The sequence below is a fragment of the Diadema antillarum genome, unplaced genomic scaffold (genome assembly GCF_040938485.1).
Source record: "Diadema antillarum isolate AM-2024a unplaced genomic scaffold, OU_Dant_1.0 seq00002054_RagTag, whole genome shotgun sequence".
In the NCBI taxonomy this organism is placed as follows: domain Eukaryota; kingdom Metazoa; phylum Echinodermata; class Echinoidea; order Diadematoida; family Diadematidae; genus Diadema; species Diadema antillarum.
Genome location: NW_027272703.1, coordinates 202,063 through 336,509, shown reverse-complemented (window position 1 = coordinate 336,509; position 134,447 = coordinate 202,063). Strand labels below are relative to the sequence as shown.

The following is a 134,447-nucleotide window of genomic DNA, read 5'->3' as shown; positions in this document are numbered from 1 at the left end:
GCATGTGGGTAAAACAACAGGGACGTGACTCAATCGCCTGACCTTTGGACCCGTAATATGAGGAACAAAGCAACAGTGAAGAGGAGCTTGTTTTTCTGGACTCGACGAATGGATGCTTGCACATATACATTGTATTATACATGTACTATACCCTGTGTTACAGCAAATATACTGTTTATGCAGCTAACACTTTGAACAACAGAATGCACTTTGAATGACATTTGTGCAAATATTACACGTTTGGTAAACTGTGAGCGTCAGTCGCAGCCTCATCAGGCAAAATGCAGCTATTGATACTATCAGCTGAGATGCATTGCAGGCTGGCGATAATCCTTGTAACATTACCACGCAAACCCTTCTTGTTGGTTGCTAATTTTTATAATGATATACAACATGATCATACTCTTACAGGTCATGTACCTGCACAATGTAGGCTTACATGTTTGTTGTCTACTACAACGCGGAATACGGTTGACCATTATGTTGCAACATCTGCGAGACCATTATGTTGCAACATCTGCGAAAACACCAGCTAATGTAGAAAAACAGTTTATGAGGTCCCACTTCGTTGTCTCACAAAATCATGCAATACACACAAAAGCATCTGCGTGCTTTTGTCCTGTTAACATACAATTGTACACCTGTGCATGTATCATACATACTACTGGAGTAGCTATCCATTCTCTTTTCTGCTCTACCCGAACCTATGCATTTTTGCCCCCCTTTTTTCCAATATTCATAGGACTTTCAACCTCCATCTAATCTTTGACCTTGGAATCCTTTCTCATGAACATAATGCATTTCAGGTTGTCTTTTTTTGATGCAATATACCTGATATACATGACAATCAGATGATAATTCATGTTAGGGTTCAATTAACAGTGACTATAACAATTTATCACAGGATTGACTCTGACACAACCACTTACTATTTTAAGTTTGATTTCAATCCAATAGTAGTCCAGAGGCCCTTTCGAAATCAAGTTTTTGTTGGATTCCGATTGCATACTGGTCATCTGACTGGTTCAATGCGTTATTTTCTTAGAAAGACAATGCATTCAGTGCGGTGGAGCTTTACTTGACCTTTTGAACACTTCTGCAATAAATTGTACAGTCTTTGGACAATACTTGTGTACGATGTGTGCAGAGCTTGCAAGTACACATGTATACTACACGTATGCACCTACATGTATGCTCTGGCATGCATGCGCACCACAAGCTGCACACTGGAATGACAGTAGACTACAACTTTGCAACACAGCTGTGTGGTGCGGCATGTCTTTTATACAAAATTGTAGTACTCAGTTTGCTATCAACAGTGAGGAGCATCCACGAAACAATGTTACAACTCTTAACATGTTTGAAAAAGCATTTCACAAACATGATTAAAAACTTTTGACTTTTTGCCATCTGAAACAGACCAAAAGGAATGAAACTAACATAATGATGCTAATTTGAATAGAGCATTTATAGCAAGAACAAAGGAGTGATATGATACATCACAGTTCCAATGATCGCTCCGTCAGCCATTTTGACCTGGGTCCCGTTTCATAAAACTTGTTACCAGTGACAACTGCCACATTTCTACGACAAATTTGGTCTCAGCCAATCAGATGCAAGGATTTCATAGCTTATAACAACTATCATAACTTGCCACTGATAACAAGTTTTATGAAGTGAGGCCCTGATCAAAATGGTCACACACAACATGACTTACCAGCATCTAACAGTCTTTACTTACTACAATTGAACTCATTCAAAGCTGACATAGAATTATGTTTAGGTCTTAAATCTTATAAAGTTCACGCGTACGCTTATTAGTACTTTTTCTCTTTGTTCAAAATCAGCCATCAATGAATATCACAGAAATTAAAATGTATCTGTTGCAAGATCTATTATCACCTCTGATTGGAAAGACTGTTTCAAAAATATCACGGCTCTGTCATATCACATCGAACATGACATGACATAGCCTTTTGTCAAGGCTCTCTCGGTGTATGATGAAGAGAGCCCAACTGAGTGGGGTTTCTGTCGCGCTCGGCTGGGCTCGCTTCGCTCGCCAGTTCCAACAGTGAGAGGGCCTTGACAAAAGGCTAGACATGACTGAGCATCACGCCAAATCTAACATACTGAACATGCTTACAAGTAGGCCCATTACAGCACTTTTCTACTTTAAGTGGATAAACTGCACCGAGGGCATTTTCTGTAACCCTTGAATGTTCACTGAGAGATTCCCTGTTTCTTTCTGGTTGCCGCTGAAGGCCACAGAATTTACTGTGATTGGTCAATTAAACGATGCTCAGAGGGGACAAAATATCTGGTGTCGAGCTTGGAGACCATTTTTGGGGCACTTTATGTGTACATAAAATAAAAAATGTAAAAAAACACACACACACACACAATAAAAAAAACACCAACAACCTAAGAATACTTTGTTGCCAAATAGTGCAAATGTACCCACCTCTCCCAGTGATAAATAAATCTTTACTACAACTTAAATTGTGTTATTTACTAAATGTTGAGGGGGGTGACAGATTTCCTAGAATTGAATCCAATCAAGGGTTACATGGGCGGTGATTCCTATCATTCTGCCTTGTAATGGTTGCTACCACCTTGTAGTGTCATGCTGGATTTGTAGTGCCTTTAAGCAATTGCACGAGATGGCATCAAGATTCAACGTCTTTGCAGGAACGGAGAAAAAAAGGGGGAACCTGGGACCACTTTGCTCCTGCCACCAAGTGTCTCTCTCACCACATCTTCCCTAAAAGTAAAACCTGTATACTGACGTGAGACATGACTGGGGAATATATACTACAGACTGTAAATACCATACATTAATACACATCGGGATGAAGTCCTGTAAATCTCTAAGGCCTCATTTCATACCTGTAGACATGCTTGCAAGCAATTATGACGAGTTGCATTATCACTGTGGCCATGGCAACAGCGAATATACTTTACTGGCTGATTGGCTGCTGCTTGGCTGGTGTCATGATAGTTGCAATTATTGTTAACTAGGGGGCTTTTCTCCAAACAAGCCCCACATGGGGGCTGTAGTGGATGGTCTAGCACACTGCTGACAGTACATGTTCATCTCAGGTAATTTGCGTGAGTTTTTTTCCTTTTTTTCTTTTTAAATCAAAGTTTCTTGATTCAAGCCCTACAATATAAAATACTCTTCACAGAATGCTTGACCTGGTCGAAACTTTCTTCTTAACCTTGCGCTCACAATGCAGTTCTGCCAATCAAACCCAAAGTAAAAACTGCCCGCATACAAGTACGTAGTAACCTTGTGTGTGTGTACTGTATCTAAACTTAAATTCCTAGTGGGATAATTAGTGTTTCATGTCTGACTACATTCATAGCGCTTTTTTTCTTTAATAGAAAGCTACAAGGTGGAAAAAAAACCCCAGATAAAATATTTCTTTTGTAATGCCATAAAAGTAAACATCACATGATGTGAGCAGTTAATAAGCAGATAACCGGGCAGATTTATTACCATCCCAGATTATTTCGTTAAGTTATACCGTATGTGTATTTGTACTGCTGTCAAGTTCCTCTTTGCTACTCAAACTATTCGTGAGTTTGAGGCTTGCCATCTTACACCGGAAACCAACATGAAATCATAATATCTGTGAGACATCCTGTGATGCCAATGTTGTCTTAAATTTGCAGGTACAATGCCCTCCAAGTGACCTCTCAATGCCCTTAGTGTACACAAAAGGGAAGGGCAGCTTAGGTGTTGCATAACACATACTGTACAAGGGCACCAACAAAAGAAGCTGCCAACACCCTAGACTAGTCCAGTGTCACGTTCAACAGTCGCCCGATTGTGGCACAGGCAGAAAGCCGTAACTCCTACAAAGAAATGGTTAATAACAGTGCGTACTGCCTGCCTATATAATTCATAAAGGCTGTAGCAATCGTATTTAACCATCTCATAAGCACTTTCTGCTTCAAACCCCCACCCCCCCCCCCCCACACACACACACACACACTTACATGTACTTCCCCGTTTCAATCTAATTGTTCAGACATGGCCGTAGCTAAACAGTGTGTCCTATGTGTATCATTCCACGTGTCTTGTCACGCATAGTCAATCTGCTGCCGGAGTCTGGCCGTCACAAGCAGGGACTATAGATTACACACAACCAGCTCTACAACCAGCAATGGCCCTCTTATAATTGATTTGTAGCCGATTATGCTGTAATTGGTATGAGTGATGTCATTGCACCTTCTATGCTCATATACAACCCTGAGTCACGATAAGGCACAGTTGTAGGGCTACAGTATGAACCAGTTGCTCAAAAAAAAGGTACACACACACAAGAAACAATAAAGTACATGACCGTCTAATCAAATCACATTCACTGTTCTTTGAAGCAAAACACATACACACCCAATTTTTTGTTCATGCACAGTGCTTGTTCATTTTTATTCGTTTTGACTTAATTTTGTCATTTCTTTTGGTTTTCCTGGAAACAACATACACAGCTCAAGACATATTCTTGCATTTGCATGTTTAGAAAAGGATTAAAAAAAAAAAAAACACTAAAAGCATTCCAGTTCCATTTTCTAGCCAATGTCTTCGTGGTTGAAAAAAAAAGTAACAAACTTCATTTCAATAAACCATACATTTTAAACCATAACCAAGAGATGTTGATCTTAGAGTTAGATTCATGACATTTTTACCATACCTTTGCCCTACAAGAGTGTACATGTATGTATGCCCTACGTACCTGTACACAAAGAGTGAATGAAATGCTTATTACACCATAACAGCTAATCACTCTAATGCTTCTTGTATGAAATGCGTGTAATACAACACATGCCCAGCTACAGTAACCCAGACCGTCTGACCTTTGACCTCATGACCCTGATACTCCGGAGTCCATATACACTGTAAGTGTAGCATGTATGCTCATATAAAAAGACCAAGTTTCCATTAGGGAAAAGTCACTCTCCAATAATTGTGGTCACACTAAATAGATGATAATACAATATACACAAACCTAGCAGAGTCCTGTAACATCACTTTGTGGTAAAGATACTAAGCAAATCAAATGCTCTACTTTCACAATCACTTGTCATATACATGTAGCATCACTGAAATTACAAGACAGCACAGAATAGATATTTACCATTCACAATAAAAAATCAGTCAGAACAAGAAGATATCAAAGAGAAAAGAACTGTACAGTCCATCACTGTGAAAGAAATAAACCCATCATAGAATCGCGAGTTATCAGAAGAAAAAAAGTGGACAAACAATGACAGAAGAAATGATATTTACAATTGTATAATGTTGTTGTTTTTTCCAATAAATCATAAAAACTCCTCCCTTTGCAAAATGATCGCCCCAGTGACATTACCTATTTTGGTTGCACACAAAGCAAGCATCAATTGGTAAACAGATGCCACTGGTCGATATCCAGGGGTAACCATGGCAACGGGTATGGATCCAGCCAGAAATGTCAAAAATTGTATGTTGCTTGCTTGATTATACAGAAACAAACAGGTCACCTACATTGCAACTGTGCCAGAGACACTGACACAATTGTTATATTTCTCAATATAAATGACAAGATCTCAAAATAGTGGTTGCTCTAGGACATAGGGCAAATAAGATTTAATCTGCTCAAACTCAAACCATGAAATGCACTGATACAATAACTTATTTAGAAAAAAACACCCAAAATTTACAGAATGTGCCATATAATGTAAAAAATCAATCAATAAATATGATTTCATCGCAAACCCCACTGCTGAATTATGCATTCTGAATTTGACTGCCACTCTGAAATAAAAAATACTGTATACAGCGTAAACTGTTATTTTCACAAGGTTTTAATTTCTGTGAATTTCACAAATCACTGTTGGACTGCAAATTTACATGAAAAGTGAACACATGAAAAGGTCGCCATGCGCTGGGCTAAAAGTGCTATTACGATAGCCTCAGTGTCAATTAGCGAAAAACAACATCTCATGAAAATGTCTAGAACCTCATTCACGAAAATATCTGTATGCTAAAATAACAGCTTTACACAGTACCTGTCCTGTACTTCCTTCATTGTGTGTTTGCTGTATACATCATATATTTAGCAAGTTTAATTCTACACGAGTCAGGACTTTCAGACAACTTCACTAGAGGTTGAATTCGCAATCATTGAGTACAATAACAAACAGAGACTTGCATGTGTGCACATCCCACTCATATCGAGATCAGATGAGTGTGTGTTGTTCAATTCGGGAAGAGCACCCGACTCACAAAATTCACGAAAACCTCACGAAATACACGCTGTATGTAGTAACTTTTACTACAGTTGTATACTGAATTGCCACACTTGATTCTGTCTAGCCAAACTCTGCATGCCGTGTCTAGCAAGTTCATGCCATGTGCTTGTTGAGGGGCGAAAGATGTACAAGACATAATTTTGAGCATGGCCATCATTGTCCCACTGGCCTGATGCTGGTGCCTACAGTATATACCAAAAGAAACTTTGCGTTAAATTTACGTGTAACGCAAGCGCCGATCGGTACTGCGTTAATCTTTCTGCGTTACAAAATTAACGATCACCGTGCGTGAATGATCGTTACAGATCGTTACTGTGCGTTACAGATCGTTACTGTGCGTTAAATTTTAGATCTTGCGTTAGCGGACTTGTCATGTGGGCTGGCAAGGAATCTCGGAAATTGCGAGACTCGGAGATGCCTCGGTTAAGTAACTGTCGTTCGTAATATTTACTACGGACAATTTCCTGCCGGCGGAAGGCATTTAAATAGCGATATCAAATACCGAAAAGATTTTGTAGGTGAGCAGAACTCCCCTGGCAATGTCGTATTGTCATGGTCGTCAAATTTGTACTCATGGGCGCAGTCAGTGGAATCGGGCAAGCAAAAATTTCGAAGCCACATTTTTCCCCACAGCCAACATATTCCATCGAACATTGAACCCATGAAATCACGCATACGCAAGCCTAAAACTAACGCCGACTGCTACTGTCTAACGTTAGCGATGTCACGATTTCAACAACGGTCAGACACTTACTCAATTCAGGAAGGTGCAAAAGTCCATAATATTCCAATACACAACGTGTGTCTCGCCGAATAACTGGTGGTAGTGTGTGGTGACAAAGCCGAGTATTTCGGCAGTAAAAGTAGCTGCAGCAGAAGAAAATGTCTACCACTTTCTGCTCGCATTATTACACTGCCAGCAGGTGAGTCAAGTGGTGACTTGATAGGCTCGCTTCACATGAAAGTTTACCCACAGCAGAAACATGAAAAATCCCACGATGCCAGAGTGGGGAATGGGGAGGGGTGGAGAGAGAGAGAGACCAATCAACAGAAGAAACCGCGCGTACTAGCGCATTCTCGGAGGTCATGAACAGTCTGGGGTCTTGGAGATGAACAGAGAAGGAATGTTTAATTAAAGATAGCTCAAGTCGAAGACCCAGGATTACAAACGTTGATTCTTTTTTCCCCCTTTCATTTAACATGCCTTCACGTTTAGAAATGGTTGCACTCCTTACGAAAAAAAAAAACAAAAAAAAAAACTCTCCTGCGATTTTTAAAACGTCAAACTTACCATGAAAGTGTTATTATGTGTAATACAATAGTTAATACTATACCTATTGCTTTAATCATACAATGTATCTGTATAACACAAATTTGACTACCAATGACAATAAAAGATACTTGTATTTGTTTTGTGCGGAGATTTTTTGTCTTTATCCTGACTAGTTCCTATGAAATTTCTAATGTTTTTACGGCAGCATCAACAGCCTAAAATAGATTACTGAGAGATTTACAGATTATGAAATTTTTGGCAACCATCCATTTGAACGTCAGGCATGAAAAGCTCCTGATATTCAGCAAAAACAACTCAACAGATCAGAGACAAAGTTCCTTCAAATTTTTGAGAAGTAGCACGCAGATTTGCTGGGCGTGGTAGGGTCCATGCTTTGAGATCGTCACAATCGTGTTGTCACCATAGAGGTGGAGTGTCTCTCTTGTCTCTCTTCCACCTCCCTGTTGTCACGGAGTATCGGGAAGTTCTCACAAACTCCAGGATCACCCCTCCCTGCCAACTCCATGTTGCTCCCAGGGAGGCGGGAAGAGTCTCTTCCCACCTCCCTGTTGCTCCCCAACGTGCATTGTGAATGCGTGGCGTTTCTTGTCACCGTCAGTACCCGAGGCTGCTTTGTATTTGTCTATATTGATTCTTCTTGTCATGACATGAGTGTAGTAATCGTTTTGCATGGCTATGTAAAAAATTGTGATACAACGTGTACTCAACTCGTCTTTGTGATTTTTTTCTTCAGTCCAAAAGGAAGACAAAATAGTATCATGACGTTTGCAATTGTTCGAAAGGTCTGCTTTTGATAACTCACGGACTATACTCGGTAATCACCCTTGTTTTCCCGCTCCCAGGCCCTCCAATTTTATTGAGCAATCCACACGCACGCGCAAATTCCTTTGCCATGTGGTTTTGCCAGCCAGCTGTCGGAATGTGCTTTGAAGTTACATTTCAGCCTGGCCTGGCTGGCATGAATGGGTGTCGAGTTTCAATCAATACCTACTGTTGTTTTATTCTTGTATTTGAACATGTCGTTTCACCTGACAACACACGGAGATCGGGAAGATGTAGGGCTAGGGAAGAGGTTTTTGTTGTGTGTGGAAACCTAATCCGGGCAATTAACCCCAGAGGGCAATTACCCCCCCCCCCCCCCTCCCCCGCTAAATACTGGTTAATGGTAAGGTTAGAGTAAAGATTAGGGTTAGGTTTAGGGTGAGGAGTTTGGGTTATGGTTAGGATTAGGGCCAGGGGAAGGGTCCGGGGTAATTGCCCAGGAAGAAAAGAGGGACGCGCTTTTGTTCTTGGTCAAATCGATTTTCCTAGGTGATGCTGTGCAGCTAGAAAGGAACAAAAAAAGCAATTATGATGTCTGGCGTACTTCCGGGACGTCTTATTTTTCTTGCACTCTGAAATTTCCTATTGTTTGGCATTATCAATGTCGTTTATTGTTGTATAGTTACCCTCTTTCGCATTATAAACCTAAAGTCCATAGAACATTCATACGCATTAAGATCACACTCGAAAAGCTATACTGGTGTATAGTTTGAACACAGCAAAATAAAATAACGAATATCCCGCAGATTTTCCAAAATTATGCGTCATGTGGGTCCATTCATTTTCTTTTTCTTTTTTTTTTTTCATTTGTCTTCTTGTCGATGTGGGGGGTAGATTCAGGATATACTTTTCCTTTTCCCCTTTCGGCCCGGTGCGATTACTCCTGGTGCTGACATTCTTTCTGCTCGTCTTCCGATTATACTGTTGTTATAAATAAATGCGCATGGAGTCCCAGCTGTATCGCAAAAAAAAACAAAAACAAAAAAAAAACAAAAAAAAAAACCTATCTAAAGTTGACCTTCAAATGCAAGTAAAATCTGAATCAATTTAATGGTACGGGTTCGCGGTTTCAATCCCCTCGAAGCCCGATATTTGCCTTTCAGCAAGACACTTTATCCACAAAAGGCCAGGGCTCCACACTAACTTTTATTTTGGTGGCCCAATCGGGCCACCAAAATGATTTGATTTTTATTTTGTGGTGGCCCGAAAAGAAAAACAAACAAGCAAAACTACCGGTCCTACTAAACAGAAAAATAAATATCAAGTATTACTGAAGTGATACAGGTACCCACATCTAAAATAAATGAATAGAAACTTTAGTCATCTTAAACCGTTATTCTGAGTGCTACGATTTCGCAAATAGGCTTATAGATTATCATAAAAGTTGATGCCTATTAAAGTGGTCAAAATTTACGTTTGAAATGAGAAAGTGGGAGCATTTGCAGACATTGTAAACATCTGACATTTGTTTTAGCATCGTAAAGAGCCAAAAATTACCGTTATTTATTTCTGATGGAAATTCAAGCAATCATCCAACATTTACAAGTATTTTAACACCTTCCGGAGCCGAATGTTACCGTTAATCATTTTCAAATGTAAAACCAAGCAACCGACATTCATTCTAGCATCTTACGGACCTGAATATCATCCTTATTCGTTTCCGAACGTGAAAGCAAACATCCGCTCTTTATTTTATCATCTATGAGCCGATTGATACCGTTAATCATTTCCAAACGTACAAGCAACCATCTGTTACTTATTTTAGCATCGTACGGAGCAGAATATTACCGTTATTCATCTCCAAATTCAAAAGCAAACACCCGACATTTATTTTATGATCGAAGGAGCCGAATGTCAATGCTGTCCACTTTCGAAAGTGAAATGAATCATCTGACATATTTCAGCATCGTAACGGTGCCGAATGTTATACTGATTTTCACATTCAAACGTCAAGGCAGACATCCGACATTTACATGTACTTTAACATCAAACGCAATTGAATGTTATTGTTATTCATTTCGAAATGTCAAAAAATAGCAAATGTCTGATATTTATTTTAGCATCTTAATTATGGAGCAGAATGTTACTGCTTTTCACTTCCGAACGTTCAAGCAATCATCTGACATTTATTTTGGCATCTTCCGAAGCCGAATGTTATTGAGCACTATTTACTTTCGAACGTAAAAGCGAACATTCGGCATTTCATCGTCGTACGGAGCTGAATATCATTGTTATTCATTTCCGAACGTCAAAGGGATCATTCGACATATATTTTAGTATCTTCCGGAGCTGAATGTTATTGCCATTTACTTTCGAACGTAAAAGCGAACATCCAGCAATTATTTCATCATCGTACTGAGTTGAATACTATTGTTATTCATTTCCGAATGCCAAAGCAAACATTCAACATTTCAGGGGTCGCACTTAACTTTTTTTTGAACTAGCCAGGTGGACTACTTAGAATCAATTTTGACACTGAAGCAATATTTTGGCTAGCCAGACGGACTAGTAACTTCAGAATTTTATGATTTTTGGCTAGTCCGACGTGATTTTGGGTGGCCAATGGCCAGCGGACCATCGCCAATTTCGAACCCTGCATTTATTTTAGCATCTTCCGGAGCTGATTGTTATTGCTATTTACTTTCGAACATAAAAGTAAACATCAGACATTTATTCATCATCGGACGGAGTTGAATACTGTTGTTATTCATTTCCGAACGTCAAAGCAAACATTAACTTCACCATGAAACGCAGTTAAATGTTACTGTTATTCATTTCGAAATTTAAAAGCAAACATCCGACAGTTATTTAGCATCGTATGGAACAACATATTACTGTTATTCACTTCCGAACGTAAAAACAATCATCTGACATTTATTTCAACATCTTCTGGAGCCGAATGTTGTTGCTATTCACTTTCGAAAGTAAAAGCAAATATCCAACATTTATCTCATCGTTGTACGAAGTTGATTATTATTGTTATTCATTTCCGAACGCCAAAGGGATAATTCGACATTTACTTTAGCATCTTCCGGAGCTGAATATTATTGTTATTTACTTTCGAACGTAAAAGTAAATTTCCGGCATTTATTTCATCATAGTGCGGAGTTGAATATCATTATCATTTATATTCGACCGTCAAAGCAAACATTCGACATTTATTTCAGCATCTTCCGGAGCCGTATTTTATCCTTATTCATTTCCGAACGCAAAATCAAATATCTAACATTAATTTCAGCACCGTACGGAGCTGAATCTTAACATTATTCATTTCCAAAAGTATAAGCAAACATCCGACATTTATTTTTGTATAATACGGAGTCGAATATTACCGTTATTCATTTCCAAAATTAAGAGCAAACATCTGACATTCATTCTAGCAGCTTACGGAGCCGATAGTTACCGCTGTTCATTTTCAAAACTAAAGGCAAACATCCAGCTTTTTTGGTGGCCCAGCATGCGTTTTTGGTGACGCCGGTCGCAAATTAACAATTCGCGAAATCGTGATTCGATTCGCGAAAAGACTCCACTATAAAATCGCTACACTCGGCAGGGGCTACGTCGTCCTTTCACCAGGTCTCGTTACAAAACCAAAATCTCCTGTGAGTTCTTGCGTTACCTATCGTTAATTCTAACGAAACATCGTTAATTTGCGTGAGGGATCGTTACTCATCGTTACTCATCGTTACTACAAACGTTAATTTTCGCGATCGTTACTTTGCGTTACTAACGATTCAGGGGAAAGCGCTTGCGTTAATGAAACGTTAATGTTGATTAACGCAAAGTTTCTTTTGGTATATACTGTAGATGCCGTTACCAGGGTACAGGCATCATAATCATCAAAAATATTCTCTGCTTTGCCTGCACTCACGCTGCCCAGCATATTCTACAGGTTGCTGTGAAGTTTTTTGGCTCCCAAATGGATTTAAGTTTTTTTATTTGCTGGGTTGTTGGGTTTTTTTTCCCCCCTCCTCCTAGGATCCTCCTTCTCCTTGCCTAAACATGGGGGGGGGGGGGGGCAAAAGCAGGAAATATGCAATAACTAACCATTACAAAAGCCCATTATGAATGCAACACAGCAAAGTACAATGTATGATGGTCCCACCTGATTAACTGATGGATAGCAACTATGCACACATGATTCAACCAAGTCTGCTATCATTATCAACAATGCACTCCAAGAGCATGTGTGGTGTGATAAAATGTTCTGATCTCCCCTTGCTCACATAACGAGCCACTGATTTACAGCACCTGAACACAATGCTGGACTCTAATATCTCAACAATTTTGAGAGAATACTGGAGAAAGGGGGGGGGGGGAATCAGGCTGACATGTAAGCAGCAGCTATACAGTGTATGACGTAAATGGCCCTCTCTAAAGCGATTCCTTGGGAAATTCTGACAATTAATAGGCTACTGTGATAGCAATGGCAGGTTTCAATAAGTCCTAGTGTTCTTCTACCGATGAAATTGATATTCAGTGATCATGTGTCTTTTCATGTCTTGTAGCATGTGTCGTAAATCATTTCAAGACTCAACAGAGTGGTAACGGTAGACAGGTATACACGTTGTAGTTGTGACCCACTAATTTGGAAGGGGGGGGGGTGTGAGTGCATCATCTAATGCTTGCATTTGACCCTTACTTTGTATGGAATCAATCACCATGACAATCAGGAGATACAATGCCCTTTCAGACTTGAAACCCAACTCATTTTGTAAAACGTGTTGAAAGAGATGATTCATACTCACAGTTATATTCTTAACAATGAAAGCAGATTTGAATGAATCTACATTGCATCATCAAAATCATCCTTGCTACTTTTATCCATATGGACTCAAAACATGTTTACATCTGGAATCATGTCAGTTAAGGAGAAATTCAAGCAGATGCATGCCATAGCAAATGAATCCCCTTGCTGCACGCACTGAGATTCACAAAACGTTTATTTGGGTTCCAGTATTTTGTTTTTCTCCCATAGGGCTCTTCTGTTCAATATGGCGCTACACTTTCCTGGAAGACTGTGACAAAACAAACTTTGCAAGGGTATGGAGCGGAGGGATGGAGAAAACTCTTTCTTTCGACGTTTCTTTTGACGTCTGAAGTGTGCATCCAACAAACCACAACATGGAAGGTACTGATTTGACGTAAACAGCCGCCCCAGCTGTCCTCGTACTGCTATTACAAGAAAAATGTGGGCTGTTTCAACACGGCGACAGAGGTGTGTCAACGCAAACCACAATCTGAATTATGGCATATCCCTGCCCCCTTGTTGGGCTGATTCAAAAAGTTATGCATGCACGAGAGGTGATGCATGGCCAACATCAGTTTATTTCACACATCGTGTACATTCAACAACTAAAGGGGTTAAATAAAAAGATAGGTCAATATATTTTCCGGCATAAGCCTTTTCCCCCTTCCCATCATCTGTGTATTTGCACAGTAAGAATGATTTATTTGCATCGCACCTAATATTCTCATAACATCCAATAGGAAGACATTGTAAATGTCTCACTGAAAAACCAAGAGTATCAAGTACAGTGTACATTAATCAATGAATCATTCTAAGAAAAGTGTGACAGTGAAGTAGAATGGCTAGTTGCACTTTGACAACAACAGAACAAACAGAGAATAATCAAGCACATTTCTGATGATGCCAGCGAGAGCTATCCATGCTATCATCTGATTTTCTCCGTCCGCTGGTCAGCTGGTCAGCTATGCCTTTGACACTTTGACCGTAGCTGGAGAAATTCAGCAAAGCCCCATGCACAGTTGCATGGTGTGGAAAAGTGAATGCAGAAAACAGGCAGAAACTTCCATAAAATGAATGAAAGTATGCACATTCCTATTTAATACACATTTCCAGAGATGAGCACTAAAGAGCTGAAATGAACTGCAAAACTCGCAAAATACCTTAACACATTATAAACCTGCTACCATGGAAACATGCAAATGACAGTGGTAGTATTTGGGAGGACTTTCTTATGGTAGGTCTCTCAGAAACATTCTTGTATAACCCTGCACATCGTACCTGGCATGCACGCTTCAGTCCTGAAAGTTCAGGGGAAACCTCTACACCATCTTTTTCTTGGGATTTTCAAAACTATACCACAGATTTGATGTCAAAACCCAAATTTTGCCTTTTTACGTTTCAGGCTTCTAGTTTCAGGCTAAAGAAAGAAGAAGAAAAAATTCTGAAGTGTGTAATTTCATGCTTTTTGAATTCCTCCACAGTCTGCTCAACATCGCGCACAAAATTCTAACCCCGCTGCAAAGGTATGATGAGTTTGTCTGTTTCCATTCGAACTAGCAGAGGACACTATGTTATGATTTACTAGGAGATCGTGACAGACATGTTACACGGCAGGAGTATCCAATTACGACTCTCAACGATAGAAAAGATTACTTTCAGGACGTTGCGCGTGCGCCCGACGATAGCCGGGCTGACCCTGAAATGGAGCAGCACTAAATTATTCAAGACGGCAACACCTTCTTCGACATTCCCTCCTTAATGGCTGCTTTGGCCTGATGAAATGGTCATCAGAAGTCAATTTCAGGGGGCTATCCATCATGCCATATTGCATTTCAGTAACAGTCAAGCACAAAAACAAACACACCTGCACACACACACACACATGGACAAACACATAAAGACACAAACACACAACACTGCAGTGAATCATGCTGCTCTACCTAATGACCATATCAACAAAAACATCAAAATGAAGTTTTATTTCATTCTAGAAATTTTGACCCACTTGGCTCAAGCGGATTGTAATAGAATCAATATACTCAATGAGGAATCATCAATGCAGAAAAAAAAAATGTGTTTGAGCAATGAGTATTGTATGGTTTCATAATGTAAACCGTTCTATTTATTGATACAGCAGGGCTGGATACACCCCCAAAAGATATGTGATTAGCATATCTGGTATTAGTTGAATAATGTACAGTCCTTTAAAGGGATACAGGAAAAAATTTTAAAAGCATGCATCATTCTTTTTTCATATCAGGGCAATTACCCCCAGAGGGCAATCATCCCCCGGCCAAATACTGGTTGGTGGTAAGGTTAGAGTAAAGATTAAGGTTAGGGTTAGGTTTAGGTTTAGGGTTAGGGGTTTGGGTTAGGGTTAGGGTTAGGTTCAGGATTAGGATTAGGATTAGGATTAGGGCTAGGGGAAGGGTGCGGGGTAATTGCCCAGGGGGTAATTGCCCTAGACCCTTCTTTTTCACTGTACACTTGCATACTATGATTCGTAGGACAATTAGCAATTCAACATTACATGTACATGCCACCTTTACTACACAGGCCATGTTGACTGACATGCTTCTTTATAGCTAATTGGTCCACTGCTCATCACATCCATTCTCTATTTAAGTGCCATTACACAGCATGCAAATGACAGTTTTGCATAGAGTATAATATTAAAAAGTCATCAATCTCAGTTTCCCATTTGCCTTGCCCTGACAACAAAAAAAAAAAAAAAATGTTTGTTGTTTTTAATACCTAGGCCTCAGCTTGGAGACCATGTTCGTTTTTGTCTGAACAGTGTTGTACAAACAGTGAACGGTCTTTATTCTGGCAATGGAATAAGATTTGCTATTGCCACCATGAAATGAGACGCTCTTTTTCCAACTCAGCTTTGCCTCAATGTCTCATCTTTCACCTCATGCGACAGTATATCATGTAACATGGCACTCATGAGCATCCACTGGTATAAATATGCCATGTGCCATCTCACCACAGTGTCTCTCGAGTTGTGCACCGTAGCAACTTTCAAAATTCGTTCTGTTAAATATATTCACTTTAACTGCCTAAGATCACTTCATTCTGCTCTTTGCTATTAAATTTGACATGACCTTTGACTCTTGTCTTTAAAATACTGTCATGGCACTGCACATACCCAGTTTGACATAATTAGGTCAAATACACTTGGAACTATGGCATATGGGACAGTTCAGCTATTTGTAGTCACAGCATGCATGCATACTGTACATGCCACTACCCTATGACAGATGATTGTCAGTCCCATCTCAGGCTTTGCTGGTATGGAGCGGAACGACGACCACAAACTTTAACCCCAACCCATCAATCACGTACTCTAGCTCCATGGCATGGCACTTTCAAAGGACAACTACATGTAAACATACGTTATTTGGGGTGATAGCGTTGAATGTTCCTCATGTTAATAGGCAAAATGTGCAATTAGTGTTACATAAGCGCTTGCCCGATTGTCCGGGGCAAGTGAAAATCAGTGTCAGGCAAGTGCTTTGGAACAATGGAACTGTGCACTGAGTCAAAATCACAGCTCAAATCGGCCACAGGCTTAGTGGTCACTTTGCCCCCCCCCAAAAAAAAAAAAAAAAATCAGAATAGCATTACTGTACGAGCTGAAATTTTCGCGTACAGGTATTTTCGCGAATTGCTACTTGGAGGATATTTTCACGCGTTGTTAATTCCGCAGTTGCGAGGGTCTAACTGAACTTAGTTATTAGCGCATTGTTATATTCGCAGTTCAAAGGCTATTTGCGAAATTCGCGAAAATAAAACCACCGTGAAAATTTCAGCTCGTACAGTATCTGTTATCGCATTGTGCTAAGGCTCTCTGAGTACTTTCTGTCCTTCCCCTACACACACACACACACACACACACACACACACACACACACACACACACAAAGTAGCGCTCTTTGGAACTGAAACCTCACCTAAAATGTTACTATACATTTGATATACAATGAAAATATTTTTTCTTTGATATTCTGACAAGCTACAACTTGTACACTGTACGTAGCAAATTACAGTGCAGGAGTTCCAGTTACAAGCAATCATCACTGACACATACATGTACTATTCTAAAGAATAAAATTAAAGAAAAAACTCCCCACAAATGCTCCTTCACTAACAGAGTACAAAATGACTGTTTCACCTCCCTGTACAAATACAATTATGTACATTCATGTATGCTGACTATCAAAAAATGTAGTACAATCATTTGGCAAAGATGGCAGAAAGTGTTTGAAATGTGCCCTTCCTTGAATGTTTCTGGCATCTTGAGGCTGCCCTTGAGACAAAAACTACAAACCATCTCTCAATCAAGGTCAAACTGCACTTATGCAGCTGATGGCTTTTGCCTCCCTCTGTGAAAGATGCTCCATAATAATGTCTTTCAAAGGCTTCCTTCTCTAATGTAAGATGCTCAATGGCAATAAATTTTGTTTGCCATAATTCTCTCTTCTGAAAGAGCACATGGTTTAGCCAGCGCTTCTGCCTATGATGCAAGAACACCTACCTGCACATTGCAACAACAACAAAAAAGGAAAAAAAAAGGAACTAGTTGAATCCTTAAGAAAGCTTGATGGTGTCAAAGCCAGGATTAGGACTTTCTCAAAAGAATCTGCCCACAGAAACGAGCACTTTGCACCACGGTGTTGGAGTGCATACAAAAGATTAGCGACAAACTCTCATTACTGAATGGTGGCACACGAACTCGAACTTAGTGACGCACACAACTCACATGTTTTAAACTACTGAAGTACCGTTACATATGTATAGTGCAAATACACCTTGTACAGAATGATTGAGAAATTTCACCATACAATCAGACATACAACACTGTAGAATGAGAACGTTATAGAAAAGGTATGTCTTGCATGTTTTATTAAAAATCATGGAGCTGCAGATCACAACCAAATATTTAGATAGGACTATGATGTCATCATCTAGACTCCTCTAAAATGTATTTACACGGCCGATATTACATAACCAGGTTTTGGTCAACATCTACATGTCCCTATGCCTAAAAGTCTTTGGTGCTACACAAGTGCCTAGTTATTATGCACTTGTCAATGTAATGACGCACCCCACTACCCCCGGACATGGGTGCGTCATGGTCATTTTTTGACTGACCACACGGGGTTTTTGACGGACACCACAGTCACTTTTTTGACGGACATAACGCTGCAAGTGACGAACACCACAGTCACTTTTTTGACGGACAACACGTTGAAAGTGACGCACACCTCGGTCACTCTTTTGACGGACATCCTCGGTACATTTGACGCACCCCCGTAAATACGGAAACGATTTTTGCATACGTTTTATTCAAGCAATTTCATTTTCTTTTGGTTCGTACACATAATTTGTAAAAGTTTCGGCAAGTTTTCCTTACCATGTAAGCACCGTATTGTCATTCACCGTACATCACGCTGCTGCTACGAAATTCCGTATAGTAGTATGTATTCTGTGCATGCAATCATACATGACAATCACATGTGTGCAGAATGCGCTGTGTGTGCGCGGCCATTGCTAGTGCGGTGGATGCATACTGCTGCACCACGCCACGGCATTCATATTCCCGCTCGAGTACTGCGTAACTACAGCCTAGTCGCGGTACGTAGAGATTCGCACAGCTAGCTAACAGCGTCGCGCGCGCGTCTGGCTAGCTGGTCGGGCTATCCCGCGAGCAGAAAGTGGCATGCGGCAGGCAGTTCTTCTGCTGCCGTTTCGACAGGAAAGATTGAACTAAGTTGTTACATCGCTGAACAGTCCCTGGTTTGAGATTGAGTATGCATGATTTCATGGGTTTGTTGGAGAGAAAATGTAAGGAGAAAGGGTGGCTTTTAAATTCTTTGCTTGCCAGATTCTGGCAAGCATTTTTTCCTCTTATTCCAAAACGCTTCCCGACTTTGATTTTCACTTGCCGCGGGAAAGCGCTCACTGTAATTTCACTCGCGGTACGTGTATCCGCGTCCGTGCAAAAATGCGTGCAGTTTTCCATAGCCAAGTAACGTACCATGACGCACCCCTCGGTTGAAAATAATGCGTATTATTTTCCATAGCCAAGTGACGTACCATGACGCACCCCTCGGTCAAAATTTTGACCGACAATGATGGGATTTTGACGCACCCCTCGGTCAAAAATTTGACGGACAAAGCTGGTAAAATGACGAACACCTGGGTCACAAATTTGACGGACCAAACGAGGAAATGACGCACCCATGTCCGGGGGTAGTGGGGTGAGTCATTACATTGACAAGTGCATTACAAACATAGCTCTGCAATAATCATTTTAGTAAAGATCCATACACAGGCCAAAGGAACTCAACTTCATCTGCGATAAAGAGCACTATGACTGACTTGCAAAAACCCATGGAACTCTTCTCTGCATCTTTTGAATCATAAGAGTGATTTAATGAAAATGTCTTTTGTTCCATCTGCTTGTTTTGTGTTTGGTTCGTTCACTGCTTGATAATTACACTTGTACTGTATGTTAATTTCCACAATACAAAAAGACCTAAAAGCGCATTGTGGTTCCTGTTACACATGGAGCAAAAACACCTCCCATACATTGCACTATTCGTATGCATTGTGCTCAAGAGGACTGAAATATGGTCTCACTCTCCTTGAATCTGTGCGAAGAATTTACTTCCTTGTTTTGAGGATGCATAATATATATAATGTATAATCACGTCCTTGATTTAGTAGAAAAGGGGTCCCTGACAAACATCTCTATCACGCAGAATGGAATGAAAACAAAGAAAATGTATGACCAACCGCTGGCAGAGTCACGCGAGCACGCGGCTGCGGTACCGAGACTCACTAACAGCAACACGTCACATGGCTTTAATACATGTACAGACTGTACTGCTACTCAAGCATGCTGCACCTACGATTGTACAGCAGGGACCCTTTTATACTCCATCTCTACCCGTCTACTGCTTTTGATTCTAAGCTTTCCTTCAAAATAACTTTCTCCCTGAGTAAAGTTTTCCCCCTTTGTGCAAGGCCCATTCACACAGCCGCCAATAGTCGCAATTATTTGGGTAGTACTTGTAGGAGGTCATTCACACTCTCACTTTTGTTCCTTGTTTTTGCCAGAAAACTTGTACATGTACATGTGTGACCATAATCACATTGAACTACTGTAAAAGTGGATATTTTTGTGCGATCAATTTTTCGCGCTCAGCTTGGTAAGAAGAGTTTCGCGTGTAGCACACAAGAAACACACATTAATGACAATATTCATAATGTAACATACTAGTATCTCAATCTTAACTGTAAGTCTCTATGTCCCATCAGATGGAATGTATGCAAGGATGCCATTGACTTTGAGCAAGAGTTTAGGGACATCACTGGCCAACAAGGTCCCTTGCTCCTGTAACTGTTCCTTGAGACTGAGCGGAAGAACCCTCACCCTACAAGGGTGCATGTAGAAATGCATAAATTGCATGAGCAACCACAGTCATAGTGTACTTGTGGCATGTTTCTATGTGTTCAGGGGGAGGGGATACAGGTACACAATGTCGAAAGAGCTGGAGAATTTAGATGTAAGAATACTAAAAAAATGCAATAATGGAAGTTCTGTCTTTTTTTTCAAAATCAATATTTCTGTTGTTACCACAGTTTTACAAGCAAATACCGTGTACACTCAACACATTTACATGACACAATGATGACTCAGAAGGGGACAAACTAGTTTTCATTGAAGCTTGTATTGTGGAAGAGGAGTAAGGGAGGATTAGGGGGATGGTAAGTAGTTTGTAAGGATCCTTCTCAGAACCATACTTCCACAAGCTGGAAAATCTTCAGTGGCGCTGCAAATAAAACTGCTCCCAAACCACAAGATTCCACTTCTACTTGAGCTAATACAGAATGGCAGTAGAGTGTATTATCACATACTGGGGATCAATCTTACCGTAGCTGTAAATATCCCCTGGTAAACATAAAGTTAACGAAAATCTGTGCCCTTTTCTTATATAATCTTTCCGTCCTTCTAATTCTTTCTCTCCCTATATTTCCCTCTCTCTCTTTATGTCTACCTTCATTTGGGAGTCCATCTTCTGAGAATGCTTCTACCATGGATTTGGGTTATGGGTCTATAAGGTGCTACGCTTTCTCATGGTTCTAAGAGATCTCTAATACCATGACCATGGATACATATCAACATAATTCTCATTATATTCCCTACAAATTCATCCAGTTCTACCTTTAACTTCTTTTCCCAACCCCATCACTGGATGTGCATACTGTTTTACATGACCACTACACTTTTACAAAAATATGTCAGAAGCTTGCTGATTTATAACATATTCACACTTTCCTTCAGCTTCTCGGACTACACTGTCTATGTATGTAATGTACACTGTAATTTTTGGGTGCGTGAAACTTCATGAATTTAGCGATGAGCCAAGATTTGTGAAAGTAAAATGTACATACTATTATGTATGAAAGTTTTTGTCTTTATGTAGCAGACTTGTAACTTTTTTCGCAGTCAAAAATTTGCGAAGGTATAACTGTATCATGCTGCAAAAAAGGCCATTGGTGCTGATTAAAATTTTTTTAAGGTTTTACGATACAGTACATGAACAATGTGTCTTTATACAAATCTCCAACAATTGCATCACACTCCCTCACTGGCACTGATGCAAGATCACTAAAATGTAATCTGAATCTGTGAATTTGAACCACCACTGCATAAACCAGTAACGCCTATGCCTTTTAAAATATCGAAGGCACGCACTGCATCCAAACGTTGGATCCACTATATTGTCACAGGACAAAGCCTCGTATTTAAAAGGAAAAAGCCTGGTGGAGAAACTATTAATACCAGGTACTTCCCAGGTCAAACTTACAATAGCACGGCAATGCAGTATCTGTGTATTAGACATGCACAGTGTATGTCCATGCAAGAGGGAAGTAGAAAGAGAGAGCACCAGACAGACAGAGCGACAGACAGATTATACATTGTAGTATGTGTGCGTGTGTCTGTCTATCTGTATCTTGTGTGTTCACTGATTGATACACATGGGGTTTCCCTGGACATTACAATGTAATCCACTGATTGATGCACGTGGGGTTTGCCTGCACGACGCAGATTTTGAACAGCCAAGTGCTGATTCTGTACATGATGCCAATCTCCACTGAGTTGTACATAAGCACACCCATCTATTTTTATGTACAAAGGCAATTTGTATTTAAACACAGTCATATCAAATGGGTGTGGGAAATACAATATGGGGGGGGGGGGAGATTTTGCACTTTATCCACTTAATCAAGATGCATGTAAATCAGCCATCATACAAACAAACTTTATATACAAAGTTCTGTACCCTGGTAGACAACAGACAAAGACTAACTACATACAACTGTACATGTGTGTAATAAAACAAAGATTCATGCACCATACTTGTACAATGTACATCATGTCTGAGATGGTTCCTCTTATCTTATAAAAGTGAAGTTTTTAAATGTTGTAGCTTGTACATGTATACATATGTGACCCGCTACAACAAAATGATCCTAAAGTCGCGCGAGGTCGATTATTTGAAAATTGCATGATATAATCCCCTAATCTTTCTACTTTAAATTGATATATAACACATTTTATAAAAATAATCGGCTGCGGAGATATCAATGTTTAAAAGAGAGCATGTCGAGACGTCTGGAAAATCACTGTTTCGAGAAAAGCGCCCCAAAAGTCTTCCTTTCGACGCAATTGTGGTCAAGGGACACGCAAGTCAGTTTTCACCTCTGGACAATAGAAGGTAAGCCCTAGCAACCCCCGAAGAGTTCATTCAAGCACATCAGCGTCGGCGGTCTCCTCACCAACCAATCAGTGACCAGGATGTGAGAAGCTGCTGAGCACAGCACACCCCGCCCGCACGCACCAGTCGACTGGGCAGTGTGCGAGCTTCACGCTTCGGTTAGCAGCAAGCAGCAAACTGACCAATGAAATCACTCTGGTCGTTGTTAGGGGCGGAAACCTATCTGTGGTGCTCAATCCAAATTTTCGAACCAGTTTCTGCTTGGTTGAAACGCCAAAAGACATGGCTCAGAAAAACGTTATTTTTTGATCTTTCCTTTGATCATTTTGCTTCAAAATTTCGACAGATGATAGAAGACATGTTAGACTCCAATGATATATCAAAATCAGAAAATCGTAAGTTTTGACCAATTCTAATGCTCTGACTTCAAACTCGATTTTCACGGCTTCGACCGTGCGCGACTTTAGGACCTTTTTGTTGTAGCGGGTCACATATTTGTATGTGGTTTCTTTCTAAACTTCTTCTGCAAGCATACAGAAACAATGTTTTATCTATAACTACCCTGGGCCCCATTGCAAGAAAGTTGCAATCAATTGCAAATAATTGCTAATTTTGAAACAACCATTCTGATTGGCTCAGGGTCTGCCCTATTAAGAAGACATGCATGCAACAATGATTTTGATTGGCCAGTGACAATCAGTTGCAAGTTGCGTTTAAACGCAAAGTTTCTAGCAACGGGGCCCTGGTAATGTACTGTGTAGGTTTGTCCCTAGAAGGTCCCACATGACCCATATGTTTTCTCAAGTACAATAAAATGACAGATCATTAACACAGGCTGTACAAACTAAGTGTAAGATTGAGGTATTACAGTATGTTTATGGGTGTGTTATTGCATGAAGTGGGAACAAGATTTGCTTGTTTGTTTGTTGTTGGGTTTTTGTTTTTTTTGAGGGGGGGGGGTGGGTCTGGAGGCTGATGTCTTCTGCATCTTGTTTTGTTTTGTTTTGTGGTGTATATCAACATCCTTTATCTGGATCATGCCAAGTTTGAGTCACTAGTGAAGATATTTAGAGATGGTGCACACTCTACATGTACATGTGTAGAAGGAGGCAAATCAAAGGCAAGTATAACATTGAACTGTCGGTTCAAGAAATGGGGAGGTATTGGCTGGTCCACAGAAGCGCCCAAGCCACTGTATCAAGCAACTAATGAAAAACAAACAAACAAACAACAAGAGAATGAAATCTGCAGTAGCACTGTAACATGAATACATCAGGAAAAAAAATACCACCCCAGAGTTCTCAACAAACTTACCAATGACTTTTAGAAAATACCCTCTCAAAAATCTGTAAAGCAGTTTTTGTTTGTTTTGTTTTGTTTTTTGTTTGTTTGTTCGTTTGTTTTTTGGAGGGGGTAATTTCTCTCTCTTGTATCAACGGTCATAGGTTTTGAATGATGCTAATCAGGACACATGCTAGGCATGGAAGATGACTCGGTCCTCTTTATTATAACATAAAGGCATTAATGTTGCTATGACAACCTTCCCTTCATACCAGCTCTTGGAAGTTTGGAAACATGTGAAAACAGTTAACAACATGAAGCCTATGTCTGGAGTTAGATTAGAGAGTAAGCTCGGTTAAAGCTTTAAGGATACTGTCTGATGCACCAATACCTTACTCACTCGTAACCCTTTGGGAGTTGATATCATTTAAATATGCACACATAATAATGAATATTGTTTTGCTACTGTACATGTCCATGGATATCTGTACCTCCACTGGTACATGTACATGAAACAAACAAATCACACTGGACATTCTAACATATGGTACATATTAAAGCTGAACACCATTCTTTTGGGAGTTTTTTTTTGTTGGTTTGTTTTGTTTTGGTTTTTTTACTGCCCCCCCCCCCCCCCCCCCCCCCCGATTTGTGCAGGTCTCAGACGTCATGCCACGTTTCTGCAGATTTCGAAGATAATAAATCAGCAAATCAACTTCATTCCTGCTCACATTCTGAATAAATTCCTCAAATTTAACCTCCCTGTAAACCACATTAAATATGAAGCCAGAGGCAGGAGATATTATAATCATGTCAAGAAGGCTATCTGAGAATAACTATAAATTACTTTTTGTACCATACTGACCTGCGATGTTGTTGTCACACAGCCAAATGTTATGGCTTTATCTGTAAAACGAGCACCTTGTGCAATGGTGTCAAAACTTACATTGTAACTCTGAAAGCATCTGTTTGAAAACAGTACAGGTATTGAAATCTATCCGGACGCTGGTTTTTAAGGGTTCATTTATCAAATGCTGGTTATGTATCAATTGAATGTTTAACCTTTTTGTAATTAGGCCCTTAAAGGTGCATGGTCCCAGTGTTTTAGTCAAATGCGTACGCGGGCTCACGGCGCAAGTTTCCTATAGAGACCTACGCTATCGACTCCTCTTTAGCACTTACGCTTTGGCCCACTTCCCCGAGTCCGAAGAAGTCCGATTCACTGTAGTCAGAGGTCCGATCACAGTTCGGCTCATGATTCGGCTGAGGGGGATGACAGCTTTAGCAAACTTCTTTTGTGATGTCATAATAACAAGCACATATGCACGCACCCTGGCATTACTACAGACTGCGCGATGCGCAGAGAAGACAACGAAGGCAACATTACCTTAATAGCAACACCTACACACTTTACTCTTGATGACAGCTCAACCTCGGTAATCTTCGTATCAATGCTAATGGTGATCGGCAGTATCATCAACAGCGCCCTCTACACTACCGGGACTATGCCCCTCTAACAGCCATCATCCTCATCAATCCATCATACGTTGACATGGCACACATGGATGACCATCTTTTTCCCATTTCTAACGTGTTTGTCCTGAAATACTGAAAAACGATGAACGTTCGCATGCAGTTTAATTTTGCAAATTTCGCGAAAGTCAAGATTGCGAAATTAAAATACACATGAAAATTCTCGTCTACACTATATGCATTGAACGTTAGAGGCAACTCGCGAAAATTTCATGCCACAAAAAGGGCCGCTGGCTCCTAATCCAATACGTGAAAATTTCATGCTGCGAAAATATTGTATTTTACAGAAAACCATGATGGGCAATTAGCTTTGTAGCTGCTTTAGCTGACAACATACAACCTACTGCATAAAATGATGGTGAAAATGCTATAAAATCAGTCTAAACTCAGTGTCTCTGACTCTGGCTTAATTACCAGAGCCAACATGAACATGTTGAATATGAAACGGTCACATGCAATGGATTTATCGACCAACTTACAAGTGTTTATCCAGACTCCTTCCAATTATGATACCGTAGTTAAGGATAAACTCGGTCTAGCGGGTAAAGTCGGCCCCCAGCGCGCGCAGTACAACTACTTGTAATAGGCGCGCTGGGCCGACTTTACCTGCCGAGGTAGGCCGAGTTTACCCATAACTACAGTATGTATTTACATGTATTTATAATGTTGGCAGTGTCACTGGGATTTTCCACAATTTCAAGCAGACCATCTAGACCATCTACATATTCATACAAAGATCATAAGCCAAGTCTCTGGGGAAAAAAAAAACAAACAAACAAACAGCACTAGCAAATAGGGGGTAAGGGTCAGATTTCATAATGATTTGTATGGCCCGTGTCACACACACGACAGTCGACATTGCATCGCCCTGTTACAGGCATGTTTAACATGGTTACAAACCTTATTGAAGCTTCCAGCTTGCTAGAGACAGATTCTTCATTGCCAGTCATCTCGGGCACACGTGTTCCCTCATGTCCAGTAGAAGAAAATCCCCTCTGTTGGACAGCAGATTGTGTAGCTGTGCTTGCTCTGGTGCCATGGGATGGAGACACGGACATGGCCCTGCTGTTGACAGGCAGATGATCTATTGTTGTTGGCGATAATACATTGCCACCATTGGAAACGCAGTTTACGCTCGTACTCGCAGAGAAGCTCGTCGATGACCGAAATTTCTCCATTGTCTGTCCTCTCCAAGCACATCAAACTATCTCTGAGTTCAACAATATACACTAAAACATCTTGGGCCCTGATGCATGTGGTTATTTGGCCAAATCAAAAGGATTTGGCCACTTAATACGTCCCTTCCTCCTATTCCTAATTCATGTTGAACCTGAAATTTACAATAAGAGAATGTAAAGTGGAGTGTGTTGGACTCGAGTCAGTATGGAGAAAAAAAAAATCATCGAGGGAATTAGAAACACTAGATGGCGCTGTACATAAAAGTTCGATGCAGCTTGGAGGAGGCCCGGAGACACGGTTCTAATATTCGGATTGTCTACTCAATTTTAGAATATTTCCAACAGGGAAACTTTTTTTTTTTTGAGGGGGGGGGGGGGGAGCATAGATGATAATACATTATACACACTGAATGATGTTTTCATTATTCAAAAATAATCACAGTGGCTGATCACAGTGGCTAGTTATTTTTGTCAAATTTTCTATGTGCTTGTAAATATCTGTAAATAAATTGTATTATGATGTAAATAGCACCAGTCTGCAAGAATCTTCAGTCTATTGAAGGAGGCAGACTTAATCAGAAAAAGAAGAAATACAAGACCGTATGCCACCACCGTAAAAGAACCCTTCTCGCCCCCCAAAAAAGAAAAACAAAACCGACGGTGCTTGCATTATAAGGGAATAATTTTTTTTTTTGAGGGGGGGGGGGGGCGGGAGGGTTTGTTGGCATAGAGTCAAGTTGTTTGTTTGCTTGTTTTTTTTAATAGTGGGGGACGAGGTACCAATAGCGATGCCTCCCCCCCCCCCAAAAAAAAAAGGTTTTCCCATGAAAAGCAATCCAAAACTGAATAGACAACCCGAACAGTCTCCTTCTCCCAGCGAACTTTTATTTACAGCGCCACCTGGTGTTTCTAATTTGATCCTTCTTAAATCCCTTGATGATTTTTCTCTAGTTCTAGCTCCACTTTACAATCTCTTAAATAGTTCATTAAATGTCAGGATCAACGCGAATGAGAAATATGCAGAGGGGATGTATTAAGTGGCATATCATTTTTTTTTTTTTTTTGATTTGGCCTAACTACCACATGCGTCAGGGCCCAGGATGTTCCAGTGTATTGTTGAACGCATTACTTTGATCTGCGAGGAGAAGACATGACAAAGCACAGAGAAACTTGTGTTGTTGCAATAACTATTTTACTTCTGGTAGTTTGCTGACATTTTGAAGAGAGAGAGAGAGAGAGAGAGGAAGAGTGAGGGAAGAAAAATCCAAGGGACTATCAAAGGAAAACAACAACAACACCCAATCTGTCTTTATCACGATTAGGCCCTGTGTTGCAACATTAATAAAAGATTTGTGGTATCAGTATGTCATCATCCACAACTCAAGATTTATAAGTCCAAACTGAGAATTACCCAGGACCCTTCACAGAGTGAAAAAAAAACAATCTATGTATCCATCCTTATCATTGTCAATGAAAATATAAACAGACACATATCAAAACTCTTTAAATGCAAACGAGTATACAGCAAATACTGATAAAATGTCTCATCTAAATTCTGCTTTTCAGTGTTATGTATAGTTTAAAGTGAATAAGCTGTTTATTTCTAAGTTGATTGTGATTTAGACATCAAAATCACACAAAATGAACACGGTATTAGTTGAGATATAAGAGAGTAATAGTTGAACTTCAGGCCCGTAGCCAGGGGGGGTGCGTCGGGTGCGTACGCACCCCCCCCCCCCAAAAAAAAAAATTCTGAAAGGTCCACTTTTTCATAATAACGGTTTTTAGCAATTCTCAAGATAACAATCCAAATAAATATAAAGACACATTATATGCTACGTAAATGTGGAAGAGTACGTTTAACAATGTTAAAAATAATTGTACGAAACCCTTTTGTTGTATGAACCATCGGATCGTCCCCATGCACACAAACACAAATGTTATGTATCAATTTGTGCGAGCTATTGTTATATTGGCACTGCATGCCATGGCCCTTGGCGCGTGTGACCGGTGTTTTTTTTTTTTCCACTGGCCGCCCGAGTACGTGCGATTCGTGGATGACATTGAGGTTGACAATTGCATTTTTTTTTCACAGGAACAGAGGTAAGTGGATGAAAATCTAATAGCCTCAAGTTTACATATATGATAAAAATTAAAGAAATTTCCTCGAAATTACTATAATCGAAAACCTGAGACATTTTATATCTACGTCTCACAAAGATATAGTACATGTATATATAAGTACATGTTGGCATGATAATGCCTGGGGATAGATTATTATGTCAACTATTTTCCATTATGAATGCATGCTCCAATCAAATTGTGAAAAGGTGGTCATGAATTAGCATTTCTTACGAACGATCAGGAGAGACAAAACAAAATGAAAGGCCTGTCTTACTCCAGTTCTCTTGTAACACTCATTGGGCCATTATGCATGCCTAACGAATTATAACAGCTGCTTTTTCTAGCCCTTTTGCTAGTACCAACATTCGAGAAAAGATCATCTATCAAGTAACTGTACGATCTCCGTGCATAATCTAATGCTTTTAAACACACACTTATTCATATTTTTCATAAAAAACACAGGTAATGAGCCGGATTGGGTTAAAATTCTCACTTACAGCTTTGTAGAAGTCTGAGTCAACAGTATCACACAGTACTTCAAGACGTATTAGTACAAACGATTTCTTGAGCCTGCACCGTTTCAGGCTCTGTTCTAGCTGGATACGGCGGTAGAAACTCATTCTTTTTTGTTGTTTATTTTATCATTATTTACTAATCTCTTTTCTAACTTACAGGTAGCGGATTTCTTTGCAGGCCAAATTCGGAAATGTAGTGTTGATTATTACTTATACATTTTCTCATGTTGTGACAGTTCTATTGGTTCTCATTTTAAAGTGAGCCAAAACCTAAGAACATTTTCACTTATAATATTTCCAAAGAGTATTATGCAGGCACGCAAACTCATTTTAGTTGTATTTTCATTTAAATGTTATGGGTAAGAGGGTATGAGAGAGAATGGAAAGTGCTGAGCTATGAAGTAAAATGGTAAAGTAAAAAGTTTGTCAGATAGTATTACAAAAGAAACTAATTCTTTTTTGTTTGTTTATTTTATCATTATTTACTTATCTCTCTTCTAACTTAAAGGTAGTGGATCTCTTTGCAGCCCAAATTCGAAAATGCCTAGAGACAGCTAGTAACCAAATATGCTACTATAATTTAATAAATAAGAAATAACCATTCCAGCATGTATCTTAGTGTGCACAGTAAGACAGATCAAATCAAATGGGAAAACATCTGAGCACTAAGCCTGAGGTCTGAATTTGCACTCAACTTCTTCCAATGGCTAACGGATGTTTAATTTTTGAATTTCACTGACCTCCAAATTTCAGAAAGAAAACCTTCTTAGCATGATGGTTAATATGACATTTGACTGATATTGGAGATGTTTGCGAATCGGATCTACTACCTTTAATATTATTAAATCTAAAATGATTATTTGAAAGTTCGGAAATGCTGGAAATATCCTACCCAGGCCCGTAGCCAGGATTTTTCAAGGGGGGGGGGGGGGGGGGTGCGGTCACTAAAAAAACGGACCTTCGGTACCAATACCAATGATGACACACACACACACACACACACACACAATTATATATATATATATATATATATATATATATATATATATATTCTTTGGACGACCGAACTACAAAAGTTGTATAAGAATTTGCGCGCGAAGCGCGCCGCAAATTGTGAATTTTGACTGTTTTAATGACTTTTAAAGTCTCGAGGAATTTTGTATTTTTGTCTGTTGCATGCAATCGCGTTACGGTATTTCATCTACTATAGGAAATAGTAAAAACTCATTTTGCCAGGAAGTTGCAAAGTTTAATTGTGTTCGAGACTCTGCGCGCGTAGCGCGCCGCAAAATTGAGAATAGTGATTTTCCTGGTGTTGTTTTAACTTTTATTTTTTCTATTGTATACCCGCGTTAGCAGGCCTGAAGCCAGGATTTTTAAAGGAAGGGGGGATGGCGTTAATTAACAAAACGGTCCTTTGATACTGTCCCGGGAGGGGTAGCGACAATTAAAAGGTGGACGCCATGCTCATACATGGACTTTCAAAATGGCCCCTAAACGAGTAATGATCATATGATTTTTTCGGGCCTTAAAAACAAGTATTCCTTGAATGTTTCCTGCACCCTAAAGAAGTACTTCATCATGATTGAACAATATACCATTTTCCCAAATTTCGGCCTTTTTGATACCCTTTGATTATATACGCTCGTACATCACACTTTCCATCTAATCCGTGAGAAAAAACGACCCCTATTACGCGTTTTCTTTAGCGAGTATGGTCACGGTGTCCACCTTTCAGTTGGAGTTTTCCATCCCATTGGATGCTGTTCGGAAGATGAAACATTCACTTTACTATACAGTATATCTGCCGTTGGTATATGCGAGTTTGTCAAAAACGAAAATAAATAAGAAAATTTTTTAAACAAAATGAATTGTAAATGTGAACCATTTATATTTTGCTTCCTTGTGGTAGGATATTTCCAGCATTTCCGAACTTTCAAATAATCATTTTAGATTTAATAATATTAAAGGTAGTAGATCCGATTCGCAAACATCTCCAATATCAGTCAAATGTCATATTAACCATCATGCTAAGAAGGTTTTCTTTCTGAAATTTGGAGGTCAGTGAAATTCAAAAATTAAACATCCGTTAGCCATTGGAAGAAGTTGAGTGCAAATTCAGACCTCAGGCTTAGTGCTCAGATGTTTTCCCATTTGATTTGATCTGTCTTACTGTGCACACTAAGATACATGCTGGAATGGTTATTTCTTATTTATTAAATTATAGTAGCATATTTGGTTACTAGCTGTCTCTAGGCATTTTCGAATTTGGGCTGCAAAGAGATCCACTACCTTTAAGTTAGAAGAGAGATAAGTAAATAATGATAAAATAAACAAACAAAAAAGAATTAGTTTCTTTTGTAATACTATCTGACAAACTTTTTACTTTACCATTTTACTTCATAGCTCAGCACTTTCCATTCTCTCTCATACCCTCTTCCCATAACATTTAAATGAAAATACAACTAAAATGAGTTTGCGTGCCTGCATAATACTCTTTGGAAATATTATAAGTGAAAATGTTCTTAGGTTTTGGCTCACTTTAAAATGAGAACCAATAGAACTGTCACAACATGAGAAAATGTATAAGTAATAATCAACACTACATTTCCGAATTTGGCCTGCAAAGAAATCCGCTACCTGTAAGTTAGAAAAGAGATTAGTAAATAATGATAAAATAAACAACAAAAAAGAATGAGTTTCTACCGCCGTATCCAGAACAGAGCCTGAAACGGTGCAGGCTCAAGAAATCGTTTGTACTAATACGTCTTGAAGTACTGTGTGATACTGTTGACTCAGACTTCTACAAAGCTGTAAGTGAGAATTTTAACCCAATCCGGCTCATTACCTGTGTTTTTTATGAAAAATATGAATAAGTGTGTGTTTAAAAGCATTAGATTATACACGGAGATCGTACAGTTACTTGATAGATGATCTTTTCTCGAATGTCGGTACTAGCAAAAGGGCTAGAAAAAGCAGCTGTTATAATTCGTTAGGCATGCATAATGGCCCAATGAGTGTTACAAGAGAACTGGAGTAAGACAGGCCTTTCATTTTGTTTTGTCTCTCCTGATCGTTCGTAAGAAATGCTAATTCATGACCACCTTTTCACAATTTGATTGGAGCATGCATTCATAATGGAAAATAGTTGACATAATAATCTATCCCCAGGCATTATCATGCCAACATGTACTTATATATACATGTACTATATCTTTGTGAGACGTAGATATAAAATGTCTCAGGTTTTCGATTATAGTAATTTCGAGGAAATTTCTTTAATTTTTATCATATATGTAAACTTGAGGCTATTAGATTTTCATCCACTTACCTCTGTTCCTGTGAAAAAAATGCAATTGTCAACCTCAATGTCATCCACGAATCGCACGTACTCGGGCGGCCAGTGGAAAAAAAAAAAAAAAAACACCGGTCACACGCGCCAAGGGCCATGGCATGCAGTGCCAATATAACAATAGCTCGCACAAATTGATACATAACATTTGTGTTTGTGTGCATGGGGACGATCCGATGGTTCATACAACAAAAGGGTTTCGTACAATTATTTTTAACATTGTTAAACGTACTCTTCCACATTTACGTAGCATATAATGTGTCTTTATATTTATTTGGATTGTTATCTTGAGAATTACTAAAAACCGTTATTATGAAAAAGTGGACCTTTCAGAATTTGGGGGGGGGGGGTGCGTACGCACCCGACGCACCCCCCCTGGCTACGGGCCTGCTACCACAAGGAAGCAAAATATAAATGGTTCACATTTACAATTCATTTTGTTTAAAAAATTTTCTTATTTATTTTCGTTTTTGACAAACTCGCATATACCAACGGCAGATATACTGTATAGTAAAGTGAATGTTTCATCTTCCAAACAGCATCCAATGGGATGGAAAACTCCAACTGAAAGGTGGACACCGTGACCATACTCGCTAAAGAAAACGCGTAATAGGGGTCGTTTTTTCTCACGGATTAGATGGAAAGTGTGATGTACGAGCGTATATAATCAAAGGGTATCAAAAAGGCCGAAATTTGGGAAAATGGTATATTGTTCAATCATGATGAAGTACTTCTTTAGGGTGCAGGAAACATTTAAGGAATACTTGTTTTCAAGGCCCGAAAAAATCATATGATCATTACTCGTTTAGGGGCCATTTTGAAAGTCCATGTATGAGCATGGCGTCCACCTTTTAATTGTCGCTACCCCTCCCGGGACAGTATCAAAGGACCGTTTTGTTAATTAACGCCATCCCCCCTTCCTTTAAAAATCCTGGCTTCAGGCCTGCTAACGCGGGTATACAATAGAAAAAATAAAAGTTAAAACAACACCAGGAAAATCACTATTCTCAATTTTGCGGCGCGCTACGCGCGCAGAGTCTCGAACACAATTAAACTTTGCAACTTCCTGGCAAAATGAGTTTTTACTATTTCCTAGATGAAATACCGTAACGCGATTGCATGCAACAGACAAAAATACAAAATTCCTCGAGACTTTAAAAGTCATTAAAACAGTCAAAATTCACAATTTGCGGCGCGCTTCGCGCGCAAATTCTTATACAACTTTTGTAGTTCGGTCGTCCAAAGAATATATATATATATATATATATATATATATATATATAATTTTGTGTGTGTGTGTGTGTGTGTGTGTGTGTGTGTGTGTGTCATCATTGGTATTGGTACCGAAGGTCCGTTTTTTTTAGTGACCGCACCCCCCCCCCCCTTGAAAAATCCTGGCTACGGGCCTGAACTTTAATGTTGACAGTTCCTTGTGTTTCTGTTGGACGTTAAAATTACAGCCAGGCATGATGATCATGTCCCCTACCAGCGCTATACGCCATAACTATTATTTCGCGAGTCTACATTTTCGCAAATAGGGATATTCCCGACGATTTCGCGAGTGGTTAAATTCGCGATCGTGGCGTCCTGTATACTGAACGGAGAAAGGAATGTGCACTCGTATAACGTAACATTCATATCGGGGTCAGAATCAATAATTATTCTAGCGTGTCTTTGGTTTCGCGAATAGCACCAACTCGCGAAATTCGCGAAAATAAAAACCTAGCGTAATAATTGGCGTATATCTGATCGTCACCCTAACAAGATACATTCAAAGGGAAAAATCCAGTCCAAATATAAGTTAGTCTGATAAGAAAAGTAAGATTTTATGAGTTCAACGGTTAAATTTTGATCGAAATCGGGTGAAAAATAATGAAGTAATGACATTTTGAAGTTTTTCTAATTTTTCAGTTTTTCTTGAACGGTCAAAATGAATATGCAAATTTAAAGTGAGCGTGTCATCCCCCCACAACTTGCCATTTCCAGTTTTGAAATTTCATGAATTTCATTTCATTCAAATGCAATTATGCCCGAGGCTCAAATCCTGCCTGGTTTTATATATCTAACTGATCACTATTCTGAAGTTATTCAACCAGGAATAATATCATTTTTCAGACTTCAATGACATAAACATTGAATTTTCGTTGTTTATTTATCTATTTATAATTTTTTTTTTTGCACATGATCAATGGAAAATTGTGACGTTATGGCATGGTTAGCTCACTTATTTGCGTATTCATATCCACTGTACAAGAACTGTTTCGCAGAAATTAGCAAAACTTCAAATTGTCATAATTTCCTTATTTTCATCCGATGTCAGTCAAATTTTTATTGTCGAACTTTTAACATTTATTTTTACTCTTTCTTTTTTTTTTAAATTAGACTTACTTATATTTGGACTGGATTTTTCTCTTTGAGACCCTGCTGAAGACACATTTAATGAAATCCATATAAGTTGAAATTAGTATGGTCTTTTGTGTTGTATGTTATGTTTTCTTCTTTTGTGTGTTTGTAATTAAGCATGCTAATTTCAGCATTTGATTACCGTTAAAATGAAATGAGTAACGTAAATCATTGCACAGTTTGTAGTTGTGTTTAATCATGTAAGAATATGTAATATGTACTGGTATAATAATTAATGCAGATCAAAAAGTATTTACGCAAAATACTTATATGGAACGAATGAACATGAAAATCGTGGATCACTCGATCACACGCTTAATCATATAAATTGCCAAATTAATTTTGACATTCCTAGATAAGGCCACGCAGAGAAAAATCGAACATAATGGTTATGGACATGGAATATTACGAAATACTGACGAGGAGGCCAATTGGTAACGTAGCAGGTGTGATTCTAGAAGTACATAGAATATAAGTTATACTGTAGTTTCAGGTGACGATTCTGACAGTGCAGAGAACAAGGTGCCCAATGCGTGTCAAGATAATCGTTAATACTGAAGTGCGTCATCTACGACAAACTTCACCTACTTTTTGCGTCTACTTTCTGCGAGGATGTGTTCAAGTCTCTCACCTGCAGTTAATTATCCCCCGACACAGGCGTTGCTGATTAAAATAATGATCACAACAAAAATGTATAAAATGCATGAAAGATTCAATGTTTTGATTTGTATTTCATATTGTCTAAGTAAGCCAACTTGTCTCACGTCTTCAATCCATAAATTTGAAGGGAGTTTTCTGTTCAAACTGTTCTATAAGGACGGTTACATTTTTTCAAAGCATACGCCAAAATGACAATAATTTGTATATTCCCCCACCGAATTTACAGTAAAGCGTGTCCAGCCTCCTGATGAGGTGTATTTTGGAGAAGGATTCTCCCTCATCAACCACACATATACTTGATTGCTGACAATCATGGCGTGGCTTATTTTTAGAATTGTATTTTCCCCACCAATCTATTTAAGTATCATTCATATAACAATACAATGGGTCTCGGGCTGGTCAACATTGTGTGCAGAGTGATGAGACCTTTAGGGTTCAGGGTACTCTGTGACCTTCCGTGCAACGGAAGAGAGTAATAATTCATACCAAGGGAAAGCAAAAAGTTCTGGTTCAAGTACGCTTACGTTGTACCTATTTTTTTCAATAACTCAATATCGTTTGGAATGAAAGCGCGTTGACAGCACTGTCTAAAACTCACAGAAACACAACATCGCCAATCATGGGGATTCGAATATAGTTTCCCCCCTCGTGAAAATGTCTCACTTTATGGTTTGGAGATAATACTCGATGAATAATTGCACTAATTTTGCACTGAACTGCCCTTGGTTCGTCGGTTGGTTTGGTGATTGAAAACATGTTTCGCAATCTCTATGCCCTCATTTATTTTGATCTTTTGCAGATAGGTGCATTCCCCGAGCTCCGAAGCGTTTTGAAGTTGACCCGTTTTGTTCTGTTTAAAACGGATTGAATATTGTAATTTGTTTGCACAATACTTTGTCTGTTATTTCAGTTGCAATGGCGTCAAGTATATTATTAATTGTACATCAATTACTTTTGGCGCTTTTCCCCGCTTTGACTTTGTGCATGCAGCTCTCTTAAAAGCCCTCCGTAACGGATTGTAAGTCTGACAAATTAATTTCAATGACAAATCAAGCGACGTCAATTCAACATCACACTTTATAATGCAACTTAACATAATATAACGTCATTGATCAAAAACTAATCAATGATCCTTGCTTATTTTTTTAATACTTGCGTTTTTCTTTTAAAGTACCTCATCGTCATAATCAGACGTTTTAACACATTCCAACAAATTGGAGGGGAGGGGGGGAGGAGTTACGCCTTATAACGTGCATTTTAAAAGAGGAATTTTGTCGTATATTAATCAATATTTCTTCGCGGAATTGAATTGACATTATTGAATCTAATGACGTCATTAAATATATCAACAGCCCTGTGTGCCATGAAAGTATATATGTATGCATACATGTAAAATGTGTGGCGAGTCGATCTGACAAGATTAGCATCGGAAGGTTTCTATCATCCCTTTCCACATTTTTTCTCTCTCTCGCCTTAATCTACTTGATATCTCTCTCTCTCTCTCTCTCTTCCTAAATCCTTAATTCCACGAACGTCATGCACGTTGGACCCCTCCGTTTTGTAATTGTATGGTATAATAAGGTAGTCCACATTAACGGTTGCCAGACAGTCGTTCTGCATGGAAAATGTGTATACAGTGATGATAGAGATAAGTAAATAAATAAGTAATATATATATATATATATATATATATATATATATATATATATATACATATATATATATATATATATATATATATATATATATATATATATATTGTATATATGATTTATGTATCTATATTCATATATTCCTATGCATATAATAGTTCGAAAACTATTATGTCAGATATCGGTGTCTGAGTAAGAGTTGAATAGCGTACAATTCATTTGGAGACGATTTGAAAAAGCATTAAACTTGAAGTTAGATTCCAGATTTTGGTCTAATTTTAGCCTTCTGTACATAACTTAAACTTCATATTGGAACCAATGACAAATGATGTGTAAAGTGTGCGCTTATACAATGACATGAATACCAGCACCTGTTCAGGGCTTTCCTGACAAGGCTTCTGGTCTCTTGCTCCAAGGCACATGAATGCTTTGATAATTATTAATAATGGATTGCCCTGGACACTGCTAGTGTGAATTCATGGTAAAGGGTAAAAATTTTAATGCTTGAACATGAAAAAAGTAAAGCACATGTTTCAATGTGGTTGTATACACCACATTTCAAGGTATATAAACAGCTAGTCATAGTGAAATTCCTCATGAGTTAATAACAAAGCATTAAAACCCTATAGCTATTGTCTAGGACCATCGTCTGAGTGTGAACCGCACACTGCCACAGCATATACCAATGACCCCCTGTGCAAAGTTAATTTTGTACTGAGGGTTGAAAACAGAGCACAATCAATGCAAGTTTTATCTGATATATAGTTTCTGAACTATCAAGGATCAAAAGTGGAATATTTTTGGTAACATCTAGTACATAAGTATATACATAATTATATATCTATATGTATGAAAGATGTGATTGTAAAGCATGCCATACAAAGAATAAATCAAATCAAATCAAATTAACTCAAATCAAATGAAACAGCAATTGTCAAAACTTGGCAGGTGAAAGTACAGAGACTCCTTCTAAAATTTTCTGTTAATCTCTGGAATATCTGCTTTTGTCCGGGCACACAGTGACTGCGGTGTGAATTTAAAGGGACCTTTACACAGTTAATCGTTGGATCCTGGGTTCGGTTTGAAAAAAAACCACAATATAATGATAATAATAAAGCAAGAATGAAAAAAAAAATTCTTTGCAACTCAAATAAATAACCATCGTTTCTCCTTGCTCTTTTGATTGATAATTTTTCTAAATATTTCACCCAAACTTTGCACCAAATTGTTGAAAAACAATTGTAAAAATGCAAACGCTCCCTTGAGAGAGAAATACCCCTTTAAGCCCGTTCGGTCGCTACACTTAACATAGATGATACATTTTTTTTTTTAATATGTCAATTCAATTCAATTCAATTCAAAATGTATTTCATTTTTCGACAAAACATATATGTTTCAGCTACTTCCTTTGATAACAGAGAATAAGGTAAACAGAACATTGTGTAATGAAAAGATTGTACAATAATCGAGGATCTTATATTATTATACATTGTAGTAAAAAAGAAACAGAAGTGGTTGAAATGAAGTACATGTATAACTTTGCTTAAAGTGGTGCGAAAAATAGAGAGACCCACTAAAAAGACAGAACTTGTAGAATGTGGGCCCCTCTGGAAAAGGACATCGATGGGAAGATTAATTGAACCATTGTAAATACAAAAAAAAAAAAGAAAAAAGAGAAGAAGAAGAAGAGGAAGAAGTCTGGAAGCGCACTGAAAATTAGATTCACAGATGAATAATACACTGTAATACACTGTCTTACTTTCGTATAGACGCGAACAAACACGAAACAAGACTAGACAACAAAACAGCTATACTGAAGAAAAAGTTGTACGGGACAAAACGGAATGGACAAGACTAACAAACAGAAGACAAAATAGTAAACAAACGCACAACGGAGACAGCGATCTTTAGCAGAAGCATGTCAAGAAAAACAGATGATAGTTGTAAAGAAAAAAAAGTAATATTGTAACGCCTGACAAAAAGAAAGACAAGGAAATAGAGGGTCGTATATATGAACAGGAGTAACAGACCGAAATTCAACTCGAGACGTTTTGGGCAATAGCATAGATGACAACAAATATCCATATAATTACAATTAATTCTTCACAGAGGAGAAAAAGTGAGTAAGTCAGTATGTGAGAGAGAATGCCAAGTGGCTAGTTCAGTATATATACATGTATACTGTAGAGTCATACTATCGCAATAGAGAGGACTTCAGTCTCCTCTTGAAAGAACATTATGGATGGGGATTTTTTTATCATGATTCAAAGAATTCCAATAATTTGGGCCTGCATAAATAAGAGTGTTTTAGCAAGGATCGTTCGTAAACGGATAAATGAAATTCATTGGAAAGCCTAGTGGAATATTCATGAAATGAGTGATTTTTTAGGGACATAGAATAAAAAATAGACGGAAGCATATTGTTGCTATACATGTACTTGTACATAAATTGCCCTAAATTGTATAAAAACAGATCTTTAATCTTTAAGAGCTTGTTAGAGGCAAACAACATATTTGTATGAAAACGCACAGGGGAATGACAGATAACGCGGAGAGCTTTCTTTTGCAAGAGGGAATCTCTTTGAAGTAAATTTTTTGGCCCAAACTAAAACTCCATAATTAAACTGAGGCAATAACGACGAATACAACATAAGTAATGATTTTTGTGGAATATGAAATTTCAATCTATTCATAACGCCTATATTACGCGATATTATGTTACAAACATTATCAACATGTGATTTCCAGGAAAGTTTGTCATCTACAATGACCCCCAAGGATTTAATATTTGATACTCTTTGTAGATGACAATCATCTAGAACTATAATTGTGTTTAAACTATCAACAGTATTACTAAAAATCATATATTTCGTTTTCCGAGCATTGAGTGATAACTTAATAGCTCTGACCCAGTTTGTCACTTTATTCAATTCAATATTGATTGTGTGAAATAGAAAATCAATATCGTTATGGGCAAAAATACATTTGTATCATCTGCAAACTGAATAAAAGAGAGGTTATCAGATATGCGACAAAATCATTTATATAAATAATGAACAATAACGGCCCTAAAAGACTTCCCTGTGGGACGCCACATTTAATTTCTGTCATAACTGAATCATTATCTTTATTGTGACAAATTGTTTTCTATCAACTAAATAACTCTTGAACCACTCCAAGGCCTTCCCACTAATTCCATAACGCGATAACTTATAAGGTAAAATGTCATGATTGATGGTGTCGAAGACCTTGGAGAAGTCCAAGAAAATACTAACTAAATGAGAGTGATTATCAATACTGCATGAGCAACTCTATTATCAACGAAATGTAAAAGAGCATGCGTAGTACTATGTTTCTCACGAAAACCAAACTGAGAATTCGTAAAAACTTCATGTACCTTCAACAAATTTCATTTTCAACGAATTTCAACAGGAAACTGAAAAGTCAGGAAACAATTATCAGAATTTAGTTGCCTTTGGTTTCATTTTTTTAAAGAATTGATAGCCAACGTATAATTATCAATCATCTTATACTGTTTTGATCGAAAGTTTGCATAATCTTTCCCCCAAAGTGTGCATCACATCTTTGAATTTCAATAAGTAAGTAATCATAACGACGGAAAAAAGTGTTTCACTAAAAAAGACAAGCTTGTATAGGACGTGGAATGAAAACAACAGCAACACCAATATACCGATATATTCATATGAAATTCATCTATGTCATTGTACATGTAATCATTGATATATATGATGCTAATATTTACAAGAAATACTTACAATTATTTTTTTATAGAATATACATACATATTATAAGAATATAATGATACAGACACCATTTGGCCGTGGATACCAGGAAAATTCTTTTGATACATAATGTTTTGTTTACCTTGTTCTCTGTTGACAAAAGAAGTGTGACTTATACGTTTTGTCGAAAAATGAAATAAACTTTAAATTGAAAAATTGAATTGAATACCATGCAGGAAATCCCTGCGTCCGGTCTTAAAGGTTCTCCGGAAGTCATCATCTACAAGTTATATCCCAATCGCCAAAAACAGAAACTTTTAAAAGTACTCATTCATTCCAAGAATTATCACAGATTGGAACGCAGTCCCACTTACAGTCGCCGGCCTCACAAACAAGGACTCCTTCAAAGCAGCAATTCTCCATCATATATTCAAAAGCAAAGTAACTAGTTTCTAAACTTCCCTCTCCGCGCTACAATAAACACCAGCGCACCCCTGTCCGGTTTGCCCCTACTTAAGGGTGTTGGACAGTAAGAAGAAGAAGGGGAATAATAATAATAATAATAATAATAATAATAATAATAATAATAATAATAAACAAAACAACAACAACAATAACAGAAATAACAGAAATGAAGAAAAAAAAAGAAAAAATACTGGACAACGAAGAACGAGGAAAGAGGAGCAGGGAAGAATGGAGAAAGAAAAGGAAGAGGAAAGGACTTAATGGAAGAGGTCTGTGGACACGCTACAAAATCTCAAGGACAAGTAAAAATATGGAGGATATTTCATCAACACAATTAATGGTATATGTGTAAAGCATTTTTTTCTTTCAGAGCACAGACCATATTTGAATGTGATTAACTTAACAGATTCTTTAAGATTGTCATCTAAGCTATTCCAAAATGCGAGTCCAGTATAACAAAACAAATTCATTTTAGGTGTATGATGTTCTCATTAATGGAAGATGGAATTTATTGGATTGTCTCGTGGGATAGTTATGTATACGTGGCTGTTACGAAAAAATAAAGAGTGGACTATTTTGGGTAGGTGATTACAGTTGTAATTAAACATAGATTGACCAAGTCAAAATAAACACAAATCTTCTATTTTCAGGATTTTATGTTCAGATAACAAAATCAAATTATTAGTATGTTCTCGGATATGAAGGTTAAAAACGATTCCGAGCGCCATCTTTTGCAAAAGAAAAAGTGTGTCTAACAATGTCAAATATTTATTCCCCAAGCAAAAATTCCATAATTTAAAAATGGCATAGAATGCAAAATTTGAGTAAAGCATCATTAGAGCTGATGAAGGGAGATATGATTATTTCAACTTATTCATTATACCTATATTACGTGATATTACATTTCAAATATTATTGATGTGTCATTCCATGAAAGCTTGTTATCAACACAAACACCTAAAAAAATGATAGTCAAGACTTAGGGGAGTAGTGTCATATACAACATTACTTCGAAGGCTATCTAATAAGGAACTACTGAAAAACACATTTTGCCTTTTCAATATTCAGTTACAATTTATTTGCATAAATCCATTGTGCGACATTCTTTAATTTATGATTGACTGTTTATACTAGTCAAAGTATTAAGGTCAGGGTGAGAATAAAAAAATATTTGAATACAATTTTTTTTTCAAAAAATTTGGAAATTGAAGTTAGTAACGATAATGGTTTGTAATTATTGACATCATTCTTCTCCCCTTTCTTATGTATATATAGGAATAACTTTTGCAGTCTTCATTTTATTTGGTACAAGTCCAGTCATACCATAAGCGGTAAATTAAATGCGTACTATATAAGAGATCTATTATGGGGAATTATATTTTTCAACGAATAATTATCGATTCCCCATTGCATCACAATCTGGGCTTTCCCCTTCTTTCAAATCATAAACAATCTTTAATTTTTATATGTGGAGTCCAAATATATAGCTTTGGGATTAGGTTTTATATCTAAACAAAAATCATAAAACAGTTTACAAGATAAAAGGATATTTTGTGATAAATTTTCCCAATCAATGCAAAAAAAAAAAAACACACACACACACAAACCCCCCCCCCCAAAAAAACCAAACCAAAACAAAACAAAAATCAGCCATGCAAGCGGGTACATTGCTTGAGGTGTTACCCCGTCGTACTTCTGAGATACTATAGACACATCATTACATGTAATCGTAACATTTTAAAAATTGTTTTCCAAATATTCTTAATATTTTTATTTTTGATTATCTGGTTAACATAAAATTTTCTCTTCTGTAAACGCAATAAATTAGTACGTGTAGTAAGCGTGTTTTTATAAATCACATATCTTTTGTCTATTTTTATCAGTGGGGTTGCCTCACTGGTGAAATATTTTTTTTCTCTGTTAATCGATCTTAAAACAGATTGGGTTATCCACGGGAGTCTTGGAGTTCTCAACTTTATGCTTTTCTCATCTCATACACTGAAACAATGAAAAATTCATAACATCTGAATGGATTGTCTGATTTTCCTCAAACTTCACTAATTGTTTCTATAGAAACATCAGTGAAGTTTGAGGAAGATTGATATAACTCACTGTTATTTTTATAGAAACATCAGCGAAGTAAAGTAGTTATAAAAGAACTCCAAGACTTCCCATGGAGAAAAGTCTCTTTAAGATCGATTAACAGAAAAAAAAATTTGTTTTATAAGTAAAGAAGCAACCCCATTGATAAAAATAGACACAGAGTATGTGAATTACAAATATTTTGCATTCTTTCAATCTACAATCCATGTATCTATTTGGGACTCATTCGCCTCCTTTAGAGCATGTACATTTCCCCTCTCGATATTTGCCATGTAATATATTGCTTGTCAGAATGTTTACGAACAGATTAATTATCATTTCAGATCTATTCCAATTAGAATGTCAGGAACACAGAAAATAAAGCAACACAGATTTGAATGACAATCAGGCAAACATGACAAAGCAGCAGAATCTTAAAATTTTTCAGACTCTCATGGAACTGTGTTCTTTCGGCATGTCTTAGTTCATGCACTTGTCTCATATCTTGCTTGTTTGTGCTCGCTTGATATATTTGCCTTTCATTTAGTGTATATTGAAAAGCCCTATGAATGAATACGAACTGTTTAATCTGGTCAATTGTTCAAGCAATATGAATCATGTGTTTTAGTGACCAAGAATATCGTCTTCTTTTTTTTCGTAAGTACATTGTGTTCAAGTTCAAGTTCAAGTTGATTCATCTCATTTCTAACAGACAACATAATTAGGAATACAATGAAATGTTCGCATATACAGATAATGTCACGAAATCGGTACAACAATGTGATGAACATAATAACAGGTATAAAAAGACACACGTAAATTGTTAACAGAGATACAAATAAATGGTATATCATTATGGTAAAGGCAGAAACAAAACCGCTGGAAATGGAGGGGACTGCTAAAAGGTAGAGCCTGTATGCAGTCCCCTCATTAAAAAAGGAAAAAAAAATCAAATTAAAAAAATGGCTCGGAGAGAGAAAAAAGACAGACAGTAAACACATACATGTGCACACAAGGACGCACATTGACAATCACGAGGCGGCTCTCTTGTAAGGGAAGAAAAGAGAAATAGATATAGAAAGATTAGTGAAGAGGGTATATAGTGAGGAAGATATATAGTGAGTCCGAGGTGGACAAGAACGGGGGGAAGGAGAAGCAAAATTAATGATGGGTCATAACCAGGGACTAGAGGCACATAGGCAGAAGCTTGGGCTCGCTGAGGTATCAAAGCGCAGTAGAATTAAACTGGAGCAACAAATAATTCTGAAAATCAAAAGTACAACAAAAAAGAGTAACTTACTGTAATTGCATAAGGAAGTTTTTAAATGATTCTTTAACTTTAAGGAAAAAGTATTAAAACCTAAGGCTTCTTTTATACTATCATCAAGAGAATTCCAGAATTTTGGTTCAGATCAGGAGAACAAAGATTTTGCAAAACCATCCTTTGTCAAAGGCAAATGATATTCATGGGATATTCATGGGATTGACGGGTTGGATATGCATGAACAGTTTCGTTTTTAATAGCATGGCATTGAGTTCCAGACTGGAGAGGATGGTTGGTGAGTTTATACATGAATTGTCCTAATTGCAAACGATTTATATAAATCATATATTTTCAAAATATTATTTTCGTGAAATGAATAAGTAGTAGGGCCTATGAATTCTCCACGATTTGTTGCAAATGATACGAAGAGCTCTTTCTGTAATAATAACATTCTTGTTATATAAGTAGAAAAAGTGTTTCCCCATGCGAGCATCCCATAATTTAAGTAAGGTATAGTATCAGGGTATCGAGTATAACATAATAATAATAATAATAATAATAATAATAATAATAATAATAATAATAATAATAATATGAACACTTGTAATGCGCCGGTATCCATCATGAAAAGATGCTCATGGCGCAAGAAAGAGAGGCAGAGAAAAAAAAAGTACATTTTTGGAAGATAGATTTTAACTTTGTTTACAACACCTATATTCCTTGAAATATAATATATGCAGAATCAATATGTAAATCCCAAGTGAGTTTGTCGTCCAGAATCAAGCCTATAATCTAGAAATTTGATGGAAGAGAGTTCTTTTATGATTGTGTCTTCCAGGAAAATATTTCTCGGTAAATTTTCCACAGAATTACTGAACATCGTAAATTTAGTGGGGGCCTACAATCTACAAATTAACTCTTCTGTTGGTTTCCCGTCCTCATCCTGTGATGACACTGTCATGCTTACTTGCATGATCCCAGAAAAGTATAATGTTCATCCATTTTTATTGATTACTTAAGTTGAAATTCTTTACTTTAATGTACACTGTGCATATTATGTTTAATTATGTTGTGACGGAGAAAAATGAATTCAAAATAAATGAAAATGGCATATTTTCATATAAAAAATGACAAGTTTTTATTGTTAAGCCTATTTCCCTCCCCCAGGAAAAAAAAAAAACAATTTGAGAGCGCATGACATGAGGTTATACATCGTTTTTATGAGGTTATAATACTTCGTTTTGAACACATCAGTAAATATTGTCTTACGCGATATTACGGGGTGCAAATTCCACGAAAAGTAAGTTGTCTAAAGCACTAAGGATCATAAAATGAAATACTTTACTTACGGAATAGTATAAAACAGCGATTTTTTAAAGTATCTTTTTGATTTTGATTTTTTTTATTTCGATTTGATTTATTTCTGCACTCAATCAGATACAATTTGAATACAAATTTCAAAAGTAAAAATACAAAGAATAGCAAGTGTATAGTGAAATAAATCGATAACAGTACACAAATAGAATACACATAGGTAATTGCATTGAGCAGTGTACATATACAAAAATATAAAATAGAACATACAGTATTTTTCAGTAAATGACAGAAATCGTCGATGTGAATGCAGGAGACCACCATCGTAAGCGATTTAGCTTAAAATGGATGGGGGCCTCCAAGGACTACAGTATCCAACGACACAACTCAATTGGAGAAAAGTGATCAGGTGGGTGCAGTGCAGTAGCAGGTGTGGGTGCAAGATGCAGTTGAAGAAGAAAATGGAGATTGAAACAAAAAGGCAATCATTTACCATAAATATTTGTTGCCTTGATGAGATGGGGAGAATATGATTGTATCAAATATCGTTTTAGTGAAGCTTTCAAAGAATAAATACTTGAACAAGATTTTATATTGTCCGGGAGATTATTCCAAATGTCTGGACCCGAATGTCTGATAGATTTATGTGTCACTAATAATTTGGGATTCAAAAGATGGAAATTTCTACTTATACGAGTAGGGTACGAATGGACGGAAGTATCAAACCTAAACATGTTATTAAACGATGATGGAAGTTGATCATGAATATATTTGAACATAATTACTGCTACTTGAATAATATCAAAATAAAAAACCTTTAGTGTTTTAAGTTCATGAAATAAAGAATCAGTATGAGCCATGAAATGTGATCCAGTACAGATACGTATAACTTTCTTTTGTAATTTGAAAATAAAATTTATTTTGGGAGACCCGCAAGTTCCCCATACAATATTACAATAACTTATATATGGGAGAGTTAAAAATAAAGTTGACCGAGGGAGAAAAAATTTCAGCCTGGAAATGACCCCTACATTTTTAGAAATACACGTTTTAACATGATGCAACTACGTGCTCATTCTAAGTCAAACTTTCATCTATATAATCCCCAGAAATTTTGAATTTGTTTTCTTTTCTAATGGGATGTCATCAATGTTAATATGTATCAGCATATCTGCATTATGAAAATGAAGTTTAAAATAAATGAGTCCTTTTTTATATTCAAAGAAAGTTTATTAGACTTAAATCAATTTGATACTTTACTGATTTCAATACTTAAAGTATCGTTTGTAATCTTAAGATCTTAATGAGAATAAAATATGTTGGTATCATCAGCAAATAAAACGATAATAAAAATAAAAACAAATAAAAAGATGATGACATCTTACACGCACCGTGGCATACAGCAACATTAATACATCACTGTATATCTTATTTGGTCTTTCTAATTCCATACACATAGTTTCTTTTACTAGCATATCATCATTCATGATTGTTATTATTGTTACAATTATTATCATTAGTATTTGGCCTGTTGACAATATTTCAGACTCAGCAGTAATCATGGCCTTTATTGATAATTTGTTGCATTCGTCGGTGGATACAAAAGATGCATGCATCCTTCAAAGGGGGCTGAAACGAACCAAGCAAAGTTGCATGTGCATTATATTGTCACGTGGATTGTCAACATCAGGCCCTGTTCACACCTCGTTTGTCTGATGACAAGTTTTTATCTGTGCATAACACTCCGGTGGTACTAGTATCGTACGCTCACCATGCAATCAATGGAACATCATGGGACCTACGTCCATGGGTACATGTACCGTTCACATTGTGATGTACAGGGATTGCTGAAGATAGCGGGCTAACTCATTTTGCAATGACAATCTGTTTCGCGCATATTTGTACTCCTGTCATGCGCAGAACAGCCGCCTGCTAGTAAATTCTAGAATCTAGTGAATTAATTTATGCATATAAGTCACGTGACTTCAGGCGGTGCGGAACCTTTTCACACGACCCGCCATCTTTTCGCCAGAAGCCGGTGCACACGACACGTAGAAATCGAGGATCCGTGCGAAAATCTCCTTGAAGTTTTGGAGTTTGTAAACTTTAAAAACTTGTTGCACACGTGGGTTAGGTGACCCACCTTACGAGGCCAATTTTCTTGCTTCGGTCATCCACAACTCAGAGGAATATAACGAAAAAAAACAGTCAGACCACTCCAACGTTTTCATTCATAGTCGGATGGGTAAGCTCAAACGTTTTGCTTTGTCTGTATGCTAAAACCGCTTCTACAGCACTGTGAATGTGCATGCGGACTCAGTATCCGATCGTGTTCGCTTCTTCACATGCCAAAAGTGTTCGTTGCAGCAGTGTCTTGCACACACAAAGCCGCTTGCTTGCTTGCCGCCTGCTGGCCCACCCACGGCCCACCGGCCGGCCGGGTAGTCATTCGGTGGTGTAGGCCTACAACTGCTTTCACTGCTACTGCAAGGGCACAAAATTGCAGTGACCGGCGCGGCGTGCATGGTCATGACCGACCTTCTCCCGTTGTTATCGCATACATTATCTTTTATCAACGTTATCAATTAAATTCAGTTGTAGAAAACACGGCATACTCGTGAAATAGGCCCCACCACTGCGCGCGGCCCACCTCTCAACGCACCGTGTGGCGTTCAACAGTACAAAGCACACGGCGGTGGGCTTTCTTTTACAACATGTTCGGCGCGGCGCCAGTGTACTAGTACTTTCACACCTGTTCGTCAAATGATCGCCAAACATGTACAAACTCACCCTTAAATATTCACTAACCTAAAATACTTGCATTTGAGTCTCCAAAGTCGAATAGACATTAAGTTACACTGTTAGTATTTACAAGTGTCAGAAAATCATTGGAAAATCTTGATCGCTTGAAATGATGCCTTGTAACTATACACAAGCACAGTACGAACACGTTCAGCGCAGCGCATGCTACCTAAAGGGTTGATCGTTTCGTCTGAATGTCGCAACACAACAGTTTTTTTGTATAGTGTTGTCGAGAAGCTAAAATTTGATTTTCTCTTTTCCTCGGCCAAGTCTTGCAATTGCATTAGCGGTTGTAGCTTCAAAAAGTCATGAAAGTGGTTTCACAATCGAGCGTGTGCGTGAGTGTGTGCTGCCACTTTTGTCTTTCTCTTTCTTTTCTATCTTAATTCTTATCTTCTTTAATTTGCAGGTAGAATCTATACCTAAATTTCCCTTTCCTTCTTATCAATAATTTTTGGGGGTTTTCCTCTTGTCTAACTCTCTCAATTTCCGATTTAACTTTACTTTATGCATATTCTTTGTTTCCTTTGTGGGTTGTCCTTTTGTTCCTTCCAACTACATTGTATAAGAGTCTTTCCTGTTTATCTATCTCCAATATCTTTTTCTTACAAGTTGTTCTAATGAATCCTTTTCTTCATTTCCTTTTAAACCTGTATAATTCTGTCTTTCCTTCCTAATCATCTTTGTGCACTTTCATCTAGTTTTGATTCTACTCTCATTCTATTATTCTACCTAGTGCTTTTCTGTTTTCAATCTGTATGTTTCTCTATGCTTTCCTCTTTTCTTTTCAAAGACATCTGTTTCTCACATGCTTTCCTTTATAATGCAAATTTCTCTTCTGTCCTTCCAGTAGTGAACTCTCTATTTTGTTAACCTTTTCTTTCATTTTTCCATGTACAATCTGTATATTCTTGAAACACACACAAAAAATGTTACATGATTATAAGCGAAAGCTTGTTCTTACCTGTAATTGAAGGGGCAAGTTGATCTTGATTATTTATCTTTTACCTCCTTTTTTTTGGGTGGGGGTGGGGGGGGGGGGTGGGGCTGGAATGATTGCCCTGACCACAAGAGGGGTCATGAAAAAACAACAAACCCCAAACTGGAAATGTCACTATGGTGACTGATGCCTCGGCCATAAATGCATGATTCTCCAAATAGGTGTATAGTATGTGTGATGTCAGTTTCACATAACTGGCAAAATATTGATACGACAGGTTTGTCAGAAATGTCTTGAATGTTCACTTTCCTTGAACTAGGTTTGCTATAATTGTCTAAGAGTAAGTGTGCAGGTACATGTATTTGGGGAATTGAGGATTTTTACTTGACTTTTGACCGTCCCTTTTATAAGTTTAATGCATTGAGTAATTTTCAAGGTATGAAGAAAGAGTGTAATTACAGTATAGAAAATACATGTATATATATTTTTTGCATTTAAAGGGTGTGCACAGTTCTGGTCAAGGTGAGGATTTAGCTTTTAACGTTTTGCGAGATATTCAGAAACCACTCTATGAGATGTCAAAGAGCATGCAATTCTAAGGGGTATCAAAAGTTTATTTGATAAAAATTGGTTTTGAAGTGGCAGAGATATCCAAAAACAAGGTAAAACAAAGAGATCCTAATAAAGTTGTGGCCTGTCGCCTTTTATTATTATCACTTTTTTTGATATCTCAGCCACTTGAAAACCAATTTTCATCAAATAAACATTGAATCCTTCTTAAAATTACATGCTCTTTCATATTTCATAAGAGATTTTTTATTATCTCACTTAGGAATGTAAAAAACATGAATCCCCACCTCAACGAGTACTGTACAGCCCCTTTAAGCCTGGCCTTTGACCCTTAACCTTTGACCCTTGGCCTTCTGGCAGGAAATTTCCCAGAGAATCTCCATTAGTAAATACATAAAGTTTTAAAAATAATCCTGCAAGCATTGCATATAGTAGTATATGAGGGAAATAGTAAAATTTTGAGGAGTTTATCTTGACCTTTGACCCCCTGACTATTGACCCATGACCCCTAAATTCCCTAGATAATCCCTGCTAGTCAGTACATGTGTATTTACCAAATTCCATGAAGATACATTGAACCATTTGTGAGAAAAGTGAAATTGTAACATTTTCACCTGACCTTTGACCTTTTGACATTTGGCCTTGTGACATGAAACTCTCTCTGGAGAATCTTTATGCAGTAGTAGGACCTACATGTCTACACTAAGTTTCAAGAAAATACCTTTGGGCATTCCATAGATGTGGGGAAGTACGCTGTAGCAACATTTTTAACATTTGACCTTGACCTTTTTGACCTTTGACCTCTAGCCAATTTCACTAAAAACTACTCAACTAATTGCCCCATCATATGTCATCCTTGGACCAAGTTTGGTAAAAGTTGCTTCATCCAGTTTTGAGTCATCACGTAAACAGGTAAATTTTAGGATTTGACCTTGATCTTTGACCTTTGACCACTGCCAGATTTCACTCATAAACTAATCAAGTAATTGTCCCATCATACATCATCCTCGGACAAAATTTGGTGATATTTGCTTGATCCAGTCTTGAGTTATCATGTAAACAAATACAATTTCATGATTTGACCTTGACCTTTGGCCTTTAGCTGATTTCACCCAAAATCTGATCAAGTAATTGGCCCGTCATACTTTATACTTGGACCAAGTTTGGTAAAATTCCAGTCAATATTATTACTCAAGTTATCGCGCAAACGAATGTGGACGGACGGACATACGTACAGACGGACAGACAACCCGAAAACACAATGCCTCCTGCACCACTTCGTGGCGGAGGCATAAAAAACACCAAAGCATATAATATTAGCAATAACGCAATGAAGATCATGTCAGGGAGGAAAGGCGGTAAATTCAGGGGTTTTTTTTTAGCAAAATAGTTGCCAAATCATATCCTAATTCATTCTGCATAGTTTAACTACGATACTCACTTATACAGGAATACAGACTTTCATCTTGAATACAATGGCCAATATGAACTGATACAAATGAAAAACATAAAAGAAACAAAAAAAACCAAGAGATTGTTTGCATAGTTAGGACTGTGTTTACAAAAGTAGTCTAATGGATATAGCAGAGATGCCGACTCTTTCCGCTTTGCGTCCTTTTTTCTTTCAAGACCTTCCACTCGTTTAATTTTCCCACTACCACTGTGTGTGACCTTCATCAGGTGTATGTCTTTAATCGTCTTAATTTAACTTAAGTTATCTTGCCCAAATACATCTCTAAAGCTGTAAAGTAAATTAGGCTTAAGTAGATATATCACTAGAAAGCATTTGTATACATAAGATCTCCAGATTTGGATATCTGGATGTTGTGCTTTGCACTCATAACGTGTGCTAGCTAAGAGCACGTGGCTATGCATCTGTCGTGTCACGGCCAAGTCGTAGATGTACATGTATGAGTACTGTGAAGTAAAGAATGCTTGCGTGCATTGTAATTCCACAAATTTCACAAGAGCCAAGATTAAGAATGCACATGAAAGTTCTTACTTACATTGTAACTGTGTGCATTGAATGTCAGCGGCAGTGCAAAAAAAATTTCATGCCACATTTATATATTGATCGTGTTTGAGGTTAATTTTGTCTGCGGGATCTCCAAGATGTCTCTGTGACCTTGTGTCCATTGGCAAACCCACCAGAGATGTAGCAGAAGCGTCTCAGTGACTGAGATGATGTCAGGGAGATGCCGTGGTGATGTCTGTGGGACTTTCGGGCAAAGAAATTGTCCTCTTGTTTGGAGACATTTGGAGACGATATACTGTAAAACATGATACATTCGCGGTATGAAATTTTTCACGAATTGGATCCGACAGCTTTTTTTGTGGCATGAAATTTTTGCGAACTGCCACTGGCATTGCATGATATATAGTGTTGCATATAGTGTGGACAAGAACTTTCGCGTGCATTTTGATTTCGCGAATCTTGGCAATTGCACACAATTGCACAACACTTATTATGTAGTACAGAGCATGATTTTAAAAGGAATTTGAAGTTTATTTGATGAAAATTGGGTTTGGAATGACTGAAACATCCAAAAACATAGTAAAACAAAGTGATAAAGTGTGTTTCCCACCCTTTATTAAAATGGTCCTTTTTTGGATATCTCGGCCATCTCAAAACCAATTTTCATCAAATAATTGTTGAGTTCCTCATAGAATTACATGCTCTTTCATATTCATAAGAGGATTCACATTATTTCAGCAAAAAATGTTAGAAACCTGTAATTAGGTCTCAACCAAAATTGTACACTGTATGATCCCTTAAACATGTCACTGTGAAGGGTTCCTTGATAGTGAAAACATGGACCTGCTACACATGGACATTCATCATTTTGTTAATAAATGCATGCCTCTCAGTCTTTCTATATGGAAAGTGTCACAAAAACATAGTTGGACATTCATTTTGCTTTGATCATGTGATTTGCGCTGCCAGCAAGCCAGAGCAAAACACAGCACAGCTTTGGAAACTCCATAAACTAAGATAATATGTCTTAACTCAAGGAAAACGTATGTGCAGCGTAATGTATCAGTGTATCACTGGTCAGATATTTTCATTAGCGAAATGCTGATGCTTTTAGACAGAAAGCTAACTTTTGGCTCATTGATTATAAATGACTTGTATGTAATCTCATTTTCCATCTTTTCCGCACATTTCTTCAGAGTAAAAGAAAGGCAGTATAGGGAAGCGGATATGCATGTTTCAGTAGGTTTTTAGGCAAGGTGGTATGTGTGGGCAATATTGAGCGAGTCTGATTTCCAAGCAAATGACACAAAATCAGCCATGTTCTGACCTTTGCTGAGAAAACTCATCGTTGGCATTTATTCAAAGACATTTATCTGAAAAGGTGCATAAGCTATTTAAGACCGGAATTTTAGGGAAACAGTTCCTTTGTCAGTGATGATGCATGATTATTTAATCATCATTTTCCAGATACCTGCATTGATTATGTAATCATCATTTTCCAGATACCGGTACCTGCATGTACTCGTTGAGATGCGCATAGTCTGGTGGCAGCAGATCTTGTACTTCAAAGTGGTTGAATTTGTCGAAAGTTCATTCATAAGTTGGTCCAGGGTGACATAAAAACTTTATTCAGGTGTACAATCTTACTATTTGGCAAAAAAAAAAAAAAAAAAAAAAATCAAAAATGTGTGTGTGTGTGGGGGGGGGGGGGAAGGGGGGTTGTGACTAAAAAATATGCATAAAAATACTTCAGGAGTATTTGGTAGAACAGCTGGCTGTAAATGTGATAAAGGAGAAATCTTCACCTTGAGTGAGGACACTGCCTCGTAAATTATGCACTTTGGATTTCCACTATTAATATGGTATTGCAAGCTACAGGTATGTACCAATTTGAAGATGTGAGATTGATAACTTTGAACAGCAATATTTGATGATATGGTGAGTGCAAACAAGGCCAGGGCTGTTATTGTTGTCTCTAGTGTACGGCCTGCATTTGTGCCCTGGGGAGAGCAAACAATGTGACTGTCAAAACTATTGTACTATGTCATATATAACAATGGTCTTTGTGCCATTGATCTGTGGAAGAAAAACATGTTATGGAGACTTTTTCTACTACATGTATGGTAGTGGTGCTGCTGGATATGAGGCGTGTTTGTCTGTTTGTGTGTTTGTTTTTGTGGAGGATGTGGTTTTGTTGCTATTCATTCAAGCACATGGCACAGTGTGTCTGGTTGATACCCTCTGCTGAGTATTGGGCTGGTTGGCACCCTGCTCTTTGCAGTGAATGAATGAAGTGTTGTGGCTAACACAATCACGGGACCTCCATTTAATGTCATATCCGAGGGACTATGAGAAATGCAAATACGGATGAAACATCCTCGGGGAATGGTAGTTCTTGATTTCATGGAAAAATTGTTTAAGCTCAAAGCTCAACAGTATCTGCTACTTTTTATTCTCCCATGGCTATGTATAAGATTGACCTGCCCCAGTCATTGAAATGTAGTGATATCCCATTTACTACATCCGTTAAGGAAGGAGGAGGTTATGTTTTCACTGGTGTTGGTTTGATTGTTTGCAAAATAACTCAAAAAGTTGAGAACGGTTTGGAATGAAACTTGCAGGCAAAGTTGATGATGACACACGGAAGTGATCCAGGAATTCTTATGGATTTTCAAAGGATTTTTGGCGGATGGGGTCAGTGAACTTAAAAGGAGTTCAAGCTGTGCATATTTGAGTTTTGCATGATACATGCTCTGAAGCATATGAGTGCGTTGCTCAGGTGAGGTGCCGCATACGTGTAGCTGGAAGTTGATGACATTACAAAAAGGCTTCTGTGTTGGGAAAGTAGGCTATTTTCAGCATGTGTATATTATGGCTGGAAGTGAGCTGCTTGGTGGACATAGCGATCTGCGCTTTACGAGTGCCTTTCTAGTTTGGTATATAAACTTAAAGTGTCTGTAGAATGCCAGCCTGAACCTCCTTCAAATTGATGTTTAATGTTTTATTAGGACCACAATGTTTCATAATATTTAATGTGTTGTTTCTGCAATGGTTTTTTTTTTTTTGTGTGTGTGTGTGTTTGGCAAGCATCTGTAGAAATACTAAAATGTATGTTTGGCCTAAATAGTGTGCAGATAGTTCAGGTGAGCAATTGTTGATAAAGGAGCAAATATCATGGAACCGTTTTTAAACATCGGAAGACTTTGTTTTTTCTTGTTATTTTTTTTTCTGAGTTGGAATTCCTACATCATGACAAAAGAATGTACATTATATGTATCGTTTTATGTCAAGCACAGAAAAGAAATGCATGGCCATCCAATGTGTAAAAAAATGCTCAGCACAACTGGGGTAGACCCACACAGGGTGATACATAAGCACTTGCCCGATTGCCCAGGTCAATGCGTGAAAATCAAATTCAAGCAAGTGTTTTTGAACAATAGTAACAAATGTTTGCCCGAAAATTTTATCACAACCCTAACCCTAAGTCCCTGCAGAAAATAACACTGAAGCAATTGTTTGAGGCGCAAATATCGTATCACCTTTTAAAACTGCTTTTATACACCTCAACAGATTTACCTGTACATGAATTTCTGATCTCGTGACAAAGTTCAGTCTTTTTTGTTTACCTTTTTGTTGAAGTTTTTGAATTTATACCGTATCCTCGAAGCAAGGAAGCTGAAAGACTGGCCTTGCTTCTGCATTGTTTTTATTGTTTTTTTTGTTTTTGTTTTATTGGGTCATGATCCCAGACAAATGAATTGAATGCGAGCACAAACAAGCATTTCCAATTAAGTAACCTTCATTCTCGATGACTCACAAATGTGGTTAAATGGCGGTTAGGTTTATATTTATCGATAGTTGAGTGGAATGATTGTTTGGTTGTATTACACGTGATCAAGAGTTACATTCTGGTAAGTTTAAAAGCATTGCGCTGTTTGCTCCATGGGGTAAATTGTGTGAGATGTCAAACTCTTGCGCTCGATAAATGTCACACAAATCAAGTGACGATGTGTAAATAATGTGATACAGAATCATCATGCTCACTGGTGTCAAAGTTTCAGTGTTATATTATTATTGAAATAATTACTGTAAAACGAGGCATTTTTGCGTGCATTTTAATTTCGCGAATTTCGCGAGCGCCAAAATTCACGAAATTAAAATGCACGCGAAAGTTTTTGTCTACACTACATGCATTGAACGCCAGTGGCAATTCGCGAAAATTTCATGCCGCAAATATATCATGTTTTACAGTATAATTTTGATAGAATAATAACTTTGCTATCATTTTAAACATGACATATCATATAAAGTGTATTGGTTATGTTTTCAGTAATGTAAAAGTGGAAATTTTTGCAGTGTTGAAATTTTCGCGCATTTCGCGCAACCAGAAACTAGCGCGAAAATAAAAGCATGCAAATATTCTTGCTTGTCATATGTTCCTGTGCATGATGTCTTGATTCTGCGGATTTAAAAACACATGAAACTCTTCTTACACGGCCAAGCGCGAAAAATTGGTGGCGCGAAAATATCCACTTTTACAGTACATGTATGTAAACCCATACAGCTGTATACGTGAATGTGTTTGTGTATGTATATACATGTAATATGTGACTGTTGCCATTTTACCTATTTCATGTAAAATAATGGCAAAGTACCAGGTACATGTATATTATTCTTTTCAAAAGTATGATACAGGAATTGAACCTATTTTCTATTTATTGGTTTTACACAACAAATTTCATTGATTATTATAAGATAATGTTATATTGTAGTTTTGTGTTAAGACAACTGATAGAGTTAAATGCAATTCAGAAGATATGTGTTATTATCATACTTTATGATATTGCACTGTTGTTTTCCATCATGGCACATTATGTCATCTAGACGATTATTGTAATGTGCTCTCTTGGTAGATCCTGATGAAGGCCATGTCAGGCTGGTAAGCTCAAAGGGATGGTACAGTTTTAGTTGAGATGCTGGTTTGAAGTTTCCATCATTTTTTGATAGTGATTTTTTTTTTTTTTTAATAGATATGGTAATGAGAAACCTCTAATAAAGTATGAAAGAGCATATAATTCTAAGAGGAATTCAAGGTTTATTTGAAGAAAATTGGCTTTGAAATGGTTGAAATATATCCAGAACAAAACTATCCCAGTAAAAGGTAGGACCCGCCTTTTATCGGGATTGCTTTATTTCACTGAGTTTTTGGATATATCTCAGCCATTTCAGAACTGATTTTCATCAAATAAACTTTGCATTCCTCACAGAATTGTAGGCTTGTAAACAGTTCACAAAGTCATTTCTAGATATCTTGCGAAAAAGTTAAAAGCTGAATTCCCGGGAACCTCTCCCAATACTTGAGAGCAATGTCTGCCTCAAACATGATTTCTTCCATATAGGCCTACAGTGCTATGCGATTGTGTGTGTGTGTGTGTGTGTGTATGTACACTGTATGTGTGTGTGTGTGTGTGTGTGCGTGTATGTGCATGTATTTGTCTATGGCAAGTAAGGTTAAAATACTTTTTGTCCCTAACATGAATGTGCCTTTGAGCCTTTTGATTGTACTGGAATGCTGCTTGTATAAAGGTTGGCATTCCAGAACAAATTTATGAAAGACAATTGTGTAATAACAGTCAAGTGTTCTCATGGTCTACTCAGGGATGCCAAGTTCAAAAAGATTTTATGAGTGAGATTTTCATGACTCGGCATTTCGGCATGCGAATGTGCGCGCGAGCGAAGGTGTGGGAGGGTTTTTTTCCCCCCGTGGCCTCCCACGGTAGGGAGCTTTTTCAATTTTGAGCTCTTAATAGTGCCCTCAGGTGCATACTTAGGTGATTTTTTTTTTACTTATTTTGAAAGACAAAAGGGAAATATGCCTTCAATTGCAACTATCACTTAAATCTTTTGAGCTATGCTCATTATAATAGGCCCAAGTTGCAGACTTTGCCCGATGCGTGTGAAAAATGGATGTCATGCGTGAGATCGTGAGATGGCCCCTAAATGCTTGAGTCTCACGCAGAATGCGTGAGACTTGGTAGCTCTGTCTACTACTAGCAGTGTTGAGCATTACCGGGCAATGGAGAGGCCAACAATGCATGATGCGTGAAAAAGACAGTGTGGGACCAAGCAGTAGTCAGCATTCACTATTCGTTGTCATCAGTATGATCTTTTTATGTGCAAACCGAAAAGCATGCTGACAGCGGATGAATGAGTAAACGGGACATGCGCAGTATTTTCAGAAACCCAGTAATCTTTTTCATCGGAGCTAAACGTGGCAAGTTTTTGGATTAGTGAGAGGCAGCAGTGTGAACAGCAAGTTTGTGTAATGAATCACACATTTTTGTAATGAGAATATGGCCCAATTATGTTTTTGGCATTAGCAGTTCCACGAAATTTAATCCATTTAATGGCATCACATCGGATCTGCACGAGTCAAAGCGTCAGAATCGTTTGTTTTGATGAGAAATGAAAGACAGGACCCTGTTCACACACATATTTGTTCATGGGACTACTCTGCCCAGTACTTCATTGTGGATCAGGACCTTAAAGATTGATATCCCAGTCCTTGTGTAGGGTACAATGCAGCTCAAATAGAGATTCACGAAAGCTCTCTGATACACTTTGAGAGAGGTACAAAGGACGCTTCATGTTCATCAGTAATGTATGAATGCATTATCTGGGCCCCATTTGATCTTATCAAAAGATATCTACTGTATGCGCCATATATTTCGTGAATTGGGAATCTCCGACGATTTCGCGAGTGGTCAAATTCGTGATCCTGGAGTCCTGTTCTGAATGGAGAAATGTACACGCGTACGTCACATCCACATCAGGATCAGAGTAAATATTTTCGCATTTCTTTAATTTCACGAATTTCGTGAAGCGGACTCGCGAAATTTGTGAAAATAAAAACCTCGTGAAATAATAAGAATATGCAGTATTACAAATTTCCTTACCACACAGGCTGTCATAGACTTTAATATGGTACAAATCAAGTATAATCAATTATAGCTTTCATAAAGCAGGGCCCTGATGTAATTAGTCATATTGGTACAGTCGATAAGCATCCATCAAGAGGTGCTTACATTTTTTTTTTTTTTTTTTTGGTTGATTAGTAGCTATTTTCAAATATTCGCTTAACTTGAAATGAGCTCATGAGTCTACCATCAGAGAGGCAATTGGTTTTATGATGTCAGAAGTTGAATTTGTTTTTTGTTTTTGTTTAGTTTGTCTGTTGGGTGCAGGATTTAGCAATCTTGTTAGAAATTGTGAGCACCCATTGGGTATTTTCATTTAAATGCAAGTGTTGGTATTGATAGTGGTGATTAGGTTTCATCTTTTCAAGTCACCATGCATAACATCATCCAAGTATCTGAACATACCACGCTACCACCTATAAAAGGCTGTATTGAATAAAAGTTTTTCAGCAGACATTTCTGACTTTAAAAAATTAAATGGGCCAACCCATATGACATATTTTGGTCCATTACAGCGAGTCCTGGTCTACAACTTTTTGTGGTTTGAGCTTTGTGGTCATACATGTTGCAGTACAAATGCAAAGCCAGCATATTATAAAATTGATTGAGTGAGACTAAAGTGCTTGATTTTTTAATGTGATTATTACAGCAGAGAGGATGGCGGCCAAACTGCAGAGCAGAGGACTGAATTGTTTCCAACGAGTCATCTTCGTCTTGGTCTGTCTCTGCTGGTTCCTCAATGGCGCCACCTGCGGCAGGCTTCAGTACGACAAATCGGCCTCGCTCATGGAGATGGAGGCAATGCAGCGAGCGCTGTGCGAGGACGGAGGCTCGGGATTCAACTCCTGGGTAGGGGACTGCCTGTCTGAGATATTCATCAAATATGGCTCCAATGACGGCCGCCTGCAGTACGACGGTTTCAAGCTCTTCCTCGACAACGTTGGGCTCGGCGTTGCGAAGAGCAAAGCGGGAGACCCAGGTCATAGTTCGAGTGAGGCGAGCAACGCTTCACACACAGTCCCGCACTCCTCTGATGCGCGACATCGCAGAGACTCTGCCGATTCCAGTGGCCAAGGGTTGCTTGAAAGCAGTGCGGCCGGTGCCAGCGACAGGATGGCCAGAGATATTGGTGAAACACACGTGGAGAACTCGACCGAAACAGAGGTCAGAAATTCCGCCAACCACAGCCAGAGTCATCCAGATCATCATGTCAACGAAGATCACATCAACCAGGTATGAAGTCACTTTATAAGCTTTTCCACACCAGGTTTAAGTTGCCTTTAATGATTTAGAATACATAGTGTACATTTGATATCAAAAAGAGAATGAAACAGAATGCCACCATGCTTTGGCACTTCTCCATTAGAGGTTAAATGAGTCCTCAGTAAGGCTCAGAATCAATCTCCCACCATTTGGAATTTGCTGAACCAATATGTCAAAAGGGTCTCCCTAGAAACTTGTCTGGCTGACTCAATTTGCTGTGATAAATGCAACTTTCATTCCTGATGTACCCTCCTCATTCGGTAGTTGATAGGTGAAACCTCATCAATCGTGTGCCCATCATGCACACTCCGCATGGAGATCGATGCACTATGGCCCAATTTGTAGTCTATTATAAAATATTTACGCAGCTACCACGATTTGATATATATGCTCTGAGATTGCAACTCTATGTGTGTACTCTTTCTGTGTACACTTCAAAATATTCTTTGTTACATGCTGTCACTGCATTATTTCACACATTTCTAGTGCATCACCATTTTTGTAGCAATTCCTGCAAATTTCTGAGGGCACATGGAAACTATGCATAACCTTTAAGTAATATGTCATGACACGCTTGCTTCCTCGTGCAACGTACATGGAAGTATTCAAAGGGTTCAGACATTTCTTCAAAGGTGGTTTTGTTTCAGATTTCTCTTCCAGTTCTGCAGCTGCAAGGAAGTCAAAGAGTTCGTTTTGTGTCTATTTTAGAGAAGATTCTTTTCCTGCTGCACCTTTAACCATTCTACTTGTGTTGCATGCATAGATGAACTTGTGAACTTTATCAGACAATGGACCAACTTTATAGAAATTATGCACATTCCAGTTGAGCTTAATACTCTTTGGTTAGGAAATACCTTTCCTGCTCAAGTGCATTATGGTTAACTCCAAAATAGTTGTTTACCTTGACGTTCTCTGCGCAAAGCAGTATTTCCCCCAATTTCTTTTACATGTGCTCACCAACAAGTGTATACAGTGTATGTACAGTGTATTACACATTCAACATGTCTTCTTTTTTTGTGTTCAATAGTTTGTCATGCTTCGTTTGATGAGGAAAAAAAGCATTTGAAAATGACAGCACATCAATGCAGTATATCTTGTGTACTGGTAGATAATGGTTCCACACATATCTGTACCTGTTACTAAGCCCCTTTCAAAATTGGCGTACGACCGCTTGCGACCATTTGGTTGCTCGACAGGCTTCAACAGACTTCTACTGCAGTTGATCTCATCAGGTCGCAAAAAGGCTTACGATAAGTACAAATGCAATATCTGTTGTTCAAGGAAAGCGACCAGAAGAGACCGTAGGATGGCTATAAACGTTGCATTACTGAAATGCTCGTTAGCGGCATTCACATGCAAGTGTTGCATGATTGATTGTGAGTGGCTTTGGCGCCCATCACAATGATCGCACAACTGATAGCATGGTCGTGCAACTGGACGTGAGACCATTCGATCACTCATGTGTTTGAATGAGATCAGTGAGTGGTCTTTGCGCTGTTATTTTCACAAATTTCGTGAATCACGGCTGGACCGTGAATTTAACAACACGCAAAAATGTCGCCTTACACTAGGCTGATAGGGCACTCACGATAGCCTCGTTGTCACATCGCGAAAACAACATGTCGCGAAAATGTCTGTGACTTCCTCACTCGCGAAAATAACAGCTTATACAGTAGCTTCGCAGTATAACAGGGAGGTGTTACATATTGAGGGCCACTCTTATCTTAAATTATGCAAACACATGGATGGTTTCTTAACATCACAATAAGTGTTTAATCGTGGAGCCATAGCTTCTATGGACTAACATTCCTCTATTCTTTGATATCATGCACTGCTTTATCTCTTCAGCAAAAATTTCACATTACATAAAATTGCAAGCCATGTTTTAACCTTGTATTTTGAATTAACTACTCAAATTTGCTCAAAATAGTTCAGGAAAGAACTGAAAAGTTGTAAACATAGCTCACATATCTGTTCTTCTGTTTTAAGTTGAATGAAATTATGCAGATCCAATCAGAATATTATTAATTTTTCATGATGTGTGCATATTTGCATATTTTAGTTTCCTGTCTTTTAATCTGACAAATTATCTTTTTAATAAAAAAAACAACAACACCCAAAGTGTGCTTCAATATATTTTCTACTTTTTTGCTGACAACAGTGTACAGTGTAATTTTTTGCAGCGCATTTTGATTTGCTGCTTCTATTCAAAGCACACACATTGATATTGTTGCAAGCACAGTTAAAGAGAAAGAGCGAACTACCGAAAGAGCCTTTTTCCGCTCTGTGAGTGATAAATCCTGATTGTATCTGTATTGTATGTAAATATTTAAGCTCAGGAATAGAAACAAAACCAAACTAAACTTGTGTTCAGCTAGAAAAGCTGGTTTTAAGCAATTAGGCTATACAGGTTACATAATTCCTTCACAAAGTAAACTAGAAAAGCGCTCTGAGAGCGCAGACCTCCGCTAAGCATGCAGCTTATTTTCACCACTGATATTGTTCTTCCATAGAGATATCAGTGATTTCAACCCTTATGTACTTTCAGCATTGTGTGCTGAAAGTCGCCTGATTTCCCATTATATAGAAGCCTCAGTTAAGTCATAAACTCTCAGTTGCACGGCGCGCCTCGCCCTAGCAGAAACTAGAGCACGCACTTTAGTCTCAAATACGCGCAGCTTGAACTCCCAAGTTCATTTACCCTACCTGCCAAGATATCAAAAATCCGTCATAAATTCCCCCAAAATTGTTGGATCACTACCAAAATTTAATCATCTGTTACTTGTATCATTCTTAACTTTTCCTGCAAGTTTCACCCAAATCTGTTAACTACTTTTTGAGTTATTTTGCTCATGGACAAACTAACTAACTAACTAACAAACAGACAAATCAACGGTAACGAAAACATAACCTCCTCCCTTGGCGGAGGTAACAAAAAAGTAGCAGACATTGATACAGTGTACAACAAAGTATCATTACAGCAGCAACAGCCTCTATTATCTGCATGAAAAGTTGAGAACATTGTGAAGCTCATCTTCACAATTCTCCTGTACGCCAAGGAATAATCACATACATTCTCATGCTGTCATGTAAACTGTGGTACAGTGTTGCGTGATGTGTTGCGATCGGTCATGCAAAAGTCTTGTGTTTTTAGGACAATTGTACCCACTCGCAACACTCACTGGTCATTATAAATCGCTAGCGCTCGTCTGAGCGTTGCACATCTTCCAGCCAACCTAATTTGGCTATTGAGTCGTGCAATTTCTCGTATCAAGTCACGCATTGTTGTGCAGCACTTGGCACGACTGGTCATACCACGTACATGCAAAGTGAATCGATCGCATCTGGTTACCCGTAGATTTCAAGCACGTTCAAAGTTCAGGTGCCACCACCGACAACCATCTCGGTTAATAGTGCAACCTCCCGCAATGAATGCAAATGCTTTTAACGACCCCAAGCAATCAGTTGTGTAGCACCCGAAAACAATTGTTGCCGGGTGTCGTAAACTGGTTGCAGACCATTGTTATGAAGCAGTCTTTAGAACTCCAAAAGTACTGGTAGTCACAAATGGTGCTCAAGTTTATCATGAATGGCACACATGAAATGCTTGAGTTCAGAGGGCTAATGGTAACAACAGAAAAAAAAAAGAACATCAGCAAGTGTGATAACTCTTATGTATATATGCTAAACGTTTTCAGTTCTTTTTGCAAACTACACAGTATACACTGTCGGATGCTAGAAAAAAAATACAAAAAAATGCACAGATGTTTACACATGCACAAAGAGCCAAAGAGCAAATGTACAGGGGCCATGCTGCATTTGTGTGGAATATCAAATTATCTCTACCTTGAGATCACTCATCCTTATAGAATGTAGTGCTAATCTGTCTGTAGTGGTTAATGGTTGATTAACAAAACAAAACAAACTAGTGGATGCAAGACGGTTTTGTCGGTAAAATGGGACAAAAAAGAAACAATAAATAAACAGATTTTGCTCTGCCAAAGCAATTTGAAATGTCTCTGAAAAAAGGCTGCGGAGAAAATGCAGGGATAGAAGTCCCTGTTGGAGGTAATAGGAATAGTTAAGCCCATAGTGTAATCAATGGATTCTGCAATCTACATTGTACTTATCTCAATGGTAGTATGAATTAACTTGGGTTACGTAAGACTTTCAAGAAAGAAACAAACAAAAAACCTTCAAAGAGTTTCATGTGGGTGGTTGTACTAGAAAGGAGGTATTTTAGAGCTTGGAGATAGCGCAAACATGATTAACTTGTGCCCAAAGGACTGTTAGATAACCATGAAACAGTGCTTTTAAAGCTTATATTCTCCAGTCGCAATACAGTTTATAAGCTGTTGGTACCAGAGGCTACTTCAGGCGTGTTCACTCTGCTGTGTTCTTTCAAATTCAAATTGATGTCATTACTACATTTGTACTTATAAAATGAGAAGAAAAAAAAACACAGGAAACTATACATGAATTGAAAGAGAAAGTATCTGTTGTCGCCTTCCTAGTGAGATGGGGGCCTTATAACGGGAGTGCACTGTACAGCAAAGTACAACTTGTATGAACCCACACAGGATTGCTCTATCTCACATAGATGTAGAGTTGTTTTATTGGCTGTAAACTTCAAAAGTGAATGCTAAGCTAAACAGTAGTGACAGGAAGTGGGACAAGGGACTCTGGGATGTGTTAAATGTAGGTCCGAGTTCATGGGCTATGAAGAGCTCTGTAGATGGAATGTCATTGTCGGAGCCATGATTGCTAGGGATTAAACTGCAGATCAGTGATTGCGGCGTTTGCGCAAACTACGGGATATCCTGTAGATATGCTGATATGGGTTAATGAGATACGTGTATTCATGATGACCAGGAACTTTTGGGGAAAAAACAAAACTAAACAAAACTAAACAAATGCCAAGGTCAGAGAATAAACTGCCACTATCAGTTGGAACACATAGATTTGTATTTGTTTAAAATTATTATTACTTGTGTGCTGACACTCTTGGTTAATTTCTAAGGTTTCTGCTATTTTGTATGTTCCAGGACTGGCTATAATGGGAAGCTGACGAGAATGAGTTCAGCTGACGAGAATGAGTTCAAATTGTTTGACTCTGTGAAACCAATCTGAGACATGGCACCAATATGATGTACAGGTCTGAGTGCACACAAGTATGAATTGTGTGCATCAGGCAACTATGGAATAGTTTTTTTTTTTTAACCCATGGGGTTTCATGGATTGAGTTTAGACTGGATTCCATAGTTTAGACAGTGACGGATCCAGGCTCATCAAAAACTCATTCTTTATTGTTTCTTGCATGCCCTGTGTAGTCATATCCAGCAGGTACAGTACATTACAGAGCAGGATGTTGAAAGTGATTTTGTAAAAGTGATTAACTTTAGTTCCTTGCATCTTGAAATGCAGATTACGTAAAAGGAAGAATGTGTGGCATGTCTCAGAAAAAAAAAAGGACAATCAAAGTGTGCAAGATTTCACACTATTGATTTCTCACCTGACATATTTGAATGACTAAACCTAGAAAAAGAAAAATTAAAACTACAAGGTAATTAGTTGAAGACTAGCTAGGCCCTGTTGCATAAAACCCTTACCGCTGGACTTACCGCTCCTTTCTAGCGGTAAGTCTTCAAATTAGCGGTAAATTTTATAATCCTTGATGCTGATTGGCTGTGATGCCTAATTTTGACGGTAATTACCGTTGAAATTCAACGGTAAGTTTTATGCAACGGGCCCCAGGTGTGGCATTATTTATATCCAATTAGTCTCCAAAATAGATATGCTGAATTTTGGTTAAAAAAAAAAAAGATCGTATTTCTCTTATGTTGGACACATAATTTTTCATATGTGGACCAGAAATGTTAAAATAGACATCATAAGAATGTACAAAGTGCCCTCAACATGAGTACATTTAGATGTTGTACTTATGAAAAAGTCTGTTTTTCATTTTTCATTTACATCTAATATTGAGTGCCTGAAATTTAGCTAAATGCTGACCAGAAATGTTAAAATAGACATCATAAGAATGTACAAAATGCCCCCAACATGAATACATTTTGATGTTATTTTTTTCATTTACATCTAATATTGAATGCCTGAAATGTAGCTAAATGCTGAACTTTGTTCCATCGCAGACTTCCCTTACACATGTATTTGTTTTATGTTTCATCCCTGCTTACTGAATATTTTACTGTGAAAGTAATTGTTTGAAAAAAAAAGAAAGGCCTGTGTGGAAAATATTGGAGATGTGTGCAAAGATTTTGAGTGACATCAGGCAGAGTATATAATGAGAAAGGGCAGACAGGGCAACATATAGACGGGTATTGAATACCGTGCCAAATATATAGCGAGTCTAGTGTTTTTGTGAACCGAGACTTCCTGACAATTTCACGAGTGGTTTAAATTTGTAGTTGTGGAATTTTCAATTTTGACAGTCAGGTGAAACTGTTATCTCACAATGTCAGGATCTACTCAAGGCCTTCTGGGAGGATAGTGCAGTACAGTATAGCAGATCCATGCTAGTTGCTATACACATGTAGCAACATTTCTAGTTTTTTGTTTTTTTTTTTCGTCTGACTGTTTCCTACGTTTTCTCTGACAGAAAACCTGCCATCATTGACATTGTTAATGTGTGGTATGTTACTTTGTTTCGTCTTTGATTGCCTTTTAGCAATGAATAACATTCTCTATGTTTTCATTGTTTCTACAATGTAATGCATGAACCCGTAGCCCTTGTATCAAATAATATCTCATTTTTGTAAGCATACTTTGCAGGAGGAATCAGATAAGTTTTAGATTCGATTTGATGTTGTTCACACTTTTCTTTTTCTCTTTGTGTCTCTGTCTTTCTTACTTTTCCCTTTGTCTGTCCTTCTCTCTATTCTCCTTTTCCTATTCTTCTTCTTGTTTTTTGTTGTTATTCTGTTCTGTATGTATTTTTCTCGCTTTGTCTCTATTTGTATCACACTATATCTTTCTCCATCTCTATTTATGTTGTTCTATATATTTCTCTTGTTATCTCTGTTTATATCATTTTATATCTTTCTCCCTCTGTCTATTTGTGTCTTTCTATATCAATCTCCCTCTGTCTGTCTGTATTTGTATGTTTCTATATCTTTCCCTGGCTGTCTCTGTCCCTGCATGCATCTTTCTATATCATTCTCCCTCTGTCTATTTGTATCTTTTTATATCTTTCCCTTGCTGTCTCTGTCTCTATATGCATCTTTCTATATCATTCTCTCTCTATCTGTCTATTTGTATCATTCTACATCTTTCCCTTGCTCTCTATGTCTCTATTTGTATGTTTCTATATCTTTCTGTGGTTGTCTCTGTCCCTGCATGTATCTTTCTATATCATTGTCTCTCTGTCTGTCAATTTGTATCTTTTTATATCTTTCCCTGGCTCTCTCTGTCCCTATATGTTTCTTTCTATATCATTCTCCCTCTGGTCCATTTGTATCTTTCTATATCATTCCCTGGCTGTCTCTGTCCGTGGCTCTTGCCATCTCTGCATCTCTCTGTTTTCTGTGCATCTCTCTCTTGTATTTCTCTTTGCCTATTGCACTTCTATGTCTGTCCATCTCTCTGCTCTCTCTCTCTCTCTCTCTCTCTCTCTCATGGCTGGCCTCATGTCTGTCCCTGACTGCAGTGTCTGTCTCCCGATGAGATCCTGGATACTGTCAGCCTCATCCCGTCCCAGGGGATCGGCCCCGTCCAGTTCCTCCAGCTCTGCCCCATCCTCCTCCAGCAGCTGGACAGCCAGGTCTGCGTGGTCTACGATGTCCACCTCCATGATGACCACCACGACCACGACCACGACCACCACGACCATGACCATGACCACGATCATGATCACGATCACCACGACCATGATCACAATGCCACAGAGGGTACGCCTACTGATGCTGCTGCTCGCCGGGAGTCACTTGCACAAGGTCAGTTTTCCAAACACACCAAGACGTAGGGGTCAAGATCAAATTGTCATTATCATTTTTTTTTTTTCGTCTTCACAAATGACAATCATATTTTGTGTGTGCACTGTTATTCATGTTCAGTTCAATTCCATTCACTTAAGTTCAAATCCATTCCATTCAATGCAGTTCAATTCAATGCATTTCATTCAATTACATTCCAGTCGAGTCGAATCCAATCTAGTCCAATCCAACCCAATCCAATCCAATCATCTCTTCCCTTAGCGTTTACAATTCATTAATATCTCTTCCTTCTTTCTGCCCCAATTTGTGCTCAGTCATTTCTACAGCTGAATATGATGTATAAAGTTCACAATTCCTGCTGCTGTCGAATGGAAAGTATTTTTAAAGGGGGTAGAGGATGCTACAGAAACATTGTTTTGTAAAAGTAATGGAAGTAGATTTGGAGGATAATCCACGTAGCTACCAATGAAAATGTCATAGTTGGCACTAAGTATGTGTGTGAGGATTTGTGTAGAGGTGTTTCCACTCAATGTATGAAATGCCATCTAACCCCATGAACTTTCCGTCATTATATTTTCAAGACATCCATTTTTGAAGGTTACTCTTAGTTACATCTCAGTGCTTGGAGTACAAAGCAGTGGTAGAAGTAGTCTTGTGTCAAGGAGGCGCTTTCAGCAAGGTTTTGTGGCTTTTTTGTTTTAAATGTCAAAGGCAACTTGACAGTCACATCAAGACCATGCAGTTTGCGTCAGAATAGTTTTAAGTTTTACCACGCGAGAAGAGAAAGATATTGATAGAATAAGTTCCGCCTTTTTTTAATTAGTTTTTTTTTATTATCTTTTTTATAGGACTCCTCCTTCCGTTGTTCACACCATTAAGCTGATTGCATACATTTTTAATATGGTGCCTGTGCCATCCCCCTCACAGCCTGTCTCTGCAAGGACAATAATTCCACACGACGACATGTTTAATTAGTAAATGATGCATTGTGGACCTAATGGAAAATAGACAATAAAACAAGAAAGATGGCTTTCGTTTTGACGTGGGCGAGTGAAGTGTTCTACGTCATTATTGTCAGGATGACGCCATCGTATGACCAAAGGCTACCTTTGTAGTGTATTGTTGGCCAGCACTTGGAAAAAAAAAAAAAAAAAAATGGCATCTCACTTCTGAATTGATCGACACTTCCGGCCCACACAGCGGAGGCTAATCAAGTACAAGATACATATCAGTCTCGTCTCAAATTAATAACAGGCTTGTGCTCCTGATTCACCGAAAATGACTGTGTAGCTTTTTCCAGAAATAGTTCTACTCATTGAGATGTTCTTTTTATGTTCATATAATCTTTTTTTTTTCCATTGGGCATTAATTGATATCGAGAAAGAATTATAGAGAAGCAAGAAAAAGAAACGGAATAGAAATGATGAAAGATGGAAAAGGTTGATGGAAGAGAAGGGAATGGAAATGAGAGAATGAGAGGAATGAGAAAGGTAGGAAAGGTAATTGAGAAATGGATGAGAAAGGGGTGGAGAACGGAAGGAAAGAAGATTCGTGAGATGTTCACTCTTTGTGTGCTACAGTGTAAACTTCCTGCTTGCCACATTATTCTGAGACTACAATGCATTTAAAGGGAAGGTAAACCCAAAGAGCAATGTGGATTGAGTGAAAGCAGCAACATTAGTAGAACACATCAGTGAAAGTTTGAGGAAAATCAGACAATCAATGCAAAAGTTATGAATTTTTAAAGTTTTGGTGTTGGAACCGCTGGATGAGGAGACTACTAGAGGATATGACGTATGAGTGGACAACAATACAAAGAAAATATAAAGGAAATTCAACAAAAATTCACTTTTCTAGAATTATGAAAGAGCAGTGGACCAACCGCTTTCAGAAAGCAGGGGGAATAATTGCTACCCTTAACATATGTCAATATCAAGTTGATGGAATCTGTAATTTTAATGAAAAATGGATATTTGTAGTATTTTCTTTATATTTTCTTGGTATTGTTGTCCACTCATACGTCATAACCTCTAGTAGTCTCCTCATCCAGCGGTTCCAACACCAAAATTTTAAAAATTCATAACTTTTGCATCGATTGTCCAATTTTCTTCAAACTTTCACTGATGTGTTCTACTAATGTTGCTGCTTTCACTCAATCCACATTGTTCTTGGGGTTTATCTTCCCTTTAAAGGGCTTTTTAAATGGCACTGTATCTCAAAGCCATGTAAGGTTTCATGGAAGAACTTGTTCCAGAAATGCAGAACAGCAAAATTTGCATCACAGACAGAATTGCAAGCTTTGCGGTGATGTACATTCCGTGACAAAAGCTGTGGCTGATTTTCTAGCAAATGACCACCAGTATTAGAAATCAACCGGTTTGTGCATGATCTTGCGCTTGAACAAAGTATGCGAAGTTGACAAGGGGTCAACTGAACTGGGCATGCGAATGTTGCACTCAGAGAGTTGAAGTAAACTCCACACTATAACCCCCCAATGGACCACTACCACATTGATATACACCCACAAGCTTGCCGTGTGACAGGCCTGTTCATACTATCAGCGCTACTTTTTCGGTTGCTATTGATATTACTCATACCAATCAAACAGAAGAAAAAAAGAAGAAACAAAAACAAATTCTAGTGCAAGTTTTTTCCTTTCACACAACCATGATATGCGTATCTCAATCTGTCCCATTTCCTGATCCACAAATGGCAAATTCTTCTATTCCTGCGGGTCATTGTCATAAAAGAATCTCTCCAAGGTGCTGTTCACATGCTTTCATAAAATCAGGCACTCCTGAAAGAGCTGTACTTGTTTGTTCACAATTTCATTGCCATAGTTTAGGAGTTTTTGTCATTGGGGATTTTAATATAGATTACATGCCTGTTTTTGCATTCTCGTACAAACTCATTTTTTCTGTGAAGTGAAAGTGGTTAGATTATTCTAGGTGCACTCATGCTATTGATTGCCATAATAAAATGCCTTTCCATATGTCACAGCCGTGTACAACATAACACATTCCTACAATTCTTTGAATTCATGATTTTTTTTTTTAAAAGATTGATATCAAAATAACAAAAGTCCCAGACCCTGCAGTGCATGTTTTGGCCACCTGTCAGATTTAATCCCCAAGTAGCAGTTACCTAATAGGATTCCAGCTGTGTAGATGGGATCACTAAGCTCTCGAATTGCAAGCTTACATGTAAGAAAGGTGCATGATGAAAAACTTGATTTGGTGCCAACAGACTAGAGTGTGAGGTTTGCGTAGCTTTCAAAAATTTAGAATGAAATAAATCCTGTTTTGAAGAAATTAATTTTTCTTTTTCTTTCAGCAAACAGCAAATGTGCTGATGATAGGAGAGCATTTGTGTATTTGATATTTCATTCTCTGCATTTGCTAATGTCTTGTCGGCTGATGTGACATTACAGTGTGGGGCTACTCCATCGGGGCTGTGACACTGATCAGCGTGGCATCCATTACTTGCATCATGATGGTGCCGTGCATCGAACGCTTCCCCATCGCGTACGGTCGTCTGCTCTCCTACCTCGTCGCCATGGCAGTGGGGACGCTCAGCGGTGACTCGGTTCTCCATCTCTTACCTCATGTGAGTCTTGAGAAAGATGCCCTCCTCCTCCTCCTTCTCCTCCTCGTGCTCCTGCTCCTGCTCCTGTGTCTGCTTCTCGTCTTCTTCCTCTTCCCCTCATCCTCCTTTTCCTCTTCTTCCTTTTCCACCTCTTCCTCCTTCCTCTTCCTCTGCTTCTCTCTTTTCTTTTTCTTCCTCCTCCCTCTCCTCCTCTTCCTTTTCCTCCTGTTCCTGTTCCTCTTCCTCCTCCATCTCTTCCTCCCCTTCTTCTTCCCCTCGTCCTTCTCCTCTTCCTCCATCCTATTCTTCCTCCTTCCTTTCCTCCTCCTCCTCTTCCTCCTCCATCTCTTTCTCCCCTTCTCTTCTATCTCTTCCTCCCCTCCTCCTTCTCCTTCTCCTTCCCTTCTTCTCTTCCTCCTTCTCCTCTTCCTCCTCCTTCTGCTTTCTCCTCCTCCTCCTCTTCCTCTTCCTTCTCTTCCTCCTCCTCTTCCTCCTTCCCCTATCCTACTAAATGGAAGGATGGATAATTCAGACACAGCAGACATAGCCTAAGATTCTCCTTAATATTACCTTCTCTTTTACTTTTGATACAAAGACAAGTCTTTTTGTCTGCAGCGTTTACTTTACACCTTTAAGCAAACTTTGAGCCAATTTTTTTCCATAATTCAGGCCACAGGGTTCTTAATTGTCTACTACTGATATGAATACAGTGTTATTGCTTCAAAAGTGTAGTAAGTACATGTATCTGTGATGGAAAAATTCAGCAAAACTTTCTCATATTATTGTAATCTTTTCACACACAATTATATTATATACCCCTCCCTTCCTATTTCATTGACAAAGACTTTCTTAAGGAGCAAAACAGAAAGAAGTATATTCCTGTTTTTCCCTTAAAATTTTTGCACAACATAAAACACCAGACCCTGTGACATGATAGTATAAACGACTTCCTCAGAGATGGCACATATTTTATATTCTACAGTCTTGTATGATAGCCTACAAATATGTGTGTTTTTTTCTTTTCTTGTAATCTTTTTTCTTTCTTTCAATGCAGGCATTTGGACTTCACGGTCACAGCGAAAGTGTCGGAAATTCTACCGCTGGCCACGGGCACTCTCACGCCGCTGCGGCGGGGGAGGCAGGCCTGGACAAGAACTTGGTCGTGTGGCGTGGCTGCACGGTGCTGGTCGGCATCTTCAGCTTTTTCATCTTCGAGCAGGTGATGAGGATGTGCCAGAAGCAGCCGAGAACAAAACTGGTAAGATGAGATTAAGATTGGTGAGATTATGCCCAGCTGCTAAGCTCTTCAGTGCGAGGTACCTCTGTTCTCTGTCCTCTTTTTATACGACACAGTTTTGTTCTCAGCTTGACGTCTTTTCCTTCCTCAACTTCTGTTCTTTCTTCTTTTTCTTCTTCCTTTTTTTTCTTTTTCTTTTTTTTTTCTCTTTCTTCTCCCTGAGGTCTTCTCTTGTCCTTATTCATATTTTTCACTTCTTCTTTGTTTCTTGCCCTTCCTCTTTGTTTGGCAATCTTTTTTTTTTCTCTTTATTTTACTCTGCTTGTACAACTTGTATTCTTCCTCCTCTTGTTCATCTTTTGCATGTTTTCCAGTGACTGGAAAGTCTGGCAAGTTCTTATTTGCACAACTTATCCTCTTTGACTTTTTTTTTTCCTTTCAGCACAAAGATTTTCAAGCTTCGTATTTTTTTCCCTCTTATTTTCTCTGTCTATCTCAAGCTGTGTGACCTTCTGTCTCTTTGTCGTCATCTCCAAGTCGGCGTTCTTCGTCTGAAAATGTAAATGCAAACGTAATTCCAGGAGACCTGCAATTAGACTTGGGGCTTTGCCACTTTTCTGAGTCCACGCTGAATCCTATCGATTATAAAATGTTTTCATGTTATGGTGAGAGACAGTCAGAAAGTTTTCAGGCTTGGCGATCCATTCAATCATGGTTGTGCTCATTGTAAATTACAAAGCATGTTTGCTTAAATTCTTATAAATTGTTGTTTCTTCTTGAAAAAATTGAGCGGGAAATGTGTTCCTTGTCAGAAGAATGCTTTCAGAGTAGCAAATGGTGGGTCTGTCTACACAAGGGACGTGTTTTTGTTTTGTGCGTTTGTAAGTATGTATGTGTCTGTGTTTGTGTGTCTGTATTTTGGTGTGTCTGTATGTTGGTCTGCAGAGGAAGGCTGCAGCTTTGTACAGTGGTGATGGATTGATGCGATGTATTGAGTATGTGCCTTGAAGTTCGCAGTGGGAAGCTACGAAATTTTACACATACATACTTACATTTCGGCTGACTTTGAATAGTTGTAATCATTTAAGCCTTTTTCTTTTTATCTGCATTCTTCTCTTCTAATCAAATCGAGCATGATTAGAGAAAGTGTCTGTCAAGGGTTCTACATAAAGACGAGAGATGAGCGTTTGTATGATATTACCCCCCCCCCCCCCCCCCAATGCATTTCAACATCATTCCACTGAAAGTTAACCTTATGGACTCTGACTGGTATTGTAAAATGTAGGTACTTATGGAGGTCAAAGTATAAGAGGCATATTTCAGTCACTTGTCTAAACTGACCAAATATTTGCAGCCCCTGTTGTGATGGATTTGAAGATGCGTAGCTTATATGTCTTCATGTCTGTTAAAGAGCTTTGATCTGAGTGTGTCGTTAGTCTCCAATTTGCAGTTTATGAGCGAGGGTATTTGCATGTGACTGCTAATTGTCGGTGAGGGGCAGTGTTTACATCCAGACTTTGTTTATAACATGCACAGTTGTGAAGTGTTGCACAGTTTCAAGATTGCTGTGATGGTGTGTGTGTGTGTGTGTGTGTTTGCTGTTTCAGACTGCGAGATTTGTGCCTTGCGTTTCTGAGGAAGCAAGAATATTAAAAGACATGAATTTTAATTGGACTTGTTAGCAAGACAGCAAAGAGTTGCATATTTTGGTAGAATACATTGATTTCAGACTTAGCAATCATTCCACAGTGAGCATGTGCAGATTACAGTGCTGACACACTTGTGTAAATCTGATAATATGCATTGCATGCTTGTAGTGGTGTTGGCATAATCAGGGTTTTTGACTGAGGTTGCTAATTATACTGGTATGGGGTGCATGTGATAGTACCATTAATGTATTCAGGGATGATGGATTATGCGTATGTTTGAAAATATGCATGCATACAGATCAGACAAATTGATATAATATCTGCTTCTATTTCATTAATTGTGCAAATAATTCAGCTAATATTTTAAGAAATCATCTAATTTTTGTTTCATATCGATGAATTTGAATGTTAACTTAAAGTATGTGCGGGTGTATGCTGTTTCATGTGCATGAACCATGTCTTTGATTTGACATTTTGGTAAATGGAACTGTCATATGCAGCATCCTTTTCATTATTTTCTCTTTGTCAATCAGGGAGTACAAGGTGATTAGGTATTCACAGAATTCTGACTAAATTGACAGCTTATTAAACCGAGCATGCGCCATGAAATCATACGTCACTCTAACAGGACCAATCATATATTGCATTCTATTCTGAACCCCACCCCGATTTTTGCCTGTGAAGATCTCCTTGGTAATGGATCAGCCCAGTCAACCAGATGGCAGTTGCCATAGTGACCACATCGAGGCAAGTGATGTTGTGTGTCATGAATGACCACATTGGTAGAAGCATGAAATTTCACTCCATGTTTTGAGTCACTGTCAGCAAAAAATTTTGTTTTCCTCTTTCCGCTGACATTATGTCATAGTTCAGTTAAATTAAATTCTACTTTGTTTCTACCAAGAAAAGCTAATGCATAATACGAACTACACATTTGACAAATTATATTATATAACAATTTGTAAGATATACAATGTATGATACAAAATATACTTACAAATGAAAAGAATGAATGAATGAGAGGCATATTGCATAATTGCAAGGATGACAAAAGAAAATACAGCAATGGAAAAGAGTGATGTACTTAAGACCAAAGCTTTTGTGATCACTCAAAATAGAATATATGCCAAAAATGACAAAAATAACAGTGTTGGAAAAATGAGCAAAACAGTACACACAAATGGACACATTTTACATGGTGTTCATTTTCCCCCCTTTTTAAATAGGGGGATATTTCATGTTGTCTTTGAAGTGCATGATTCTACTTGAAGTTTTATAGCTGCATTATAGCATTTTATTTGTTTAACACAAAAGGCGCAGTCAGACTGGCAAAAGATCGAGAAGGTTAAGATTGCGATTAAGACCTCAAAGTTTTGCCAGTGTGACCGCAAACTTCCCGCGAAACCTCCCGCATAACTTCTCACGAAACTTTCCACTCCAACTAGGGATATTTTCCTCACCCCCGCAAAACTTCTCGATCTTTTGGCAGTGTGACCACTAGCAACTAAAACTTTGCCTTATTTTTCACGTGACCAATCCACCACCTGTTTGCGGGCGGTGTCTCTGAAGCGCAAGGCCATTGTCATGTACAGGGGTGCATTGTTACATCACAATCATTAGCCATCGGACAGCGCCCTCTTTCTTCTTTCTTGCCCACGCGCATGCACCAATGACCCAAACTTCTCGATCCAAAGATCGAGACGTTTGGCTGCCAGCATGACTGCACGACAAAAGATCGCAAAGACTTCGCGGTCTTATACTTCTTGATCTTTTGCCAGTCTGACTGTGCCTAAAGTGTCACTCTCTCTTTTTTGGCTCTGCATATTTTCCTCTTCTGCATGAATAATGTCTTTCCTCGTATATTTCAATCATTTCAACAAAAGAGAAAGAACTACGTAGCATTCCAATTGCATTCCACGTGTTTCCACTTGTTTCCAGCATTTGATTTATATTTTTCAACAAACACAAAAGAATTAGAGTAAAATGCATGCAAAGTTTCTTATCTACACCTTGTCTTGCACTACTAACCACCTCCCCACTGCTTTTGATATATTTTGATATTTCTGCAGTTCAGTTTGTTTGTGTGTTTTTTATGTGTTTTTTTGTTTGCTTGTTTGTTTGTTTGTTTCACCTTTATCATGAATATGATGTCCACTTAAGGTTCTGTGTGCCATAGAATAGTTTCTCAAATGCCTTCAAGAAAGTACTGTATACGTCATATATTTTGCAAGTCTAAATTTTCGCGAATCGGGAATTCCCGACGATTTCGCAAGTGGTTATATTCGCGATCGTGGAGTCTGTGCTGAACGGAGAAGTGTACACGCGTATGTCACATTCACATCGGGATCAGAGTCAATATTTTCGCGTGTCTTTAATTTCGCGAATAGCACCTGACTCGCAAAATTCGCAAAAATAAAAACCTCGCGAAATATTCGGCGTATACAGTATGGTGTCACTGTTGTTTTTATTGTGTGTATGTGTGTGACGTGTGCATGAAACAACGTTGTTGTACTGGTATATCGAGAATGTGATGGCCACCCAAGGTTCTGCGTGCCATGGAGTAGTTTCTCAAATGCCTTTACAAAAGTTTGCAAGATTATGCTGTTCTTGTTGTTTTCATTGTGTGTATGTGTGTGATATGTTCCTTTCTCTTTGCCATAATAACAATTTCCCTTTATGCGTCAATGGTTTCTCCTTGTCTTCCTTGTTTTTTTTGTTTGTTTGTTTGTTTGTTCTATAAGGAGACACTATTAAGACTGCTGCATGGAATAAAAGGAGTAGATATATGTTAGTGAGACTCCTGGGGCAATCAGGCTAAATCTTGTCAGTGGGGAATCTTATGGAAACCTTTTTTTTTTTTGTCTTCTCACCATAATGTTGGTATTTCACTCCGAATATAAACTACTCTATCACTTATATGAACAGATATACTGTACAATAGCTATTAAAAGCAAGGATATTGTCTCTTGACATGTTGTTCAGTGCAAGTCTGTATGAGATCATTGATTGGTCATGACTCTGCAAGAAAATGAAATCTTGACTCAATCCGTGGAAATGGAAATAGGAATAAATACAACTTGCCTATTGATCAGGAAAAATAGAGATCAGCTTGCAAGTTTGTTTTTGTTTTTGTTTTGTCTATATTGTGCAAAAGCAAACAAAAATTATTCGTATGTCTATGCATGGCAGAGTTCAAAATAAGGCTATAAAGTATGATTTGCTGGTTCTCAGACAAATACATTCCAGAAAAGCCTAGATGCAAAACAAACATTGTTTGTTATGTATTCTTGTAATGTAGAAATAAAGCTGTGTTCACCTTGCACAGTTTGAATACGCGCTATTAAACAAACTGACAAATAAATGCTTGCTCTTAACAATAAGTTGCCCAGGTAATTCTTTGCTATTGTGTGCATTCACGGGTACATCATGAAAACGGGTGCATCATGAAAATTACAGTAGGATGTTTTTGTTTTCTTTGCGCAATTTACATTATTCCATGTGAGGACAATATCTGAACTTTTTTGGTTGTTACTCTTTATGACCTGATCATTGTAGATTTGTTTGTTTTCTTTTCTTTTCCCCCATTTTTTTTTTTGCATTGTAAAGCACTTCTCTATTGAAAGTGAAAATTATAACCAAAGCCATCCAAGTCATATTAGTACAAATGAATAATGCAAAGTGGTACAATCAGAAAACTTCTAGTGAATTTCCGTGTGAACTTGGTGTGTCACAGTGTCCAAGTTGAGTAACTCACAGCCCAGTGGGGGAACAGAGGGGAGAGTCTGTTTACATTGAAAACAGATGATGAGTGTCACAGTGTAAATTGTCATTGGCGGATGATACGTCATGGTGTACTCAAAATTTGTTACTGAGTTGCATTGAAATAAGCTATAATCCCTCATTTCTGTGAATTTAATCATATATTCTCATGCCCCTCATCTCTATTTTTCTACCTAGATTCAAAGTGATTTTTTTTTGGGTGTTTTTCTTATCAGTGTTAAAATAAACTTCAGGTGGCAAGAAAAGCGAGTGAGAGGGGAAAAAAAAAAAGTCAGCAACTTCAAAATATCACAGATGTTTACATGTTTGATTTAAGTGCAAGTATACTTGTTGGGTCCACATGTTATACACGCAGTTTTCAATTCAATTCAATTCGTTTATTCATCTCAATCATCATAAAACAAATACATTGTGAGATCAACATAGCAAACAAAAAAAGAAGTATTGATGAGGAGAACGGGGACTACAAAAAGCGATTGCTTGAAAAGGCGTAAAGCCCCCAGATTACAATGATAAATAGAATGCATGTACATGTACATGACGAAGTGAACATAATTTTTAAATGAAGTAAAATAATAAACTGTTTGAAATTGTACATAAAACACAGAAAATACTATACATTGAAATGAAAAAAAAAAAATAAGTAAGGAGGTCTTAGCCCAGTGAAGTTCGACGCCTCCTCCCCCCCCCCCCCCCCCATAAATACAGTCACATACATGATGCATATATATTCCTCTTGGTAATAAAATTCATGAGTATATATTATAACTATTGTAAATTCTTTTGGAATTCAAATCAAATAAAATGATTGAACTTGGTTATTTTCTTTATATGTACGAATCAAAAGATTCTTCAATTTAAATTTGAAAGAAGTTATGGTTGAACAAGAAGCGATGTCATTTGAAAGGTTGTTCCAGATACGGGGACCGGTATGCTTAACAGATTTTAATATGGAGTGACTATTAGCTGCAGGATAATTGAATTTAAGACGTGAGCGAGTATTATATTGGTGAACATCTTTATTGTGGCGAAATAAATTAGAAATATTAACTGGTGCCAAATTATTATTAACATAGAACATTAAATTAGCGATTTTGAATCTATAAATATCATATATTGTTAAGGTTTTTAAACGAAAAAATAGAGGCTGAGAAGGGGCAAAATAAGCAGAATTAGAGCATATACGTAGAGCTTTCTTTTGCAATTTGTGTATGGGATCTAAATGAGTAACACCAGCATTTGCCCATGTAATGGTGCAATACTGTAAATATGGGAGGACAAGAGAATTATACAACATAAATAGCTGCTTTTCAGGGAGCGTAGTACGTAACTTGCTTAATATACCAATATTTTTGGAAACTTTGTTACAAATCAAAAAACGGTGTTCGTTAAATTTTAATTTTTCATCAAGTATAATACCTAGAAATTTAACTGATGTTGATATACATAATTGAACATTATTCATCTTGATTTTAACTTCATCTAAGACATGAGATATTGTGGGTTTACGAAAATACATAACGCTTGTCTTTTCGTAATTAACATCAAACATCAAACCACTCAGACACTTTATCAAGCTCAGTATTTGTTTTAGAGACAAGGTACTTAAAATCACTGTGAGAGGAAATAATATTGGTATCATCAGCAAATAACACAAAATTAAAGAAGGAGGATACATAACATAAATCATTGATATATAAAAGAAACAGGAGAGGGCCCAGTATGGATCCCTGGGGGACTCCACACTGGACCCTTGAATATGATGAACTACAGTTATTGTAGAAAATAAATTGGTATCTTTCATCTAAATAGCTGTGGAACCAGTCCCACACTGTGCCCCTAATTCCAAAGTAAGATAATTTGTACAAAAGAATATCATGATTTATCAGATCAAAAGCTTTGGTTAGATCAAGAAAAATTCCGAAAGAGTGATTATTGTTATTGATATTATTCAGCAGTCTATCATGAAGGTCTATTAAAGCATGCTCGCATGAATGACGTGCCCTGAAACCATATTGGGAATTATTTAGTAGTTGGTGTTTGTCCAAATGAAATATTAATCTTTTATAAACAATTTTTTCTAAAATTTTCGAAATACAAGGCAACAAAGCTATGGGTCTGTAATTAGAAAATAAGTGTTTGTCTCCCTTTTTAAAAACAGGTATTATTTTAGCAATTTTTAAATTTTTTGGAACCCTTCCACAACATAAAGATAAATTAAATATGTGTACTAAGGGGGAAACAACTGAATAAATTACCTTTTTTAGAAGGGAAGTACTTAGTTCATCGAATCCTGTGCTGTTACTGTTCTTAAAACTTTTTACTTAAACAAACAGGAGAAATGTGATGAAGTATATTTACAATGACACAATCAGAGCCTCCCAATATCAAGCCAAGTTCAGGGTGAAGAGAAAAACTAGGATTATTAGTTCACAGAGGTCTGCACACTGATTATTTCATGTAGTTTAATGCATTTCCATGATTTGATATAATCGTGTATGTTCTCAAATTCCTAGTGGTTTTGTTTTTTCTTTTGTGTAGTTAAAATGCTTGCAATAGGAAACAAGGAGCTAGTGTGCCTCTTCCACACAAGTATATTTATGAAAGAAAGTAGTGGTGGGATGTTACTAGATTGATTTTATTTTCAGCAACTGATTGACTGTGAGTGGGACTATGGTGTGCACTGCTAAAACTTTGTCAGATAATATCAAATAATACAACAGTTACTTGAGGCTGACGCTTCCACGTCAGAATGTGTAACTGGAAGGTATCCAAAGGAAAAAAAAAAATGGAGCTAGTGTGTATCTTTAATATCTTAGAAATTAAATCAACGTGGGACATTACTAGGTTGATTTTATTTTCAGCAGCTGATTGAGTGTGAATTGAACTATATTGTGCACTGCTAAAACTTTATCAGATAATATCCAATAGTGCAGAGGCTATTTGAACTCATGGAGACCCCAATTGCCCCTTTACTCTGGGAAGTACAATTTGTTACCGTGCTCAGGATGACATTAATAAGATGCTATTGAACAAACAAAACAGTAAGGATTTCATTCAAAACCAGAATTGAAGCAAGATAGTTATAAACATGTTTAGGACTTTTAAAAGTGTCAGATGTCCACACAAAACAGTAACACTAGTATATAGCAGTAGCTAGTAGTGATTTGTACCATTCGGTGAAGATATGTGAAATTTCAAACTTCATTAGTCTTATTCTAATACAATTGACATCAGACAATTGACTGATGTCTCATTGCACAATCACCAGCCACTTTCCAAGGAAGATATATCTTTGTGATAGTACGGTACTTACTTTTCGTGATCCCTATCTATACGTATAAAAGATAGGTAACATTTACTGGCAAAGACACAGGGATGTGCGAATAGAAACTGCGCAAAAAGTGATGAAAATTACTCAACTGGTATGCCCAGGCACTTATCTGATATATATCTATTAATAAAGAGTTATGCATGAAGATTATTCCATATGTCAGTTTTAATTTGTCAGAATTAAGTGGATAACTGACATAACCAGCTTTCCAGGAGGGTACAGTTTTAAATGATTTCACATGATACAGCTCTGATTTACACTTTTGCACATATTTCTGGATGGGATTGAATTTTGTTATACCCCCGCCACAATTAGTGTGAAGGGGTATATAGGAATCACCGTGATGTTGGTCGGGCGGTCGGTCGGTCGGTCGGTCGGTCGGTCTGTTGCAAAATCTTGCGTCGCGAACTCCTTCTACAGTTTTGAAGCAATTTAAATGAAACTTAGGATAAATGATGATATTGAGGTATAGATGCGCAAGACGTTTTTTGTGTTTGTCGGACAATGCGTTGCCATGGTAACCATAATTTCACCAAAACCTTGTGGATTGAATAACTTCCATAGTATTTAAGCAATCAATTTCAAAATTGGTATCTATGATGATCTACAATGTATAGGTGTTGTTATGCAAGACACCCTTTGTGTTTGTACTTGACAAAGCGTTGCCATGGTAACCGCATGTTTTCTTCGAAATCCTGTGGAGTGAACAACTTCCACAGTTTTGAAGCAATTGAAATCAAATTTGGTAGGCATTATGGCCTTGAGGCTTAGATGTGGAACACATAATTTTTGTGTTTGTCGGACAAAGCATTGCCATGGTAACCATAATTTTACCAAAACCTTGTGGATTGAATAACTTCCACATCATTCAAGCAATTAAGGTCAAATTTAGTATGTGTGATGATCGGGAGGTATAGTTATGCAAGACACCAATGTGTTAATATAAGAAATATGTGTTGCCATGGTAACCACTCATTTTTGTATCAAATTGAACCATTTAATCTATGAAGGTGAAATTTGGTGTGTATGATGCCCTTTAAGTGTAGCTTTGCATAAATGTCCTTTGTCTTTGTATCAGACAATGCATTGCCATGGTAACCACATTTAAAATTTTTTTTAAAATCCTGTGGAGTAGACTTCTTCCACAGTTTTCAAGCAATTGAAACCAAATTTGGTAGGCATTATGGCCCTGAGATATAGATGTGGAACACATAATTTTTGTATTTGTCACACAAACTGTTGCCATGGTAACCACAATTTTACCAAAACCTTGCAGATCGAATAACTTTTCCATCATTCAAGCAATTAAAGTCAAATTTAGTATATATCATGATCTAGAAGTGTAGTTTTGCAAGACACCAATGTGTTAGTATAAGGAAACCATTTGCTGTAAGTTATATACTCCGTGTCAACTCTGTAATTGTGCAGTAAACTAAAATTATTCTGTTTCCAATTCGACAAGTGCACAAACTTGGTATTAACGTCATTGCCCTCATGACATCACATACTATAAAGCAACACAGGGGCGGGGATATTAATCACCTTCAGTGATAATTCTAGTTTTATGTGCTTTCATTCAGTGAGATTTCATTTCATGTAATAAATAAACATGCAAAGTAAAGTCTGTATAAGCAACATTATGTTAACATTCAAAATGAACCTTTAGATTGCTCAGCAAGCTGGCACAAATGCACCCATGGAATTCTTGTGTACATCAATAGAAAACTTACAACTGCTACAATGATTACAGCCAGTTGGAACTCCATCCTAAAACTTCTTGTCCATGTGTAGAGAGTGTGATCTTCTTTAAGGACAAGTTCACCTTCATAGACATGTTGGTTGAGTGAATGCGGCAATATTAGTAGAACACATCAGTGAGAGTTTGAGCAAAATCGGACAATCCGTTAAAAAGTTATGAATTTTTGGAGTTTCTGCTCAGTCAAGTCTGGATGAAAAGACTACTATAGCTTGTGATGTCACATGAGTACAACGATATAAAGAAAGAATAAGGAAAATTCAACATATTTCCATTTTTCTCCCATAACAAAAGAATACTTGACTTCTCTCTTTCAGAAGGCAGGGGAATAATATTACCCTTAATATATGTCAGTAACACGTCGAAGAAATGTGCACTTTATTCCAAAAGTAAAGTTTTGTGAAATTCTCTTTTTATTTTCCTTATATAGTTGTATGCATGTGACATCATACACTGTAGTAGTCTTCTCTTCCAGCAGTGACTGCGCAGATTTAAAATATTCGTAGCTTTTGAACGGATCGTCCAATTTTCCTCAAACTTTCACTGATGTGTTCTACTAATATTGCTGCATTCTCTCAATCCTTATGTACAGTATATGAAGGTGGACTTGTCCTTTAAGGGATATGTTGGATTGCTGCGGTGCACTGCGGCCGTTCAAGTCTTACATAAAAACAATGAATGTTAGCACAGAGCCATAGGCACCCAAGGACCATTTCCTTTCTGTTGTCGTCATCATAGACTCATTCAGGGAAACTTGTTATTTCTTTTCAAAGCAGATGACTGACACCGCACACGAAAAACCCATTTTCTTTTGCAGTCCTTGCGGTAACATTTCTGTCTCCAGATTAAACTTCCTTTGAAAGATTGTCGGTGCTTCTGTGAAAGAGTTATTCCCCTCTCTCATTGAAACATCAGCATCGTAATTTCGCAGAAGAATTTGGTTTCCCCATAGGTGAATTTGCACTTTGAAACAAAACAACAACAACAAACAACATTCACATGTTATTTATCCTCTCATGTTTTAGAGTTTACATTGTAGAAAAACAGAACCCTCCCGCCCCCCCCCCCCCCAAAAAAAAAATAAAAAAAATAAAAAAAATTCTGAACATGAAAGGCATACATTGGAATGTCATCATCCTTGTCGAGATGATTAGGGGTGACAGTGGAATTCTTTCCAGCTGATGTTAATGTTAGTCATCAAAGTTCCTGCTCTCACACAATAGCAGAGAAAGGGGGAAAAACCACACAAAATGAGAGAGAATTCATGAGAATTGTCATCAATTCAGCAGAAATGTGTGCACAACAATACACTGTCAAACTGTTGTTCAACTGTACACGATGAACAGAAGATGGATGGGTGTAATAGAATCACTCACATTTTATGTTAAGGAGATTTTTGTGGTTACATTCGCTGAGATCCTCTATAGAATGAAAAAAAAATATCACATGAAGAGTCAAGGATGATTTGTGCACGTTTTTTCACTTACCATTGTTTTACTGCACAGAAAAGTAAATATCATACAGAGAAAAGACCACACAGTAGGATTACTGATTAAAAAAAACACCAGAAAAAAAAAAACACAAAAAAACTTCAATGTCCTGTTTTTTTTTCTTGTTCATGTGCACTTGGCACAATAGAGTCTACTCATCAAAAAAAAAAAAAAAAATGCATATAATAAACTGATACCTTATGCTGTGCAAGAAGAAGTCAATGGAGCCAACATACCAGAAAACATGTATGTGCACAAACAGGAACATAGAATGTTTTTATCAACTGTCCTCATACTGAGTAATTCTTTTGCTTGATTCTTGGAACTGTGCAGAAGGAAAAGAAATCACATTAATCATTGGGGGAGGGGTGGGGAGCAAAATAAGTGAGTAACCTTAGGTGAGATTTTGTTGGATGATTATTTGAGCATAGGTGCTCGAGTCGGCGCTTCTTGTGTTGAATGAAGTACTGTAGGTGTTACAAAAAAAAAATTACCCTTTTTTTGATCCTTAACAGTTCAAAAACTATACATCTGGTAATGCTGACATTGGTATGAGCAAAAGCTGAATAGTGTACAATTTTGTGGGAGGTAATTAAAAAATGAAAGCATAAATCAGTTTCAGTAAATTCAAGATTTACTTTTGAGTTAGGTTTCAGATGTTGCTCTATTTTCAACCCTCTGTACAAAACTTTCATTTTGCACCGGGGTCAATTGGTGTGTATGGGAGTGTGTGGTTAATACCCAGACAATGGTTCTGAACAATGGCCAGGGTTTGAATGTTCTATTACATTCATGAGAAATTCCACTATCACAGCTAGTCTTTATTCATCCTGAAATGTAGTGTATGCAAGCACTGCAAGCACATTAAAACATGTGCTTACGTTTTTCCATGTCCATGCATTTTACCCTTTACCATGAATTCAGACTAGCTGTGCCCGGGGCAATCCATCATGAATTTATGTGCCTTGGAGCAAGAGACCACAGGCCAAGTCAGCAGAGCTCTGAAAAAGATGGCATTTGTGATATTCATCTCTATTGTTCAGGGTCATTGTAAGCACACACTAACATATGCATCATTGGTTCTTGTGTGAAGTTCAATTTTGTACAGAGGGTTCGAATTTGACCAAAATCTGGAGCTTAACTTTAAAATTAACTGGGATTTAATGAAACTGATTCATGTTCTCATATTCAAATCACCTCCAACTAAATCGTACACTATTCAGCTGTTACTCATATCAATGACACTGTTATCTGATGTATAGTTTTCAAACTATTAAGGATCAAAAGTGGGAAATGTTTTTTGTAACACCTAGTATGTATGACATAGTCATATCACCTCACAGCGCACATTCTTCTCTGCTTGTTTTGAATTTCAGAAGTCAAAATGTTTGGGAATACCAAACTTGACTGAAATCATGAGATCCTTTGGACCAGTAGCAATTGCAAAAACGGTGCCCCTAATTCTATTCTTTGTTTCTTTTTCAGTAGTATCTGTGAAATCTATATTATATATATATTGTTTTTCTTACACAGACAGATATGCTGTCAGGAATGCACAATATTTGTACATGCTGGTTTTTGTTTTCATATATGTATGTGTCGAGTCATGTACTCAAAAGTAGGCTCATGCAGCCAGTTCAGTTTAATATTTAAAGCAATGTTTTGAGTTGTTGTTTTTTTAAATACAGATTTTAAAACATTCAGACGTAATCAAAGTTTTGTGGACATGTTTATAAACATTAGCAGTTGCGGATCCAGAGGGGGGCGCAATTGGCGCCCCCTTTATTTTTCGTTAAAAACAATAGAAATAAAAAGAAAAAAATGAAATGAAACCCGGAAGTGGCACCAGAAATATTAGTTGCGCCCCCCCCCCCCCTTTACAGAATTCCTGGATCCGCCCCTGATTAGATGTTTTATTTGCAATGGCATACTGTTGATAACTGATGGTGCATGATTATTACAAATAAGAATCTCACTTCTGATTTCCATTTGAAAAGGAATTACCGTACAAGATTCAAGCATCAGGCCCAAAACTAGAATTTTTGTGCCTGAGGATGGGGGTTTCAAAATTGGACGTGGAGGACGTTTCTCAGTGACGCAACAGAGATGGGTAGGGTAAGGGAGGGGCATGACCGTATGGAGGAATTTTTCTTGGAGAGGCAAGAATGTGTTCAATAGGGGATGGGGAGGATGGGGACAGCATGCAAGTAAGGGTGCATAGCGACCGAGTTGGGGAGGATGTGTTAGGGGGTAATAACATGTATATCCCTCTCGGGGGCTTTTGTATTTCCAGAATAGAAATTCAACATTTGCGGAGAGTAGGGCTCAAGCATTTGATGGTGAGCCTTCCTGATCTTCTTGCTCCTGTGTGCAGCCCTCCCACATGATATCAGTCAAGCCAATAAAAGCTGGTGTTGACCAGAAAATATGGAAAGTGCGAGTTGCTACCCCCTGATCTGCTTTATGCTCTATTTTTTTTTTTTTCAGTTTAGGAGTATATGGTATATGGTATACTTACAGAGCTCATCCTCCATAAAACTTATTTTACTTTTATCAATATCATCATTATAGTTATTATTATTATTATTATAATTGTTATTATCATTATTATTATTATTATCATCATTATTATTATCATCATCATCATTATCATCATCATCATCATCATCATCATCATCATTATTATTTTTTTTTTTTCATTTATTTTTATTTTTTAAATATATATACTTTGATCTGTTTGGTAACGCATTTGTTGTTGACTCTCACTTTCATTTTGTTGCCTATGGTATATGGTATGCTTATAGGGCTCACCCTCCACAAAACTTATTTTACTTTTATGAATAGGTCATCATTATTGTTATCATTATTATTATTACTATTTTATATATACTTTGATCTGTTTGGTAACTTGCATTTGTTGGTTGACTCTTACTTTCATTTTGTTGCCTCTTGGTACACCAGGTTAGGGCTCTCTGGTTGTTCTGCCCCCCAACCCAACCCACTCATGCTGTTGCTTTTTCACTCTTTTCCATTCTTTATCCCTCTGTTGTTCCTTATCTTGTTTGATGTTGCCTCCCTATTCATCCTTATCCTTCAAAGGTTGCCCCCCTTGGTCCTCCAGATCATCCCTGACCCTCCTCTGCCTTTTGTCTGTCCACCCTCCTGCTTTAATTCCCCTCCCTTTACCTGTTGGACTCCTTGCCCATTACCTCCAACCCTTCCCTTTTGTTTTCTTTGTTCTGTGTCCATACAATTGCAACCGTCCCATGACTGTTCTTGTTGTGTGTAGTTCTTATTATATGTGATTGCTTTCCCTGCCTGTTTGTCATTTTGCCTCTGACAAAGATTCTTGTAGGATCGATAGCTCAGACCCCTTTTGACTCCATTTCTCTCCAGTGGCACGCCACTATTAGATAAGCAGTTTTCAGCTGCCTTTTTTTTTTGTTGCTACAAAACTTATTTTAAAGAGAAGTTCATTTTCTGGGCCCTGGCATTTGTTCAGTCAGTTATTGTGTTTCATAGTTATAATTCAGTTGAAGTGATTAATGCAATGTCATTTTTGCCTGCTCTGATGTGTGATTAGAGCACTGTGTTGCAATCTTTATGTGTGTGTGTGTGTGTGTGTGTGTGTGTGTGTGTTTTTGTTTTACAAATGCCATTGAACGTTCTACTTTGGACTCGGACATATGCTTGTTTCATTCGTCGTGTATGTCACACTCGCATGGTGTGAGTGCATGATTCCTTTCACGTGTTTGGTCAGTGCCCCTCACCAAGGCAGCTAGGAATGATGGCGCACGACACAGGTTACTGTAAAGCATGATATTTTTGTGGCATGGAACCTTTGCGAATTGCCACTGGCATTCAATTTCGCGAATCTTGGCTCTCGATCACAAAATTCTCAAAATTAAAATGTATGCAGACATTTTGGGTTTTACGATAGGCTGTTAAGTTTTCCTAAAAGAGAATTAATTATCTAGCATATTTGTATATTTTATGATATGAATTGTGCATATATTGTAATTTTCAATATATAATATATAACACACTTATGATTAACCAAGTGTATAAATGTAGAAATAAATGAAAGACAAAATATCTGTATATTTATTCATAGATTTGATTGACATCATTACTATTATAAACTACAATAGATATGAAATTCATATATATATATATTTTTTTTTTTTGTATGTATATAGTGAGAGATAGAGAGAGAGAGGTAATATGTTTCATGTACAAAAGATTGAGAAGGGGAAAATAAAAATGTGCCTGCATTGTTGCTGTTGTACACTACAAATGTGAGGATAAATTGTACTGATGCTTGAGGTTTAGTTCAATAGGAGTGACATTGCCTTGAAGTAAACTAATTTGGAGCATATCAATTTTATGCTAGTAGATGGGTGCATGCAAAATGTGAAAGTGATGTGTTGGTCTCACCAAGGAGGTGTCACACCGATACCTTCTTGGTCCCACTCAGCCAGAATGTTTTCTTCTTTTCTTTTCTTTTTCTTTTTTTTTTTTTGGGGGGGGGGGGGAGGAGGGAGGAGGAGGGGGAGCAGGCCCAGGGGGAGGAGCTCCTGTGCAGCTGTAAGACTTCGAGAAGTGTTCCCCCCTCCCCCTGTCTCATGCTTCAGTAGCAGTTTTTGAAGACTTTGAACTTTGTACTGGGTTGAAATTAGTTACTCATTGCAGAAGGTCAAGGGATGCTAACAAACTGACTCAGTCGTACACGTTGTGTATCATTCTTCTACTAGGCAAAACTGGGAAATGTTTGTTGTCGTTGACTTTGGCTCGGTTTATTGAAGTATATTAATCAATATTTCTGCTCAGAGGATGCATGATGATGTGTATAGGCACAATAGCTGACTGAACTCTGTTTACAAGAAAGCATTTTTTTTTTTCAATTTTCTCACAAAAAAAAACAAAACAAATAGAAAACAAATAATGGATAAGTTTCCCTCAGTTTTGCTGCACATAGCTTGCGATTTTGAAGCAAACATCTTTGGTTTCCCAACTACACATTCATCACATAACAGAAGTGTATAATGTGTGCTGTAATGCTCTCATTGTATATCTTGATACATCATACTACAATGGCTAAAAGCCTTATTTTAATCATGGCACAAAGCGCGAATAGACATAGTACACTAAGCCATTTTCGGCCTTTTGCAAAATCATACACACACCCCTGTCCTTCGGAGAAAGAAATATCAATTATTTGTTGCTTCTGCTTAAGGGAAAGTATGGCAGACGCAACATTTGCGCTCTCAGTTTTGTTACGAGCCCTCTTCTAGGAGGAGATACAAAGTGACAGTGCCCCTTTCGTAGTGCAGCAGTTATCGTGAATGGTACAAATGTACTGCAGTCGAGAGATACACAACAAGCAGGGTGTTCAGACGCATAAAATTTATACTAGAACGGTATAGCTATACGATGAATTTATTCATCTGAATGCTGACTAGTGAAACGACGCATAACGAAACGACGTATAGCGAAACAACGGTCAGAGCATCGTTTCAAACTAGAACTCAATAATGAATCAGCATTCCATCGTGTCCATTGTGCGTCTGAACGTATGGCGACCATAGAACGGTATAACTGGGCGGGGCTTAATGGGAGTACACATGAAAGGTGACCCCGCACCTGTCACTCGTACCCACCAACAGCATGTGCAGTGAGAAACTGCACATCTATACGACGTTTTCCAGAACGGTTGAAATTAGCATCTGAACGGTCTATCAGCGATACGATGATTCTTTATACGTCTTTCTTTATCGAGTTTTGGTATAAACTGGCTTGCATCTGAACGGAGGGCTTGAATTATGGTTGTAAAAGAAGATGTAGGGAGTGAAAGAGACAGACAGACAGACAGACAGAAAAGGGAGAGATGGAGAGGGATGCTGTTGTTGACGTCATTAATGGATTGTGTTACCTTTCTGGGTCTATAACTTAAATGTGTACGGTAAGCATGGAATGATGGCATCAAATGTACAGTTGTACCACGGTGTTGAGAAGTTCAATATAATTCACGTTATCAATAATCATTAAAAATAACAGAAATATGTATTGTGTAATATATGATGGGAAGTTCACGTATCTAGCCAAAGGCTCAAGGCAAACGTGATCCCCTCTGTAGAATTGAATATATAGAATTGTACAAATATAGATTCAGAGTCCAATTCGGAATATTTAATGAAAATGACAGATTGAATACACAAAATGAAAGATGAAACATGTGTTAACGACATTAAGCAAACAAACCTGACACACAGAACAAAACTAACAAAAAATGGACAGATGACTGTAAAAGCACTTTGAGTGGATACATTCTTGAAAATTGAATCTAAATCATTCCAGAACTTACCACTTTCATAGAAAATAGAATTCTTCTGTGTTATGTTCAGGTGACACGATGGCAACAGAATGTCATCCTAACTTCAAGTTTTTGTGCCATTGACACATATGAACTGCCTCTCGGTGGCGGAACTGGAGGGGGCGCACCGGGTGCGTGCCCCTCTTTACTTTTCGTTAAAACAAAAGAAATGAGAAGAAAAAATGGGGGGGGGGGTGCCCCCGTTTTATTTTGTAAAAGCACCTCCCCTTTACGGAATTCCTGGATCCGCCCCTGCTTATGATCAGTAAGATAATCCCTGACCAACTGACAAGTACACGTCTGTCACCACAGTGTTCCAGTTCGTACAGCAAAATGTGGTTGAGCGAATCGAAGGCTTTACTCGGGTGGATCATATATAAGTTGGGGAAATGCGAAGAATATTTTAGGACTTTTCAGTCACTGGCATGTCTAAAAGCTTATGTAATCAATGTGCAGATCGATATGTTCTCATTCAAAGAGAGTGTCTGTTTTTTGCAGACAGAAGTGGTGAGATGTTTCAGCTGGTAGTTAAATCTGTAAGGTGCCTTTGCAACTTTTCCCCATCTTTCCTCACTGCAGCACTGAAGTCAAATATAGACCTCTCTCTGCACTATGCTAGATATTAGGAAGCTACATACACCTCCCTCTCGTACAACCCCCGCCCTCACATTCATTGTACATTTCTCTCACAGTGAGCTGTTTTACATTTTTTTTTTTTGTCATTGCTTACGTATAGAAGAAAACAGTTTTGACACGATTGGAATTCATATTGGTATGCACCTGTTCGACGTTTCAACTCTCTAGTCGATAATGTATATTGGTGTTTACTTAATGTTTGTTATGTCATTTTTTTTTTTGTTGCATTGTTCCTTCCTCTAGAAGAAAGGGGTTTGTTTTGATTCATTGTTCATGATAGTGATAAGATGAAGAGAGAGATCAGAATGAGGGGGAAAAAGAACAATCACAACAACATGCTCATTCCCTCGGCATAACTATTCTATTTCATCTTGGCAGGATTCCAAACAGTACTCAGTGTCCGGGAGCCAAAAGGATCCCCTGGGGAGCCAGGAGATTGGAGAACGCCTGTGCAACCACCGGGAGATGGCCCATGAACTCATCCCCATGATGCCCTCTCCACAGCAGCCAGGGAGTGAGTTAACCTCCGGTACTCATCTCCCCCTTCCACTCTTCCAGTTTCTGAGTCCTCCTCCTCCCCCTCCTCCTGGCATCAACTTCCATCCATTCCTAAGTTATGTTATCCCCTGCCCTCTTGTCTTTAAGCATCCATCCTTCCATTCCTAACTAGTGCTCCTCTTTGCAGTAACATCTCTTCATTCCTAGCTCTTGTCTCTCCCCCTTCCTTTCAATAGATGCACCCATTCCTAATCCTTGTCCCCTCTCCCTTCCCTTCCACCATTAATATCCACCTATTCCTAACACTTGTTCTCTTGTCCTCTTCATTAACTTCCATCCACTCTTCATTCATTAACATAATATAACAAAATGTTAACAAAATGTTACTGTATCAGCTACTTGATTGCATCATGACTTACAAGAGAATTTTTATGTTGACCATTGTATACGGAAAAAAGAAAAAATGTATAATTGGCAAAAAAAGAGAGAGAATATATATATATATATATATATATATATATGTATATATATATATATGTATATATATATATATATATATATATATATATATATATATATATGTATATATATATATATATGTATATATATATATATATATATATGTATATATATATATATATATATTCTCTTTTTTTTTGCCAATTATACATTTTCCTTGTGATGACCTTTGACAAGAACAGAAGAGCTCTGTGACTCGAACTTTTTATATGGAAGGAAGAGATCATTGTTTCACAGAAACAATTTAACCTCGCTGACAGTGGACTGGAGTGTTTATGAAAGATCGGTTTGACTGCTCACATCCTGCCTCAAAAGAGGCAGGACTTTTGTATACCGTATGTAGACTAAAACAGTGTGTATTTTGTTCGATTAGGAAAGTAAGTTTTCTCTCATAATGACAGTCATATGAGGGAGAATCATGCACCTTCGCAATAACTATGACAATGTGACAATTAATTTTGCAAACTTGTGAATTTTTCAAATGCTGAGCTTTATGTCAACATGGAATTTGATCTGTTTCCTTAAGAGGAAAATACACAAAAAGACAGGTAATTAAGATTCAGAAATCTATAGAAGTCATATTATCAAGATTAGCTTTCCACACATCTATTTTTGTTTCTATTATGATCTCCAGCTTTATTTGGATAATGTGTTGATTTTACGCTATATGCATAAATGCTGCTTCACACAGCTGATTGTCACTAAACCAGAACAGGTCGTGACCCCATTTGTAGATAGCAACCATGGAACCTGATGGATGGTAGTGGTGGTGGTGGTATTTTGAGGGCAGGGTGGCCCTGATTTCACAGTTGTGAGCTTATCGCAGCTTCAAATGGCAAGAGCATGTGAAATTATGATGCAGCACTTGATTCCATGACCGCTTGATTTTTTAGTTCTTGATTCCTTTATCCCCTCATTTCTTGATTTCTTAATTTCACAAATCCTTGAGTTCTTGTTAGATGATTTTAGTATTCAATGGAGAGTAAATAGTTTACAAACAATGCATATTACTAGTACTCAGGGCATTAAGTATTATCCTTCTGATAGTATTGGTAGAACAGTTGGGAACATGCAAGTGTATTTTAGACTGTTCAAAAGTAAGGAGAATCGATAATTTCATAAATGCCCAACCAAGTGCTGTGCATTATTTGTTTTATAAAGTGATGATGACATCATTTATACACAGGCATTCGTAGCCGAATGCAGTAGAGTGGTAGAACTTACAAGCCATTGATATACTAACACCCAGTGAAGTTGGACACCTTTCGGCTAAATAAAAGACTGGTCACATGAAGGCTCTCAGCCAGTCATAAGAACCATACCACCATTTTGATACACACATACTCCCTTCTGGTTCTGTGGTGACTATAGAGCTATATGTAGTCTCAGAAAATGGCAAGATAGAAAAGGAAAAAAACAAACAAACCCAAAGGCGAAGCATTAACAAAAACAGCCCTAAAGCATCCCATTCACCTGAAGAACACATGCAACTTCCGTCAGAATTAATTAGACTCATGCTTTTTGGAAGATATGCTGCAGCTGTGATATAATCAGGCATTTCAATACAAATGGAGAGGATATTACTGCCGATACCCCAGCTTGAACTCAAGGATCACTGTGGTTAGTCCCATTGTACAATACATCAGCTGTGACCTGTAACTTTTCAAGGTGTATTTTAATAGGCAGTCTGTGATATTGAACCTTCATAGTGTCAAAACCCTCTCGGTGAAAAAAATGTGGAAGTCCAACAGGAAGGCTTTGTCAGACCAGTTGTGATAGGGAAGATTGTATGACCACCAGCAAACCTGTCCATTGACACGGTTAAGGCACAGTTAGGGCAGAACATGTAGAGAAGTTCAAGCCTTAATGTCATTTCAATGCCACCTTTACTGTCAATGTCCTGAGCAGGTTGCCCAAATACTCAATTGCAAAAGTCAGAAGTGTTTTGAGAGGAAGAAAGAAAGCCACATGAATAGATTGCTTAAAAGCATAAGGAGGAGTGTATCACACTCAACAGGAAATATGATTGGATTTTGTGTTCATTATTGTGTATTTTCCTTTTTTTTTTCCCCCAGCATAACATTTTATTTTTAACTCACTCAAAAAACCCTCCCAAATAACAGAAATGAGATGTTGATGATGAATGCTGAAATGTGCTAGTATGAATATGGGTTTCTGGTACCCTTTCCCCCCAACGTGTACTCATTCAATTCTTTCACACAACCATCATACAGTAAGTCATCTGCATAGATATTTTGAATGTAACTATCTTTTCTAGGGGTTGGTTATTTGGGTATGCTGCTGTATCGTAAGGACAGTTTCTGCTACGTATCGTCGAAAATTCTTCTATATGTTTGAGTATGCCACAAACATGTATTGATTTATGCAATAGTCCACATTGTACATGCAAAAGCTGATGTACATTCCTGCAGTCTATGTATTTGAAAAGTTGTGAGATGTGAAGTTCAGAAAGAATTGATGCTATGTGTTGCTCCCTTGAACTCCAGAAATACTTGATTTGAGCATTTTAGGCGCACCTGGTAAACTAGGGACGGCGAGCGACGCGGTGCGACGCTTCTGTAAATTTCTTTCAATTTCCGACGTCAAAGGACACCCAGCGACGGTTAGCGACGGCGTACAATCACTAGTTTAGACTGCGTGTCGGCGGGCGCCGCCGAGCGTCGCAAAGCGTCGGCTAACTCCCAAGTATACTTGTGAAAGACGAGCCCTCACAAATGGACCGTTGCATGTACGAAAAGGAGCTTACCTGGTGGCCGTCTCGCTGCGTCCGCGAAATAAGCTCCTTCCCTCTACCCTCCCGATGCGTCCCGATGCGTCTCGAGGCGTCCCTCGTTGAATGGCGACTATTGTTTCGTAATGAATAGAAAACTAAAGTGCTACTACTAGTGCTAAGCGGAGAAGCCATCGGCAATCCAGGATTTGGGGCCAAGCACTGTTTTGACATGAAAATTACACTTACTGATACATGTGCAAAATAATTAATGTATTTTAGGTTACAGAAATGAATTGTGACATGATTCAACTCCTCAGCAATGCAATTGCGAACCAAATTCGGCAATTAGTATTAAGGAGGAAATGCCATAAATATACTATTGCTTGATGCTTAAAAAATCGCGAGTTTACCGTTTAATTCGCGCTACTCGCTCGCTAATCATACGAATCCCCGATACGCGTGCGTGTACGTAGTCCAGCGTCCGAGTATACTTGGGCACACAATCTGCGCCCTGGGCTTGAGATGAAATTTTATGAAGCACAGCTGTGACTTGTGAGAACTAAAACATCAAATGCAAGTCCCCGCACCGTACGTAAATTTTCATTTAAACGCAAGGAAGTTCATTGCTAAAAGGAAGCGTGATTCCGTAGGCAAATATCGAACGCAACCTTCACTAATCAAATGGAATAGAAAGTGCTACATATTACTAGCAGATGAAGCGGAGAAGCCACAGTGTTTGGGGCTACGCACTGTTTTGACCTGAAAATTACACTTACTGATTTTCTAGGTTACAGAAATGAATTCTAACATGATTCAGCTCCTCAGCAGTGCAGTTTCGAACCAAATTCGGCATTAAGTATGAAGGTAGAATTGCTGCCCGATGCTTACAAAAATCGCGAATTTACCTTTTCGCGCTACTCGTTCGCTACAACTCCCGATATCGTTCCGAAAATCCCCGATACGCATAAAGTATTACTGTATGTGTTACTAAGTATACTTATAGCGTGTGGTATAGTGCACATAATCTAAGCACTGAAGCTTGGGAAATTTCAGTAGTTGTGAGAGGTAAAGGCAAAGCATCAACACATGCAAGTTCCCGCCCGAGAGCGACAAGCAAGTTCATTGCTAAGCGGACGCTCGATTTCGTAGGGAAAATATCGAACGCAACCTTGACTAATCCAATGCCAATTTGCGTTTGTTTCTAATTCAACGCAAAGTTTCAGGCAAAACTGTATTACTTATTTGCAGTTGCAAGTCAAATCTCTCACAGGGCCAGCGAGCCCTGGTCCCAACAACTTTTGTTACTGTCATTTTAAGGCACGACGGACATCCACTCGTTGGTATTCCAGAATGCGTTCGGAATACACCTTGTACCTTTTATCTCAGTGGCATGCACTCGAGAATGCGCGCATTCTATACTCAGTACCCATTCCGGCCGTCGCCTGGGAATGCTCAGCTTACAACAGGGCCTAGAAATAAGCCGGGCATTCCGGAATGAAACTGAGAATGCATCAACAATGAGGGTGACTTTGTCTAATCTCTCTATTGTCTGATAAAACCTAACGGTAACACTACCAACAGGATTAATTTGCCAGGGTTCACAGCCTTTGTCTTCTAGAACGCATTCGATCAGCCCCACGCTTTCACCAATGAGGTGCATTAAGTATACGTACAGCCGCTAAGTACTAGCTCACCGTTTTGCTTCCTTCGCTAGCTCTCAACGATCGAACATACATGTGGCTGGATCTCTAGCTGGCCTGGTATTGCGAAGGTACCAAGGTAGTCTTTATACAGGCATGCTAGATTTCGAATTTTCTATCAAAGGACATTTAATTCAGTTTTCGCCTAGAAGGAATAAATCAATCCTTTTGCATGGCTACGTGAACATTTGTGATATCAGGGGGGGTGAGGTCTGTTCGTTATATGTTTTTATGCCTCCGCAACGAAGTGGCCGGAGGCATTATGTTTTCGGGTCGTCCGTCCGTCCGTCCGTCCGTACGTCCGTCCGTCCGTCCGTCCGTACGTCCGTCCGTCCGTACGTCCGTACGTCCGTCCGTACGTCCGTCCGTCCCGTTTTGTTTTTGTCGATATCTCAAGAACCGTGTGGTGGTTTTACATCAAACTTGGTATGAGGGTATATCCTTGGGGGATAATACTTTGTGTGGATTTTAGGGTCACAGGGTCAAAGGTCAAAGGTCACAGGTTATTTTTTGAAAAAAAAATTGAAATTTCATGTTTTTCTCCATATCTCGCAAATGGTTCAAGGTATCTTCAAGTATATATGCTTGTACCGATGGGCAGTGATTATCTAGGGAAGTTGGGGGTCATGGGTCAAAGGTCAGGGGGTCAAAGGTCAAGGTCAACTCCTCAAAATATCACTACTTTCCTTAAAATGCAATATGCCTGAAGGTTGTTTTTTTTTAACTTGATGTATGGCATGTATTACCCTATATATATTTTTGGGGAAGTTTCTTGCCAAAAGGTCAAAGGTCAAACGGTAAAAGGTCAAGTGAAAGTGCTAAATTGCACTTTTTCCTCCATATCTCGAAAGTAACTCAAGGTATCATCATGAAACTTACATATTTATGCATGTTCAACCTAACAGTGATTCTCTTTGGAACTGTGAGGTCAAAGGTCAAAGGCCAGGTTTAGATAATGCTATTTTCCCATTTGATACTGAAATTATACTTTTTCTCAATACCTTGAAAATTACTCAATGCATAAACTTATAAAAGGGTCAAAAGTCAAGTAAAAATCATCAGTTCCCCAAATACCTGCACTCTGACATTTTAATCATTCATCCAATTGAACCTAGTTCTAGGAAAGTGAACATTCAGCACATTTGTGTCAAACCTGTCATTTTAATATTTTGCCAATTGTGTGAAACTGTCATCACACATTGTCAAGACATTGTACTATAGACCTATTAGGAGAACCATGCATTATGGCGGAGGCATATCAGTAGCCGTAGCGATATATCTAGTTTTTTTAGGCGAAAAGAAAGACAATCAGTATCATATGACGTTTACAGGAACTCAAAGGGGGCTTTTACTCAAGACTAGTGCTAGAGACACGTCCCTGGCTCACTCCCACTCCCAGGCCAGACTGTCTAATTGATAGTGGTTTACAACACAGGTGGGGTGTGAAGGAATGCATACGCGCATTCCTTTGCTGGCAGGCAACACTAACTTATTGATTGATCCACTCTGCTTTCATGGAAATTTCCACAAGCTTGGCCTGGCTGGGGCATAGGTATCATTCCCATTTATTCAGCTAGCACATGTTCCTTTGTTTGTTTGTTTTAGTTTTAGTTTTGTTTTGTTTTTGTTTTTGTATTGTACCGAACTTCTTCTTTGTCGGGTGGGCTGGGGAGAGGAAAGATCAAAGTGAGCTGAGAGGGAATGAGACAGGGAGAGGGGAATCAAAAGGAGGAATCGTCTGCTGAGCATGTTGTCTCCTATACTTTTTTACAGTTCCATTATTATTGTCATGAAATGCCGATCATGTGAAATTAACCGGATTTGGATCAAACAGAATTGAACTGATATGAATAATAATATGAAAATCAGTGCTGTTGCTACAATACAAACGCATTCTACGTCACTACGAATGATTACAAGTTACTTATCTTATACTGCAGGACCTATAATGCATTACAAAGCGTTTTTAAAGTGACAGGGCTGTTATGAAATTACAGACCAGCGTGGCTAACGAGCTACCCTCACAACCATGAAGCAAACGGGCAAATTACAGATAGGAAAATTATTCGACATGTATTCTAGCATGTTCCGGAGCTGCATGTTATTGCTATTTACTTTCGAACGTAAAAGCAAACATGTGACATATATTTTATCATCATACGGAGTTGAATATTTTAATTTCCGAAAGTTAAAGGAAATATTCCACATTTATTTTAGCATCTTCCGGGGCCGAATGTTATTGCTATTTACTTTCGAACATAAAAGCAAACATCCGGCATTTATTTTACCATCGTCCGGAGTGGAATATCGTTATTATTCATTTCCCAACGTCAAAGCGTGCGATATTTATTTCAGCATCTTCCACAGCCGAATGATATCCTTATTCATTTCCCAACGCAAAATCAAATACTCGACATTAATTTTAGCACCGTACGGAGCTGAATCTTACCGTTATTCATTTCCAAAAGTATAAGAAAACATCCGACATTCATTTTAGTATCATACAAAGTCAAATATTACCGTTATTCATATCCCAAAATTAAAAACAAATATCCGACATCTATTTTAGCATCTTTCGGCGGTAAATGTTATTGCTACAGATTCGAACATAAAAGCAAACATCAGACATTTATTTCATCGTCGTACGGAGTTGAATTTTATTGTTATTCATTTCCGAACGTCAAAGGGATCATTCGACATTTATTTTAGCATCTTCCGGAGCGGACTGTTATTGCTATTTACTTTCGAACGTAAAAGCAAACATGCGACATTTATTTCAGCATCTACCAGAGCCGAATGTTATCTTTATTCATTTCCGAACGCAAAATCAGATATCTGACATAAATTTTAGCACCTTAGGAAGCTAAATCTTACTGTAGTCATTTCCAAAAGTATAAGCAAACACCCGATATTAATTTTAGTATCATAAAGTCGAATATTACCGTTATTCATTTCTCGAAAATAAAAACAAATATCCGACATTTATTTTAGCATCTTATGGAGTCGATTGTTAGCGCTGTTCATTTCCAAAAGTAGAAAAGGCAAACATCCGACTTTTCTTGTTGGCCCGATCGGTCCACCAAAATCTTCATATATGAAATTTTGGTGCCCGACGTGCGTTTTTTGATGGCCCCGGGCCACCGCTAGTTTCGAGACCTGACGGTATACCTGGTAGGTACCTCCTAGCAACAGGGTTGGCGTCTCAATCTGGCAAGAAAAAATACGAATGTATATCGAACTGCGGTACGAAACGCAACTTTAGGCGACGAGTATTATATCGTAAAAAAACAAACTAACCAACATACCAGTACAGAAAATCGAACAGAAACAAAATCTCTGTGTTAGAAATCAGTTTCCAGACACACTTTTACTCATTTTTTTTTTTTTTTTCACACTGAAACACAACGTGTATAATATGGCGCGACTTTTCTTTCTCACAACGCAACAGGGCGGCGTGTGATGTTCTTTTGAAGGTCAAAGACAATAGTATTATAGAGGTGCACGAGGCCGCTATCATTCTTCGTGAATGAATGGTTTCAGTAACGCGTCTGCATTCTCGGACGCATTCCGGACGCCTTGAATAGAGGATTTTATAATCCCCATTCTCGGAATACGACGGAATGCCTCTATTCACAAGGCTGAGGGGAGGAACAATAGGGCATTCTCAGTGCAGGCAGAATGCGTGGACCGGGAATAAAGTAGAGAATGCCTGCATGCCGGACGCATTCTGGATGTCCGTCGCCACGGCATACAATTCATCACATTTTATTTTGCTTTCTGCTTGAATGTGCGTCATCATGCGTCCCGAGGAGTCCCTCTCTCAATGGCGACTGCTGTTTTTTATTGAATAGAAAGCGCTACACTGTACTGGCAAACAAAGAAGAGAAGATTAATCATTATCTTACAATGTCTTAATGAAGCGTAAAGTTACTCTAAACACTACGGATTTGGAAGTAAAACGTGATTCGTTTTCTTCTCTTAAATGCGTTCTTTGAGACCTTCAGCAAATTGTGATAGTCCCTTACGTGCTACTAAGTAGGTTATAGCTTGTTATTCCGAAGGTTCGTTATTCCCGAATTTCATTTTCGGATTAACGATTCTCCGGAATAACGCCACGTTCGGATTAACGAACCTCTAGATATAGGGAATTTGCGTATTTCGGATCAACGAACCTTCGGAATAACGAACCTTCAGAATAGCGAACCTTCTGAATTTTGAATTGATTTGATTTGATTTATTTCATTCTCATTTTCATTTTTTTCTTTCATTCCACAAAACATAACACAAAGTAAATCTCAAATTCAATCATAAGCATAATATACATTACAAAGTATAACAATCAATGGTAATCAACAAACTTGCAAAGATATGCACACATACTGGAATTACAAAGTTATGTTTGAAGGATAAAAAAAAAAATGAGAACTGAGGGGTCCACTAAAAAGCATTGCTTGTAGATTGTGGACCACTCTAAAATATCTTCAAAAATACTTATTATAATTACAAGTACATGTACATAATACAGAAAATAAGACAAAATGAAACAAAGAACAGAGGCACAACAACAATCATGACATGACTAAACTTAGGGGGATACGATTGAAAGGAATACCCTTAGCAAAAAACACATTTAAGGGAAGAAGGGAAAGAAAGAGATAAAGAGAGTGCCTACACGCTGGACAGAGAAACGGAAAAGGGGATTGTGGAAGTATTTCGGACAGCTGGTGACTGCACGCAGCTGTGGAAAAGTTAAGGATATAAGGGGGGGGGGTGGGGGGGGGGGTCGACCGCATACAATCCGTTCGTGTTTTTCCCCTTATTTTTTTCGTTTGCTGGTAATGAACATTTAGTTTTAACTTAACGAAGGTGAGGTGTATGTATTTTTCCCATCATTCATGGGAAGAGAAGAAGAGTGAAAGAGGGAGAAATGAAATCAGACGGAGGACAAGTAGCTCAACAAGCTGTCTTTTACACCAGCATCAGTAATATCATTACCATCACTCAGATCATTTGGCCCTTTTCGTATCAAAATTAAGGAACACGACCACCATCATCACTCGAGATAACACCTAAGCAAACTAATCACAAAGTACCAACAACCTCTCAGACAACAACACAAACACTACAAAATATCACGCAGCACACCGAAGAGGCTGGGATCGAACTTCCTTCGAAATATGCAGTACTACAGCAAATTGGAGAAATCGCCGTTACGAAAATGCATGTGCAGTAACCGAGACGGGTGCTGTTCGTTATTCCGAAGGTTCGCTATTCCGAAGGTTCGTTATTCCGAAGGGTCGTTAATCAGACGCAAACACACAAATTCCCTATACCTAGAGGTTCGTTAATCCGAAAATGAAAAAGGTTCGTTAATCCGAAAGTTTGTGGCGTTATTCCGAAGGTTCGTTACTCCGAAGATTGGTTAATCCGAATCTGAATTTCGGAACAATGAACCTTCGGAATAACGAATCTTAGGAATAAAGAGCCTTCGGAATAACGAACCTTCGGAATAACGAGCTGTAACCAGAGAGACACCTGAAAGAATTTTTACATACCGGTACTTCGAAACAAAGGGAACGAATAAAGTGACATTAAACGAAAGAAATCGTACCAAACGAGGTATGAGAAACAGCAGAAATAAAACAATAAGTAAAGGCCCTCGCCGAAGTTTGCAGCACCGAACACCACGCGAAAATTATACAAAGTCAACACGTGGCAACTCGCTATGACGAGATCTTGAGACAGACATATTTTGTTCTTTGTAATCTTTATCAGTACACAATAAACAGTACAAAACAGAAAATGAATTCGTTGGACAGGAGAAATTAGTTTGTTATATCGGGTATTATTTTGTTACATCAGGATCTCCTATGCCTAATCGAGTTTCCACGTTACACTGGAAACAAAGTTCGAACGCTTTTTCACATGCACAAAATACATGCAAGAACAATTATCGCAGGAGCAAATGTGTCATCATCCAGTTCATTCCCAAAAATGATTTTTTTTTTTTCAGTCACAAAATTGTCCCGAAACGGGAGAGTGCCTATAGAGTTCTGTGGAGAGTGCCCGTCACCTTCTTCTGAGGGAATTGCTAGTAAGCCTGACCAGACGCAGTGCAATTCTATGCAGCGACAAGGGCTGGGTAGTTAGTGAATGAGTTGCCTCCTAATCCGTCTTTTGTTCGCACGAGGCGTGGCGTGGACATTCTGTTTTGAAATCGGCAAGCCGTAATTGTCTCTGATCAAAGTTACTCTGTACAATGTACTTGAAAGTCTGTGGTGTAGGCGGTCACTGAGACACCTTCCTTGCAAGACACAGTACGATGCGTGAAAAAAAAAAGACAGATTAGTGCTTGTTCATTAATTTTCTACGCCACCACGCCAATGTGCTGAATACGCATTGTATCACGTTATGTGCACCATCTTGTTGATGAACCCTATGAATTTGTTTGTCAAATCGTTGCTGACCGTAAAAGAGAGGTGGAAATTATAAGTCACGAACTGCCAGCCGCATGACAGAAATGTACCAAGCAAGCAAACAAGCAAGCACCAGTGAATGCCGTTTACAAACGCAAAAACTTGAACTGTTAATAGCAAAATCGACTGAAATCGTGTTTAGACTAAGTAAGAAGCTATCGGGCCTACTCGTACATTAATATTGCAGAGATCAGTTACATGATTTCTAACAGAAAGAAAACTCGCCTTTTAAAATGCAAGGTAAAACTCGCTCCACATCACAATAGGGCAACGAGTAAGTTCAGATTGTCTTTATTCACTTACTGTTGTCATATCACTACCCTGACTCAATTTTGGCTAGTCCGCAAAAAATTGACTAAGCAAACATTACGACATACAATGTATTAGTATGCCTTAGTAATAGTATCGTCCAGCTTGTGTACCAGCAGCACGATTATAAAGATTCTCGAGTACTACGTATAATATACTGAGCTACTGTACGCGATGTACGTGTTTGTTGATTTACAGATCAGCAGTTGCGATCTTAACAAATTTAATTTGTAGAGGGAGACAAAGTGAAGAAACTCGCATCTGAACCTTCACCCCTCTGAATAATATCTTTCTTTCGATGCAAAATGTTTTGGGTATATTCAGTTGTTTACTATAAAACATAGTCATGTGTTATTTACAGGCTTTTTCATGTTATTTATTGGATTCTATACATCTTAACTATTCCAGTTTCTTTCCCCCTGACTGATATCACAAAGTCTGCCATAACGATGTTCGCTATTCAAACAGTTTACGTTCCATACGAAGAAATCATGTCTTTTAAACGAGGAAAAAACAAAAACAAAACAAAAAACAAAAACGAACGAATGTTGATAGCCAAATAACTTCACAGTTCGTAGGTGAAGTTCCTTCAAATTTTCCAAAGTAATACGTACTTTTGAGCGTGAAATTGTCAGGATTTTGCTGTATAACCGGGTAGTGGCTGCATCACATACTCGTAGTGAATTTGTGTGGGCATACGAGGCCTTTCGTATATTTCTGTGAGTAACCAATCCCTTCCTGTACAATTTGTAGTTCAGTAAACATTTAGAATACTCAATTAAGTACACAATAATAAACTGTTCGATATTTCTACTAACGGTCAAAAGAAAGACTAATTAGAATCATGATCTTTGCGATGACAACTCATGAGCTAGTTCTTCGATCGATATTTCCAGGCTAATAGCCGGGTTCACACGTACAAATTAGCGGGATGACGATCGCGATGCTCATCCCGAGTTTTTTTGCGAGCGTCCACACGTACCAAATTAGCGGGATAGCGATCGCGATCGGTATCCCGCTAATTTGGCGAGCGTCCACACGTACCGAATTATCCCGCTAATTGCCGATAGAGCTAGCAGCAAAGCCTGCAAACTGGGTCACACAGCGCCCTTCTCTATCACTGCCTGCGCGCACTTACCTTTGTCCATTGTCTTTTACGCGTCAGTGGTGTGGTTCGCGCGCTGTTGTTGTTGTGCTCCAAAGAGGTGAAGGACCTCTTCACAGAGGCCTCGCCGTTGTGATGTGCGCATTGCATGATGGGATGTAAAAACTCGAGATTCTAATCCCGACCGTTCACACGTACCAGCGCGGGGCCAATTATCCCGCTAATTGATGAACCAGCGCAAGATTTCTTGGGATTAGCATCGCGATGCTTATCCCGCTAATTTTCGGGTTTTTTCTGTCCACACGTGCAAAAAACTCGGGATGACGATCGCGATGCAAATCTCGAGATTTGTATCCCACTAATTGGTGTACGTGTGAACCCGGCTATTGACACGCGGTTTATTCCAGTGCGCGCATTCTTTCGTCTGGCACCTTGGGTCTGGCACCTATGGTTTTGTGGAAATTTTCCACAAGGAGGGGAGAAGGGTGGGGTGTCAAGTTTCTCGTAAATGCCAGAGAGTGCCTACACAATCTCTTTGCTTCAGTTACTGTTGTGTTTTTCCCCTTTGCTGGTAATGAACTTCTAGATTTAACTTTACGAAGGTTGCGAGCACGTGGTTCTTTTTGTTGTGAGGTGGATGTATTTTTTTTTTTTGCATCATTCATGGGCCGGAAGGGAAAGAAGTACTCTAGTATGTTCTGCAAGCTGTCTTTTACACTCGCATTAGTATAACTTATCATCACCATCACTCAGATCACTCACCCTTTTTCTATAAACATTCAGAAACATGACCCACATCATCATCAAAGATTATTCCTCCCGTCTATATTTCTTTTCTGAATTATCCCCCACTACTCGTTTTAATGATTAACAAAAAATCATAACTGTTCGTTACTTTGAAAGTTTGCAATTTCCGAAGTCTCGTTATTCGAAAAAAAAAAATAAAAGCAACAACAAAACTGTGTTGCTGATTTGAAGATTCGTCAATTCAAAAACGAAGGAAGGTTTGGTTTTCTAAATGCTGTTAATCCGAAAACAAAACAAATTTTTGACCACATTATTCGTTTTCAGATTAACGAACCGTATTTCCCATTTTCAGATTAACGAACCTTCGGAATGTCACAAAATGTTCGGATTAACCCTATTAAGCCCAAGCTATTTTGACCCCTCGCAGGCCCAAGGGGGGGCACATTGTGCCCCCCCTATATAACTTTTTTATTATTTGATGTATCATCGTCATATTTGGCACATGGGTAGAGTAACTCATACTCTACATGACCGTACATTTGAATTTTCTCAAGGTCACCCATGGAGGGCGCTATTTTCCAAAATATAAAGAAATACATAGGATATATGCCAAAAACATGATTTTTCTGTATAATTTCTTTATCCCAATTATATATGTCTTATTAAAGACCAATCATTTTCATATTTGTCACAAATGATAAGCAAGTGGAATGTTATTATTTGTTACGGTTGAAATTTCTCAAGGTCACCACATGGGGGCGCTATTCATGTCAACATAAGAATACATTATGAGACCTGAGATGAAATGTTTCGGATGGGTACATGTATAATTATGACACTTCATATTTGCATAATAGTGGAATTTCAAGATTGCAAATTGATGATATGATAAACTAATGATATTAGAGGCATAACTTGGGTGAGGGAATCAAAATAACACAAAATAGAAGGGCAATCTTTAGAAAATATTATTTTTTTCAATTATCTCTATTATATCTATTGTTTTATGCCTTTGTCTCATAAAAACAAAGGAAATAATAAGAAAAACTTTCCAGGACCATAATTACTTCAAATTTTGCTCCTTCAACAAATTTCAGCCAAGAAACACCCATTTCATCCACTGTAATGCTGTTAAATAAAATGTGAACAGAAAAAAGATGCAAAATCTGACTGACATGGTTGTCAGTTTATGGTTACCATGGCAACCAGCAACATCAAATATAGCTAAATTGTATATCAAAATGTTCGCAATAAGATTTTAGGAAAAGTCACCAAATTTGGTTGAAATCGGATAAAGGGCGAAGGAGTGGCAAATGGAAATCTGGTAGGGGGGGCACAATGTGCCCCCCCTTGGGCTTTATAGGGTTAACAAACCCTAGTACACTTTCAGATTACTATAGTAACAAACATGGAATTTGCGATTTTCGGATACGGAAGAACGAACCATCGGAATATAAGTACACCTAGTATCATCTCATATACCTGACTCTTTTTGGAATAATAACCACCACGCAAAGAAATTAACAATGTCAAACTGAGAAACTGATTTCTTGCCTCAAAATTTTCCCTGATGCCGTCTATATATTTCTTTTCTGAATTACCCTTCCCCCTCCACTGCTCGACTGAAAAACAAACAACAAAACAAAACATAAAGTTACAGTTCGTTACTTAAAGTTCGTTATTCCGAAGGCTAAGATTCGGAGGAACGAACCAACGGAATAAGTACGTGACTCTTTCCAGAATACAAACATCACGCAAAAAAAAAAAAATTAACGATATCAAACTGAGAATTTCACTTACTTGTATTCCTTGCCTCAAGATTTTCACTCCCTTCTATATTTATTTTCTGAATTACCCCCCCCCCATCCCCTAATCGACTGAAAAAAATAAAAAAATAAACGTAGTTACAGTCATTCCGAAGGCTCGTAAATTCCAAATTGACGAACAAGGGGGAAAAAAAAGTTTCGTTTTTTGAAGAATCGTCGACTCGAAAACAAAACGGGGGTCGATATTAAATCGTTGTTAAACTCAAAAGATAAATGAGTAAATAAACAAATAGATAGATAGATACATACATACATACATAACTAGAGAGGGGCCGTCAAAGGCGGCAGACCCACGCCTAAGTACAAAGTCGGGGTAAACATAATGTGCATTCGGTCATCTACCAGAATTCGGCCACTTAATTGCCAGTGTGCTTTATCACCAGCCAGTGAGTTCTACCAAAGATCGTACACTGAAGTGTACGATCTTTGGTTCTACAGTCACATCACACGCAAATCACATCATTACACATACGGTATTAACACTCATACAGGAAAGTCCTCAAGTCTCAGGCTCCAAAAATCCATCGAAAATCCCAAATTCCACAGTCAAAAGTGCAGAATCGGAACTTTTCCAAGCGCGCGCGAATTAAGTCCAGTTTTAAGAGTATTGTCTACGCGACGGGTCGCGGAAAAAGCGCTAAAAATCGAGAAATACGCCGTTTTCTTGCGGGATATTTTGATTATAGCAAGCCGAGAGTGTGATGATATCAAAGGTCGTATGAGTGTACGATCTTTGATGGTACGATTGTATCCACAAAAGCGCAAAAGAAAAACAAAATTTACGTACCCCCTAGGCAATTACCCCTATGATTAGTGTCTACGGGAATTATTCAATGCAAGGGTTGAATGCAAATGTCTACTGCACCAGTATTCGGCCACCAACGAGCGCCGCAACGTCCCCGATGCAATTTTGCACCAACAGTGTAGAGCGCGATGCATTTTCAGCGGCCTTGCACACGCATTGACATTGAGCACGCATATCGTGCAGTGTGACTGCGACCGAGCAAATGCTCCTCCAACGAAAAAAAACAATCAATGTTAATTTGAAAAATCATCAAAATACGGGCCAGTTTGTGATGACGGAGAACGAACTTTCATAAATCTAGAAGGACATAGTCCCTCAAATAGGCCTAAACGTAAATTTCGGAATTCTTACGAACATTTGAGCAGCGAAGTCGGATCGTTTGGGAGTTTATGTGTTCGTATGGTAGCGGAAAATCACAAAGTGAGAAACGGGAAATTTTCGGAGTGGTCACTATACCATGGGGTCAAAACTTCAAGGTCACACAGAATTTGCAAGGGTCAACCGATTATCACCAAAATCTAATCGATTCTTTCCTGCCATTATCCAAACATCCCCATAACATTTCGTGCAAATCCGTTTACCCGTTCTCTTGTTATCTTGTACACAAACAAACAAACAAAAAAACAAACAAACAAACAAAAAAACAAACAAACAAACAAAGAAACAAACATACGGAACCCTTTACATAACCCCCTGCCGATTTTCATCGGCGTGGGTAAAAAGAAAAACAAAATTTACGTACCCCCTGGGCAATTACCCCCCTACGGCAATTATTCAATGCAAGGGTTGAATGCAAATATCTACTGCACCAGTATTCGGTCACCAACGAGCGCCGCAACGTCCGCGATGCAATTTTGCGCCAACAGGGTAGAGCGCGATGCATTTTCACCGGCCTTGAACACGCATTGACAATGAGTGCGCATATCGTGCAGTGTGACTGGGACCGAGCAAAATTATTTCATGATTGAGGAGTGCTCCTCCAACAAACAAACAAAAAAAGAATCAATGTTAATTTGAAAAATCACCAAATACGGGACAGTTTGTGACGACGGAGAGCGAACCCCGAACTTTCATAAATCAAGAAGGACATAGTTCCTCAAATAAACGTAAATTTCGAAATTCTTACGAATGGTGTTGAGCAGCGAAGTTGGATCGTCTTACGAACAGAGTTGCATGCAGCGAAGTCGGATCGTTTGGGAGATACGCTTTTGTATATGGCGCGCCGATCGACCAACAACACTGTTTATCGGCGATAAACACTTTATCGAGCGATAAACTCTGTTTATCAAGATGAAGCTCTGTTTATCACACCTTTATCAACTGATAAACTGAATTTTTCTCGATAAACACCGTTTATCGGCGGTCGATAAACAGTGTTTATCACAAAAAACTCTGTTTATCGGTCGATCGATAAACATAGTTTTTCCTCGATAAACACTGTTTATCACTTGGTCGATAAACATAGTTTTTCTCGATAAACACTGTTTATCACTTGATAAACAGTGTTTTTCGTTCGATAAACACTGTTTATCGCCGATAAACAGTGTTTTTTCAGTGTTTATCGCCGATAAACAGTGTTTTTCGGCGATGAACAGTTAATCGGCATTATTGATCAAATGGCGCGCCATATTTGTATGGTAGCGGAAAATCGCAAAGAAACGGAAAATGTTCGGAGTGGTCACTATACCATGGGGTCAAAACTTCAAGGTCACACAGAATTTGCAAGGGTCAACCGATTATCACCAAAATCTAATCGATTCTTTCCTGTCATTATCCAAACATTCCCTGAACATTTCGTGCAAATCCGTTTACCCGTTCTCTTGTTATCTTGTACACAAACAAACAAACAAACATACATACAAACAAACAAACAAACAAACAAAAAAACAAACAAACAAACAAACAAACATACGGAACCCTTTACATAACCCCCTGCCGATTACATCGGCGTGGGTAATAAATAAATAAATAAATTTTCGTGCCGGATTAAGAGTGTTCAGACTAAGGCGCCTTCGGAATAATCCCACACACTAGTTACTTAAAAGTTGATGCCTATTTAGGTGGTCAAAACTTACGTTTGAAATGAGAAAGTGGGAGCATTTGCAGACATTTAAAACATCCGACATAACGTTTTAGCACAACAAAAAGCCGAAAGTTACCGTTATTCATTTCCGATTGTAAGAGCAATCATGCAACATTTACTAGTATTTTAGCACCTTACGGAGCCGAATGTTACCGTTAATCATTTTCAAATGTAAAAGCAAACTACCGACATTCATTTTAGCATCTTAGGGAACTGAATGTTATCCTTATTCATTTCCGAACGTGAAAGCAAACATCCGCTATCTATTTTAGCATCTAACTGAGCCGATTGATACAGTTAATCATTTCCAAATGTAAAAGCAACAATCTCTTATTATTTTAGCATCGTACGGAGCAGAATATTACTGATATTCATTTCAAAATTTAAAAGCAAACATCCGACATTTATTTCATTATCATACGGAGCCGAATGTTATATGCTGCTGTCCACTTCCAAAAGTGAAATGAATCATCTGACAATATTATTTTAGCATCGTACGGAGCCGAAAAGTAGGGCCTACTGTTGTTCATTTTTAACGTCAAGGCAGATATCAGACATTTACTTTCCCATCAAACGCAGCTGAATGTTACTGTTATTCATTTCGAGGTGTAAAAGCAAATATCCAACATTTATTTTAGCATCGTATGGAGCAGAATGTTACTTCTATTCACTTCCGAACGTAAAAGCAATCATCTGACATTTATTTCAGCATCTTCCGGAGCCGAATGTCATTGCTATTTACTTTCGAAAGTATAAGCAAACATCCGACATACATTTGATCATAGTACGGAATTGAATATTATTGTTATTCATTTCCGAACGTCAAAGGGATCATTCGACATTTATTTTAGCATCTTCCGGAGCTGAATGTTATTGATATTTGTTTTCGAACATTAAAGCAAACATCCGGCATTTATTTCACCATCACACGGCGTTGAATATTATTGGTATTCATTTCCAAACGTCAAAGGGATCATTCAACATTTACTTTAGCATCTTCCAGAGCTGAATGTTATCGCTAATTTACTTTCGAACGTTAAATTAAACATCCAGCATTTATAGCATCTTCCGGAGCTGAATGTTATTGCTATTTACTTTCAAACATAAAAGCAAACATCAGACAGTTATTTCATCATCGTATACGGAGTTGAATATAATTGTTATTCATTTCCGAACGTCAAAGCAAACATCAAACATCAATTTTAATGAATCAATGTTACTGTTATTCATTTCGAAATTTAAAAAGCAGACATCCGACAATTATTTTAGCATCGTATGGAGCAGAATATTACTGCTATTCGCTTCCGAACGTACAAGCAATCATGTGATAGTTATTTTAGCATCTTCTGGAGCCAAATGTTGCTATTTACTTTCGAAAGTAAAAGCAAACATGCGGCGCTTATTTATTATCATCGTACGGAGTTGAATATTATTGTTAATCATTTCCGAAAGTCAAAGCAAACATTCGACATTTATTTCAGCATCTTCCGGAGCCAAATTTTATCCTTATGCATTTCCGATCGCAAAACCAAATATCTGACATCAATTTTAGCACCGTATGGAGCTGAATCTTACCGTTATTCATTTCCTAAAGTATAAACAAACATCCGACATTTATTTTAGTATCATACGAAATTACCATTATTCATTTCCAAAATTAAAATGAAACACCTGACATTAATTTCAGCATCTTGCGGAGCCGATTGTTGCCGCTGTTCATTTCCAAAAGTAAAGGCAAACATTCTGACTTTTTCCTATGGGAGAAATAGGACGACTTCGTAATACACTGTATTTAGTTCTTGAGTCACTTGACAGATAAAAAAAGATCTCACCTCATGCATGCAAAATTTTACATGTATGGAGCTGCCTAATTAAGGCATACATTCGCGTATGAGTGTAGACCTACATGTGTTTTCATAAACCCTCTTCGATCGCTACTTTCAAAGTGTTCCCCGTTCAGTGAGATCACACCCCATAATTACGTTTTCTTTTCAACATCTTATAGCCAAACGAAACGCAAATCAACTCATAACCAATGTTGAGACAAAGGAAAGCGTCGGAACACGTCGCTCATCGTCGGGCTATCACGAGCATCATTTGTAATCTGGAGAGGTGCGTCTGGACACGTCGCTCGCTATTCAATTTGAGCACTGGCTGTGACCATTCAGAAATCTCGCTACATCTCAAGCGCCATGTCCCGAAACGTCGGCACTATTAAAACGAACACTTGCGTGAGCGGAGGTCACGCAACATAGAAATAATCAACAGCTTTTTTCGAGGGTGTCGGCAAGTGTCAGCAAGCGTCGGCAAGCGTCGCGGTATCATCAAAATGATGGCGCGTACTGCTTTGACCGACGCTTAGCGACGGAGTAAAAACATACTGCGACGCACTTCATTGTTCTCGCAATATGTCCCCGTCGCTGAGTGTCGCTCTCCGTCGCTCGCAGTCCCTAGTTTACCAGGTGCGCCTTACTCAACTGAGTCCTCTGTGAGTGCAGTACAAGAATGAATTTGCACCAGCAGTCAATAGCTTGTGATGAAGCATTACTTGGCACTACCATTTTTTTTCTTATATTTTGTTGGAATGATGGAAAACATATAATTGATTCTTTTTCCATTATTTTTTGTTCTTTGGTTTAATTGCAGCACATTTAAGCAGTGAGGACTGTCCTCCAGTGTATAGTTATGAGGAGAATGAGAGCAGCGTGTACATTCCGGGAGCAGCTAGTGAGCAGGAGGACAAGATAGACTCAAAAAGAACTAGGAGCACCTCCTCATACAAACATCTTAATTCAGCTGAGGCATCCTCGTCAAGTATACGCAAAGATGAAAGCGATCTTGACGTCTCCGTCACCAAGGAGGGGAACAATGACGTTTTCATCCCCGATCCCTTGGAGAACGAAGTTTTTGAGGAGAAGAAGGAGGAGAGTCATGGTGGCCATGGACACGCCCACCACCACCATCACCACCACCACCATGGGCACGGGCACGGGCACTCTCACGCCCACGGCCACTCCCACGGCGGGCGGGGCGGCATCTCGTCCATCGCCTGGATGGTCGTCATGGGCGATGGGGTGCACAACTTCACCGACGGGCTGGTCGTCGGGGCGGCCTTTGCCGACACGCTGGCGGGCGGCCTGAGCACGGCGATCGCAGTCATGTGTCACGAGATCCCGCATGAACTGGGTGAGGAAAGGAGGCTTTAAGCCTGGACTATACATACATTGTATGTCTCCACTCTCCTACACGTACTGATACATGATACCAATATGGCAAGTGTTGCTAGGCGTTACAAAGGGCTGGTGTCAGTTCTTGCCCATTTTACAGAGTTTTGTAGCTTACTACAGCTGAACATCACATTGCTGTCACTTGAGATGCAGAAAGGCATGAAATCATAGATCAATGTAATTATTAAACACCTTTATGCTTCTTGGCAGATAATATTTTTTTTTTTGTCATCTCCTGAATTTTATGTTCATAAAGTTATTTTGTGATCATTCTAAAAGATGTATTTTGCTGATAATTCATTTGCATTTTTGAGCTGCTTTGACGAAATGATTTTTTTCTTTAATATTATTCACTTTATTCACTGATTGGCTATTTCCCTGGTCAGGTGACTTTGCGGTGATGCTCCAAGGCGGGATGAGCATCAAGCAAGCGCTGGCCTTCCAGGCAGTGTCCTCCATCCTGGCCTACATCGGCATGGCGATCGGCATCTGTATAGGCAACCTCAGCACCATCAACTTGTGGGTCTACGCCCTGGCTGGTGGCATGTTCCTGTACATCGCTCTCACCGATCTAGTAAGTCCGAGTGGAACTCATTGCCCGGTAATTCCTAGTCTTTGTCAAAGGCCCTCAGGCTGTAGTAATTTCAAGAGAAGTGGGCAGAGCGTTGTAACACGAGACTAGTTTATTAAAGCCACCAGGAAGAGGCAAGCCCTGGTGAGAATGCCCTTGCAAACCCACCTGAGTTTTAACTTAAATCTAAATCCAAGGCTTGATCTAGCAATTCAGTTGGTCAGGACTAAATTAAATTTATGTAGTGCTGAGTCATTCAGTTGAAGTTGTGCCCAGGATGGGCTTTTCGCCAGCTCATTGATGCTGTTAATGCCATATATTTCACAAGGTTTTTATTTACCCGAATTTTGCGAGTTAGTCGATAATCATGCATTTAACAAACACACGTTAAAATAGAAACTCTAAACCTGACGTGAATGCAAATGTGCACGCATTGGCATGTGACGCACTCAACATTGCGTCTATCAATATTCAAAGTTTTCGGGTATACAAGTGTCTTTGAAATTGATTAATTTTCTCCCGATGTGTTTTTGTATCTCCTCCTGTCATTGATCTCCTCCACACAGTTTCCTGAAATGGTGGAGAGTATGAACAACACAACGGACAGTAAGGTGTTGCATCTCGTCCTCCAAGTACTGGGAGCCGGGTTCGGCATTGGCGCCATGCTCGTCATAGCTCTCTACGAGGAAGCACTCATGGACACACTCACGAGCTGATCTTGCCAATAATTGTCGCACTCGTGCCTTTTTTTGTTTGCTCTGATTGTAGTTTCATTTTTTTTTTTTTTGCAAACTGCGAAAAGCCGTCTGTAATGGTCGTAGAGCATTAGAGGGAGAAGCAGCGACTCCTCCCAGTGCGGGTAAAGTAAATCTCGATGCAACTCACAGTTTCCGTCTCCTTGTCTTCTTCAAGTAACAACTTCTTTGAGTCTGTCATCCTCAGGAGCAGCTTGTTCTCTGAGCAATCATCCTGATGGAGGACTCAGAACTTGTTTTTTTACATCATTGTTTGAGGCTAAGGGACAATGATATCTGACTGCTGAAGATTGCCTGGAAGGAAGGAAGGAAGGGGGGGGGGGATATGGTAGGGGAAGGGTGATGAAGTCATATCATATTTTATTCCAGGGTTGGTGGATGGTTTGGAAGTCAATCAGGGTTGTGCTCATTTCCAGAGGAGAAATATAACCTGTGTATTTATTGGGCTCACAATTCACTCGGTTCATGTAATGTGTGCATGTACTTAATTTAAGTATTGGTGATCATCACTGTTAGAAAAAGCAAAACAGAAACGAAAAACAAACAAAAAAAAGAATGAAGAAGCCAAGTATTGCCAGGAAGTTGAGCAGAGGTGCCAAACGCATTATTTCAGAAAGTGTCTGTCGTGAGCGGTGCAGCTCATATCTTGCGAAAATTGTGCCGCGTTGCCGTGTTGCTAAAGAGAGGTACAAGTAGTTGCCACATTGAGCCACATTGAGCCAGGTGGGGTGGTATTTTTGCAAGGCTGATTGAATCTTAGAGCTATCCAGTAAGTAGACTGGATGGTTGTATATATATATCTAATATATCTGTACTCTAGAGCAGCTTGGACTAGGAGATTATCAAGCCAAACCGGGTGGCATTTGTTTTGCCTGCGAACCATGGGAGGGGGTTATTTTAATGCTCGAGGGGCTGCCCCCCCCCCCCCCCCCCCCCCCCCATTGTCGGCAAGCTGAAACAGTGCAAGACATTCCCGTTTTGTTTTTTTAGTAGTCAACAACTATGAGAAGGAAATTAAGTTATGGAGGAGACCCTTTTGTGATGCCAAATGGAAGAATGAGACATCTCTACCATCAGTGGACAACTCAAGGGAGAGGGAGAGAGAGGTGAACTTTTTACGCGGACCAACTGTGACCTGCCTGGATGCACATGTCGCCCCCACAGCTTTCTTCACACTCCGGTTGATGGAGGTTTTCACGATGAATGCATCACTGGGGGTTCTCTTAAAAGCAATTGTAGCACCGTATCTTTCAAGCAAATACAAAAATATTAGTACCTTGAGCATCCAGATTGATACATTTAAGAATCAGTAGTACAATGTATGTAGAGTATGTATTGATAACCGATTGTATGTAGTTAATGTTTTTGGCAGTGAGTGCATTTTTTTTTTCTTGCATAAAAAATCTGTGTGAATTGACTTGGGCATATTTAAGTTGTTGGTTTTTTTTTTAAAGAAATACAGTTTTGAATGTCATACATCTGTATTTCAGATATGAATTCTTATTTTATGAGTGCTTATGAATCATTTTGAATGATGAAAGAGTGAGATTATCTGCTGTCTGCTAATTCTGGGAACTTCCAAGCCCAATAAGCTAGACTTGCATGAAACCAACACAGAAACATGCAAAATTACAAGCCAATGCTTTGTGTTATTTGTAGCATTAAAAGGTCAACAGCATTTTGCGCTGGACATCATGCACTGCCCTCGTCAGGTTTAAATTCACATTAATTCATTTGATGGAAAGTGTTGTGTGCAGACATTTAGATTGTGATAGCTTATTTATGTAACCTCTTGTCTAGAGAAATGTGCACCAAATAGTTACTACGTGTGTATGCCTATAGAGTTCATGTGGCTCCATTCCTTATGCATTCCTACATTCCCGCGCACCCCTATTCATCACAAAAGGTTTGCGACTGTACAGGTATGTGATACATGTCGCTTTTGCTTTGGCCGAGGAGTCTGTATTAAATACTTCAAGCAAACCACACATATTTTCTCTTTATCAATTTTTTTTCAGTCATTTCGTTTTAAAGCTTGACCCCACTATACAACAGAAGCCTGCAGTTCAGCAGTGAGTTACAATGTACCTGGTAAGAGTTAATTCGTACGTGTGTGTCTGCGTATGTGCACTGTATATGCAGGTGTGTTAGTGTGGTTTGTTTTCAGAAAAAGATGAAATACTGCCACCTCACTTTCTGAAAATTTAGCAGGGAAAGACGTCTGTGAAAGCAGAAATTTTTATAGAGTGATTTATATGGACTCGGCTGAGTAAGATGAATTTTGTCTTTTATTTTGTATATGGTCACGTCGTGGTCAACTGAGCAATCTCTTCAAGCAGCTTACTGCAGTTCTACCCATACCATACGATGATATCATATGCAAACACAATTGCATCCCTGACCTGGCAACACATTATCCATTACACCTGGCATAGTACTTGTGTGCATAATTCGATTTCTCATCCAGCGTGTCCGCTTTTATCATTGTCACGTAAGTTTCATATCGCCCTAAATTTGCACCAAAAAAAAAAAATTCCACACTGCAAAAATATCCACTTTTTATATTTTGTGATTGTGTGTGTCCGCGTCAGAATCTGCGTCCTCCAACAATGGATGTTAGCCTTGATCGTAGACTAGTGTCTTTGTGTGTGTGTTTGTGTGTAAAGAAGTCTTTATCTTGTGTGTAACTGTGTGTTGTCAGTGATGTGTGTACATAGTCACTGCTTTTGCCATACTTCTCTTCCATGGGAGACAGCAATAACACAATGAGATGTATTCAACAGAATTCATGCCTGTAAACGCCCCTCTGGTGTGCCTGTTGCTATCCTGGTGACCTTAAAAACATGTACGTGAGCATGTTACGTTGTCCATAGGGGACTGATTGAAATCACCCAGAGGCCATGCAATGGGATCAGTACACTGTGTTCTGACTACGCAGTGTAGTTCATATGGTACAAATGTAGTTTGTGTGGGCTCTTTAATGATTATTTTTTTAAAGGGCCCAGTAACAGCAAAAACAACCGCAGACCAAGTGACTATATGGTCAAATGCTGGCCTTCCCTCGACCTTGCAAGATTATTAGCCGATCCTGAATGACACAAAGGGGCAGAATTACCAAATTTGGCTATTTGCAGAAGTGAGATGGGAATTATGGTTGTATGATAAACTTTGTCCAAAATACACATTAAATCAACATTTGATAAAACACACAAAGAAAAAGATCATACGAAAGTCTGACGGGTTAACATAAAGTAGAGTTTATAGCAGGCACATATTTAGCTTCTGTAGCTGGTGTGCAGGTGTACACACTCATACCAGTGCAAATGCACGTAGTCAAAAAATGCATTCTACCCAGTTACTTATGGACACGTTTGCTTCTTGCTGTTTACAATGGTTACTCGAGCGTGTGTGTAATCTGTGCATTGTGCTTACCGCCACATACATAAGACACACTGATCACTATTCTGATATCAGAAGCTGATTATCTCTATGTAATGTCTACAATGACGTTGGTCAGGGGTTTTTTTTTTTCCACCTGGTTTCATTAAATGCAAAACCAAAAATGTTTCAAGATTGGTATGTGGTACTGAAAGATGTACTGTTATGATGTCTAAAACTCACGTCCACTTACAGTTCTACATGCATTTTGCAAGCTCATACATGTACAATGTATGTACCAGGTATCTATAGTTGTAAAGGTACACTTGTCATATTAAAACAGGATACAAGTTCAGCGAGGAGTTTGGTTGGGAGTTTTAGCAGCTGCAGATAATTCTGTAGTATTCTGGGTTTGAGATAATTCTGTAGTATTCTGGGTTTGAGATAATTTTTGTGATACCCTTTATTTGAAAGGGTTAGATATCAAACTGAATTTTTGGACTGAAATTCTGTTCTGGATTCACTATTGATATTGCTCACAGACATTAATAAGAATGGTAAGCTCAAGTTCTCCATTACTGTCCCGTAGATGACGCCTGTTTGATGAAATGTGCCTATCTGCTTGTAAAAATAATCATATTTTAGAAACTGGCCTTACCCTTTTTCAAAAGGGCAAAAACCCTTGTATTATGCCATTTCAATATTTTCTCAGTTATCTTTTTTCTTTAAAAAAAGTACTAATGTAATATAATTTCCTTTGTGGATGCAATGTCAATTATGGTGCTGTGATGAATTAATCATGGATATAATCATACATCGGCATATATTAAAATGATTTTGTGGCAGTGGAAGTACAGGTACTAGGGGAAGGGGGATCTTTTTTGTTTATTATTTAATTGTTTTTTGTGTAACAAAACTGCCAATTATTGTGTTTGAATGGGTCCTGTTGCTGAAGCTTCTGTACAAGTGACGATATGGTCATTGTATGTGTAGAAGCGCAGATAGATTAATGAATGTGTGACAAATGCCTATGCCTTTAGTTGGCTGTTTTCCACACAGAGTCTGTAGGTGCAGTGCTGGTCATGTTGCACTTGAAAGATTTTGAAAACACAACAAGATATTCCAAAAGTTCTTCTCTTTTATGTTTGTTATTTTTACTTGTGTTTTTTCATTTTGTATTTGAAACGTGACTCTAGCTCGAAGATTCTGTGTGACTACTGCACTGTTTTAAGGGTTGGAATTAGATAAACTATTTGTTGTGTTTTTGTTATAGATACAAGTGTAGGTGGAAGAGATTACAGCTCTGGGTAGTGCAAGTTATAGGTGCCCCACTTATAGTCTCTTCACACGTTGTATTTCCATGGTGCTTTGTGTTAAATTTGAGATTTTTTTTTGTTGCCAAATCAGGATGAAGTTTTCAGTATGTTGTTTCATGCCGATTGTGTTGTTTTTGTCTTGTTTTTATATTATGTTCATTTTGTTTGTAATTTGTCCTTGTATGATTATGATTTAGAGATTGTAATTCTTGTGTCGATGTTGTGCAGCATTCTGAAAAAGAGCTCCGCAGTGTTTTTCGTTTGAAGGTAAAGGTGCGGAGAATGGTACAGGCATTTTACATGTTTGGGACTCCATTTTGAGGAGGAAAAAGTGTAACTGTAAGGTGTAATGATGCCAGTCACTACATTGTATCAGGCCCCCATCTCACTAGGAAGGCGACCATGGCGACCATGGCGATCTGTGGAAAATTTGCAAATTGTTGCGCGATCCGCCCTCCATCTCCATTTTTGGCCTGCAAGGCGATTACACAATGGTTTTCCTCTATGCTCACTCTGCGCTGTAGGTGATAGTGCCAAGATGATGATACGATTCTGCCACGTTGTTGCCGCATTTCCAGGCTGATGAGACGCGCTGCTTCTGCGATCGAACCGACTGCGTTGCGATATTCGTACGCTTATCAAGACCGCGCTAGAAACAGTGATACGATCAGAGTGACTGTGATACGTTAACGCCGGGCTCATTGCGATCGGGATATAAAATGGGTTTTCATGATTGAATTTTCTTCAGTCAGATGTCAGTGTCAAACCAACATGTATATTCAGCATATGGGTTCACCCTTAGCATTGTAGCACACACAATCTTAGCATTGTAGAACACACAGTCTTAGCATTGTAGAACACACAGTCTTAGCATTGTAGAAACACAACACAGTCTTAGCATTGTAGAACACACCAGTTTAGAACCTGATGTGAAATTGCACTGTAAGTTAAGTCATCCATTCTATTAAAAAAGGGTAAAATGTGTATACTGTTAAAGAACTGGCTTATATTACGAGCAAACTGCAAAATCATATTATCCTACAAGGAGCCAATTTGATGAAGATATATTTGAAAAGATTTGCAACTAGATCTACTTTGCATTGACTTGCAATGGGTATATGACATACAGACAATTCAATAAACAGAGTAGATATATCGTTAGGCCTACTGAGTGTACATGAAAAAAGTAGTTGATTTTTATAAGCTTTTCTCCATATCCACCTCCCCGATGTGGTCCATTCACTTTTCTTTTGCTCATGATTAGGTCCTGTTTCTGTAATACTGTAAAAGTAGTAATTTTTCATGGGCAAACAGGTGCCGCTTTTCGATGCGCTTGAATTACGCTTTACGCATTGCTTCCCTGTCAGAGCTACAAAATACGGCGCTTTTAATCTGCTTTTGAGATGCTCTAAAACCACGGCGCTCATACTACGGAAGTTTGGGACATGTTCAAAACTTGGCGCCGACCATGGCGATGGTGGCGACCGTATGTGCTTCTGAACCGATGAAGATGCGATGGAGAAGATTAAAAGCGAGTAAGCCACGATCCACCGCGCTTTGTCCATTCTTGATGATCGTAGCGGAGTCGCCATCTGGTAAGATGGAGGTATTAGTAACTGCCATTATTTGTACACAGCATGAAACAACTGACATTACACGAGTCTCTTGCAGCGTGTTGCCTATCTGTTTACCATGGTAACTGCAGTTGTTGTATGTTGCAATTATGGTACTGTAAAAGTGGATATTTTCGCGTGACTAATTTTTTCGTGCTTGGCCGGGTCGGAAGAGTTTCGCGTGTTTTTTAATTCCGCGGAATCAAGACATCACGCACAGGCACATATGGCAAGCAAAAAATATTCGCGTGCTTTTTATTTTCGCGCTAGTTTTCTGGTTGCGCGAAATGCGCTAAAATTTGAACACCGCGAAAAATTTCCACTTTTACAGTAGTCTGTTTTCATGGAACAGGAATGATTACTACTACAGTCTCACAACTTGATGCTGAAACAGCAGTTATATAGCAAACATCTTGTATCAAAAAAATGATCAGTATGCCTTTTTTTTATACACGATTGCACTATGAAAGTGCCCTATTATGTGTGTGTGTTCGCTTTTTTATAGTCATTGTTGAATGGTCATGCAAAGATTATGCATGTACCACGTGTGATTATACATTGTGTGTAATACAATCCAAGTTGTATAGAAATGTAGGCCCTATTTACCGTTAGCAATCTGTGTGATTCGTCATTTTACGTTATGTTCATCTTGCCCACAATTCCTCGTGTGTGTCCATAGTGCATAATCGCTTTTAATTTTTGTTGAGGTAGTTAGTTGATCGATACATTCAGAAGGCCTAGGCCTATGTGTTTTTAAAAATCTTACCGAAGCTGAGACAAAAATGTCCCAGTACATCTCCAGTCTAATGACATTGCCGAGTATGTTTTTTGTCATTGTTATTGTACACCAGTAATTCATGTTTTGCAGAGTTGATCGTCAACAGGGATTGTTGTTAAATTATGCTTCTGTTAACTCTACCTCCCCATCCCTAATCTTCCGCTATATACCACTTACCTCTTCAGTGCAGTTTCCCTACAACCTCATGGCTTCCACGGAGGCAAGCAATCCGTTTGTAATGATAAAACCAAGAAGAAGAGTTATGATTTAAAAAAAACAAAAAACAAAAAAAGGCTTGCATGACTGCATGCAGAGGTTGATATGATTCTGTCGGCAAACAAAGTGGATCAAAAAATATCAGGGATTCATACACATCATGCATTGCCAGAATAGCTGGCTCACGTGATCAAGCCGGGCTCTCGACCAATAAACAATCCTGTGAGTCTATGAGAAGGTAATACACTGTACATACAGCAAACCCAAGGAGAATGCACGTAAAAGTCTGGAGTATATTTTCTTTCGCTCCAGGACTGGGTAATGATAGATTTGCAAAACAGAATGGTTTTTTTTTTTCAGAATAAGAATTCCTTGTGGTTTGCCAGCCACATGGATATGTTTGATGTCATGTTATGCAAGAGTGAATGACAGTAATTGATGAGTACCCCCCCCCCCCCCCCCCCACCAGCTGGGATAAAGTTGTGCCCCCTGCCCCCCAAACACACATGTTAGTGCACACAAAGTCTTTAACAAGGATCTCTAGGGGGCTATGAGGAAGTGATAAGACTAGACTGGTACGGTCGTAAATTATCCGTCATATTTTGTTATTTGTTTCCTTGTTTTTAAGTTTTATTTTCTCTGCACATAGTTCATTATTGCAATGAACCTGCCATGGTGCATGAACAAATTGCCCCAGTGGCTTGTGGAATTCACTGAATGTTTGCCTAGTTTTTGTAATATTTAATTTATTTAGACGTGGATGCGATAACGTGTGTGTTGAGTAGCTCGCTTGGATTGCCAGATTTCAAAAGCTATATCTGTCATAATTGTAGTTGTGAAAGAGCCACGCAGTGTACAGGTGTTACAAGTAGGTCTACATGGAAACATTTAGGCATAAGTGACCTTTTCCTTTTCTGGACATGTGGGGGCCATGGGTCCGTGGCGTTATTATTGATGAAATAACAAGATGAGGCAAGGTATGAAAACTCAGTGCAGGGGAAATTGCAGGGGCGAGTTTGAAGTACCCATTGTTGTACCAAAAAGAGGGTGAAAATATGAGTGTATTTGTATTTTAATGTTAAGTTGTGGGTCACTGCCCACCCCACCCCCCCCCCCAAAAAAAAAAAAACAAGATTGAATGCTCTCTGAAAGGATATTTGGGATGCACTTTACTACTTTTGTTTGCACAAGTTTGAGGTCTTTCCTTTACAGCAAGTACCTACATGGTATGCTTGTTGCGTACAATATTTTTGACTTCATCACAAAATAATACTGTCTCAACAGTATATGGAGGAGCAGCTACCTTTTGGATGTCACGTATGTTAGCTAGCTGCTCTCAGCTCACCCTAAGGCAAAGTATATTTCTACTGGCACAGTGTGCACATCGTAATGACTCCCCATTGGCATAATGGGATTAAGTGTATACTATTTCATTAAAGTGGATAAAATATTTCTCCTATAGTTTATATGTATCCCTGTCACATATAGCAGCATGTATGAGCAATCTTCTGTTGGCCTCATATGTCTGGTCCTGATAAAGGGCATTGTTGTGAAACATTAGATGGATAGCGCTGGGTGAGCACTGATTTAGAGGAAAGTTTTTGTCTCTTGTTGAACTTAATTGTAGGAGTGGAGTAAGTTTGCCAGGTCAACTTCTAGCAAGATAGAATGGCAATGACTGCCAAGGATTATTTAAGTTTGTGAGACAGATAAGTACTCACTTCATGTAGACTACATTCTAGGTCAGAGTTGACAGGGGGGCCAACAGGCACAATGCTCTGATTGGGCAGTTGTTGGTAGATGCACAGCTTAGTGATGGCTTTATGCCAAATGTATTTGCCTTTGATGCATGCTTGAATGCCCATCGAGCTTTTATTGCTACGAATTCGATCGTAAGGCATTAGTCAAAAAAACAAAATGAAATAGGGGGTGTTTAACTTTAGTTAAGGGATCCTGTACAGCATGAACACCTTTCTTGCTCTCAACCAGTGAAATGCACTTGACATGCTTTAGGGAATGTGAATGATCAGGATGGGATTTGGATGGCTGTAATTCAATCCAATAGGTTCATGTTACGTTGCTTCTAGACCTGCCTAGATTAAATATCTGTTCCGCTGGTAAATCGTGCTCAGTTTTCCAAAGTGAACATAAATTATTTCCATTGGTCGGACCCAGATACTGAGCTAGTAGACTGCACATGGATAGGAAAACTTAGCCTCGGCGTGCCAAGTCAAACAGTAAGGGTCCATGTTTAGAAGTAACTTGTGCGTCTGTATAATCGATTGTGTTTGGCAATTATGTGAGCTCAGACTCGTGTGTGTATTTAATATCCCTGCCCTTTTTTCTCTTGAGCACATGACCGATAATGACGTAATTATGCACCGTAGAAAATGTGGTGACATTCAGTATGTGATCGCCAGGATTTGGTAGTCCTCTACAATATCTGTGTCAATAACAATAGTAATACTGTCAGAGGTGGCTAGTCATTTTACCTAGGACTTGTCAATCATATTCCACAGTCATTTCTCTCTGTGTTAAAATAAATAACTTGATTTCAGGAGGAATTGAGAACACACACACACGTGCACACTAATGTTATTTGCAGGTATTGTGTTTGTGCATCTCATAATCTGTGCCATAAATACATGTATTATCATTCTGTGACCACTGCACACCCTGCTTCTAAAGTCATTCACTGTTACTTTAATGATGATGCTATAAAAGATCTATATCTTTAAAAAACAAAAGTGTGAATGTGGTTTGTATCTTGTACCATGTTGACCGCAAAAGGCAATATTAGAGCTCTTAGGCCCGAATTCACGAAGGTGGTACAAATGAAACCATGGTTGAAACCATGGACAATAACCATGGGAGTGCCAAGTGCAGCACGGAATATTTCGTTACGAAATTGGTCATTTCGTCGACAAAATGACCGTTTCGTTAACGAAATCATCATTTCGTGGACGAAATGTTTCATTTAGTTACAAAATGTTGTAATTTCGTTGCAAAATAATCATTTCATCGACGAAATGACTGATTTCGCAACAAAATATTCCATGCCACACTTGGCGCTTCATGGTTGTTGTCCATGGTTTAAACCATGGTTTCATTTGTACCATCTTCGTGAATTTGGGCCTTTGTGTGTAGTGAGAGTGTGACTACGCTCTTTTGTATACATTTTCAATCTGTAGTGGATTGGATATGTACACAAAATGGAATGATACCTGAGAAGAAAAAAAAATCCTACACAAAAGGAAAAACCAACCCATTTGTTAACAGACATTAACCAAATACTGTATATGCTGTTATTTTTGTGTACACATATTTTCGCGAATGACGAGGTCACAAACATTTTCGCGAGATGTTGTTTTCGTTGTTGCCTACGTTAATGCTCTATTAACACAGTGCATGTTGTTAAATTGGCGATCCAACTGTGATTCGCGAAATTCATGAAAATTAAACCCTTGCGAAAATAACAGCTTATACACTATATGCTACAATTTCAGCATAACCGAAATCCTGGTTTTTTTTTTCTTTATCTTTTCTTTTTTGTGGTAATTTTGGAGATTAGGTGGAGCAGAGAGATACATTTTCTGACAAGTTCAGATACTGTAGATGATGTATGAATAATGTACTGGGTACATTGTTTTCATACACATCTTACATGTTGCAACTGATTGAGAGTATTCAGTCAGTATTTTAGTTGTAGGCATGGGCGTATATACGTGTACATTCACATCCTACATAAGCACATATCCTAAGCACTGTTCAGATACTGTAGATGATGTATGAATGATGTACTGGGTAAATTGTTTTTGTACACATCTTACATGTTGCAACTGATTGACCGTATCAATCAGTGTTTTAAAATCATGGGCATACATACATTGTACGTTCACATCCTACATATTAGAAGACATGCAAGCACTCAGGGCACATTGTTTTTCTAATTGTATGTGTTTCTTAGCAGATGATTTCACAGTCAAAGAGATAGATTTATACATACCATTTAAAGGCATTTCAGTTGTATTACCAGGGCCCTAAAGCATAGAATTGAGATCAAACATTGGTTCTCTAATACTCGATTCTGATTGGCTAATGCCTGACTTAGGCTTGACTTGCTGACTTATGTTTGATTGCACCTTTATATGCAAAAGGGCCCAGACTTTTTACGAGATTTTATGCCACACAGGGTTATTGGCATTCAAGCAAGAGTACAACATACATGTCGAGAATTGGACATAGAATGATAAAGTTGAGGATTAGCTTTAAAAGGTACACAGGTCTAGGCAAGATAGTCGTGTTGGTATAAGCGATAACGAAGGATCACCTATGGTGCCGATATCAGCACCAAAGAACTCTTCCATTGATATTTTTATCCAATTATATTGTTAAAAAAAAGAGGAGAAAATCGTGTTTTTGGTAGATAACCAAAGAATTACACAATCCCCTTCCCCCTGAAAATTCATCTGTAAAAGTGTTTACAACAATACAATAATTTGTTGCACAGATAGAATGCAAGTTATTTGTCGTGATCTGATTCATCTATTTTTTTTTTCTTTAAGGGACAATGTTGTGGAGATTAGTGTGCTGCTCAAAAGAAAACTTGTGAAGAACATAAAGAACATAGCTCTCTTTTAAATGAACTCTGATCACTATGGAATATGAATGTCTTAGACTGTATGATTGCAGGTAACCCACACAATCAAATGTAGTTACTCAAGACTTTTTTTTTTTAATGCTTATGTCCTGTCTCTCATGTTTATCAAACATTTGATATCTTCAGACATAGGAATTTGAAAACTACTGTCTTTTTCTCTCATTTTTTTTAACCACTTGCAATCTTACTGCCAGTTTGTGATGTTTTTCCAATCAGGATCCTCTTGACTTCTGTTATAGGCAAAATGCCAGGCTTTGTGAGCTTGCTGAGTGCAAAACATAACAAAGTATTCCATATCTGTTCACTAGTGTTTGGATGACATATGAACAAAGTTTACCGGTATTCGAAAATATTGAAATTCCGGTGTGCAAGTTTTGTAAGCATCTGAATAATTTGAAGGGCAGGGGGTTTGTTCGACATGGCTCAGATAGTGTCATATTTCTCTCAGATGTAACTCCAACAGAAAGAAAGACCTATTGCGCACAGTACCATCCATGGAGACAATTCCAGTAGCACTTGGGCACTATCATGGGTTAACATCCATTTCCCTGTGTTTAAAATAAACACACATATCTCTTTCTCTGATGAAAAGATTATGGAGGAACGATGAACGCTGAGAAATTGAAGGACGTCGGCTTTCACAATAAGGCATATTATCATCTATATAGAACGTTTTAGCCGCGCATTAAAAACGCGTATTGTTGTCCGCATAATTTTTACCATTCAATATCAGAGCATATTGAACAAAACGCATAGGCCAACGTATTAATTCCCCACAGGCTACCGTTGTTACTGGCCGTTCAAGATCACACCATATGCTCATCTGTTGGGCGAGCGCTTGCTGAGTGCGCAAACGCTTGCTACTAGAGCATGTCATTTTGTTACAATTCACACACGCGCAAACATCTTGCACCTCGCAGTTTTAGGGGCTTCCCCTTTTCAGCGCTGGGATGTGAGTGCTGATCCGAGTTACTGAGTAACTTCAAAGACGAGTAAAAGTCTGGTATTTTTGTGCAGTTTATGCTTGCTCTACTTGATTGTAAATGATAATAATTATATTGGATGGCATTAATTCATGGAATACCAGGGAATATTGCACTCGTTAGGGCCAATATTGCACTCATCTTCGATTAGTGCAATATTGGCCTTAACTCGTGCAATATTCCCTGGTATCCCATTCATAGCCATCCAATATATTATAAATATTCCGTTCCTCAGCATGGACATGGGGAAACAACTGGTTTGACCTCACAGACGGGTAGCGCGCAGACCATTGGAGATGGCTTTCTTTATACATGCACCCGTCCTTGTTCATGCAAAATTCGCGAAAGGCACTAATATAGACTAGGAGAAAAGAACAGATTGAATCAATGTCAAACTTGTTAGTTGTATTATCACTAAGCTATGAAATGCTTTGGTTTCCCCTCCCTACACCCCCCCCCACACACACACACACACACACAATTTGATAAGTTTAGGTCTCTGAAGCTGAATGTGTATGATTCAGTACTGCAATATTCACTGTACTCACACACTGGAAACTTAATTGATGATGATGATGATGACGACAACGATGATGACGATGACGATGATGATGGTGATGATGATGATGATGAGGAGGATGAGGATGATGATGATGATGATGATGATGATGGATGAGGATGATGATGATAATGATGACGATGACGACAATGATAAAGATGATGATGACCACCAATAAGTCTGCAAAATTTTCAACTAATCCCCCCCTACATACACACACACACATACACACTGAAAAATGCTTCATAACACTTGTATCAACCCCATGCCATAAGCAACAATGTAGGTGGTGAGATGGCTCAGTCGGTAGTGTGTCTGTGTGTCTGCCTTGCGCAATCAAATGACTTGGTTCAAGTTCTAGTGAGTCTAGGAGAGCAATGTTGTGTCTTATCATGCTGTAAAACACTCTTGTCTCTGGATAGGGCAAAAAATTTTACATGTAGGTTCCCTGTATGGGAGAGTCAAAAACTCACGCATGTTAAAAATCACACTTCACTCGTTCATTGCACAGAGCAGGGTGTAACAGAGACTCCAACCCCAAGCACCTTCTGATCCGGAGATTCTCCCGCCTGAAACCCCTAGCAAATGGGAGACTCCAAATTGATGTGCGCAAAGCGCACATCACGAGCGGGAAGCGCAAAGTTCTTAGCGGCTGCGGTCCAGGGCCCGCTTAAGGGCCTGCGGGCCCTGGAAGCTCTAGGGTTCTAGATACTCTCTCGTGCTATCTCAGCCTGATTTTTCAACATACGATGACACGAAGTAAGAAATCATTTCAAGCGGTACACACAGAGCCAGGGCGGGAAAAATTAAATCTCAAGCGGGAGAACAGGAAATTTTTGCAAAAATGGGCTTTCGGCGGGAGATCTCCCGTTGAAAACGGGAGAGTTGGAGTCTCTGGTGTAAGCATGATGTAGTGGCCCAACTCACACAGACACACACACAACAGACAGCTGGCTAGATGCCAACTCCTCAAGGTGAACCCCAGGTGACTAGCAATAATGGTAGTCAACAGACGGTTATCAACCAGGCACGTTGTACTACACGAGGAGGAGGAGGAGCACCCATTATCACAGCTGATATCACAATTCATGTCATTTGTCATACGAGGTTGGATATCTTAGTTGATCTTTATTAAATAGCTTTCAGAGTAATCAAAAGTTGATTCGCTCTGAATGAGATGAATCTCTCACAGAGCGTTGTCTCAAGTAGATAGCGCTGTGAGTGGCATCCAGAATAGGGCAGATCCTTTAGATTTGCCTATTTGCTTTAACATTTAACCCGTTGAGGACGGTTTGATTTTGCTACAACACGCATTTCCCATAGACACCTGCCCAAGTATACTCGGGACTCGTCCTCAACGGGTTAAGTCAATCTATCATATGTGTTTGTGTTTCTACAAGATATGCATACCATGTATATGTGTATATACTGTGAAACGAGGTTGGTTCGCGTGCATTTTGATTTCGCGAATTTCGCGAGCGCCAAGATTCGCGAAATTAAAATGCACATGAAATTTCTTGTCTACACTACACTGTATATGCATTGAATGCCAGTAGCAATTTGCGAATATTTCATGCCACAAAAAAGACTGTCGGCTTCAATTCGCGAAAATTTTGTGTCGCGAATATATCCTGTTTTACAGTATATATATATATACGCGCGTGTGTGTGTATACATACATTGTGTACTATGTATTTTATATATATATATATATATATATATATACACACACACACAACATAATATGATCACATGGCTAGCACAGGTGGAAATGATGCTGTACATGCCATGTATTATATTTTTGATATAGAAAATATAACAGAAATATTGCATCCCTCAACACAATGCACTGTACAATGTACATTATCTGCAAGGTAGAAAATCAATAACTTTTCTCTTGAAATAGGAAAATACTTGCATCCAATTCCATCACCGTGTAATGAATTCATCCACTCACTATATTGTCTTACAAGTCCTGATTTCCTGATATATCATGCTTCCAGATATTTATAGCGTACAGAGTATATTGTAGCTTTGTTCTAACCATTTGATATGATTTGAAGGTAGATGGACATTGAATAATTCCTAAAACGCTTTTCAATAGCATTGAACTTAACTTTGCAAGCAAAGTCGTGTTCTGCGTGCCCGAAACCTACAATTGCAACTTCCTGGCTGTTTTGTTGAGCTAGGTTTTGTTTCATTTTTTTTTTTTTCACTTAGAAATACAGTGTATTCCCGTTATAACGAACGTGGTTATGACAAAATTCCTGTCATAACAAAACTAAGATTCAAGCCCTAACATAATCCACTCTATGTTTCCTATTGCCCATTTGTTCGGTTGTAACTTTCAAAATTTCGATATAACGAAAGAAAACTGCCAGTCCCAAGGACTTTGTTATAATGGTAGTCCACTGCATGCCAGCCAAGTAATCATCTAATTTTACTCACGAAGCCTCAACACTCATTCACACAGTAGCCTGTCTCCTACAGCATCATCGCAAAGGTAAACAAATTTTGTAACATTTTACTTCTGCAGACTTCCTTGGACAATATACACTTGTAGTTGTTTTTGTGAATACCAGAGTAAACTACACTTGATCTTTGGACCAGATTCACACAACCATTTAGGCAGATGAGCCAAACATTCTGAGTGACACCCAAGCAGCCTCATATCTATGACGTCGTACTGTGCCAATGTGGAAGAGAGGAGAAGGTACATGTAGACGGAATATGAACAGAAACTAGAGAAGCACTCTGAGAGTGCAGACCTCCGCCAAGCAGCTACTTTCCACTGTTGATCTCATTCTTCCACAGAGATCAGTGATTTCCATCCATATGAATGCATGCTGAATGTCACCCGATTTCCCAATATAGAAGCCTTTTGTTACATCATCAACTTCCAACTGCGCGGCTCGCCTCGCCTTAAGCAGAAACCTGAGCATGCACTTTAGTGCGCGTATGAAAACCTAAAAAATGTGCAGCTTGAAATCCCAAGTTTATTGACACTACTTGTCAAAATATCAAAAATGCTTCATAAAACCCACACAAATTGCCCGATCGCTACCAAAATTTCATCATCTGCTACCTGTGTCATTCTCAAACTTTCCTGCAAGTTTCATCCAAATCCTTTTGCAACTTTTGAGTTATTTTGCACACGGACAAACAAATGAACAAATAAATAAACGCTGAAGAAAACATAACTTCCTCCCTTGGCGAAGGTAATTATTACCAGTACCTCACACGAACTTGATCGATGGTTGACATAAAAACTCATAAAAAGGTATGTCCCACACATGAGACAGCTCATGTGCATTAATCTTCTACAGGAGGCAAAGGCTGTTGATTTGCTTGACTACAATACTGTCAACCCATCTAATCGAGGGTGTGCAGCTCCCAATTTCAAAAGTTAATGAACATTGCCCCGTCTTGTTTGCTTTTTCTGAAGTGCCTTGACACTTGGGGCGTTCAAGGAGCAATTCTTTCATTGTTATTCATTTTGAGATATATCAAAATCACAACAGCCACAATACCAACAGCAATATTGGACGTAAAACACTTCATGCATTTGCTGGGAATTCTTCCTTTAATCTAGTTTTCATCTCCTCCTAGATATTTTCTTTAAATCTGGATTTGCCAAATTTGGGACATGTTTGCCCTTCTATGCATTTGTGAATTTGCGTTAGACTACACTGCAATTAGTGCAGTTTACAGACTATTGAAATGATTCACACTGTCTTACTGCAAATAGTTTGCTTCATGTTTTCTTTAATAAGTTAATAAGAAATGTGTACATTTCATTGACAATCTCTTTTTTTCTTTTCTTCTTTTGTTTGCAGTAGTGGTACAATCAAACACCTCTTCTACTACTGACATACAAACACCCACTAACGCATGCAGATTCAAAATGTGCGATGTAACACTGACATTTGCTTTCTTGCTTAATTCACTTCCCTCAGAAAAAGAGTTTGAAACGTACTTGACCAACTTTACGTACACATTTTATAACCTGTGAGCTGCTCATGATAAAAACAAGTGATTACACATGAAGGAGGCTCACGAAATGTACACTGTGATTGAGCAGCGACACCTACATACAGTCAACCTTGCTTAAAGTCAACCTCACATATAAAGTTGACTTATCACCCAAGTTGAAGTTCTTTGTAAGTTCTATTCTCTTTATATTCTATTAATTTTAACCCCCCTTAAGTCTAATTTTCTGTAAGTCAAAGCCATTTCTTCAGTCCAAATAGATTCGACTTAGGCAAGCTTGACTGCAATTGTATGACAATTAAGTCTCATATCATACCACATCTACATGCCAGAGACAATGTACTTTGGAAAGACTTTTTTGGACATTTAAAGCTAGAACATAGCTTTCAGAAAGGCTCAAAATTCATTTTCTACTCTTTGGGAATTTACATGCATTATACCAAAAGGGTCTTCCAAGAATCTTGTCTGGCTGATGTGATTTGCCAGGATAATGAGTTGTTTTGAAATATTTTGAAATCAAAGGTGTAAAATTTTTTTCATAGTTGTACACAACTTTTGTTTCTGCAGTGCCCTTCCCACTCAAGTAGTGGGTAGGTAGAAAGTTACTAGCATATGAAGATGATCAAATTGCACCCTAGCAATAGTACAGTACTGAATCACATGCAACACGCTGTATGCAATTCACTCTTGTGTGATGGATACTGCTACGGCCTGACATATGCACAGAATCAATTTAATCAATTATAAAACATCAGGTAGCAAC

The 134,447-nt window shown here is 38.4% G+C and overlaps 1 protein-coding gene across 1 annotated transcript; it reads left to right on the top strand.

Moving 5' to 3' along the window:
* Nucleotides 1-48,567: 48,567 nt before the first annotated feature.
* LOC139713762 (metal cation symporter ZIP14-like) lies at nt 48,568-116,152 on the top strand. The gene is made up of 10 exons (XM_071625464.1): nt 48,568-48,765; nt 60,434-61,017; nt 68,711-68,996; nt 72,427-72,602; nt 73,636-73,839; nt 76,152-76,226; nt 93,215-93,350; nt 114,285-114,824; nt 115,252-115,439; nt 116,003-116,152. The coding sequence occupies exons 1-10, from the start codon at nt 48,762-48,764 to the stop codon at nt 116,150-116,152; spliced, it is 2,343 nt and encodes a 780-aa protein (XP_071481565.1). The 5' UTR covers nt 48,568-48,761.
* The last annotated feature ends 18,295 nt before the right edge of the window (nt 116,153-134,447 follow it).

Excerpts from the sequence above, each read along its gene's own strand:
- LOC139713762 (XM_071625464.1), top strand. Across the intron at positions 76,227-93,214 it reads ACATCGAGGCAAGTGATGTT|GATTCCAAACAGTACTCAGT; the intron begins GTGTGTCATGAA and ends TCATCTTGGCAG. Across the intron at positions 93,351-114,284 it reads CTCTCCACAGCAGCCAGGGA|CACATTTAAGCAGTGAGGAC; the intron begins GTGAGTTAACCT and ends GTTTAATTGCAG.